Genomic DNA, 144,179 nt, shown 5'->3' on the forward strand with positions numbered 1-144,179 from the left:
TTAAGGCAATAATTATCCAATCGAATTGAAGTGGTTTAAATTACAGTAGTCAGCACTTTTTGTGCTGACATGAATTATCATTGATATGGTTATATTTATAAATTAACTGTTTAAAAAATTTAGAATTTTTGAAATACTAAGGCTTTTCTACCTCAGGCATAGATTAACTTAGCTGGATTTGGCAAAACTTTTAGGAATTTTGGTCCTCAATGCTCTTAACTTCGTACTTTATTTGGCCTTTTTAACTTTTTTTGGATTCGAGCGTCACTGATGAGTCTTGTGTAGACGAAACGCTTGTCTGGCGTATATACAAAATTTAGTCCTGGTATTTATGATGAGTTTATTTACGGGTCCACGTGATAAAAGATATGCGGGAATATTTCATAATATAAAATATATATGGTACAACAGCAACCGAATAAATAAAAGTCAATCTGTTTGTTTTAATCAATTAAACCAGTTGTAAAATGTTGCACTTTGTTCTGAACTCTCATTTGAAACATCAAGAAACTTTGAGCTCTCGAAAACAGTTTCAGTATTATATTGTTAATGTAATCGAAAATTAATATAAAAAAAGACTTTAAATATGAAAAAATAAAAGAATACCATTTTTGAAGAAAAAGGCAATTGCATTTAATATAAATGATGGTAAGAACAATCGCAGCATCGTTGAAATAAAATAAATTTAAACTTCAGAGCCATTTTTTCATAGGTCTACCAAAGTTTATAATGCAGTAATGTATACTGAGGGCAAACTAACACACACAATATTTAGATTAAAATTCAGGTACGAAAATATAAAGATTCTATACCTTTGCATATTTCAATGCACAGCATCATTTGCAATCAGATTTTCCAGCCTGTACTTTCGGAAATGATCACTCACAGCACATGCAAAAACAAATATATATATCAATATATATAATTACATATATAGACACAACTTGTTCTGTAAATTTCACATCTATATGGTACTTTGTTTTCTTTCATGCTGTTATTTATTTGACAACGGAAGCATATCAAACAAATATTTGGAATTTATGCATCAAATGTATTTTCAGCTCAATAAACTACGCTCTGTTTCCGTCATGGTAATATAATTGATTACTATTATATATCACTGACCTCCGTAGATACATAATTTATCCTGTCATACGAATTGTTTTAAATGTTTTACATGGAAATATAACAACCCAATAGATTGTCATCAGGGAGGTAAGTTTATTTTTTTTATTCCATTGAATGTATAATTCGTCTGTTTATATGAATAATATATGTGGGATAAATGTCAACGAGACAACAACCAACATAACAACATAAAAACACAAATCACCACGAGGTTCAAAAACATTGGCTAACAGCAGAAACATATAAAAACATAAGGTTAAGCTTTTACATGTCTAAGTTGTTAATTGTTTAGAAGGAGTTACGTTTACATCTACCATAGAATAAAAAAATGTCACTAACTAACAAAAATACTTAAGAACAAAACAAGGAAAAAAAATCGTGAAAATACTGATCATTAATCAATGTGTTTTGTTTCTTGAAATCGGCATTTCAAAATTGTTTAAAAAAACATATTAAAAAATCCGATCAGAAAAGACAGGTAATGTTGATTGCGAAAATTCCTTATCAAGTTTTTTTCATTTAAATTTACGAGAAAACTTTCGTTTAAATTCACCACAGAATCAAAATAAGCTGTCAGTAACTAACAAAAAGTACGTAAGAAAACAAAATAGCATAACATAGTGACGACACTACCTTTCCAACATAATTTATTTTCATTTATATGTTTGTGAACATAGAATACCATACTTAAAATATGGATTATATTCCAAAAAAAGATTTTATAACGGTGAGGTTGAAATTATATGCATTCAGATATTGTTTTTATCTTGAATAGAAATTTGTTGTTTGATTTCTTTTTGTTTCATTACTTTAATGTTTTATTTTGATAGAGTTTTCTTGTTTGCTAGAAATTAAGATTTTTTTTATAATTCAATTTTATGAAGGTATATTTTTTTTAATTAATTATTTATTTGCTTAATAAAATAGAAATATGTTAAATAAAATATGCTGACAAAACAGTTCTGTCATGTCATGTCTTTAAATTGGTGGATTATATTTATCTAAATGTTAATTCTAAATGAGCAAAACTTGTAAATATTTAGGTTTTAACGTCTACAAAAAGTTAATTAGTATTTAATCCCCCCCCCACACACACACACACAAAAAGATGTGAGAAGTGTGTACACTTTTACGGAGAGGAACTATTATGTAAAGGGTTATGTCATTGTACACATAAATGATAGTTATCTTGAAAATAAATCTTTTGATGGACAGTTTTGATATTTACTTCTTATCGATATCCTGTTATCATATACTGAATAAATCTGTCTATATATTATCATATATATTTTGGAAAAATAAAAACATTGAGAGACCAAGAAACGGCGAACATAAGCTTCGCATAGGTGCTAACACAATATGTATTTTGTTGACAATTCAAGAACAGCAACATAATTATTTTTTCTAAAATTTCATAGTTTGTTATTGAATTTAACCACCACTCTCAATAAATGAAACAAATCTTAAACATAATTAAAAAAGTCATGGTTTTGGGATTAAAAAATACATTTAAATTTAATAAATTTCGACTTTATTAAATCCCCAAAAAAATCATTGATATTTAACAACCGTTTTAAAACTTTGACAATTTTTTTACTTAACTCCATTATCATTTACTTTATATTTTTTGGTTGAAAATTCAGGAGAGAAACAAAAGTTTGTAATGTGATTTTCCACATCACTTGCTGTCTGGTACATGTAGATAGATGTCCCATTGGCAATCATGTTACATCGCTAGCTATAGGTTATGATAATTGTTCATGCTTTGAATTTTTGTATACCTCATTGGTTTAATGATTGATTAGATTAAGTATATGTCTTTTCTAGTGAAATCAATACATCATTATTGTGTAAAGCAGTTCATAGAGTGTGATTTCTACACATAAACTGTATCATGTTGGGTATTTCTATAGAGACAACATACTTTTTCCAGAAGGATATGCTTAATGGAAACATGAATTACGTAGACATCTATATTTAAATGAATTAAAAGCTGTAAAACTTCCATATTCAAGTAATCGTACTGCTCACAGTTTGTCTTTTTTGTCCTAATTGTGATATATATCTTTTTTAATGCTCTGTACTTTTTTGGGTCAAATCTCGAAGTTGGTTATGACATTACAAATACTACAACAGAATCATACGTCTTGTGTTATTGTTACGCATTCATTTTATAAGGCATAATATTAAAATGCTTTACACAGTAGTGAATATGTCAACATGTATCGTTTCAGGTGAGGACCCCTATAATGAATTTGCAATGCCTTGGATTGTTGACCATTGTCTTTGTAAACGCCTCAATAGTAAAGAGCACTAATCCTGTGCATATAACGTTAACGATGGACGATCCCAAAATAGATTTGGATACCAAGGTATACAGAGAGCGTATTGTCGGAAATCAAATGTTTAAACAAGTACCGGTATCAGATGCGTTTTTCAATTCAGATTACAGTTACAATGGTGACTTTAGGCATCAAAATCAGTATCAACTAATGAGGAATAACAACAGAGCAACCTTATTCTTCAGTAAAACAGACAGAGGAAATATGGTACATCCATCAAAGTATTACAGAGTCTACAACAAGCATCTTCAAAGTGTAACACCGTATGCATCTTTTTTTCCAATAAATGCTAATGGCGAGGAGAATCATGTACATTTCCGTAAACCCAACCTGTATCGTGCCTATAAATAGCAAAATAGGATAATATCAGTGTTCGACTTTAAGAACAAAAAATTTGTATAATAAACGATGAAACGTATTACCATTTGATTTTTTTCTTGAAATTTGTTTTTATATTCTTTTTAGATGAATGTTGAAATTGAATACACAGTACTCTGGATAAGTTAAAGTACATTCCTGGAGTAGGGAGTAAATTTGGTAAAATGATTTCAATTATACGTTATCAGTGATTATACTACTAATAACTGAATAGTGGTGTATTTATCCTATTAGTGTGTATTTTACTGTAACGCCAAAATTGACTAGAAAGGCAATTGAAGTAGAGTATTTGTGCACACCTAATTAGTGCTCAACTTTGTAGCCAGCACAAAGTAAAAGACTCCGGACAATACATTGTTGGGTGTGAGCTTGTGTTTGTACGTTCATTTTCTAGAAGTTATTAGTTGTTGGTTGTTGAAACTGAATGTTGTACGTCCACTTACGCTAGTGGTAAGTGTCGTGTGATGATTAAAACCCTAAAAAAAATCTAACAGTTTATTTTTATTTTGTTCTGTTACATCGCTGTCCTCACAAACACATGTTACCCCGTTACAGATAAAATGTTTCTGGCAGAAGTTAAGTTTAAATAGGGTGGAATACACTTTTGTATTTTTCGCATTTTTGTTCATCCTGGTGCCGTTTTTTTCTATTACTACACGGTATGAGTCATTCAAACTGTTTAATGTTGTACATTGTACCCTATAGTTGTTTACTTTCTCATTCTTTGACAGTAGATAGTCTGTTAACGTATGTTTGAAAAACTTTAGGAATCCATCATATCAGAACTAAATTATACTCCATTCCATTGTCAAAACTTTTTTTACTATTTCAAGAGGTCCAAAATATTTCCGTTACAGTAATTGATTCTCGTTCTGTTTTGTATAGATTAGTTGCAATAATCAGGGACATTGCTAACCATAGACTACTCAAACCAGTATCGACTACATACACAAAAAAAAAAGAAAAACGTAATATTTCTAAGGTAGAATTTGCCAATAAAGGTTTAAATGCTGTAAATATGAACAATATTTTCCATCAGAAATCTGTATACAAACTATACCTGATTACTTCAAACATAAAGCTACACCTGTTATTTCTTATACTTACACCCAGTCTATTACATCCAAGATTTTCAACCACAAGAGGATGTTAGAGGCCTTTAACCTCAAAGATTTGAAATCCAAGCCTCCGGATTGCTCATGTGCATCGTCACAATACAATTGTTGTCCAGCTGGTCATGTTATTACTGGTGACCTTGGCATCGTTACCAATGAACAACTAAGAGAGTTGTTAGTCAAGGAACCAAAATATAGAATTCCCTATCCCATTTACTGGAAAAAGAATTTCAAGTTACTGATGGCTATGGTTGAGGATTATGTACGAAAATGGGTAAAGTGCGAACCAGACGAATCAGAACTGGACACTTTGTCTGAAGGGATCAAAGATATTCGATCGTGCATTCAGAAGCGTATTCAAAAGTTACGATGTACTATGAGCACAAGAGTTACTAACCCTTTTAAGAATCCGGATGTTGGGGGTGTTTTATCATCGTTGCATGACAAATATGTCGTTGTTCCAGCTGATAAAGCCTCTAATAATATTGTCTTCATATGTAAAAACCATATCTCCTTATAAAGATTAATACATAGCTGGATCGTCAAAATGTTCGACTAAACATCTTTCTAAAATACTGACTACTATTCTTTCCTACAGTTAAAGATGGGCTTCAAAAATATTGTGAGGAGATATTTTCTACTTGTGGTGTTAACCAGAAGTGGATTCTCAAAAATTCGAAAGATCTACTGCTTAATCTTTGATCACAATCTTTGCAATTTTGCAGCAACATAAAGGCTTTTGATTTTTCTACATTTTACAATACTATTCCCCATGCTCAGTTGAAAGATCGACTCCACCATCTCACAAAACAGAGCTATTTTTATAAAAATTGGAATCGTAGATACAAATTTCTTGTTTTGGGTTACAATAATTCATATTTTGTGAAGAACCTCACTGAATCTACCAGAAAATATACTGAAGATAATATTATCAAAATGCTGGACATTCAGATCGACAATATATTTGTTGAGTTTGGATGATTCATATTTCAACAGATAATCGGTATTCAAATGGGTACAAATTGTGCACCCCTACTAGCCAATTTGTTTTTGTACTCGTATGAAGCAGAATTCATTCAAACCTTTCTAAAAGACAAACAGAAAAAGCACCTTGCAAAATTCTTATATTTTACTTTCCGATATATTGATGATGTCCTATCATTGAATAACCCATATTTCAACCAATACTTGCATCTCACATATCCCAGTGAACTTTAAATTAAGGAAACTACTGATACTAGAAGGACTGTTTCATACCTTGATTTTCCGCAATATTAACACAGATGGACGACTTCATACGAAAATCTATGATAAACGGGACGATTTCAACTTCCCAATTATCCATTTTCCATTTCCCATCAGTAACATACCCACTGCCCCTTCGTATGCATGGTGTTTATACATATCTCAATTGATACGTTATTCTCGTGCATGTTCACACTATACGGACTTCATATACAGGAGTGTGGTCCTAACGCAGAAACTGCTTCAACAAAGTTATGAGGAGGACAGATGAAACATGACACTCCGTAAATTTTACGGACACCATCACGAATTGGTTGATCCATACGATGTATCTTTGTCCAAACTTACTATGAACATTTTTACCACGTGTTAGATTGTGGTTTTTCATAACATCGTCTGATCTTTTTATTACCGAAGGTGACTTATTCCCGAATGTGACTGTTTTGCTGAGTGTGAATTCGTATTGTTTTAAGACGTGGCCCGGTACTTTTCCATCCCAAATTCATGGTTGGGTTTTGATGTTGTGTTTGTTGTTGTCATCGGATTTTGTCAAATGTCTTAACGTTTGTAATTGTAAATCATATTTTGTTCTGTTGTATTCGTGAGTTGAGTTTGGGATAACTAATCATCCAGTTCATTTGTTAGATTCTATTTTGGATCAACGAAATTTACACGTTATATTTGGATTGTAGTTTGATCAGAAGAAACACTGACAAAGCTAGATAATACAATTAATTATCTAATTACTACTTCAATTATATATTAATTAGTATTATCATTTTTACTGTTATTAATATAAGTTAGATTAGTCATACAAATCTAATCTTGAATTTCATCCAAATTCTTTCTTAATTTTCGGAACACGCTTTAGAAATTCAAATGAGACGTCACTTTCGGCGTTGCAATGGCTTTGGCTACCACGGCTGTGATTTTGAAACTATTTATTATTCTTGATAATAATGATGTTTTTGTCTCAGGATAACCTTGGCCGTATTGGTCACAACTTTTTGGAACTTTTGGTCCTCGGCGATCTTCAACTTTGTACTTGTTATGGCTTTCAAACTCTTTTCATCTGAGCATAGTTTTGTGCGGACGCACGTCTGGCGTATATTTTTTTTAACCTGGTACCTTTTGATGGCTATTATTCGTTTGTTTCTCTGTCCTATATTTTCTGCCATTTATTTATTGTAGCCCTGTCGTGTAATGCTGTCATTTTAATGTTATAATAAACATTGCCATTAAAGCGGGATGTTTGGCATGCCACAAAAGCAGGTACAACCATCCATTTTTTTCATAAAATGCCCTGTACCAAGTCAGGAAAATGGCAATTGTTACATTATAGTCCGTTTCTGTGTGTGTTACTTTTTGGGGTTGTGTTTCTGTTGTGTCGTAGTTCTCTTATATTTAATACGTTTCCCTCAGTTCTAGTTTGTAACCCGGATTTGTTTTTTCTCTATCGATTTATGAATTTCGAACAGCGGTATACTACTGTTGGCTTTAGTTGGTCTGTGGTGAAAGTTGTTGCAATGTCAATCATGTTTATCTTTTTATTTTTATATTGGTACTTTCTAGTTCATTTTACGTATTAAAAAAAGGGCATTGAAACATGCTAAATTACTAAACATGTTAAAAACAAACTATTTAATGATAAGCTAATGTCACCAATAATATAATTTTTGTTAACAAAAGTTTAATCGCCGTCTTTGGTAAAAGTCATGATGTATTTCAACATACAAAAATAGGAATTAAGGAGGCTCGAGGGTATAAAAATTTCAGAAAAAAATTAAACATTTTATTTCATTATAAATTTTATTTATTACTTTATTAGTTGTTACTTTATTACATTGGACAAAAATCATTCAAATAAATCTATTCGTTTCGTATGTATATATCCTTGAAAAAGTTCCAAATTATCTCTCTTTGGTACAAAAATGCCATATTTTGGCATTAAAATTGAAATGTCTTTTTTAACTCATCGGTGCCCTACAGTTCTTATATTATTAGTTCAACATAATAAAAAGTACTTTTACAAAAATGTATGGTTCTTTTGGAGGCAGATTGTAAGCGTAAATGAACGGTGACCCCATTTTTTAAATTTATTTTTCTTTTAAGTATAAGATAAAGTTCATTTATAGAAAAATATCGCGAAATTCTATATTACCAAAAAAAAATGATTTAAACCCGCGAGCCCCTTTAAAGGAACCAGTGTATCGGTTTTATATGAAAAGACGCACACTTAATGCGTTTAATGCACAGATTTAAGGTAACACAACCATGTGTTGTGTCAAACTAAGTTTGTTTAATTTATAGACAGATATTATTTATTGATTTTCCAAAAATACGCCTCATAGGAAAATTATTGTAAACAAGATAACCTAAGCGATATTTTTGCGCATCTTTTATCTATAGATACTATAATTTTGCATCGGAACTAAACACATTTATTCATAAACCAGTTGTTGGCATGACACGGGTTATGTTCATCTCATATATGTTATGATGGTATGATACTGAACCCCTAACGGGCAGGATTGTGCCTGATGTTCATATGATGAAATCATAATCTTTCAGTCAGTTTAATTGAAGTCTGGAGCTGGCATGTCAGTTAACTGCTAGTAGTCTGTTGTTATTTATGTATTATTGTCATTTTGTTTATTTTCATTGGTTACATCTTGACATCAGACTCGGACTTCTCTTGAACTGAATTTTAATGTGCGTATTGTTATGCTTTTACTTTTCTACATTGGCAAGAGGTATAGGGGGAGGGTTGAGATCTCATAAACATGTTTAACCCCGCCGCATTTTTGCGCCTGTCCCAAGTCAGGAGACTCTGGATTTGTTAGTCTTGTATTATTTTAATTTAAGTTTCTTGTGTACAATTTGGAAATTAGTATGGCGTTCATTATCACTGAACTAGTATATATTTGTAAAGGGGCCAGCTGAAGGACGCCTCCGGGTGCGGAAATTTTTCGCTACATTGAAGACCTGTTGGTGACCTTCTGCTGTTGTTTTTTTCTATGGTCGGGTTGTTGTCTCTTTGGCACATTCCCCATTTCCATTCTCAATTTTATAATAGTTACAATAATCTGTCAATAGATAAAAGAAGATGTGGTTTGAGTTTCAATGAGACAACTCTCAATCCAAGTCGCAGTTTCAATACGGAGCCGTGGCTCAAATCGAACACCTAGTTATAAAGGGCCCAAAAAATGACTAATGTAAAAGTCTTCAAACAGGAAAACCAACGGTCTCATATACAAACGAGAAACACTTATGAATCACTTCAACAAACGACAACCACTAAACATCAGGTTCCTTAAGCTTACTTTGGACATTTGAAAAGAAAAGCAGCTTTAAACTTTTTAATAGGCGCCAATCTTCTTTCTAACTTAAATCTATAGTTTAATATCACAACATAGAAATAAACACTATAGAATAAAAATTGAAAATGCTTAACTCAATCAACATATTAACAAAGACAAGTTAACACATACTGAACGAATATTGATTTGACCAATGACATAATGTAAATCTAAACATTAGGTTGTTCTCATTGTTAGATTTACTGATAACAGTTGGTTAGTTAGGTGATGTATGCACTGTTGGGATTCAATTGAATTGTTTATTCGTTGATAAAAACATTGCGGAAGCCGTTTACCGTGTCAACGCATCCAGTTTCCATCGAACACGTTTAAATAATGAGAAATATTTATTTGATGAGTATCATAAACCGAATTACATGGATTCATCGTGGCGATTACTTCGATATTAAACTTATTAGCTATTGGACTATTTTATCAATTTCTTAATGTATTTTTATTTTCGTGTTTGCTTACTTTCGAGTATTGAGGCAAACTGAGTTCTTGTTAATATTTTATTTCATGGTTTTGCAAAATCTTTATTGCTTACAAGTCTTTAGAAAGCGTATACTTCTTTGCACATTCAAATTCCTGGTACCTTCAATAACTATCAACATGTCGAATCGTATTGTGTATTTGTGTGTTTCTCTGACTTGCATGTTCTTGCATTTATTTGTACTGTAGTCCTGTCATAAAAACGCGAGGTTTGGCTAACCACAAAACTAAAAAATAATATCCTGTACCAAAATGGCAGTTTTTATCCCCCACATGCCCCACCTACGATAGTAGATGGGCATTATGTTTTCTGGTCTGTGGCTCCGTTCGTTCGTTCGTTCGTCCATCTGTGCGTCCGTTCGTCCGTCCGTCTGTGCGTCCGTTCAGGTTAAAGTTTTTGGTCAAGGTAGTTTTTGATGAAGCTGAAGTCCAATCAACTTGAAACATAGTACACTTGTTGCTTATGATATGACCTTTCTAATTTTAAAGCCAAATTAGACTTTTGACTCCAATTTCACGGTCCACTGAACATAGAAAATGAAAGTTGGAGTTTCAGGTTAAAGTTTTTGGTCAAGGTAGTTTTTGATGAAGCTGAAGTCCAATCAACTTGAAACATAGTACACTTGTTGCTTATGATATGACCTTTCTAATTTTAAAGCCAAATTAGACTTTTGACTCCAATTTCACGGTCCACTGAACATAGAAAATGAAAGTTGGAGTTTCAGGTTAAAGTTTTTGGTCAAGGTAGTTTTTGATGAAGCTGAAGTCCAATCAACTTGAAACTTAATACACTTGTTGCTTATGATATGATCATTCTAATTTTAAAGCCAAATTAGACTTTTGATCCTAATTTCACGGTCCACTGAACATAGAAAATGAAAGTTGGAGTTTCAGGTTAAAGTTTTTGGTCAAGGTAGTTTTTGATGAAGCTGAAGTCCAATCAACTTGAAACTTAATACACTTGTTGCTTATGATATGATCTTTATTATTTTAAAGCCAAATTAGACTTTTGACCCCAATTTTACGGTCCACTGAACATAGAAAATGAAATGGGAATTTCATGTTAAAGTTTTTGGTCAAGGTAGTTTTTGATGAAATTGAAGTCCAATCAACTTGAAACTTAGTACATATGTTCCCTATAGTATAATCTTTCTTATTTTAATGCCAAATTAGATTTTTACCCAATTTCATGGTCCATGGAACATGGAAAAGGATAGTGCGAGTGGGGCATCCGTGTACTTTGGACACATTCTTGTTATCTTATAGTTCGTTTCTTTGTGTGTTGAATTGTCTTTTATTTTTTGTTGCACTCCAGTGTTTCTGTTGTTTCGTTGTTTTTCTCCTATAGATGATGTGTTTCCCTCGGTTTTAATTTGCTACCCGCATTTGTTTTTTCCGAATCGATTTATGACTTTAGAACAGCGGTATACTACTGTTGCCTTAATTTATTCAAACCAACAAAGTCCCCAATAATTTGTTTTTGACGAATAAAATGAACCTACATAATCAGCATATTGTACTTTGCAGTCTCCATCTTTATACGCAACAGCATGGTTTTGATACTATACAAATATAGCCTTTTTATGAGGTCGATACAAGGATATATTGACCTGCAAGAAGTATATAGACTGAGGACGAAGTCCGAGGTCGATTTACTTCTTTGGGTCGATATATCCTGTATTGACCTCATTGCTGTGCAATATGCCTTTTGCTATCCACCGTTTTCTTTCTACCTTCGAAAATATAGTTTAACATGCGACTATCCCTAAACGAATCAAATTTGTTAAAATATACGAATTAATAATATTAGTATATACATGTTTTCAATATTGAATTTGTGTTATCTCAATGTTATTTTCTTCATAGGTAATGCAAGTCAGCAAAATATCAAGGAATGTCAAGTTTTTTGCCATCTCCTGTATTTGATTCACAAACGTGTTGAGTCTTCTTCTGGATACACGTATATATCAATATAACATTTCAATATCATTACATAGATTTTGATTGAAACTCATCATATACATATAAACAAGTTGAATATATAAAAAGGAGAACAAGAGAACAAGAGAATGAGAAGTATAATAAAAGTGAAATGAGAGGTGTATTTGTCTTTAAGTTAGAAGTTGTGGTTTCTACGTGAACTGCACAAGGAATATTTGCATTGCTTCATATATTTACATTTTAGGCAATAAACAACACAAAGGTTCAGTTCGTTAATTAGTAAAGCCTTCATTCACAGCAAATAATTTAAGTCTATCAAAATCGCTTCAGGTAACAGGTAGTTATCAAAGGTATCAGGATTATAATTTAGTATGCCAGACGCGCGTTTCGTCTACAAAAAACTCATCAGTGACGACATATCAAAATATTTATAAAGCCAAACAGGTACAAAATTGAAGAGCATTGAGTATCCGAAATTCCAAAAAGTTGTGCCAAATAAAGCTAAGGTAATCTATTTCTGGACTAGGTTGCAACAAACGTTTATTAAAGTTAATAGTCTATTAAAATCACACTTAAATTTAATAGATATAGGAAGATGTGGTGTGAGTGCCAATGAGACAACTCTCCATACAAATAACAATTTAAAAAGTAAACCATTATAGGTTAAAGTACGGCCTTCAACACGGAGCCTTAGCTCACACCGAACAACAAGCTATAAAGGGCCCCAAAATTACTAGTGTAAAACCATTCAAACGGGAAAACCAACGGTCTAATCTATATAAACAAAACGAGAAACGAGAAACACGTATATATTACATAAACAAACGACAACTACTGTACATCAGATTCCTGACTTAGGACAGGTGCAAACATTTGCAGCGGGATTAAACGTTTTAATGGATCCAAACCTTCTCCCTTTTTCTGAAACAATAGCATAACATCACAACAAAGAATAACATCACAACAAAGAAAAATATATAGTCTATTAATTGCGTTGCACAAACGTCAATTAACGTTAATAGTCTATTAAGTCACTATTAAATTTAATAGAACGAAGGAGCGCTATTAAATTCTTAATAGTACAATTGAAATGAATGACCTACTAGTGCTTGGATTCCATGTACCGCAAAATCAGCCGAAAAAATACCGAGAAAGGATGCTCACCATCAATGATTTGACGGACCGTGAGCTTCGGGCAAGGTATCGTTTTGGGAGAGCTGTCTTAGAGTTCATAACGGACATTGTAAGAGCTGATATAGAGCACCCAACAAAAAGAAGCAAGGCACTAAGCCCTGAAATGCAGGTACAAACATTAGTTTTGAATGCATGCTTTCATTTTTTTTAATATAGGAATTAAATAATCGACTTTCAGTTCATTCCCAGTAAAAGTAATAACAATAACGTAAGAAAAAATGACTTACCATGCATTTGCCATTTTACTGGTCACAGCATCACAGAAATATGTGATAATCCATATTTAGGGAATAGATTGAATGTATATTGCTTTGTTATTCTAAGTCCACTGATCACAAAGACACATTTCCGAATTGACAAATGATGCACACACATTGATCATCGAAATCAGTGTAACAAATATTTAACACTCGGCTTACACTGGTTTTTTTTAGATGATGTCAGTATTTTTACAGTTTAGATCAGAAACAAATACCATACTAGACTGTCCGAAGAATGTCACCCTCTACTGTAGGCTGTAGCTCAGTTTGACATTCCACATTTGTGTAACGCACTGTGTAGTCTCCATGTACTCTGTGTTTTGTATGATTTTCACAAAATCGAAATACAAACGTGTTTCCTACTGTATACCATAGGCTAGCTAGTACTACCAACTACGCCGACACTTTTCTAAACAAACCATTTTCATTCAATATTACAGTTTTGTCCTTCTGTGAACAACCGTTTTACACCAAAAAATCATAAGTGTGTGACGTCATAATAATTTTAGGAATTTCCCTGTTAATATCATTCATGTGTATAAATTGTTACAATAGAGAACAATGTTGTTAACATTTTTCATCGCGCTTCCATAGTATGAGGGGGTATGACGGGTCCTGATACCGAAATCCCGGGCATAAAAACAGGAAATCCCGAGGTCCCGAATTAAAAGAAAATCCCGACGTCCCAAAATTTGAAAAAGATATGCCCGGATCCCGAAATCCCGATTTTAAAAATAGCCGATCCCGGAGTTCCAATTAGGGACTTATCATTATTTACCTGGGAGGGGGGGCTGGTCATTTTGAAATCAAAAGTATCAAATTTTCTTGATCCCCTCATAAAAATTTTCTGTTTTTATTTGATCACCCCTGTAAAAAAATATAAACAAATGTGACACCCCCCCTATCAAACATGCCAAAATTTTAACATGCAAAACACTTATCATGTTATTTCACAGTGAATTGAGTCCAAAACCATATTTGAAGGAAAATTGCCTGGACATAGGACTCTTTCATGAATATTAATGGGTAGAGCAAGCCAGTGCTTTGGGGAGCTATTTTTTTTTCTAATCTCCTTTATTGGGCTATTGAATAAACTTGTTGAGACAGTAACTGCACATTATTTACTAAGAAGGATCTATTAAAAAAGAGGGACGAAAGATACCACAGGGACAATCAAACTCATAAATCGAAAATAAACTGACAACGCCATGGCTAAAAATGAAATAGACAAACAGACAGACAGACAGACAATAGTACACATGACACAACATAGAAAACTAAAGAATAAGCAACACCATCCCCACCAAAAACTAAGGGTGTTATCAGGTGCTATTAAATTGTCCCTCTCTTATATGCTGCCTAAACTTAAGTTTTACGTTAATTTTGATACCTGTATGGATAGTTTATGCTTTCAGCTTTTAGAACAATTCAATTACTCATTTGTTGTCATATTTCATTTATAAATGTGTGATAGTAACCCCAAAATGTTGATTCATTAGCCTTAAAAGTACAAACTTTGCAATGAAAGGTATAAATGGACCCAAAGGGATCTGTACTGATAATGAAAGCAAAAAGTTGCATTAGTGGTGTTGTCATCTCGGAATCGTCTTTTGTATCAATATTCAACTGGTTTTATGCAGAATACTTGGCCATTTATTGGAGAACTTATTGCTCTACACTATATTCTTTCATGATGCAGCGTGATTTTATTTGTTTGACAAAGTTTTGCAGTCGCTGTAGATTTCATTTTAATTTATACTAAATTTCTTTCAAACTTTTAGCTTATTATAACATAAGTTGGCACTAATGCTTGTTAATGTAGTGATCAAAGGTGGTGTAATATAACGACTGGATTAATCGGGTTATGAACATGATGAAGCACCTATGCATTCTAAATGGGACAACATGACACAAAATGATAGCTTACTACATCACCACAAAGTCTTGTGATGTCTTACTTTATTGTATGAATGGTGGTAAAAATATATTTCCATTCAACTGTTGTAATGTTCTTTTTGGCATTTTCACGCCTGGTAAACCATCTAATCTCAACCAAATGGTTGAGACGGAAAAAAGTATTCTGGCACTTCCTGTTGAGCTTTTCTGGTTCAAATTATCCAAAATAAACATAGGGTAGGTCGACTTTTCGTCAATTTACTGAAAATCAATGCGTTTTTTGTAAAATATGAGAATGTCATGTCATAGATAATTGAATTAGGGGTTCTCTCGTGTATAACATGGACCAATATGATTTAAAATGACATCGGAATGACTTTTCTCCAGCAGGTAAATGTGGCCAGTGCAGTCAGCTATTGACAAAATGACAGCGATATTATTGATAAACTAACGTATATATCAGTGAATTAGTATTTTTCTAAAACCTTATAAACATAAAATTACAGTTTGTTCTTTTTCTTTGCTTATATAATTGAATTTAGCAAAATATGCTATAATGTATGTCATGTTGAGATTTTCTGGTATCGGTTGAGATATTCTGGAACAATGTTGAGATCTTCTGGTGAATGAAACTTTCAACTATAGCTTAGTACTAATTATATATATAACCGTTAAAACATTCCTGCAGTCATTTAAATCTTGTCTGTAGTTGTGACAGCAGCTTCTAAAGAGAACTTTGGTTGTAATAGAGTCTAAATAGTAAACAACTGTGTGTTTTTAAAGTATTAAAGTTCTAGCGCTGGAGATAAATAGTCTAGCTTTTGAGATGCAGTTTTGCACAGAAGCTATAAAGTCAATATTGGTGTAATTGAAATCTCCAAAAGCTAGAATGTATTCCTACATCGCTTATCTTAACATTTCAATAGCTAGCTTTTTGATATCTACATCGCTATACTTTACATTTGCAGTGCTGGTGTTAACATCAACACTTCACTTTATCTACAGAACTTGGTTTTAAAAATCGTTAGCACGGGACAATTTGCATTCCATGCGCTATATTTACATAATCAGTGCTGAACTGTGAATCTTCAACACTAGACCTTTATTCTGACAGCCTCATGTCGTGGTATGGGGTTCCTTCTTTATAAAGAATACATAAACGTGCCACATGAATGGGTCTCTTTTTCATTGTCAAATTATATTTCAACGGGTAGCAATTTCACCAAAGTAAATGTCAGTGGGTCAGTTATTTTCTATAAGTTAGGTAGTCTATGCCCGGGATAAAAATATCCTTAGTTTTTCGAAAAATTCAAAGTTTTGTAAGCAGGAAATTTATAAAAATTACCACATTATTGATATTGATGTCAACACCGAAGTGTTGACTACTGGGATGGTGATACCCTCGAGAACGAAACGTCCACCAGCAGTTGTGTAAACAGTTATCGAAGGTACCAGGATAATAATTTAGTACGCCAGACGAGAGTTGAGATAATTAAACAATTATATTTTGATATAAGAAATGGAATATAGTTACCAGGTCAAATCATTAGCGGCATTTTGCGTATGCAATTGTATTGACTTGATATACATCATAACTTTGTATAACTTTAACAGCCTATGGTGCTTACAAATCATAGTTGATCAGATTTGAACTACTAGTAGTCCTTGTTTTTTGGCTATTCTCACTAATGTGTGTTTTCACAGAACTAGTATAGATATTTGTTTAGAGGCCAGTTGAAGGACGCCGCCGGCCGGTGCGGGAGTTTCTCCTGCATTGAAGATCTATTGGTGATCTTCTGCTGTTATTGTTCTATGGTCGGGTTGTTGTCTGTTTGACACATTCCCAATTTCCATTCTCAATTTTATATTTGTTAGTATAGTCGAGTTAATTTCCATTTTCTATGGATAAAGTATTGTGTTAGTCGTCACAGCATTTATTTAGATAAAGACACAATTGGTTAACGGGTGTTTAAAAGTCATAAATCAATTGACAGAAAACAAATCTGAAATTATTTTAGGGAAAAAAACCTTTCAATATTGTCACAATCATATAATAATTGTTTGGAATAGTTTTGTGAAAATAATTGTATGGATTTCAAGATTAAATATGCGACACATTATTACATCACCGTATGTGATGTCAAACGGTGCTGACGATGATTGATGATGTTAGTGTTATTCTGCGGTTTACATTTTGTAACGACTATTAAAATATTTATGTGTACGTCTCTTAGTGCTGTGTGTTCTTGCGTTTGTTTGTGCTCTGTACTTCTGTCAGAAAGTATTCTTGTAATTTATTAACATTGCCATAAATATGGGAGGTTAGACTAAGCATAAAACCAAGTTCAAATCACAATAATGTTCTTAATATCTTCTGTACAAATCGGAGTATATAGCAGTTGTTACCAAATACTTCGTGTCTATGTATGTTGGCGTTTATTTTTGTTTTATTTTAATCGATTTATGTCAAGGGTATACTACTGAACTAATATACATTTGTTTAGGGGCCAGCTGAAGGACGCCTCCGGGTTTGAGAATTTCTCGTTGCATTGAAGACCTGTTGGTGACCTTCTGCTGTTGTCTGCTCTATGGTCGGGTTGTTGTCTCTTTGACACATCCCCATTTCCATTTTTCAATTTGACTGTTGCCTTTAAGTAAGCACAGCAAATTTTAAGTAAATTCATGTGTAACAGATTGTTTTTATTCCTGTTTTGTAGACCTCTTTGATGGAGAAAATATTGGTCGGAAATCGTTATTTTAAGCTAAGTCATCATTAAAGTCGACTTTCCTGTTATATTTCAGCAAAGAACCTGCGTTTTAAAATGGGACAAATATATTTCAGATCACCTTTATAATGTAGACATAATACAAAGAGGAAAATATTTTAAGAAATAAGAAAAGAAATTACACATTATAGTTTCAGCAACAATGGACCACATGTATTTCTGTTTCCTTTTGCTGTAAAAATAATATAAAAAAAACATCAAGAACATTTTCTTCTTTCTGGTCGCGTAACTGTACGATTTACATTCATAGTTTAGTCCCCTCGCTGTTTCTCATGACAACCCTCGTGATATACAATCTTGTTCCATCTTCTGTCGATATGACGTACCAATAACATAAAAATTGATATGCGTTACAGTGTTTTTCTTTAACATAAATTACAAGTCTTTGCACAATTTTTTGCCATAAATTCTGCATACAACGAATTTGTACAATAACCAAACTGTTGCCAGTATTTACATGATGTTGTATCTCTGCTATCTACACATGCTGAAAAAGAAGAACATTCAATAAGAAAATAGCGGTACAATTTAAAACGAAAACCAGTAGAAAAACCATTTAATCAGAAAACTCTAGTTCTCCCTAGGTCTAGATGATTTTTTGGATGAATTAAACAGTGATTACAAAATATCAAAAAAGAAGAATATGTGGGATGATTGCAAATGAGACATCTCTCAACAAGAAACAAAATGAGTCGAAACAGACATTAACAGCTATTAAAAACATTTCGTTCATGATTGGCAAGCACCTGACTTGAGTAATCCCCAGTTTCATGTAGCCGGTTAAACTATTCTCATTTTCGTTTATCTTCCGGCCATGTGCATTTGAAAAGACAAAAAGTAACGTAGACAACGATTTTATTTAAATACCAAAGGGTTACAAAAGTAAAAAGTAAAGTAAAACTAAACTAACACTTTTGCGGTGTAAAAAGAAGAAAAACATTGTGTCACAATTTGTAATTGTGAAGGTACGATAGTAAATATATTGTAAAACCCCACAGCCCCTGTACAAATGATCAAATTGCAATAAAGGGAATAACGGAATATAATGAAATTATCCTACCAAGTATGGGAGCTTTCTGCCAATTAGGGACGTTTCATTCACATGGTAGACTTTTATAATACTCCAAAGTTTGGTAAAAGTATGATGGCCTCCATACAAATGATAAGACAAAAATTGCGGTATCGCGTTGTCAACTACACATGATGGCAAATGATAGGATCAGGTAAGAAATGTCCTTTCAATAATATTAGATGAGTAACATTCACAAAGTAGTATTGTCACAATACTCTAACAAAAAGTCAGCGTCCCATTTAGACTGTCAAAAATGGTCGATTCACAATTGCGGTACAATATGGACATTTACGCATGATGACTTTCTTTAAAAAAAGGACTCTGAGGATTTGAGTTCACAATGTGTCATTGGTAGAATATTTGAAAAATTGATAAAGCACAACATATCCCATTTAAAATAGTTACTACTAAGTGTGAAAGCTGTATGCCAAACGGTCTCATAGACAAATAGACTGACGGAAACTTCCCAACCCTTGCATCTTGATGCACCGGGGATAATTAACACCTTATTAACGTTGAATTATGCCAATGTAGAAAATGTAAAAACTAATAACTTCAATAACAATGAATAAGAAACCCTCAATAATTGCATATTAGATATATTAAAATACGTTTAATATAAAAGGGCAAAGACCTTATCATCTATGTTCTGTAATATTTGACATCTTGTATACATAATTAAAGAGTATAGTAGGTGGACTGAGTGAGTCAGGCATAGTGTTAGATACTAATTATTTATACAAAACCGCAGTGAGAGAACATAACAGGAAATCAATATAATAAGATGGAATTATAGTTGCAAAAAAATCATATGTAGTAATGCACTTCCTATACCTGTTTCATGAACACCAAGAAAAGGTTCAATATATTATTTGAATGTATTGGCTTCCGAAGCTACACAAAACCCCTTACAAATATAGATTTATTTCGTCTTCAAGCCATTGTTCAACTACTAAATTGTCTATTCTTCTTACCAGCACACTTGGTACAATTAAAAACCTGATAATAAATTGTTCAAATAAGGCCTTCGAAAATAGTGGAATAAATTACTTTTGGAGTGTCAAGAACTCGTTGGAAGTACTTGATAAATTGCATGCTTATATTGGTGATTTTGAATCTGTTCAAAGTTTTGATTTTTCTACCCTGTATACCACATTGCCTCACATTCTCATTTAGAAAAAATTCACACACCTAATTAAATGGGCATTCAAAAAATCAGAATGTAAATATATATGTTCAAACTCTTTTAGGTCATTTTTTAGTAGCAATAAACAAAAAAACTATGTTAATTGGACATGCTTTGATACTATATATGCCCTTGAATTTTTACGAGATAACATTTTTGTTCGCTTTGGGGATTCCGTATATCGTCAGATTATCGGAATTCCAATGGGGACTAACTGTGCACCACTTATTGCGGACCTGTTTTTGTATTGTTATGAGTTACAATTGATGACAGAAATAAGCAAAGACCCATCGAAACAACATCTGATAAACAAATTTAATAATACTTTTAGATATTTGGATGATATTTTGGCTCTCAATAATGACGACTTCAGTATGTATATTAATGAAACTTATCCTGTTGAACTTACTTTAAATAAAGCTAATACTAACAATGACCACTGCCCTTTTCTCGATCTTGATATCTATATCACTAATGGAAAGCTGAATACTAAAATTTATGATAAAAGGGATGATTTTTCATTTCCTATCGTTAATTATCCGTTTTTAGATGGTGACGTTCCCTTGTCACCATCTTACGGTGTTTATATATCTCAACTTGTACGATTCGCTCGTGTATGTAACACTGTTTTAGATTTTAACGAGAGAAATTTATGTATTACTGAAAAATTATTACACCAGGGTTTTCGATATCACAAACTAGTCAAAACATTTACTAAATTTTATCATCGGTATAAAGACATCATTCGTAAATATAGCTCAACATGCAGACTTCTAATACGTTCAGGTATTTCACATCCAATTTTTTATGGTAATATTCTTTATAAAGCAAAAAGGTGTCAGTATTCACCTCAGAAACTTACAAAACCTTTGAATAGACTTATTAAGAAGGGATATAATTACGATACTGTTGTCAAGTCATTAAAGATTGCATATTTTAGCGTTAATATTGAGTCACTGATAAGCTCTTTATATCGGAACTAAACACATTTATTCTAAAAACAGTTGTTGGCATGACACGGGTTATGTTCTTTTCATATATGTTATGATGGTATGATACTAAACCCCTAACGGGAAGGATTGTGCCTGATGTTCATATGATGAAATCATAATCTTTCAGTCAGTTTAATTGAAGTCTGGAGCTGGCATGTCAGTTAACTGCTAGTAGTCTGTTGTTATTTATGTATTATTGTCATTTTGTTTATTTTCTTTGGTTACATCTTCTGACATCAGACTCGGATTTCTCTTGAACTGAATTTTAAAAGAGGGACGAAAGATACCAAAGGGACAGTCAAACTCATAAATCTAAAACAAACTGACAACACCATGGCTAAAAATAAAAAAGACAAACAGAAAAACAATAGTACACACGACACAACATAGAAAACTAAAGAATAAACAACACGAACCCCACCAAAAACTGGGGGTGATCTCAGGTGCTCCGGAAGGGTAAGCAGATCCTGCTCCACATGTGGCACTCGTCGTGTTGCTTAAGTGATTACAAATCCGGTAAATAGTCTAATTCGGTAGGTCATATTCATGAAAGGGAAGGGGATTGTAGTTACGACGTAAGGAACATATCCGATATCATTTGTGAAACGGTTATTCCATAACGGTCAACCAACTCGTGATGGCGTCCGTAAAATTTACGAAGGGATGATTTTAACTTCACCATTTGGAACTCTTGGTTTAATAGCTTCCTTGTGAAGCTTATTGTGCGTTTTGTTATGCGTTTACTTTACTACATTGGTTAGAGGTATAGGGGGAGGGTTGAGATCTCACAAACATGTTTAACCCCGCCGCATTTATGCGCCTGTCCCAAGTCAGGAGCCTCTGGCCTTTGTTAGTCTTGTATTATTTTAATTTTAGTTTCTTGTGTACAATTTGGAAATTAGTATGGCGTTCATTATCACTGGACTAGTATATATTTGTTTATGGGCCAGCTGAGGGACGCCTCCGGGTGCGGGAATTTCTCGCTACATTGAAGACCTGTTGGTGACCCTCTGCTGTTGTTTTTTATTTGGTCGGGTTGTTGTCTCTTTGACACATTCCCCATTTCCATTCTCAATTTTATATTCAGGAAATAAGATATTCTATTTACAAACCTATTTGACATATTTCATAAATTATCATAATAAAAAATGACAGTCGTATTACCAGTTATGTCATAATCGATCACTCAAATGGTGACATTTGACCGTTAATTAGTATATATCTTCTTCCACATTTAGTTCAAGATGTCATTATACAGTGATCTGTCAGTGATCAGCATTATTATAAAGGCGATTAATATTATAAGAGTGTACGCACTTTTAAATATCATTATTCGGCTATATAAATGTTCAACATGTTCAATATAAAGCGAAAAATTAAATGTCTTTTTAATAATAAACCAGCCCTTATCAACAGTTAATTTAAATTATTACTGTACTATATATATGCCATTTTCGCAATGCAATGTTGGTTAATAATTTCTTGATTTGTATTTGACAGTACTGATAAAACATATCCTAGGTAGCATACAATGTAGCATAGAGTTAGTCTCCTGCAGCTTTGGAAAAATGTTGGTTTTTTTTAAGTTTTAAGGAAGTATTCATAACTTATTAACATAATTGAACTCATCATATATACCAGAATCAAAATTATGTACGCAATACAAGTGTATCACAAAAGCCTCATCAATGCATAAAAAGTTTACAAAAACCAAATAAAAAAAAGTGTGAGTTTCATATAAAAAAAACTTTTTAAAATATATGCAGTGTTATATCAAACTTTTTTTTCGTCTAAAAAGAATCTAGTATCTAATTTTCACTATTTTTTTTAACAGAAATACATAAGTTACAATTTTTTCTGTAGATTTTCAGTTAAATTAATATCTAAGAATGCAGTGCTGTTGTCCACTATCATAGCAAGATTATGTTTGAAAATAAATTACAAAAAAATCTCCTTTTAAGACAGCGCGTAACTTATCTTGACATGACATAAAATATTTATAAATTTGTTTATTTTTTTTATATAAATTCATAAGGAAAATATCGTATAAATATTTCAAACAAGATATGGAAATATCGTAAATTTCAGCACTATTACCAAAAAAAACCATATAAAGGTCCCAAATATATAAATTCTGAAAATGTTTTTGAATACTTTTGAGTTCTGTTAATGTATATTTTACGTAATCATTTTACTTACTAGAATTGTGGCAGAATCCACACGTTTTACGGCAAAGGGTGAACAGATCAAAGGCGTTTTTACGTTATCATTTTACTTACTAGAATTGTGGCAGAATCCACACGTTTTACGGCAAAGGGTGAACAGATCAAAGGCGTTTTTACGTAATCATTTTACTTACTAGAGTTGTGGCAGAATCCACACGTTTTACGACAAAGGGTGAAAAGATCAAAGGCGTAACGTCTATCAATACACATTCCTCTCCAAAGGTCACACTGTGGTGATATGTCAAAACAGATATTTTCTTGAGAACCGTGTATATTTTTGTCTACATATGGAGCATATGTATTCCTTGACCTCCATTGAAATAATTGGTTTATATTTGTTGTTGCTGGAAGTAAAATAAATATGAATTAATACAGAAACAATAATATGAATAAAACTAAAAAAAAACTTTTGAAAATGCTTAAACAAAAATATTTCTGTATTGTTTCATATAGCCTGAATGTCATAAATTTTGATTATCTTATCACATCATAACTACATTTCAAACTCCCTGCATTAACAAATAAAACACAATGCAAAATTAAAAATAGAAAAAATCACAATTTTTTTTATAGAATTCCTTCATTAACTTGCTTTTCATAATCTGATATCATAAACCAAATATTAGGGAGAAATGACATTACGTGATTTTAGAGGTTTCAAACGTTACCATTTTGTAACTGTAACATTTAGCACTGAAATATGTAAATTTGGTTGTTACTTTATAAAGCGTCAACTTAGAAAAGTCTGAAATATATTTTTTAATTCCTTAGACATCTATGCACTGAACAATCAACCTAAATAGGAAATCAAACCACCCTTCTGCACATTTTTTTTTACAATTGTGCATGTTTTTATGTGAAACATTATTTTCAGTATCAACATGTCAAATTTTCATAAACTTGCAATCCTATCAAACCACAGAAATATTTTTGAACGGATTATATGATTATAAAATATTTTTATTCTATTGATAACATAGTTTATATTGCTTCAATATCTTATTTTGGCAAGTTCAGGTGCCAGCTTATATTCGATATAACATTATAGCTTAATACTATTCATAACAAATATACATATCTTAAATTAAAACTTACTTACGAATAATATTCCTTGTCCCTGTAGACTGATGTCCTGTAATGAAATAATTAAGAGTTTATTTGCAATCAACAGAGTCTACTATTTTATTTTTTATATTGAACAAAATATATTTAGACTCCCTTATTTGCAGCAATGTTCTATCGAGGAAATTGTTACAGGAAACGTAAGCTCTGGAAAAACTTTATATGATAAGTTACTGTTATACAATAGTTGAAGAAAGTGTCATTTTAGGTGTAACATTCAAGAATTTACTACCCCACAATATTAATAACTCATATATGATGTCAAAATACATATATGATTCATGAAAATAAATCATGCGGTATAATACCATACACACTATATCAAAGAGATAGAATTGAACTCGTTTTAATTTGATTACCAAACAAATCTTGATATATATGAGCTTAATTTTTATGATATAATAATTGATGATATATAAATTATCTACTTATAACTGACCTTCACAGAGACCATTATCACAACGCTGACCTTCTCTACATTTTTTACACGAATTGCCAACAATATATGGATCTTTTCCAAACACATTGCCACTGAAAAAAAGGTTTTATTTATGGACTGTACAATATAGAGTTTAAAATATTATTGACACCTGTCTATAATTGAAGATTAAGGGTTGCCCTTTTGATGTAGGGTGCTTTATTTGTATCGTAAGTGTTGCTGTCAGATTGAATTTGATACTTATTATCCTTTTGTTTGAATTAGGATGTTACCAATATGCATTAGAGGTAAATGTTCAAAAATAGTTAACTGTTGTGGTGGAATTTTGTCTTAGCAAATTAGTTTTAAATGCATAAACACCTTAATTCGTCAACTATGCACAGTACACTGTACAAATAATGCGACTCTTGTGACATAATATATCCGATGACATCCTTGTGACATAATATATCCGATGACATCATTCCCTTTATTTAGTTTTATCATTAGCAGGTACATAACAAATACAAAATTGGCACACAATAAATCAGTTAAAAAGAAGATTTTTATATGTTTTTTTATTGATGGAATTTTATCGTTGATGTTCTACGGTTAGCAGGTTGTGTCGACTATTACATTATTTGTTTGTGCATTTCTCTGTTATAAATGTTCTTGCGTGTATTTGTGCTGTATTTCTGTCATGTAGTGTTTAAGAAATATTTTTTTGACATTGTCATATAGCGGGAGGCTTGGCATGCCATTAAATCAGGTTCAACTCACCTATTGTTTGTTTTTAAGTGTGATAGCGTTTATTTTATTGCACTTCGGTGTTCCTGTTTTTCTTTCTTTTCCTTTTATATTTAAAGTGTTTCTTTTGGCTTTAATATCTAACCTGGATTTGTTGGGTTTTTTTTCTCTATCGGTTTATGACTTATGCATACAAGTATATTACTGTAATCTTTATTTTGAATGTATTCATGTTGTTCATTTTATTAGCCTATTACAATATTTCAATGTGAATTGCTATTTGTATATACATTCACACTAATACTTACGGTGGGTTATAAAAGCAAACCAAGAACCAAGCATCTTTAACTGTCACCCCATTTTTCATAAACAACACAGGACACCTTTTCATGCTACAACCAACTTTGGATGTATCAGCCCATATCAACTGAAACAATTCAACAACTTCATTTTCCTTTCATGTATTGATATATAGCTGCATTATTTATCTTCGATTGAAATAGCTTTTGATTTTGTCATTTGGTGGACTTTCAGAATTAAATTTCCCTTAGAGTTCGTTATTTTTATTATTTTTCTTTTTCCTGATTTGTTACTTTAATTTTGAAATCATATGCGTAATTGTTTAACCATTCACCAATACTTGTATCTCAATATTCAATAATTATAATAACCTTATCATAAATACCAGGGCAAAAAATGGAAGTTATATGCGCGTATCGTCTACAAAAGGCTCAGCAGTGACGCTCGAAGTAAGAAAAATAAACAGGACAAAGAAAGTACAAGTACAAAATACCTGAGTATAATGTCCTGTCTTAGAAGACAGTTTATCTCCGTATTTGTATTCATCTTTGCCACTGCTCCACATATTAAAACCCTCTTCTAGGAGATCTTCTAATTGCTTATCAGCTGTATGCATTGCCAAATTTTCTCCATTGCCTATCCTCTGAATCTGAAAATGACAGTTCTCTGCCCATCTCGAGGCTTCTTCTTCCAATATCGGGCTCCAGTCCTACAATTGTTATCGTATAATACTCAAACGACAATCTGTGCGCATTTTTTTTTTTTTTCAATTGAAAAAAAAGATAACTGCCGTAAAACACTTGAATTGAATATGAATCATGTATTGTAGTTTAGAAGAAACATGCCAGTACAAAATCCTAACTAAACGATGTAAAAAAAAATGGTTTCTTTTGCTTCGTTCTCTTCTTGCATTTATGCAAGACGAAGTAGGTTTTAACATGTTTAAGTTTTTCTTTTGAAGAGTTTCACCATGCTATCTGTAAATTATTGCATGTAAGTAAAACCAGAATACGACAGCTCGTATAGATTTTATTTTATAAAGAAATGAATGTTCCCTTTTTGTAATTTTATACTTGTGTAAAAGCTTTGTGACCTACCAAATAAGATGTATTACCGGGTTTGTACTGACATGAGTAACACGACAGGTGGCATGATATGCTTACCCTTTCGGTGCATCTGAGATCAATACTGTTTTAGGGTGGGGTTCGTGTTGCACAATCTTTAGTTTCCTATGTCTTACTAAAAATGAGCACATGATCAACGCTTTAACATCTCTATGCTATTAACAAAAGAAGCATTTGTTTCTAACAATTACATGCATATGCTACAACTAAGAAATTAGTTTGTTTTCCTATGTATTGTAGTGACGCTTTAATATTAAAAGAATTGTGTTGTGTGATAATTCTATCGAAAATACAATATGTTCTATGTTTTACACTAACTGAAATATATCTATTTTTGTTAGAAACCCGTTGATAACCTCTGTAACATCATGGTTCTTGGTAGTTTTGAATGATCACAATAACCGCAAAGGCTCACATATATTATTAACTGGCAATTTGACAAACAAAAAATATTCCAAAGAAACGCTCAATAGAAGTCTAGTTTGGCTTACATTTCCTAGTCCTGAAACTTTCGAAAAAAACCAACACCATAAAACAAGCAAGCTGTAGACACAACACACACATAAATGTATATATTCATAGGTCTAGACAGAACTTACCAGTTTCTGCATGTTTGAAGCTTTAACATCCCTCCTGATATCATTATGCAAGTCAATCAGTAGTGCTTTGTAAGGTGATATATCAATCACAGATTCTACTGACAAAATCCACAATACAAAAGTAAGGAATCGGTAAATTATTTCCATTACTACAAAAATCAATGACGAAGTTGGCAATTAATTCTGAACGTACAGACTTTGTAACGTTGTAGTCTGTATATTCTTTTTGTAAACTATCTGTCCCAAAATTCCCAAAGGGACGTGAACACAGATGTAAGACACTTTGTCTTTAACACTGATGTTTAAGATATAAAATAAAATCTAGTTCCCAAATATGAAAAAAAAATCCTCAACAAATCACTTTAGACTCCAGACATTTTTCATTAAGTAAATATTTATACGTTTTTTCTCGCAACCAACAAATAAGTTTTGACTTTTTTGAGTCATTCGTATGTTAATTTGTTCAAAATCATGTCATAATAATAAACGTATCAATTTAATTTAATACACAATTAAAGTAGCAAATGGAATTAGCTTGTAAAAGTAAATACAATGAAATAATTAATCAAAAGTTATGACAAATGAATTTCCTCCTTTAAAATAAATGTATTGCTGTATCATACAATATAAGTTCCGTTTGACTCAGCCAAATGAATCAAACTATTGCACAGTTTGTTAAGGATTGGTTAACAAGTTATGTATGATATGTCATACGTATGATTTAAAAGATAACATATGCAACATCTCTTTTAATATTCAATTTGATACAAATTTCAATTTGTCGGTTAATTGAAAACTGTGACAGTTATGCAAATTTCATACTTTAGTTTTAACCTAAATGACAGCTGTCAATTAAAAGTTGACCAGGAATATAAAAAAAAATTGTTTGGTTGCTTCATTCGGTACATATAAAAGCCAATGGTAACTTGACGATGTTAAAATTTTATAAATCCAAAAAGAAAATGAAAATCGAGGTACAAAACCCTGTGAAAACACACCAACTCTGATAGGAACAAGAACCAATGTGTCAACAGGAATAACATCTTCTGTTATGTTTGAAGCATAGTCAATCCGAATACACCCAGTCAAACGTCCAAACCAGTACCTGGAGGACACTGTCATATAAATACTTGCATATAATGAACGCATTTGTCCTTCAATTTATTGAATAGGCGTTACTTCCTGTTTGGTGGAATTTGTTTTTATATTTTTTAATTAGTGTTTACTATTTCGTGTATTGTTTATGCATTTCATGACTAAATATCCGTGGTTGTTTTTACATTTTAATACACTGTCATTTACTTCTATTAAGTTTACATCATCATAAAATTATAAGTTGTTTCCTATTATTCTATCGTTTTATCAATTTGTTTACATCATTCTCCTTGTTAAATGTGACACTTATGTAGTAAAGAGACTTTAAAAGTTATACAACGTTATAATTTATGCAAATTGATGCAAATTTACATTACTTTTAATATTGTTCGGAGACAATATCATCGAAGTTACGCGTGCCATGGTCTAGTAGTTGTTTCTTGTTTTTAGATTATTATTTTATTTTGTTGAATCATGATTTGTTATGATACTTAAAATTAATTGGAAAGGATTATTTTTTTTGTGATTTTTAATGATGTTGTAAAAATTTACTTCAACTCTTTACGCAGGTTCAATTCCATTTACGTCATTTACGATTGGCGTACTTAATTATAATCCTGGTACTTTTACACCACTGGGTCGATGCCACTGCTGGTGGACGTTTCGTCCCCGATGGTATTACCAGACCAGTAGTCAGCTCTTCGGTGTTGACATGAATATCAATTATGTGGTCATTTTTATAAATTTCCTGTTTACAAAACTTTGAATTTTTCGAAAAACTAAGGATTTTCTTGTCCAGGGAATAAATTACAATAGACGTATTTGGCACAACTTTTTGGAATTTTGGATCCTCAATGCTCTTCAACTTTGTACTTGTTTAGCTTTATAACTATTTTGGTATGAACGTCACTGATGAGTCTTATGTAGAAGAAACGCGCGTCTGGCGTACTAAATTATAATCCTGGTACTTTTAATAACTATTTACAACATAGTTGTCTATAAGTTTTTTGTTTGTTCATTCCCTTGAATTCATGATATTTTCCACTATAGCGTCCATTATCATGATGTTGTATAGTAAATTGAAACAAAAACGAACAACTGAGGTTGGTTCGGTTATAGAAATATTATAACATAGACTTCTACAATTCGACAGGAAAAACAAACATACTAAAGGGTGCATGTATGTGTATACTGATGTATGCCTTTTTTATCATGGTTCTCAGTATATTAACTACATATGAGTCTGAATGTTCTTCTTGTAACTTTCACCTCTCTGATGACTCGAGGATTGGTAGTAAGTACTTTTCCCCGAATAGAAACTTCATTTTGTTTCTTGTTTTCGGTTAAGAAATTACTCTAAATCCCCTAAAAAAGTCAGAAGCTCTTCAAGTATTAATACAAACAGGTGTTATTGGTGAAAATACATTAAGAACGCATCAAATTCTTTTATTTTGAAACACACGGTGGATACTTCGACTTGTGGACAGTTTGTTTCAAAGGGTATTTTCAGAAAAGAGTTGAAAGCTTCACTACGGTCACGAGTTATGTGTATGACATGCTTTTCTTTAAATATGCGTTGATTTATATGGAATGTCTTACGTATCTGGAGTGTCGATCCCTTAATGTAACATTAGGGCTATCAGCGTTATGGCTTTGAAAGTTCCAGATAAAGATAAATCTAGATATGCACGTCAAGGGAAGTCAAATTTATAGGATTATTTTCTTTTCTTTGATTAATTTAATACAAATTAACAACCAATCAAAATGATTATATATAAATGGTGTGAAGAGTTTGACAATAGACAGTTTAATTGAATTTATAAATATTTACATTCAAATTAGTCAACTGATGAAACATAATGAAGGCCAAACATATTTATTTCGTGTGCTGCTCGTCACACATTCCATGTAATATGTTAAATTGATACATTTTATGATTAGAAACGTCAATCGCTACATAAGACTCATCCATGAGTCATTAATAAAAACAACTGACTTTCCAAATCTACTACGAAGTTAACGAGCATTGCAAAATATCATTCGTAAAAACTACACCACATATGCGGCTGATTTCATATTTGCCTGATGATAGAAAAAAGTATAGTGTTTCAAGTATAATCTGTACATTTCCTAAACAGTAAATGCACAGAAAATGGCACCAACAAGGATATTTCGGCATCCAAATTGGATGTAAAAAAATAACATATGCTCGTTTCGTCTTCATTAAATTTACCAGATGCACTAAAATTAAACCAGCTTGAAGGCCAGATCTATAATTCATTATGTAATATAATATCATTGCAAAGTTTGAACAATTGGGCTTATTCTAGTATTAAAATATTTGACTTTTCTATACTCTACACATGTATTCCCTATTCTGAAACTAAAAGACAAATTGAAAGAGTTGGTATTGCTTTGTTTCATAAAAAAGAATGGCGAACATAAATACAGGTATCTCGTCTTGGGGAGGGATGAATCCTACTTTCAAAAGAATCATTCGGATTCAAACAAAAAATTCACTGAAAATGACATTATCAGGATTTTTTGATTGACAACATATTTGTTACGTTTGGAGAACATGGTTTTCAACAGACTGTCGGCATTTCATTGGGAACGAATTGTGCCCCTCTTCTTGCCGACTTGTTTCTTTATTATTATGATGTGACTTTATACAAGAACTTCTTAGGAAAAAAGATACCAAGTAAGCAGTATTCGTTATCTTTACTTTCCGCTATATAGATGATGTTCTCTCACTAAATAATTCAAAATTTGGTGACTGTTGAACGCATCTATCCCATTGAACTAGAGATAAAGGATACAACAGATACAGTTAAGTCTGCCTGATATCATGACTGACATCTAGAAATTGACAATGATCGAGGGTCGTTTGAAAACAAAACTATACAACAAAAGAGATGATTACAACTTCCCAATTGTGAACTTTCCATTTCCATTTCTATGTAGCAGCATTTAAGCAGTGCCTGCATAAGGAGTATTTATCTCCCAATTGATTTCATTTTCCCGGACATGATTTTCTTGATAGAGGATTGCTTCTTACAAGGAAGCTATTACACCAAGAGTTCCAAATGGTGAAGTTGAAATCGTCCCTTCCTAAATTTACGGACATCATCACGAGTTGGTTGACCGTTAAAGAATAACCGTTTCACAGATGATATCGGATATGTTCCTTATGTCGTAACTACAATCCACTTTCCTTTTCATCACGAATGTGACCTACCGAGTTTGACTATTTACTGGGTTTGTAATAACATGAGCAACACGACGGGTGCCACATGTGGAGCAGGATCTGCTTACCCTTCCGGGGCAATTTAGATCACCCTCAGTTTTAGGTTAGTTTTAGTTTTCTATGGCATGTATGTTGTGTCTTTTGAACAATTATTTGTCTGGTCTGTTTGTCTTTTTATTTTGTGGCCATGGCGTTGTCAGTTTAGTTTGACTGTCCCTCTGGTATCTTTCGCCCCTCCTCGTTATATAATATCAGAACTTCTAATTCAAATGCATATTCTCAAACATATTGCAGTGTCTTTTCTTGTTTATTTTAAGACAGAAAAATAATGTTACACAAGAATATAACATAAAATTATTTCTTTTTCCCGGATAATTCTAAATCATTTCCACCCAAAAATAACATCTATAAAGTTTTGTATTGTCCACCAAAGACATTTCCCTAACAAATTCATGGAAAAATGTTAAAATCTACACCCACATGCTCCAATATAAGTATGACTTTTACTCAAGAACTTATAGAAACATCTACATATCTACCATGTTATTAATTTCGGGCATACTTAAATAATGGTTTAATATTTAAAAAAAAATAAAGATGTTAAGCCTACAATAATTCACCATTCGAATCGGATTCTTTAGTACTCATTAATCATAATTTAATCATTATTGATAAATTTGTTACATGAAAGGTTTTTATTTCTATAACAGGCAACCCACTGGTATTCATACCTTTGGATCTAAATAGCCTTGACTAGAAAGGAGGAACTATTTACCATTCGAGCACTCGTTAATTCATTCCCGATTATGGGGTTCGTTTTGCTCAATCTTTATGCGTCACTGTTTTGTATACTGTCATTTTTGCCTTTTCTTTTCCACTGATTTGTGCTGTTAATATAATATTATGAACTCCCCTTTGTATGGTCGTATTTTTGCAGCTGTTAAGATACTTATGTAAAATATCGAGAATGGCAGAAAGCTATGACGTGATTCTTTCCTAATACTCAAGTAGAGTTGAATAAGGCCTATTATAAATGTATCGATGGCTTATAAGAATTTTGTTCAAATTGACCGGTTTACTGTCGGTTTTAAACATAATTCTTACAGTTTTTAGCTCACCTGGCCCAAAGGGCCAAGTGAGCTTTTCCCATCACTTTGCATCGTCTGTGTCGTTAACTTTTACAAAAATCTTCTCCTCTGAAACTACTGGGCCAAATTAAACTAAACTTGGTCACAATCATTATTGGGGTATTTAGTTTAAAAAATGTGTCCGGTGACCTGGCCAACCAACCAAGATTGCCACCATGGCTAAAAATAAAACATTGGGGTAAAATGCAGTTTTTAGCTTATAACTCAAAACCAAAGCATTTAGAGCAAATCTGACAGGTGTTAAATTGTTAACAGGTCAAGATATATCTGCCCTGAAAATTTCAGATGAATCGGACAACTCGTTGTTGGGTTTCTGTCCCTAAATTTGTAATTTTAAGGATATTTTACTGTTTTTTGGTTATTATCTTGAATAATATTATAGATAGAGATAAACTGTAGACAGCAATAATGTTCAGCAAAGTAAGATGTACAAATAAAAGTCAACATGACCGAAATGGTTGGTTGACCCTTTTAACAGTTATTGCCCTTTATAGTCAATTTTTAACCATTTTTCGTAAATCTTAGTAATCTTTTACAAAAATCTTCTCCTCTGAAACCACTGGGCCAAATTCATCCAAACTTGGCCACAATTATCTTTGGGGTATCTAGTTTCAAAAAGTGTCCGGTGACCCAGCCATCTAACCAAGATGGCCGCCACGGCTAAAAATAGATTATAGGGGTAAAATGCAGTTTTGGCTTATAACTCAAAAACCAAAGCATTTAGAGCAAATCTGACAAAGGATAAAATTGTTTATCAGGTAAATCTATCTGCTCTGAAATTTGCAGATGAATCGGACAACCCTTTGTTGGGTTGCTGTCCCTGAATTGGTAATTTTAAGGAAATTTTGCTGTTTTTGGTTATTATCTTGAATATTATTATATATAGATAAAGATAAACTGTAAACAGCAATAATGTTCAGCATAGTAGGATTTACAAATAAGTCAACATGAACGAAATGGTCAATCGACCCTCTTAGGAGTTATTGTCCTGAATAGTCAATTTTTAACAACTTTCATAAAATTTGAAAATATTTACTAACATTTTCTACTGAAACTACTAGGCCAAGTTCATTATAGATAGAGATAATTGTAAGCAGCAAAAATGTTCAGTAAAGTAAGATGTACAAACACATCACCATCACCAAAACACATTTTTGTCATGAATCCATCTGCTTCCTTTGTTTAATATTCACATAGACCAAGGTGAGCGACACAGGCTCTTTAGAGCCTCTAGTTTGTATTATATGCCTTAACCAATGAAGATAAAATATACATGTTAAAATCTAAAAAAAAGAGGGTTTTAACACATAATGAATGAAAATAACATTTCATAATTGTCGTTCGTCCCATGCGGTTTTTTTTAGAGGGGGACATTCACGTGCAAATGATCGCATTGAATCTAACTTAATTTTTTGAAAGACAGAAATGCCTAAATGAATATTATCAGTAGGAGCTAAGTGACCAAACTAAACTAAAAATATAGCCGAATTCCTCTAAGGTCTATTTTACCTGAGGAATTTTGAACCTTATTTTAAAAGAATAATCTCATATAATTTATCAAGTGAGCAATTGTAGAATAGCTTATTATCTTTTGTAAAGATGCCAAAATGATTAAAGATTATGTAAAATTTTCAGTTACACAATTGTTGTGTTAATCTGTCTTAATTTTTGATTTTCATTTTTTATAATGGTGTCTCTTGGTCGTTATGTTTTTTTGTGACATGATGTTGTCAGTTTGTTTCGATTTATGAGTTGGATGGCCATTTGATATATTTTCGCCTTTCTTTAAATGTTACTTGCAATGTTTTTCCTTAATTTGCATCTACACAATATTGGAGCAAAACAGATGGAATAAGATGTTTGCCCAGATAATAAACGCATGACAACTGATATCTAAAAAAATGCTTCAAAGGATTATATAAGCAATGTCTTGGATGACTTCAAATCAGCGATGATCTATTACCTTTATAAGAATTATGTCTTATTGAAATGCAATTCATTTAAATCACTCTTACACCTACATGTCTTATCGAATTGCGTAGCAGTTCAAATCAAAGATTTATATAAAAATATTTTTTTTAATCATAAAGTAAAATTATAAAATCTATAAATTTATATTTTAAGATAATGCCCTTGGACAGAAAAGTATGTGCAATGCTGGTAACATTTAAACTCTGTTTAGTTATAAAATTATGTAATGATGAACTTTATATTTGGTAACAGCTCTGTAAAATTTATATGAGGTTTTGGATTTTTTTAAATCTTTGGCATCGATACCCATTGAACTACATTAGTTGTCGAAATGCATATCTAATTTGTTCAGGAAAACTGATACCATTAATGTTATTATTAACAATTCACTGTCTATCTGTCCCGAACAGCATCATCAGCCCTTTTGCAAGCTCTTATTCAGTATTCGCACACAAAAAAGAATGTTGTTTAATCACAACAGATTCCTGGCTTATAATGCATAATTAAGAACGATTAAAGACTCATCAGTGGTATTTTTCCTTTAATATTAAACAGTTTGCAAGCTAAAATCAAAATACAATTGAAAAGCGTTAGATACCGAAATTTTGGAATAGTTGTGCAAATTAAGACTATGCAATCTATGCTTATGGTAGAGAAACCTTAGTGTTTCAAATTATCTAAAAGTACAATGTATATATAAAATAAATTTATAGACACAGACGATATAAATGATAGTTAGTGTCAACACAAAAGTGCGATCTAATTGGCTGGTGATACCATCGTAAACGCAACATCCATCAGCAATGCCATGGACCAAGTAGTGGTAAAAATATATAACAGATACCTGACTAACTAAATCATCTTCCTGCAATGTTCTGATAATTTGTCCATGTTCAGCTATACCATTGTGACCTTTCGTTTTTTTTTTAAAGTTCTTCGTAAGTTGTATTAGGGTTAAGATTGTTCAGAAATGTGGCTTCTAGCATCAAGGCAAAGACTCGATATGTTTAAAACGTGTACAGTTAAAGTTAAATGTTCTATATTTATGACACAAGTACCATGTTTATGACACAAATTCACTTCCATTGGTTTTGATTAATTATTTGAGTTACACAATCCTTCGCACTATAAGATCAACATATCAATTTAGTCATAAAAATCGATTGGCTGTAAATTTCTCAAAGCTTTTGCGAGTGATTGATATTGATCTAATCAATCTATGTTAGTATAACATTATATTTCAGTGGTTTTATTACTACAAAGTGTCGCTTTTCTGCTTTTTGTACAATGGTTACCAATTAATATATCAACCACTATTGATACATTAAAAGTATATGTGCATCATTCAATTTGTTCAAATAAATATCTGCAAGATGAAAAGGAATTGTTGTTTCAAAATTAAATGTAATCAAAGAGATAATGTGTTAATTCCATCAGTTTCTGGTTTGTAGCTTGATTGTTTCTTTCTAATCTACGATCTTCGACTAAATTTAATATTTACTGCAAACCAAAATGTTCAAATTTAGAGAAAAATATTCTGAATAATAAAGAAAATTATGTCTCCGATTGTTTCTTTTTTTCAAGACAATCATACTTCATTTTTCGCCACTTGGACATGTAGAAAGTCAATGGGAACTGAATTGCTAACAAATGTTTGAAGGACTGCAACATTTTATTTAAAAATTGGATATAACTTTAAGGAAATATGTAAGCTCGAGTGACTTAACAAAGTAATTTAAAATCATTTGCAGTGGCCTACTCCTAACTGCAGTCCAGAATCTTCAACGTTTGATGTATTAAAGAAACTAAAAAAATGAAACATATTTTGGGTAATATACAAAAACTTGACAATTTCGATTAGTCAATCTCTTATTGACAACTGACGTGATTATAAAAAAGTACGGGAGAATAAAAATGGAATAGTCTCAACTCTTATTCGAAAAGGGAAAGATAGATTCGTATTATTTAAGGTTTGTCAAGCAGTTTAATTCTCAATCAAATTCATCGTAAATCACTAGATGTGAGGCAAGATAGGAGGCAGGCATAACTGTAGATTCATTTATTTTCGTGGGTATCAATTTTCGTGGATTGAGAATAATCTGCATGCTCGTGGATATTTGATTCGTGGTTTTGTACATCTTTCCATACAAAGCCTATAGAAAATTTGTAATTCGATGAACATTTGAATTCGTAGTTCACATGTTCCAACGAGTTTACCAAAATGTATTAAACGAATAAAAATGAATCCACAGCATACCATTTTTTGTAATTCGATAAGATATTTCACATCATTATAATATTTAAACTAGAATTAAACTGATAACATCTTCTAGCAGAACAAGAAGTTGAAGAATCTAGTTATATAATAAAAATAAAAGACTAATATATTTTTTTTACAATTTGGGAATGCAGTAAAATAACAACAGCACAAAATTCGAGAAACATTCAAAACGGAAAGTCCCTAATTGAATGGAAAAATCAGAAGCTTAAAAAAATCAAAGTGTATGTGTCGATTGTACCTTGGATCGCCACGAAAGAAGATACTGTTGGATCCCTAACATTGTCTACGGAAAAAAAATGTTCCAAATAAAATGAAAATATACGCGCTCGTTAGAAAACAGACGCCAAATCATATTCTATGCATTAGGAGAGTGTGTTGTGTCATGAATATGAATGAAATATTTGCAATTAGATAATTGCAAACAATAATATATCATCAAACGCTTTATAGATTTTATTAAATTTGACCAATGACATTTCCTGACTGATTATTTTTGTTTTGTTTTAATGAGCTTTCCGATGTTTGTGGAAACGAACTATTCTGATTATATATTTTACCTTTCATACTTATTCATGTATTATCTATGTTTTGTCAACACCTTCACCTGTGTTAATATATCGACTATTGCATAACCAACGGGTGCCTCACAGGGACAAGGATCTGACTACTCCGTAATACAATAGCTCACTCAGGGTTATGGTAGGGTTTAAACACTTTAGTTTGGTATAAAGTGTTTTGCGCACTTTGTGTTGTCTTTTCGGTGTTTTATGTTTTATTATTTCTATGTTTTTCTTTATTTCACTTTGACTTTGGTGCCTTTTGCAGTGCAGCAGTTTTATTTACTACGATAGCAGTAGAATAAATAAATAGGTTAAATATCAAGTTTGTTTGCATTAAAAACCTTTACACACTCAGAAATGTGTGTCATCTTTATTTGTATACTACAATTTAGCATAGTGTTCGACCTGATTAATGTCTTTTTAAATAAATATAAAGAATCTAATTTTAACCAGAATTCGTTTGAACTAAATTTTATTTTGTAATTTTTTGTGACAAATCTTTGATGTTACCGACAATCAGTTGTAATTATGTGATGAGCATTTTATTTTGTCAATACAAGCATAAAACGTTGTACGTTTGTTCATTCGTCTGTTTAAAATAAGTCTATTGGTCATTAACTGACATGTAATTGTTGTAAAATCTGTTTATTTTCATGATTTATGAAAAGTAAAAAAAGATAGTTGTATAATTGTTTTTCACATCGTGTATCCCTACTTTTCGTAGCATCCGATGTTTCTATAAACAAATTCAATTTCAGTTGATTATATTCTCAAAAGAGATAAACTGCTTGATGAACTAAATTTCAAAATACTATAATAAAAACAAAACCTTTGTATACAGCTGTATTTACTTTACATAAAAACAAATATAATGATGAAGTTATGAATTAATTTAAAATTAAATGTTATGAAATCTAGGGACAATAACTGGTTAAATGTTAAAAAATAAAACAAAAGAATCCCTAATGGTGTACATTCGGGATCAGAGTTTAAAAAGACAGATATATCGTTTGATAGCAGACCTTTGAAAAGATGGACAAACAGACCATTGAGGATAATGACTCCATCTGTAGCCATGTGCTTTTCAAAATTTTCCAAGTGCAGTAATATAAAAACAGCAAAAATGATAAATAATAGGAAATTGCCATGTTTTGCCATTTTATTCTTATGCCAAACCTTTATTCCAAGCAATATTATTTATTGAAAAAAACCAGAGATTTTGTAGTTAAAAAAGCGCATCTTAGACGGTTCATTGTGTTTGTTTAACCAATACTAGTATCGAAATTTATAAACTTGTTTGAAGGAAATCAGTGCTATCACGTGTAGCAAAGCATGTGATATTCCTCTATCTATCAAGCCCCAAATTGTCAAATATGAGTATAAAAGGGGGAAAGACTGTTGATTTTCTATAAGATTTCCATATGTTTAGCATTGACGCAATAAAAGGGTACATTAATAAAACAAAATCCAGCTTTGCCTTATGACTAATGCTTTTAAATTTAGTTCTTGGTACGTAGATTTATCTTATGTTTGAAAGGTTTGTTAACACACATAATAATATATAAATTTTAAATCGTTGGTATCAGATGAAGGTATTTATAGAAACAAGAGTTAATGCACAGAATTTATTCAGAACAAGACTTGTACTATCCTTTTTTTTTTTTTTTTTTTTAAATTGATGACTTTTTACAACGAATACCAAACATTCAACGTTGCGATGAACTAGATGTCGATAAGTTCATGCAGTCATGATTGTCTATGTTACTTGTAAAGTTGACGTCTTTTAATCAAGATCTGCAGATATTTTTTATTTGTAAAACTTTTTTTCAATAATTAAAAGCTATTATATTTATCGAATATATTTCTCACTTCGACCATACTTCTTGTCTTTAGTGCACATATAACTGGAGTCCCAATGAGACCTTATGAGAAGATGCAATGTATGTGTCAATTTTTATAGCAAGTCATTTCACCAGTATACAAAGATCAAATAAAGTAAATCTTTGGTTCTCATTTTGTTTGGCCCTGTACCAAGTCAAATAAATGGCCATTGTTACATTATAGTTCGTTTCTGTCTGTGTTCCTGGTACCTTTGATAACTATTTACATTTCAGTGTTGTGTTTATGTTGTGTCGTAGTTTTTATATTTGATACGTTTCCCTTAGTTTTAGTGTGTAGCCCGGATTTGTTTTTTCTCTATCGATTTATGAATTTTGAACAGCGGTATAATACTGTTGCCTTTATTTTATGTTGTTTCCTATGCTGATATGCATACAACTATTCAAGTTAAGAATTATTCCAAATAGACGGTTTTTCTACATTTTTATGTATAGCAACCCTGATCTTAAAGATGTTTTATTTAATGTATAGCGGCTAAAAAAAAACCATGTTGTAGTGCGCACAGTGACCTATAATTGTGAATGTCTGTGTCATTTAGTCTCTTGCAGAAAGTTTGGCAATCATACCACATCTTCTTTTTATTTTGTATTATATTGTACGTTTAATTTTGGTAGATACCTACGTAAGCATTTTTTCCAGTGTCCTAAATCTAATAGATGGTTCCTACCAGGTTTGAAACAAATGATGAAACGTTGTACAGAACCAGGTAAATATATATGGAATGCATATATTTACCTATATCATATGAATATATCATGTCAGTAACTGCTAGTAGTCATATGATAATTCATTTATCATTGTCACATTGTTTAGTTTCTTCTTTCTTCCGTCACTCATTCTTACATTAGACTCGTATTTCCCCTGAAAATGAGTTTAACTTCGTGTATTACCGTGTGTTTGTGTATTCTACATTGGCTAGAGGTACATAACGAGAGGAGGCTCTCTCTGGGTTTTTTTTCTCGCTGTCTTAAAGAACCATTGGTGGCCTTCGATTGTTTCTCTACTTTTTGGTAAGGTTGTTCTGTCTTTGACACATTCCCCATTTCCATTCTTAATTTGATATTAAAAATCATTTAAACATCAAATCCATTTATAATTCGTAAATATAGCTCAACATGCAGACTTTTAATACGTTCAGGTATTTCACATCCAATTTTTTATGGTAATATTCTTTATAAAGCACAAAGGTGTCAGTATTCACCTCAGAAACTTACAAAACCTTTGAATAGACTTATTAAGAAGGGATATAATTACGATACTGTTGTCAAGTCATTAAAGATTGCATATTTTGGCGTTAATATTGAGTCATTGATAAGGTCGTTGCATCTAAAAACAGTTGTTGGCATGACACGGGTTATGTTCTTCTCATATATGTTATGATGGTATAATACTAAACCCCTAACGGGAAGGATTGTGCCTGATGTTCATATGATGAAATCATAATCTTTCAGTCAGTTTAGTTGAAGTCTGGAGCTGGCATGTCAGTTAACTGCTAGTAGTCTGTTGTTATTTATGTATTATTGTCATTTTGTTTATTTTCTTTGGTTACATCTTCTGACATCAGACTCGGATTTCTCTTGAACTGAATTTTAATGTGCGTATTGTTATGCGTTTACTTTACTACATTGGTTAGAGGTATAGGGGGAGGGTTGAGATCTCACAAACATGTTTAACCCCGCCGCATTTTTGCGCCTGTCCCAAGTCAGGAGCCTCTGGCCTTTGTTAGTCTTGTATTATTTTAATTTTAGTTTCTTGTGTACAATTTGGAAATTAGTATGGCGTTCATTATCACTGGACTAGTATATATTTGTTTAGGGGCCAGCTGAAGGACGCCTCCGGGTGCGGGAATTTCTCGCTACATTGAAGACCTGTTGCTGACCCTCTGCTGTTGTTTTTTATTTGGGCGGGTTGTTGTCTCTTTGACACATTCCCCATTTCCATTCTCAATTTTATTTCATTTCTACGAATATTTTAATTGTAATTAAATTAAATTTTTCTTGCAGTTCTGATAAACAAGGATATTGAGAAACGTACATACTGTGGCAGTGTTATCGTTCATGACTGTTCGGTAAAATACTATTTTCTGCACTCACTATACCTTTCTGAGAACACGCTGCCATTGTAGACGAGAATTAAATGTTCTACGCGATGATAAATGTACTGCTATAAAAATGTATGTGATACTTAGTGCAGGAATTTTGCCCCCTTCCAATACTTGCACAAACAATTCAATTTCATGACAGTTTTCTTCCTTCTACTGACTATCTTTCGAACGAGATTCCAAAACATATTAGAAACTCTTCCTCAAATATTTTTTAGTAGTCTTTAAATATAACTAAAATTGTCACTAATATACCAGGATCAGAACTCAGAGCAGAGGTCTGAATGAACATTTATAGATAGATTGAAACTTCTGAACACTTTTTAAAATAAATTGTTGTATATTCATATTTATACTGCACTCGTTCTATTTAAGCAGTCAAAATGCGTGACTGTATATTTCTATGTCATATACAGTCACTGATCCGATATCAATTTTCCTCATGAATATTTAAATAGAAGTCACCGAATCTATATTTAATTATTCATACGACCTCTTCAACCTATTCTTGTTTTCAATGTATAGAACGAAGCCAACTTTATTTCTTTTACAATTTTGGGAAAAACATATTTCACTTCTTAAATGTTTTTGTTTGAAACCTCTAAATCTTTATGTTGTATTGTTAATGTTGATGTTTTAGTCCATTACTCAAACAATTTTTTTTAACATCGGTTGCGGGTTTCAACAGGTAATGTACGTTTTATCGTGTTGTATATTTCTCCGCCTGATATGAGGCCTTTTTCAAATAAATTCCCCAATATTTAAATCAAATAAAAACATCAACACATTACACAGCTGTTGGAAATGTTATTTTTTCTAGATTTCAGTATAAACACACAATAATAGTGCATTGACTTGACATATCAACGATATAAGGATGAGGCTTAGAAACGGAAAAATGCAAGGCTGCTGAGCTTTTTCCCCGTTTCGGCCCGAATCCTTATATCGTACCAATGCACTATTATTGTCTATTTATATTACGTGTTTGTAAGGGAGCACGTTAGTGCAGTAGTAAGAACGTATTATAATTCAGTAAAAAAAAAACTTGCTTTTCGGCGTCATTCACCTGTTATTATATCACATAGGAGAGGAATTTATAAAAGCGACAATCACTTGCTTTCAACCTAATAAAACTGTCATAGGGTAATGTTAATGTTAATATTTTTACAATAAAATATTGTTAACATTAACAGATGGAAGGTAACACACAGATATAATCACGAAACTACAAATTATACAAACAGATATCGCAGATCAAATTTATTCGTTCATTGTGTAATCATACGTTTTTTGATTGAGTTAAGTCTGCCAATTGATATTTTATCGTATGTTTTTCTATGTTGTGATGTTATGCTATTGTTTCGGAAAAAGGGAGAAGGTTTGGATCCATTAAAACGTTTAATCCCGCTGCAAATGTTTGCACCTGTCCTAAGTCAGGAATCTGATGTACAGTAGTTGTCGTTTGTTTATGTAATATATACGTGTTTCTCGTTTCTCGTTTTGTTTATATAGATTAGACCGTTGGTTTTCCCGTTTGAATGGTTTTATACTAGTAATTTTGGGGCCCTTTATAGCTTGTTGTTCGGTGTGAGCCAAGGCTCCGTGTTGAAGGCCGTACTTTAACATATAATGGTTTACTTTTTTAAATTGTTATTTGGATGGAGAGTTGTCTCATTGGCACTCACACCACATCTGCCTTTATCTATATTTGTCAATTTTGTCTGGATGATAAAAGTATGAAAAATTACTGCATTTTGTATAGACAGGTACACATGAGGAACGGGATGAAACAGTATGAATCATTTAAGTTCATGTTTAACGCGGGTGGAACAAAGGGAGGTGAAATATCCTAAGGGACTTTCATTTTTTTTTTTAACATAAATGGTTTATTTCGTGATTGTAATATATATTCAACGCGTTAACTTTGTGCAAAATTGTATAATAATGGCATATCATAGAAGTTGTAGTTCACTCTTCAAAACAAAAAAGTCGAACTCTTGATGTATAAATGCTATCAATTGGACTGACATCATTTGACTGAATACACATAATAATTACGTCACATGGTTGAAGTGTAAATTATTCTATTTGAAAAGATTTTGTACAATCACTTACCAACAAGCTACAATGCAGCCACTACTGTCCCACATTCAGTGAGGTTTGGCAACTTCCAATATGTGTAATTACCCAAGCAAGTTGTTATAGTTGAAGTCAAGAGTTTGAAGTTCAGTTGTTATCGTTGGTTTCATGTATGTCATGTTGTTTTTTCCCTAAATTGTTTTGTTATAAAAAATCCGTAAGTTTTTTCATTTGAGTGGTTTAATATTCATGTCGGGGCTTTTCAAAGCCAACAATACGGTTTGGGTGTTTTTCATTATTGACGGTCATACTATAGCTAAATTTTGCTCACATCCATTTTATTTTGGCTTTGTTTGATAGTAATCTCATTGGCAATCATACCACAATCACAATTATTTGGATATTGAGGTCAATTTCTACTGGTCCCTTTGTTTGTATTAGATGAACAAAGCATTCAAACATATCAAAGTACACGCTACAGAATAAATCAAAATAGATTTTTTTAGAAGTTTGTTGGGTATGGAGCACTTTAATGGTTTTACGTTTCCAAAGAATGCTGATTTCAAAGAGTGTACAGTAACGAACCAAATGTGAATATGGATCAAATAAAAAAGAGATAAAATTACAATTTAATCCTGTCGTAAAAGTCAAGTACCGCATCGATTTTAATGTCTAAACATGCTAGTTCTTTACATTAAATTGATATTCAACTTAGTTATCCTTAGGCTTATAGTACTCACAAATTGCAGACTTGATTATAATAAAATGGTTCAACAAGGACAGATGTTTAAAGTTGATAAAGGGAAATTCATCATCATATCTTGGTCTAAAATAAATGATGGAGGGTTTGTATTTTTAAGTAGTCACTTTTGGTTCTTTGAAAATAGCATATATATCTGCTAAAGATAGAGAAAAGAATGATAACCCAAGTTTTACAAGACTATGTATAGATAATTAACATTACATAGCTTTTATCAGTTCCTTGTGTTCTTTAATATAATTATATTAATAGTTATCAAAGGTACCAGGATTATAATTCAATACGCAAGAAGCGCGCAGTGACGATCAGATCAAATAAAGGCAAGAGTAGTATACCGCTGTTCAAAGAAGGTATAAAGCCAAACAAGTACAAAGTTAAAGAGCATTGAAGACCCAAATTTCAAAAAAGTTGTGCCAAATACGGCTGGGTAATCACGTATAAACTGAATGATCTTAGCATAAGCAGGGTAGTGAAATATGAAATAGGAGCAAATTATGTAACCCCAGTAAAAAACTAGAATTTGGCCATATTTTACTATTTTACCGATGGTTCTATCGTAGCCTTCTTTCTCTGCATTTTTACAATTACTAAAAAGAACAAAAAACAAAATCCACTTCTTTTGTTACAATGTTAATTCTGTTTAAAAAAAAGCTTAACTCCAAAATACAAGTCTAAAGAACGTCACCCATTATGATGCATGCTCTGACAAAAAACATATTTAGGAATAACATATTTTTCCAGTATGAAGAATACAAAAACTCACAATTAAATTACAATTTACACGTCAACGCGTCTGCTGAATTTAAAAAATGTATTACACATGAACACTTTCATATACATACAAATATATTCTGCACACAACATAATACCAAAATTAATCTTCTCTTTTAAATCATATGAATAATAAGAACACTTAGAAATTAAGGGCAACTGACTTGCTAGTCCTTGCTATTATGACAAATCAAATTCAGATGAGGAACATCCAACAAAGTTAAATGTTGACTTACTTACTATGAAGATCTAAATTGGTGTCTTTGTCCAATGCCGTATTTCCTCGTCTCTCGATGGGCTTCTAGTGTAACGTGAACGCTGCCATTTTGTTTATTTACGTCTGTGACGTCATTTTCATGGGAGGTACCTCAAGTACAAATAAACAAACTCAAAAGGTTATTCACCGGTGAATAATAGGGTTATTCACAACTGGTTGAAATTTTTAGGGTTATTCGTCCTTCCTTGCAAATGAATGAAAAACAACTGAATTATTCCATGTCACGTGATTACGTTTCACCCAATAGAATTGTTTAAAATATATGTACGGTATAATAATAGGTAAAACACGACGTCGTTACTCCCGCGTTATTTTCAAAATCTTCCAATAGCGTAGCTGCATTTAAAATTCCGCGAAATATAATGACGATTGCGGTCCAATAGTTCAAAGCTTGTAATTTGCAAAATAGTGAAAATATCGTGTACTTATTTAATATAGAAAATGATAAATGAAGTATAATAATAGCTACTGCTTCTTTTTGTAAATGCAAATAGATTGAAACATGTGAACACTTTTTATTGCTTTTTCTTCATTGACAATTTCTTAGTTAATTCATATTGAGACACATCAGCCAAATATACTTAACTTATTGTAAGGTATTCCTTTGATATCCGGCATTGAAAATACCACAATCAATTTTTGTTCGATATCGAGATTACTTTCTACTATCAAGCAGACTGTCCAAACATTTTCGTTTCATTGGATTACACGCTGCAGAATAAATTAAAATGAAAAATTTAGAACTTTGTTTGAGTGGAAGCACTTTTATGGTTAAATATGTCAAAGATATGATGAGTTCAAAGTGTGTAACCTAATGTGTTTAATGATTAAATGAATAAATAAACTCAGCATAGTTACCAGGACTAAATTTTTTACATACGCCAGACGCGCGTTTCGTCTACAAAAGACTCATCAGTGACGCTCGAATCCAAAACAGTTTAAAAGGCCAAATAAGAGATAAAGTTACAATTTAATCATGTCGACAAAGAAAGTCAAGTAACGCATCGATTGTTATTACATTCTATTGAACTTCCACTTACTCTCTTAAGGTATACAGTATACTCCTGTAAAGATTGCAGACTTGATTATAATGACATGGTTCCACGAGGAAAGATTTTTAGAGTTGATAAAGGGAATTTTATCACCACATCTTGGTCTCCTGATAGCGGGTTTGTATTAAAGTTGTACCTAAATAAGATATACATTAGCAAATTTACCTGACCATATCGGGAAAAAGGTATTTAGTCGGATCTAAACATGTACTTGTGATTTGTTTTTAAACCGGTTTTGAATAAACCAAGAAATGTCGAAATGTTCAGGACTTAATTAAATCCGTATTTCGGTAAGATGATGCAAGCATACGATTTTTATTGCGTCTTACACTTTGAGAAGCGAATAATCTTTAACTACTTTATTCAAAAATTGTGTAAAAACGTTAATTTTGAGCTATGAAAGTCAAGTGGCTCGAGCATTTTTCTGAGGAATTTTTAAAAAATTGCAAAAGAAATATTTTTACAGTTGGTTAGCTTTCGTTAGTCTTCACTATCTATAGATTAACATTTATAATTTAGAATTATCATTGAAGATGGAGAACGATTGCACAGTTAATTAATTATATTGATGTGCCATTTGTATGCAAGAGTGACATTCCGTTGTATGATGTGCCAATTCGAAAAAATTATGCGAGTATTGTCTCCCCTTAACAGGTTCAATTTTTTATAATTAAGTTTAGGTTTCTGATATAATTTTGAATAATTACAAAATGTATCAATTCAATATATTTCAGTTTTTGTTATTGGTGTATCAAAAACATTGATGTACGAATATAATTTCATAAATTTGAAACGTTTAACATGATTACATACCAATATAAAGAACTGTTCGTCATTTTTGAAGAAGACTATGAATGAAAACGAATTATTTATTTTCCCTTGATGACAGATTGATTGGGAAATTAACCAGAGTTATCTAATGGTTATCACAGAGAGGGACTAGCGAGCAATTTATAATTGTAGCTTATTCAACGTTAAAACAATTTTCCACTATAATCGAATGTTACTATATACAAATATAAGGACTTTGTTAGCTAAATCTACAAATTTTATTAGATATTATGATTTTTTATTGCAATAGATTAATATGCTATACAATACATATGTTTCAGTTAGGAAAAGAAGGATAACTCTAGTTTTTCATGACAATACGTACAATAATAAATAAGTCAAGGCTTTCTTCAGTTCCTTATGTTCTCTAATATATGTTACATGTATGAACTGTATGACCTAAGCGTAATAAGAGGTTTGAAATATTATCAAATAATGTAACCCTTGTCAAAACTTGGAATAGAAATTGGTTAAGTTTTACTTTGTTACCGATGTAAAAAGTTAAAAACAGGATATAACCAATGAAAATACGTCAGAAAGCTTGAAATAAAAAAAAACATTAAATGAGAAAAGTTTGGAAGGTCTTTTTAAAGCACTGAAAGTGTAAACTCAGTATGGATCAAATTCACTAAATGGTCTCAAATTTACGCACAAATGTATTTCAGGGGCAGATAACCGTCGCTTTAGCAGTACTTTTCACATTGTAAAACAATTTTCTCTATAAGATCATGTTTTCTTTTTTCAGGGTAAATGGTTCATCTATCAGTGTGCATACAATACTAGTCCTCCAAACACATATAAGGACTATTTCACACATGCTAGTAACTGGTAAATTGTGTGTCAATCTCAAAACTGATGACTAGTTTATAAAAGTTTCATATAAAAATGAATCCTGTCTTTGTTATAACTTAAATACAATAGAGCAATGTTAAGGAAAACGCTCTGAATATTTAGTTACGACCTTTCCTTATTATTCATTGATAGTACTGAATAAAAGTAATGTTGGCAGACCTATTTGGGATAAAAAGAATGCAAATGTTTACTACGCAGTTGAATTTGTAAAATTCAATATGATCAGATTTGTTTAAAAGAATATCTGTAAAAAAAATAGATTTTATATTCATTGAATTCTAACATGATGCATAATGAAAATGTATAGTATTGTAGTTGTTTGAACTAACAAAATATATACATTTTGCGTCTGACAGCAATATAAACATGATAAAAGCAGCAGCAAGACAATTATATTGTTGAAAAAAAACCTTGAACATTGCAAAAAGATGCATTCAAAAGTTAAACAAACCTTTAAACAGACTTTTCCAGAAGAGATACATTTTTCTGGTCTTCAATATAATACCAGAAAAATGTATCCATTCAAGAAAAGTCTGTAAAATTGTGGAGGATTACGTTTTTTTTTAAATGATACATTACATTTCTCCTGAATAATTTCAAAAGTCTATTCAGGAGAAATGTATTGTTTCATCAAAAAACTAACGCCTCCTCAATTTTATTGTCGAAAGCGATGATTCCACGAGGGAGACCTACAGTTCAAATTAGAAAACAAATTAGAAATATTTTAAGTATTAATTTAGCTGCTAACATAATTAAAGACAAATGTTTTATGATAAATATTATCTATCTTGTTGATTATCAATTTTAAGATGTTGATAGTAACTTTATGCATAATTGTACAAAATATGACTGCGCTGAAAAAACAAATTCTTTACTTTTGCAAAGGGTTTCGTCAGCAATAGGGAGGCTCCCACAGGGTACCCCCTTAGGTCGCAGGTCGTTTTTGACCCTGTGGGAGCCTCAATAGGCCTTTGAGAGATCTATGATACAGACGTTATGAAATAGAACACATGAACACAATGTATGCACTTCTAATTGTAAGGTTTGTTTATTCCAACTACACACCAAGTGAAAAATTGTATGAAATTTACATGATAATGAAAGAAGCACATGGTATGGGCTTCAGAGTCGTTGATGGATTTTCATGTTCATCCATTAAGACTTGAAATTCTACTCGGTCATTTGCATCGCATATTTTGAGATTGGATAGTTCTTCGGATAATAAACTATGATTAGATTACAACATACTCTTACTATATGGTTATTAAAAGAGAACTATATTAAAGCTAAAAAATACTTGTACCTGCACATGCATATTACCAAATCATATATTTAATTTGCAAAAGCCGTTAAAAATTTTGAGAGAAAAAACATGCCATTATGAGGATCTAATATAATACAACAAGATGACCATATTTAAAATAATGGTACATAATTTGCTTTTAATTAATTGTTTATGGCTTATAATTAGCTGATCTTATCTGTCAGTAGCTACCAGCACTCTCAGATCTGTACTTTTTTCTGTATATATAGTTACCCTGCCACGTCTAGACTGATGTTTGTGAAATGTTTTTCTGGTTTGTATCGATGAGCTGAGTTAATTCCTAACATCCGATATTGGTTATTTTTGTTAAATGTTGTACTTTTACAGCACTGTTTCAATCAGTTAAAAACAAGTAGAAGGGAGCACGTTCATACATGTTTAACCCCGCAATATTCTATTAGTGACTGTCTCATGTAAGGAGCCTGTAGTTCAGTATTTTTCGTTGGTTTATGTTTGTAATACTTTTGTATGCCTTAACTAGTGGCATTATGTTTTTAGGTGTGCGTCCGTTCGTATTTCACGCTTCAGATTCAATGTTTTGGTCAAGGTAGATTTTGATGAAGTTGAAGTCCAATCAATTTGCAAATTAGTTCATATGTTCCCTGTAATATTATCATTCTTATATCAATGCCAAATAAGAGTTGTGACCCATATTGCACGGTCCACTGAACATAGAAAATGATTGTGCGATTGAGGCATCCGTTTTACTGTGGACACATTCTTGTTTGAAAATTCTTTTGTTTCAAATTAGGCTGTTATATATAAAAAATAATTAATGATGAGATGTGATATGATGGACAATGACCACTCTCCACAAAAGACCAAATAACACAGAAATTAACAACTATAGGTCACTGTGCGGCCTTCAACAATGAGTTTCTTCACGGAACTATATCACATTTGTAATATCAGAGCCTTTATTAGCCGACACTATGTGGTATTGGTTGTTTTCATTGTTGAGGCCGAACGGTTGCCTATGATTGGTTACATCTACTTCACTCAAACTTTGGTGGATAGTTGTCTAATTGACAAACATACCACTTCACCTAAGTTTACTTCGAAGTTGAAAATCAACACAAAGGCTACATCGGGCTTAAATGATATAAGATTTCAGAGATAATTTCTAAGCCCATAAAGGAAAAAGTTACTTCAACCGATTATATCACATTTATCTATCTAGCTCGACAGTAAATTTCGGAACAAACGAAACAATTGTAACAAAACACTGAACTCCTAGAGACATTCAAAATGAGAATTCCACTAAAATTGACAAAACCAAACGCTATTAATCAACCGAAAAAGAGAAACACATCGAAAGGTAAATTGCGTTGTCTATGATAACCAATATTCAATTATTTCATTATATTATGTTTAGATAAATGTGAATGTCACTCAGTTCTACTAAAGCTTTTTAATTGTCTTGGTATCCGTTCCCGCTTTCGCTTTGTTAAGAGATAAAAAAATAAAAAAAAGTTCCCTCGGTATTCGATATTTATATTATAAACACATTCAAGAGATTGGATTAGCTGTATACTACTGTTGATTCTATTTGCAATTATAAAATACGAAACATGGAAATGAACAGAAAAAGCGACAAGTCAGCTAGTACAAAAAACAGAAACTGGGCAGTTAAAGAGACGTCAAAATTGTTCCGATTCCAGGATAAACAATATTAATGTGTAAAGAAAAATAATTTTTACTTGGTCTTTTTCGTGTTGTTTTTGTTTTTTTGTTTTGTTTTTGCTTTCCTGTAACTTCATGGTGTGATATCAACTGTACATTATAACTTTCCCTGAAATGCTCACAATAGAGAAATTTAAAGTATAATAATCAAATTACCGAACTTCAAAGGAAATTCAAAACGAAAAGTCCTTTCCATATAGCAAAATCAAAAGCTCAAACACATCAAACGAATGGAAAACAACTGTCAAAATCCTAACTTGCAATAGACATTTCCTTATACTAGCTAGCTACAGGTAAGCATTAATTTTCACTTGTATGAACACATTAATAAGTCTTTTATATATTAAAGCAAATCAGTGTCCATTCCATAAACGCTCACTCGACTCACGGGTCTGGTCAATAATTGACGTTTCCATATTTCTGTCGATTAAGAATTTGATATTATTAAAGTTAATTATTTGGTTGTCTGTTTTGAATACTGTTAATTCAGTCATGACTGCTTTTTTATTATTGCGAAAAGTACGACAGAGTTATAGTCGCAATAATTCATACTCACAATTTGATTTTTTTTTATATTCATCTGATCATGAATTCTCAATATCGCAAGAATTAAAATTGCATTTTAGTTTAAAATGACAAAATCGCAATTATAAATGCACGCAATAATTTCTGAGTTTTACAGTATATTCACAACCCACCATTACTCGGCACGATTGAAAAGCTTATCACACACAATTGCCATTTGACGTGACTATGTACTTATGTATCCCGTCATACTTTGACGACAAACTTATTTTGTATCTTCCTGTGTGACGTCGAAAGCGCGATTCTACTCCAGACTGAGTACTTTTAAAAAAACAATCAATCCTTTATGGATGGATTTTACATACTAAATATAATCGTATAATAAAAAAGCGAAATAATGATGTTAAATTTGATGTATGCCTTCTTGTGCTTCTCTGTTACATTTGCTTGTTTGATAGTGATTACGATAATATACATGTAACACAATGCTGACTGCTGTACCCCTATTTTTGACATATTTAGCTCACCTCGCCCATAGGGCCAAGTAAGCTTTTCTCATCACTTGGCGTCCGTCGTCCATTAACTTTTAGAAGAAAAAAAATCTCCTCTGAAACTACTGGGGCAAATGAAACCAAACTTGGCCTAAATCATCCTCAGGGTATATAGTTTACAAATGTATATGATGAGTCCGCAAATTAACCAAGATTGCTGCTATGGCTAGAAATAGAACATAGGTGTAAAATGCAGTTTTTGGCTTATAGCTCTGAAACTAAAGCATTAAGAGCAAATCTGATATCGGGTAACAATCTTCATCAGTTAAAGATATATCTGCCCTGAAATTTTCAGACGCATCAGACAACCCGTTGTTGGGTTGCTGCTCCTAAATTGTTAATTTTAAGGAAATTTTACACTTTTTGGTTATTATCCTGAATATTTAAATAGATAAAATGTAAACAACAAGATTGTTCAGCAAGGTAAGATCTACAAATAAGTCAACATGACCAAAATGGTTTATTGATCCCATTAAGAGTTATTACCTTTTAAAGTCAAGCTTATTTGAGGTGGCGGTGGATTTGCAAATGAGTGTTTTGCAAATTAAAAGTGTCCAATGTTCCATCGTTGCCAATTTTGCCCCTTATAGCCCCTTCTCCTTTGATGCAATTGTCATAGAATTGAGAGGTTTAGCTAGCTATAAAACCAGATTCAATCCACGATTTTCTACATAAGAAAGTGTCTTTTCCAAGTCGGGAATAAGACAGTTGTTATCCATTCGTTTGATTAGTTTGTGCTTTTGGTTTTGCCATTTGATCAGGGACTTTTCTTTATGAATTTCCTCGGAGTTTAGTATTTTTGTGATTTTACTTTTTTGGTAGTTAGGTTGTCGTAGGGCAACTTTTAATTTGTCTTTTTGTGTTAACTCCATTTTTTCTTGGTATACTATAAGTTCTTAGTAACTTGTAAATTAAGTAAAGTAATTAGTTTAATTAAAAAAAAATGCAAAGTATTTAATTTCAATTCAAATTCAATCCTATGAAAAGTGAGCGCACATTGTGTCCGAATGACCACTATCTAGAGTATATTTTATCCACGAGACCCTCTGTGTCTGTTCCTGAACCGGTTCCTCATACAGACTCGGTCGACTTGACACTGACAACGTCCTCGGACTTTTCTTTCACAGATTCCTGCACATCCTGCACACGTTGGTCTTAAAACTCTTCTCAGAGTCTTCCAAACATTACCTTCAGCTAAGGGCGGGTGAGACGACAAAAGTTGCTGCAACAGAAGAGAATATTAGTTAAGGTGTAATACCACCAAATAATAGTACGTCACATCTGGTTGTATATAAAAATATGTCGAAAAAAATATTCCCTTGAATTTGACAGTTGTAGGTAATTTATCCTACATTTTTAGCTCACCTGGCCGTAAGGCCAAGTGAGCTTTTCTAATCACTTGGCGTCCGGCGTCTGTCGTCGTCGTCGTCGTCCGTCGTCGTCGTCCTGCGTTAACTTTTACAAAAATCTTCTCCTCTGAAACTACTGGGCCAAATTTAACCAAACTTGGCCACAATCATCATTGGGGTATCTAGTTTAAAAAATGTGTCCGGTGACCCAGCCAACCAACCAAGATGGCCGCCATGGCTAAAAATAGAACATAGGGGTAAAATGCAGTTTTTGGCTTATAACTCAAAAACCAAAGCATTTAGAGCAAATCTGACTGGGTAATATTGTTCATCAGGTCAAGATCCATCTGCCCTGCAATTTTCAGATGAATCGGACATTTCGTTGTTGGGTTGCTGCCCCTGAAATGGTAATTTTAAGGAAATTTTGCTGTTTTTGGTTATTATCTTGAATATTATTATAGATAGAGATAAACTGTAAACAGCAATAATGTTCAGCAAAGTAAGATCTACAAATAAGTTAACATGACCATAATGGTCAGTTGACCACTTTAGGAGTTATTGCCCTTTATAGTCAATTTTTAACCATTTTTCGTAAATCTTAGTAATCTTTTACAAAAATCTTCTCCTCTGAAACTACTTGGCCAAATTTAACCAAACTTGGCCATAATCATCATTGGGGTATCTAGTTTTAAAAATGTGTCCAGTGACCCGGCCAACCAACCATGGCCGCCATGGCTAAAAATAGAACATGGGGGTAAAATGCAGTTTTTGGCTTATAACTCAAAAACCAAAGCATTAAGAGCAAATCTGACAGGAAGTAAAATTGTAGATCAGGTCACGATCTATCTGCCCTGGAATATTCAGATGAATCGGATAATCGGTTGTTAGGTTGCTGCCCCTGAATTGGTAATTTTGAGGAATTTTTGCTGTTTTTTTGTTATTATCTTGAATATTATTATAGATAGAGATAAACTGTAAACAGAAATAATGTACAGCAAAGTAAGAACTAAAAATAAGTCACTATGACCAAAATAGTCAATTGACCCCCTAAGGAGTTATTGCCCTTCATAGTCAATTTTTAACAATTTTCTTAAAATTTGAAGATTTTCAATAACATTTTCCACAGAAAGTACTGTTATAGATAGAGATAATTGTAAGCAGCAAGAATGTTTAGTAAAGTAAGATCTACAAACAAATCACCATCACCAAAACACAATTTTGTCATGAATCCATCTGTGTCCATTGTTTAATATTCACATGGACCAAGGTGAGCGACACAGGCTCTTTAGAGCCTCTAGTTTTAATTGGGGTTTCTATAGAATATTTTGTATACATGAGGTTACATGGTTACTAAAGCTTGAACACAGGTTAAATAAGGGGAGAAATTTGATTGGTAAACTTCAAGTGATGGTTTTCGTATATGCAATAAAATGTTATGTGAATTTTTGCTATAGTACTGGACAGGATGAAACTTTACTCATGCTAAGTATTTCTTAATTATTTAACAAAGATAAATTCTGCACAATTTTTTGAAAAGTGCAAATTTAACAAAGACTAATGGGGGAAATCAATGGTGGTATTACACCTTAATAAAAGTTTTAACATATAATTATAATACGTGTTCTTTATCTACCGACCCCCGCCCCCTAAATATCAGATAGAGATCCTTAAGCAGGGAAACGAAGAGGATGGTATTAACTCCTTTAAGTGGTCTTTTATAGCTTCAGCAATATTTATTGTTGTATTTGTTATCTCTGTACCGATGTAATGCATTGGCTTTATGAGAATAAAGATATATAAAGCAATCGCCTTCCACTTATTAGTGAGAATTTCACTTTAAGATTGATAATTGCTTTTTACACTATATATAATATACTATCAAATTAAAGTTCCATTTTTTTTTATTTTCCTCCTAAATTTTGCTACAGAACACAAATACTGATACGAAACCCGTTTCAGCAGCACTTTACAACTTTAGGCAATACAATAATACTTATATACTTCCAAAACTGAACTGCTAATTATTCCGTTAATATAAGATTTCAACTGCATTCTGGGAAAAGTATATGCAACTTGAAATGTGAGTTAACACATATGCTTTACGCATTGTATCTTCAAGAGCTGTTTTAAGCGAATTTAATTATAAATCAATTCCAAAATTAGAATTTGATTCTATATGTTATTTAAATTAGGATCTACTAACGATTTCAATCGCTTGTGTAACACAGCTCTTAACTAGGATCGTGATTAAATATTGGACATAGCACAGGTTTCTGACACAGAATGAATGTTGTCTAAGAATTACAAAATTTGAAATTGGACATTCACCAATTATGGTCCAATATTCAATGTCTAAATACATGGTTAGATTCAGCATATCAAAGAACAAAAACGAAAACAAACAGTTAAACTGTGGGCACATTGGATCTCAATGTGGACCAATTTTAAAACGGACCAAATGCACGCTAAAATTTACCATATCAAAGGACACTGTACTTTAAATTTTTGATTGAAATCAAACATGATAGTTTAATTTTGAACCCGAATTGAACTACATGTAGCGTAGAAATTGGGCCAAAAATAAACAAAATATGAACACAGGTTTAGATTTAGCATGTAAACAACCTTGAAATCAATTTCTGTTTCTATACATGTCTTGTCGTGCAACTTAAACAACCAGTATATAAAACAGACTACCATCAAATACAGATATTACCACCTGAAAAGGGAGTACTTCAAAGGGAAAAAAATATTAAAAAGGATAGTACCTTTAATTTGTGATCTTAAGTCTTTATTTTAAATTTTGGGAAAATTAACAGTATGAAGAGAAAAGAGACAAAAAATTGTTTTATTCTTATTTTTTAAGTAGTCTTAATCTTTATTGTTATTATTTAAACTTTTAATCAAGCGGTATCTGGAATTAATGCGTCCAAGAATTATAGATTATCGTTGATTATCTCAACGAGATTGATTTTCTCGCTTGAGCTGGGACAGCGAAAGTGAGAAAAGCAATCGAGTTGAGATGACCAATGATAATCTGTTTATCGCTATTTTACCTATGACGACGTTGTCAATTTCAATGTCAATTTCGTTAGCAACGCCACGTGGCCTCCTTAGTTTCTAGTGATATTTTTTCTATACCAAGCGAGAAGCATGATATGAAAATTATCACAAAAAAATATCAAAGGAAAAATACACAAAATAGCGATAACAACAGATATTTGAATGAAGTGCAAATAATAAGGTTAACTTAAGATTGTATACTTACTATTGATATGAAGGTCAATACGAAGAAAGCTAACTTGAGATGTAAAAAATTCATGGTGTATTTCTGAAATGTTAAGAAAAAAAGTTTCAAGATATCTGTATTGCAATGATGCTTCACACTTTATATTGATTTTCAGGAAATGAAAGAATACTTAATGAAATTTATCTGGCCGAGGAAATAAATTTCACAACGTTTGAAAAGAAGTATGTCGATCTTGTCGTAAAATTCCTTTATTATTTGTGTATTGATCGATTTCGTTGGATGATATATATTGTACGAAAAGCATGTTTGAAGTTTACGCAAATAACAGAAACCCAACTACACAAAACCAATGAAAATTAATAATAAAACGATATTGTCAATCGTATCACATATCATATCCTTATTTTCATATATAAAATGTTAACCGGTTCAATCTCTGTGGTACCGATTGTGGTATCGTGAAAATCGTACATTATTTAAATTGAAGTATATTACATGTACGTTATTGATTATGCAATTATACACAGTTTTCATTAAAAGACACGTATCAGTTTTCCAAATATTGTATATTAAACAAGAAAATAGAAAAGTATCGAACATCCCAAGTTGTTATAATGTACAATACATTCTTACCTCAGAAATGTTTCTATCCAAATGAAATAATAAAAACTGTAATTTCAACAGCTCTATAGTTACATTTATAAGATATGAACCGAAGTGGCCACTTAAACACCAATTTTCCAAAGATGCTATTTTTAGCCGAATATACTTTCAAGAAATACTGTTTTCTGTACATTATGTAACAGTACTTGTTGCCACCGATTTAGGTTTTCTTATATCTGACCAATCAGGAGTTGATTCTTTCTTCCGTCTCTTAACTAAACAAATTCTGATAACTTGCCAAAGTGTAGTTTATATCATGCTTTTAAAAAACTAATAATAAAAAGAATAGGTCACGGGGCTTATTTGCAAGCTACAGGTTGTGCAAAATTGACAGATTTTGTATAGATTATGCATGGAAAACCCAATTTTCTGTCATAAAACGCAAACTACACCATAGAATTTTGAGATAATATTTGAGAAAATAGCTCTAATAAATGTAGTATGCTTTCAGATAAGAAAAAGAAAAAAATGGGGTCACGGGACTCATTTTCTGTCTACATAATAAAATATGTAAATTCCTTACAATTCAATTGTTAAATTTATTATCTGAATTATTTGCCCTTACATATGAGTTGCCTACCCTTCTTTGGCAAAGTTGGGAAAAAAATGAATTGAATAAAAGTATTCTGTTGTATGTAAAATACAACCATAAGTATGGTAAACCATGTCATTTTTTTTATTGAAACGAAAATTCAAACACATGAATAACCTTCTACTCTCAAAAATTTGCACATGTTATTAAAGATCTAGACCAATCGTTTACGGGTATTTTAAAATCCAATATGGAGGAAGACACCCTATCTACCTTAACTCATCAGATGGATACAAATAGAAATACATCTAACAAAAACAGAGTGGACGTGGCCGGGTACTTATATATCCCAACAACAAAAAGACTAATGTATAATTTAAAAAGTATTGACCCTTTATTTAATTATCTATTCCGGAGTCATCGGTTGTTTTTCTGGGAACAGACAAGTCTATTTTTTTTTTTATCATTTATTTTTCAAAATATAATCAGAATATTTTTTCAATAACATACAGACACTACATTTTGAATTATTTTTATTTCATGTGTTTCTAACTTTTAAAAAGAATCCTATTTTGTTTTCCCACTCCGTTCTAAAAAGAGTCATTGGTTTAAGACAACTTATATAAAAAAAAAACAAACAAAAAAACCGCCCCCCCCCCTCTTTATTAGAAATAAATATTCTTGGGTATTTACATGCTTGCAGATTCATTTGGTGGCTATGTTTTGCATAAGTCACGTTCAAACAAAACATTATGTTTCTTTTTAAGCCCTACAAACTAAATCAAAGAATCATAACTTTTTTTCTTTTTTTTTTTTGAATCGTATCTCGTCAGTAATTATATTTATTCTAACGTAATATACTCAATTCAAATTGAAAGCAACCAGTTGGTACGATACTTCAATTTATAATAAGGAAGTACTAATATTGAACACTTCACAAAGTAAGAACTTATGTTGTCGTTAATGAAGCATTTAAAAAAAATGTCAATTAACCCTTGAGATAAGCTTCATCCCTATATTATCACCAATGCAAGCACTTGATTTTATATTGCTTACTTCTTCTTTTTACTTGATATGTATGGGAGCAAAAAGGGTGGGAGGAATGGAATATTCAATTTTCATCTGTTTCTATGTATGCTTATTTTTTTTCTCGGCTTCGTAAAAAATAAAAAGTTCGTACCCTAATATAATCTATCAGTATTAGTTATGTCTTACATCTTTTCACTGAGCGTCACTGATGAGTCTTATGTAGACGAAACGCGCGTCTGGCGTATTAAATTATAATACTGGTACCTTTGATAATGATTTTCACGGAAATCATGAATCGTCCAGTATCTCACTTTTTATAGAGAAACTAGGAGAATATTCGCAAGAATCTTTTACAGATTTGTATCAACTGTTGAAAACATATGAAGGAAAACTATTTTAAAAATATTACTATGTTCTAAGTTATATAATTTATACTGTTGACAATTGCACGTTATAATGTTAGTGGATGACTTACTTTTCCCAGTGTTAAAGATTATGTACCTTATCATAATACAAGGAAGTCATACTAATGCGTTTGTATCCAATCATTCGAGGATGACTTATTTGGGTCGTTGACCGATTATATATACATATACAAATTCAGGCTGTTGTCTGACAAATGTTGTCTGAGGGGCATATGGGCCTTTATTCTAAAATGTACTAGTGTAAACTTTTAGTGCCATACACAATCTTAACGTTAATATATATTGTAATTGAACATGTCGGAAAACTGTTTTTGAAGTTTCTTTAAATATTGTAATTCTATAAAAGCATGATATTTTAAACCAAGAAGGGAATGGAAACGGGGAATGTGTTAAAAAGACACTAACTCACAATTCAAAGAGCTGAAAATAGCTCAAAGACCATTGTTTGATTGGTATCGACAGCAATCCATCTATCCTTCATCTACATCAAATCAACTTTTAATTAAATGAAAATTACAATTTCATAATGAGAAATAAGTTAGGTATAAGTGCCAATAAGACAAGATGCAACTCTCCATCCAAGTCACACTTTGTAAAAAGGAAACAATGGTAGATCAAAGGACGCCCTACAACATGGAGTCTTTGCTCACACATAAGTTTGTTGAGTCTGAGTCGTTTTTCATCGTGGATTTGCTTTACCAAATTTTGTGCAACCTTTAAATTTAAAAACAAACAACTGCACGTTTACCCATTTGCTATATTATTAGGCAGTCATGTACTCGCTGCGTTTCCTCGGCAAGATCGATTTTCTCTGCTTCTTAGGCTTGTCAATTTTATTTGACATTTTCCTACACTGCTGACGCATGTTGTTAATATTATTACGCACTACTCTGTACACTTAATTTGACACTTGTATCTATTATGTCTGTTTGTTTTGTTCACCCAATTGTGTCACTGTAATGGAATTGTATGCGACTGTCATGTAACAACTGAGAGTTTTAACTAGCTATATTTACAAATACTGAATAGTTGAAATAAAAACAAAATCTAATTCAACTATCTTCTTTCATTTCCACCCATACATACTGCGAAAAATAGTTAAAGGGCAATTAATAATATTTTAAACTGACGAGACAAGGTCACGAGTACTGCTTACGGATAGATCTGATAGTAAACATGGTTCACTTGTTAAATATAATTTGATAATTAACGTACAAATTTTATCGTTTATCATTTGGTAATGACACAAAATATTGTTAAGGGTCTGAATGGGGTGTAAATTAAGAAAAGATATATAAACAGAAAAGAAAAAAAATTAGGTCAAACAAAGATGATGAAGTCGTTGAAATTAGTTTTTGGTGTAACATTTCCATTGAATGTAGGGTAAATGAGGATGTCGTCAATAGCTACTTACTTCTCTGTGACACTAGCTAACTTAAAATTGAGAATAGAAATGGGGAATGTGTCAAAGATACAGTAACCCGACCAAAAAGCAGACAACAGGCCACCGATAGGTCTTCAGTGCAGAGGGAAACTCCCGTACCCGGAGGCGTGCTTCAGCTGGCCCTTAAACAAAAATGTATCATATTAGATGACGTCACGAGAAGCTTTGATTAATTGATTCGGTAATGATGGGTCGTAGTAAAGATGTTAGAAAAATGAGGATTATTATACAAACATTTAATCGTTCAGTGTTTGTTTACTTTTTCGTTAATATGTCTTTTTGATTGTGTTCAGCCATTTCAATTGAAAGTGCATCTTTCTAATGTTACACAACTGTTCAGGTTAGGATGAAGGTTGGCGCCTTTTATAACATTTTAACCCGCTGCACTTGTTTGCGAGTCCAAGACAAGAGCCTGTTTTTTAATGGACTTGTGCTTGTTGGTATGGTTCATAAGTGTTTCTTGTTTATGTTTGTTCTATTCAGGTTTTCCTGTTTGAATTGTATTACACTAGTCCCTTTGGGGCCTTGTTTATCTTGCTGTTTTGTGTCAGCCATCGCTCCGTGTTGAAGGCCGTACTTTGATTTGTTTTTCTTTTTGTAGCCATGGTGTTGTCGGTTTATTTTCCATCTATAAGTTTGACTGTCCCTCTGTTATCTTTGGCCCCTCTTTATTGACCTATAATTGTTTACTTTTTACATATTGTGACTTGGATGGCGAGTTGCTTTATTGACACGCATACCACATCTTCTTAATTCAATTAATTTGTTTTTGTTTTATTTGAATGGAAGAATATTCCCCATATTATGATTTTGAATAAATATATACTCTTCCTAAATTTAAAACAGGTTTAAGAACTGATTTGCTATTGCATTTCTTTTAGAGACAAACGCTCGTTTTATAGTGATTAATTAAATAACACAATGTTGAATGATGTAACCCTATTTGTGACATGTTTTACCTATTTAGTCTGATTGTTTTGTTCACACATCATTGTCAATATAGTGGAATTTGATGATTAAGGGCCGATGTAACACCCTAACCAGTAAGTCAGTTATACAGAAGCCATGTCTGATGATTAAGGGCCGATGTAACACCCTAACCGGTAAGTCAGTTATAAAGAAGTCATGTCTGATGATTAAGGGCCGATGTAACACCCTAACCGGTAAGTCAGTTATACAGAAGTCATGTCTGATGATTAAGAGCCGATGTAACACCCTAACCGGTAAGTCAGTTATAAAGCAGTCATGTCTGATGATTAAGGGCCGATGTAACACCCTAACTGGTAAGTCAGTTATAAAGAAGTCATGTCTGATGATTAAGAGCCGATGTAACATCCTAACCGGTAAGTCAGTTATACAGAAGTCGTGTCTGATGATTAAGAGCCGATGTAACACCCTAACCGGTAAGTCAGTTATACAGAAGTCATGTCTGATGATTAAGGGCCGATGTAACACCCTAACCGGTAAGTCAGTTATAAAGAAGTCATGTCTGATGATTAAGGGCCGATGTAACACCCTAACCGGTAAGTCAGTAATACAGAAGCCATGTCTGATGATTAAGGGCCGATGTAACACCCTAACCAATAGGTCAGTTATACAGAAGTCATGGGTGATGATTAAGGGCCGATTTAACAGTACTAAATTTTATAGTTTTTCTTTAAATACTAGTCGAGCTTCACACTTTTTTTTATTATTCACTCAACTATAGGGCTTCAATTATATGTATTTTTTCACAACATACATGTATCAAAACTTTCTAAGGCAACTTTCAAATTGATATACAGTCTAAGATGTTTCTTTTTTAATTTGTTACAAATGACATAAAACAAACAAATGTATTAAATGTAAAAAAAGCAAATTGATGATATCCGTGGATGTTCGTGGAATTCCGTTGATATCGTACATGCGCAACGCGTGTTTCTTATATAACCGTAAGATTAATGAAAAACAATGAGGAAGTGCAAATGACAGCTTACCCATCAAACTTTATTTTTGGACAGTTAGACAATTAAATGAACTAGAAATATACACACATTTTGCATTATATAAAGTGTCTTACTATTTTTGTATCCTGCATGTGAGTGTACACGTGCTTTTTATTATATCATGTAGGATTCCGCGAAAGAAGAATTTTAATCGACAAATATTTGTGTCACTGATGAATGTGACTCCACAAAACAATGAAGGATATCCCCTATCGAAAAAGAACTCTTATTGATTTAGTGCTTAGCGCCTAACAGGAAACTTCTTTTTAATACTTAGAATGTCAATGCTAAAGTTGAAGGTTTGTGTTTATATCATGTTTTGACGTTTTCTTTTGAATAATAATCACACGATAACCTTTCGAACGCACAATTAATAAATACTACTATATAAGCAGAGCTGATCAGATATTTTTTCCAAACGGCGGAGAGTTACTTGATTTACTTTATATAGTAAGTATATCGTATTATTTCTTATCTGTCTAACTTACTTAGTATATTATTATTCTTATCTGTCTAACTTACTTAGTATATTAGTATATAGACTATTTACTTATCGGTTTCGATATCGTATATATATAAATATTAACAGTACTGCAGAAAGAGTTTCAGTCGAAAACATGGTGATTTGAATGCAATAATAATGCAATATGGGGTTTTTTTCATTCATTGACTCAAATTTATCGTTTAATCCACAGATGACATGTCGTAATAAAGAAATTTACGCCCTGTAAAACTGCATTTTGCTACCGTCAAATCACCAGTTGACGGTGAGAACGCTTCAACTGCAGCTCTTTCATTTCTAAATTCGATTGCAATCTTCATGTAACAACTTTTTTTTTATTGGCTAAATTTTACCTTAAAATATGCAATTAACATGTCTTTAAATTGCAGAAATTCACAAGTAGTAGAGAAATGCAATATAATCGAAAATAAAACATAATAACCTTGGTAGGTTGTCTTTTCGTACTTTTTTATAATACCAAAAATGACTATTTCATACCCCAAATTTTTAAATTACCCTTCAATGTTCAAAACAATTTCTTACCATATGAACTTTTGCATATACCATTTCGTGCCCTATTGATAAAAATTATTTGTATACTAAACATATTTTTACTATCATATGTCTAATGTATTGATTTTGAAAAAAACATAAATATATGATTTTGAAAAGAAAAGATCCTTTTATACTCCTCCATCGAACGTTTTATATCAAATTCAATACAAAAATATAGCGCATTTTCCTTTTTAAAAGATATCAGTTACTATCATCTTCCCTAGCCAAGGGTTACGATCCACTCCCGCTCTTTCTCCACAGAAAGCGGGAGTGGATCGTAACCCTTGGCTAGCGAAGATGGTTACTATAGGCTTTTTTAAAACCTTAAAAATTATACATGAGAAATCTTCATTTTGATTTCAATAAGCAATGCGTTGGTTCTGATATGATTAAAACTCTACATTTTGAACATAAATTTTCAGTTTATAACTTGTTTAACCATAATAATAAAACTAACGATGGTAATGGGGAAAGTGTCAAAGAGATAACAACCCGACCAAAGAGCAGAAATCAGCACACGGCCACCAACGAGTCTTCAACACATAAAAAAAAATCCTTTGTTTGGTGGAGTCCGTGTTGCTAAGTGTTTAGTTTTCTATGTTGAATTTTGGATACTGTACATGCAGTTTGTTTTTTAAGAATCTTTTGCCTCTCTTTTGCATTTATCTAGGCCTCAAGCTGGAAAAGTTGGTCTTAGACTATTTCTGTTGCTCTATTTGAGTCACGTTGTATTGTTTTATATCTTTTTTACATTGTCTTTTCAACTTAAGTATCAAAAATATCTGATGATGATTGTGCCTATAAACGCATCACGCACACACAAATTAGTATCACTTAATGTTTTATCAAATTCTTTATGACGTTTGTAAACGTAAGGGTCATCGACAATTGCTTACAAAAACATGAACAATATAACCGATTATCAGGTTTTCTAAACAAAGATGTTGTCAAAATATAAACTCCAGGAACATTATCTTGTTGGTTTTCTTTTTTTGGTGACTGAGGTATATAATGTACATCAAAAGCTTCATTTTGGTGCCGATCAGCTAATATTTTTAGATTTCCATACAGAGGGAGCATGTAATTATCAAATTGTATATGTGTGATTTTTTTCGATCGGTATTTTTCTTTTGTTTTACATGCTTATTACAAGGAGAAGACTTTGATAAGTGCAGTTCAAATTTATCAGCATTGGGTAAATATGATTAACATCGTACATTGTAATTGTATAATAATACACATTTGATACGGTCTATCTAAGCCAAGTCAATCACTGTAATATGTCAATTTACGAATACGACTAAAAAAGGCACATGAATGACCGACCAGTGAACTCTAAACAGTTGGTATATTTCGAAAATTGAAAAAAAATTAATGTAAATCAATTATTGTTGTATTGCAGATGTCTTTTTTTAATGGAAAACTCCCACGATTTGTGCTTGTAGTTTTAATATGCTTTGTTGTCATGGATACAACTTACGGAGCTTGTTGTGGAAAATTTGAAGAAAAGTACTGCAAGGACTGCAGTGTAGGCACTCCTTGTTGTGGACATGATAAATGCAACATCTTCTGCTGTGGATGTAGGTGTCGCAGAGAACCGATAGGTAAAGATTGTGTAGTAAATCAAGGTGCATGTGAGTGTTACAAGGAAAAGGGAAAACGTAGCGCACCATTTCCTACTACCCACATGTCGGCATATGTGACGTTTATGGATCTAGATATCAACAAGTTAGTATAAATTTATTTATTAACAATTTTACATTTAATTTATCCTTCCAACTCCTTGATTCGTAAGTAGGAAGACGAAACGCGCGTCTAGTTTACTTAATTAGAAATATGCTATCTTTGATTGGTTTTAAATGCCAGAAAATTAAAGCACAATACAAGTTATATATTTTTATGACAAAAATGTACTTCATATAATATAGCGAACTCCGAAACAGAGGTTACGTCCTCTTTACTCCGCTACGTTTGATAGTTGAGCGAAGCAACGTCACCACTGTTTCGGAGTTTGATGATATGGTTTTGTTGCTGTTACATTGATGATTACGCCATAATTTCTTTTTATACATATATATGCATACTGTTTTAAGAAAACTATTGTTTCAAAACAACTCTCGATAAGGCACTGTGTGATTTAGTATTAAAGACACCTTTCAAAACCAAACGTTTTGTATTCGCAACCAATTTGATGAGAATACGGATTTTAGAAATGTGCAGGTGCGTGTTTGTCATTTAGTTAGTCTAAATACATCAAGTAGTCAAGTTATATGTGTGGTTTAATCGTTTGTTGAATCAAATCAATATTTGTTTTACTGGGATACATTGTGCTATAACTACACAAATCAAGATTAAAAAAGTGATAAATTGGCATTAATAATCTTGAGATAATGAAAATGGTTTTAATGAACTAATGTTATTCCGCACATTTTGTTATTTGCATGCCACTTTGATTTTAATTATCTCAAAGAAATAGCGGTGTTTGATTGGTAAATTTGAAGTATGAAGTTTTGTTCTTTTTATTCGTTTTGGTCCTGTTAATATTATTTGGAAACGCCGTAGTATTTTGTTGACAGCAGCTGTTATGCCTGACTGAATTTCCAAGGTACCTAGATAGGTTTACAAGAATATGTGAATATTTAATCTCGTTCTTATACCTTTTTAAAAAGTATTAACAAAATACGAAACTCCAAAAAGGAGAGCCCATAAAATATGACATAACCAAAAGTTAGGAATTATCAACTAACGGAACGAATGGAAACCAACTGTCATAATCAGGATTTGGTTCGGGCATTTCTCACAGTTAAACTCGGTTTTACAGAGAGCTAAATCTGATTGTATAGTTAGTTAAACCAGTACTTATAACAAGCTAAAACTGATTTGAAGATACTTAAATTTACCCTTTTTTCTGTAGGAATGGAATGATGGAACAGTTTGAGTTCACAACAGCATTGGAACAGAGGCAAATAACAGACAACGCGACTGTGTTTCATCACTGGTCAATCATGGACGAAGACAAAGATGGAATTATTAGTCTTGAAGAATTTGACAGAGAAAAGTTATAACTAGCATGGAACATATTTCTGTATATGTACTTATATGTTTCTCTATAATGTATAAGTAGATATGAAAAATAAAGTATTCACTTTTGAAATAAAATGAAACAAAAAATTGCAATTCTTTGTTAATGTTATTAGTAAATCATTAGCTTTTACTCTTATTGAATACTAAAAAAATTGCTGAATATATCCTGATATTTGAGATTAAGTACTACTTGGTGCATATATTATACATGTTTATCTATTTTTTTTTTTTATTAAGATTTAATGTAATATCATTTCGTAACTCAACTTTCATCGTTGGTTAATAACACAATGCTATCCGAAAAGGGTGAAAGAGTCACATAAAATCAATTATACCGAGGCCAAAACGAACGATAACTACGAAAAAAACATAATTCACAAAAACTAAATGGGTATCAGTTCCTGCTCTACTCTGACACACGTCGTGTTACTCTCGTTAAGGTTCATCATAACCTTTTGGCTAAAATGGCCGTATTTACACCCCAAATTTTACTATGAGTACAGACTAACCTATACACCTGCAACAGTTTTAAAGGATGGCAGGAACTAGATATATAAATTTTAAGTGCATTTTATGTTTCAGAAAATTATAAACTTTTCTAGATTTTGCTATCCATTTTTTTCGTCCCTGCAGAAGGTGCAAAAATTAACTAAGTAGTGAAAACGATTGAGAAGCACCCCTCATATAATCAATGTTGTGAGTAGTATTGATTTAAATGGACAATAGATGGACAATAGACACATGTAAACAATAGGTGATTTAACAGGTTTAAACTGTGTAACTGAGTGGACCGTATCAAATGAAACTCGGGTGTTTGTTTATTTTGCTATCTTCTGCAGACTGGAAAAAAATGAACATCAAAATCCAGGTAAGTTTTTAATTCTCTGAAACGTAGACTTCATATAACTTTTATATATCTAGTTCCTGCCATGCCTTAAAACTTTCCTGGATGTACCAGTTTGTCTGTACTCATAGTAATTTTGGAGGTGTAAACACGGCCATATTTTTCAATTTCTTATGATGAACCTTAAACTCGTGTAATTAGTCGTTTCACATGATAAGCCATTATAAAATGACAATAGACCACTTTCGAGTTCATCCATCACCGGAAAAAACTTGTCAATTATACGCGCCTTTATGACGTCATTTACCAGATAGATGGTTGTTCAGTAGGTACTTAATGACAATTCCCTAATGACAGCAATGCTGATTGTCAATTTTGAGAATTCAATTTGCCGAATAATTCGTACAATATAGAATTATAGTTTTCCAACCACTCGCTCAACATTGGAACGGAAGTGACGACGCCCCTAAACGCACAAATGACGTTCACTAAAACCAGAGTTTTTGACGGAAATGCATCGAACTCGAAAGTTGTCTATTGCCTTTTGTGATACCAGACGTAATTGCCATATCCATCGTACAAACGAATTCTCTAACCGTAACACTTTGATATAGGTGTTTCACAGGTGATATCGGATATGTTCCTCATGTCGAAACCACAATCTACCTCCCCCTTCCTTTTTCACGAATGTGACCTACCGAATTGGACTATTTACCGGGTTTGTAATAGAATGAACAACACCACGGGGGCAACATGTGGAGCAGAATCTGCTTACCCTTCCGGAGAACACCAGATATCACGTTCTAGTTTTGGTGGTGGTTGTCTTTAGTTTTTTTTATGTTGTTCATGTCTTGTGTACTTTTATTTGTCTGTTTGTTTGCGATCTGTGAGTTTGACTGTCCCTCTGGTATCTTCCCCCCTCATCTTTTGAGTTAATCGAATGTGAAACTTTAAAATATAAACAAGGTTTACCCGTCTACGGGACAAATTTGCAATTATGCCAAGTGCAAAAGTTGTCACCTTAATTTTTGAAGTTAAGTTGGTATTGGTTCCCTGATATTTGTCCTACAAATTTTTGGCTCAAGTACTACTGTTGAAAAAGTTATGCATCTTATATAATCATTAGAAGAAAAATTCCAAAGGATAAACAAGACGGTGAAAAATAGCACTGTCATTGAGAAAATGAATGAAAAGCAAGAAATACGGAAAAAAATCAAGCGATAACGAATAAATTAAATAGAAACTATTAAATGTTTGCCATGTCAGAACATAAAAAAGGATCGCTTCACAAATTATTTTCAAAAACAATGTCTTGCTAATAATTTGAATATGCAAATTAAATGTAAAAACTGTCTGTTATCTTGTAAATATTTTAGTTGTGCAATATTACCGACACGATGAGACTGCAAGGACTACTATCTTTTACTATCTGGTTTAACTGATGCATAAAATTGAGAATGGAAATGGGGAATGTGTCAAAGAGACAACAACCCGACCATAGAAAAAACAACAGCAGAAGGTCACTAACAGGTCTTCAATGTAGCGAAACATTCCCGCACCCGGAGGCGTCCTTCAGCTGGCCCCTAAACAAATATATACTAGTTCAGTGATAATGAATACAATGTATGCAAGGTGTTAAGTTTTGCAGTACTCCATGTTAATATTATAAATAAATCAAGGAATAGGCTACTTGCCAATTTCCGTAGTTGACCCTAAAAAAGTTGTCTCCCTTATGACTGACATTAATTTATATTTACAATGGAGAGCTAGCAGAAAGAGCAAATCTACCTGTGCGTAATTTATGAATCAATAGACCACTTTCGAGTTCATCCGTCACATGAAAAAAAAAACTCGTCAACTATGCGCGTCTTTATGACGTCATTTACCATATAGAGGGGATCACCTGTATCCCTGCACTATTTACGTTTATCACGCGATTGTGCAGGATAAACTAGAAATAATGTTTGTTTTGTAGGTACTTAATCACAATTCCCTAATGACAGCAGTGTGGAAAGACAATTATGAGAATTCAATTTGCCGAATTATTCCTGCAATATAGCTTTATATAGTTTTCCAACCACTCACTCACCGTTGGAACTTAAGTGACGACGCCCCTAAACTCACGAATGATGTTCACTAAAACCAAAGTTTTCGACGGAAATGCATCTAACTCGAAAGTTGTCTATTAAAAAAAATGAAATTCGGCGCGTCAACTTTATGAACATCTTCCATCAACTATCGTATTACATGACATTTTGCTTCATTTTAAAATAGTTTCTGCCAAGTAGAACATTGGAAAGCAACTTTCAAATATAGAATATATAGTTCTTGAGCAGCAGATGTAAGATTCATTAAAAAGGCATTTCACCTATAAATAGTTGATGTTTTATGACCATGTTTACATTTATAAAGATTAAGTCACGAAATACTTTTTTATCATAGGAAAAAACATTTTTTTTTAACTCAATTAGGACCCTAATGAAAGAGCCAAAAAATAAAAAAAATAGAAGTTTTAAATGGTTAATTACATCGTATTATAGTGTAATCCCGGAAATTCCAATTTTCAAGACAATTAAAACAAAACTATTGAACATTTTAAAAAACCTTTATAGCCCTATTTTTAAGATAACCAGTGGGTATACGAGAAGATGAAAAGATACCAGAGGGACATTCCAACTAATAGATCGAAAAAAAAACAGACAAAGCCATGGCTGTAAAAAAAAATACAAAACATACATAAAATAGTACACAAGCCACAACAGAGATAACTATAGATTCAACAAAACGAACCCAACCGAACTTGAATTTGATTTGGCAAACTATATATACATTTCCCTGCTGTATTGCATAACTTTAAACCTAACCATTTAAACTGGTAAACCGAATTTGAATTAAAACAGTAATTTTGATCTAAAAAAAAATAGATTAAGATTTAAGAATTAAATCAATTTAGTAAATTTAAAGTATATTCCGCTGAATAAGCATTAACTTTTCTGTATTTTTTATTATACGAGCGCCTTACTTTTAATCTCATATTTTCCTTAATGGTTCTCATGCTTTTATTTGATATTAACTTGCATGCTTTTCGTGATTTGCTCATTGTGTAATTTACATGTGGAGCAGGATCTGCTTACCCTTCCGGAGCACCTGAGATCACCCCTAGTTTTTGGTGGGGTTCGTGTTGTTTATTCTTTAGTTTTCTATGTTGTGTCGTGTGTACTATTGTTTTTCTGTTTGTCTTTTTTATTTTTAGCCATGGCGTTGTCATTTTGTTTTAGATTTATGAGTTTGACTGTCCCTTTGGTATCTTTCGTCCCTCTTTTAAACGAATGAACAAAAAAAAACATCATATCCAAACCCTGAGAATATTTGTGTCCGCTGTTTATTGTGTATTTTCCTATATTGACAAAAGATTTGACAGAATGTAAACGGAATATATTGTTTGGCTGACTTTATCACAATTAGCGTCTGGTAGCCCAGTAACCATTTGTCTTTGATGTTTTCACCTTGGACATTATTGAAACATTATCGATGAATGCAAATTCTATTTCTGGTTGATATATTATAGTTGAACTATCCTAATGAATCCATGACAAAAAATGACAAAATGTAAACCTACCTATTTGTTGCTTTTTTTTTATTATGACAATTTGATAGATTGTTTTTAAATTTGTTTATAGCGAACGCAATCTGGAATCATTCAAAATATGAGTAATTTCAATTAATTGAGGTTTCTATTATACATGAACATTGGACAAAAGTGAGTTTCCATTTCAAAAATGACATATCATTTTAACTAAAATCAATATTTTTTAAAATGTTTTAAGCCCAAGTCACACTGTCACTTTTCAACAGCTACGTTTTACTACGTTTTAAAAGCGTAGCTAAACGGGAATAAACGTAACAAAACGTATCGAAACGTAGTGATCCTTTGTTCAAAACGGGACATGCCCCGTATGTTTTGAAAATTCAACAACGAACGGAGCGAAAATGGAAATAAAGTAGAAACCTAGCAAATACGTATCAAAGTCTAGCGGAACATAACAAAACGTATTTACTACGTATCGAAACGTATCAATGCGTGGTAGAAATTGGGTCTACACGTACTATTACGTAGCAAAACTTGATGAGAACGTAGCACAAACCTATAGCTACTCTAACTTTCAAAATAACGGGACATTTTTATTCAAAACGTAGTTGAAACGTAGAATTTTAAAACGGAATAAAACGTGACAGTGTGACTCGGGCTTTATGAAAATCACTTATAAAGTAACTTAGTATTATTTTAATTTTTTTTAAATTTCGATTTTAGTAGAAATAATCAGACATACTGAGTGGGAATTAACTTTTGTCCATTGTACACAAATATCAAATCGCTGAATTCACATCTGTTGGTTTTATTTAAATATTTTATAATAAATATTCGGTATTAGCTAATACTAACAATGAACACTTCCCTTTCCTAGATCTTGCTATCTTTATCAATAACGGGACGCTTCGTACCAAAATTTATGATAAAAGAGAAGAGTTGTCAACACCTTTTATAATTTTTTAGATGGTGACATTCCCTCGTCATCAACTTATGGTGTTTATATATCCCAACTTGTTCTATTTTCTATTCGCTCGTGTATGTTTCGATGTATTTTATTCAAATGGAAGAAATCTGTGTTTTACTATAAAAAAAATATTACACCAATGTTTTCGATATCACAAACTAGTTAAACATTTAATAAATTTTATCATCAGTGCAAAGACAACATTTGTAAATATAAACCAACATGCAGACATCTAATAATATGTTCATGTAATTCACATCCAATTTTTAAGGCAATATTCTTTACAAAGCACAAAATTGCGGCATTCATTCAAAACCTAACCAAACCTTTAAACAGACTTTTTCAGAAGGGATATAGTAACGATACTGTTGTCATAGCATTACGGATTGCAAATTTTGGTATTAATATTGATTCATTCAAGGATATTTGCATCGGAAATATATACATCAATTTTAAAACCAGTTTTTGGCATGATACGGGTTATGTTTTTCTCATATATTTTATGATGGTAGGATACTTAAGCCACGACTGAAGGGATTATGCTTGATTGTCATATGATGAAGACATAATCTTCAATCAGTTTAATTGAGGCCTGGAGCTGGCATTTCAGAAACTGTTAGTAGTCCTTTGTTTAACTTATTAATCATTGTCATTTTGCTCAGTTTCTCCTATCCTGACATCGGACTTAGACTCTTTTAAACTGAGTGTTACTGTGCGTATTGGTGTTTGTATGATTATACTTCATTGGCTAGATGTATCGGTGGAGGATGGACATCTAACAAAACAAGTTTAACACCGCCGCATTGTTGCGACTATCCAAAGTCATGAACCTCTCGCCTTTCTGAGTCTTGTAGGTTTTTCTAATAATACTAGTAGTTCATTTATATGGTTTTGGTATGACAACGACGTCCACATTTTTATTGTGGGTCCAGCTGAGGCTGCGTTGAAGACCAATTGATGGCCTTTGGCTGTTATATACTCTTTGATCGTATTGTTGTCTATTTGACATATTCCGCATTGCAGTCAATAACGATTTATTCGGTCTCTGTTTATACTGTTTAGAAATTGTTATTTCCGCATACAAAACAACATGTTGAATTGTCAAGAACAATACATTAAATTGAAAAGAAATGATAAGAAAAAATAACTTCAACTCAGAACAAGACTTCACGATTATTTTCAGTCTTTTCAGTTGTTGTTAGCACTATATTGCATTGATTGGTACACATGATGTTGGTAAGATAAAACAAAGAAGACTAATTGACACAAAAAAGACAAATTGTACGCAAACATATGAAAAATGAAATAACTCTTTCGTACACAAATCTTCAATTAATTTTATTTTATATTGTTGTACCACAGGACACCAAATTTGACGCACATTTACAGTATCCAATATCACTGATAATGTTCTGTGATCCAGAAGGAATGGCAGCATCGAATGAGCTGTTGCCTTTGGTTAACCTGTAAAGAACATATATGTGCCAGTCACTTAACATGCGAAACCAAGCAACTTGAACATACAAATATGCCCCTCAACAGAAAATACTATCAATAATAAAGCACGATGATCTATAATGAATAAGCGTATTATTTATTTTTTAATTAGTAGACATATACATTCATTTTTAAAAAAGTATCTAGCGTGTCTGTTCTCAATTAGCTCGAATCCATCTTATAAAAGTACTGTTCATTGCTCTTCCTTTCGTCTATCAGGGGTTCAAGTCATAAAACTTTGCTCAGTGCTCGGAGCACAAAAATCTTGCACGAAACATGAAATCCAGCATTTTGATTGGTTGATTTTAAAGTACGAGTACAAAAAACTAACTCGAAAGTTTTATGACTTCAAGACCTGGACTTTTACTTTCTGTTCTAAAATTAATATGTTAACCAATGAAAGCTCTGCCCCAAATACTTCTGACGTTCACAACAACAAATACCGAAGCTACCGAAACCATTTTCAGAACAGAAAGTAAAACTGAGCATTGGCAGATGTCTGTTAGCTAGGCGTGTATATATGATCTATACTAAGTCAAATTGAATGTTAAATGCGCGTACACTATGTTTTTGGTTGATATATTCTATTTGTATTAAACTGCTGAGGTAACCCTAGTTTTACTGATGTTTATAGTTTGGTCTTATGTTGATAGGTTGTTACACCGTTCCGGATAAGGGAAGGGTATGTGCCTTCAAACTAGTTTAACCCCGCTACAGTCAGGAGCCTGTAATTCAGGTGGTTGTCGTTTATTATTTTGTACATTAATTAAGCAGGTTTTTTATGAATAGATTTACTCAGTATGTTTATTTAGTGTTTATGTCAAAATAAAATGTCGAAGAATCTTAATTGATTTTGGCTTCTATAGATCAGTTTCAAATTCATTAAATAATACGCTATATTTTCCCTTTTTTAAGGTCAAGTTATTCATTGTTATCGGTTACTGCTAAATTTGGTACAACTATATTGTTTGCTCTTTCGTCGAATTTTGTAAGGCTTGCTGGTTCAATTTGATTTTTTTGTGTTTTAACGCCATTTTTAAACACTGTTTTGCGGCTATTGCTTAGCGGACAGTTTTTATTGGTGAGGGACGCCGGAGTGCCCGGCGAAAACTGCCGACCTTCGATAGGAAAACTGACAATCCTAGTCAATTAAGATTGGAGTCAAGTGCACTAGCATGAGCGGGTCTCGAACTCACGACCTTAGTGTTGACTGGCTAGTGATTTCATTATTTTTTTATTTTAAATATTTCAATTTGAAAGTTTGTGCATTTTATGTAATTCTAAACTGTATTCATAGACATCATATAGTTGAACAAACCACCTACGTCCATGTTTGCAAAAACGCCGACTTTTTTTGTCCTTTGCTGGACACATAACCAATACCAGGAATGTCTGACCAAGTTTCATTCCCACAAATTCCACCAGGAGGATTAAGATCTCTATTGATTATTGACAAAGTTACATTCATGTCCACATATGATCTGTTGATGTCCACTGTTATATTTGAACCAGTTAAAACTGTTATCTGTAGTTAATTGAAATGCAAAGTCATATGATACTTCATAAACATGAATATATCTCATATTAATTAATGGCAAACTTTTATTTTCAAACAAGTGTACATGTTCTTTCGTTTAGAAGAAAATCCCTTATCATATCGACATCTGTAGAAATGTAATACTATTGAAAAGTTTCGCGTAATGCAATTCTTATGCAATGATCTTAGCTACGAAACCTCTCATTAGAACATTGGCCACCGCACAGGGCAAGTGTGAGGGGGAAACTGTCATGTAACATGTGCAAGATAGTAAACATACGTGAACTGAAAGGTAATTAATAGACTTTGATTCTTAAAAAACAAATTTAAAGCACCAAATATTTAAACAACTAGTTTGGAAAAGTTCAATTAACAAATGGGAACGCATGGTTATATAAACACAAATAAATAAGCATCAATTGTTCTATAAATTAACCTTTTTCTCCTGCCCCATGATTATGATTGATTAATTGATTGTTGGTTGCCTAACTTCCAGTGGCAAATATATTATGCATGTTCAGTCAGGATGAGAGCATATTAACAATAAATACAATATGGTAGGGCCATCATCAGATCCCGCCCAGCCAAAAAGCCTCCCCTTTTGCAAGGCTTTACTGCTGGTCGGATTAAGACTTGTGATAACTATACAACTATTCCCTAGTCCATGGTTATGTGTTGATTGTCTATCATTTTCACCAGCTAATAAACTTCGGTCACAAACTTAATTATCTTGCGATTAACAAACACTGAATAAAAAGTAGAATAAACTTTTATTGTCTTGATCGTTTCAACTCTATTTAAAAGTATGTAAGCATTCAATTCATTGTGCATTTTTATCTTAACTAGAACACACCCGTGATATCACGGGTCCGTGACTGAATTAAAGTATATAACTATGCGCAAGCCTTATTTTAGTATTAGTATTGTCATCTGATAAAGTCATGCCGATTATAAGATACACAGTTTTTCTCTGCTTTCAAGTCTTTCTGTTTGAACCCGTCGAACTGAAACAATAATATTAATTATTTGGAAAACAAAAGGTCCTGGAATGGAGTATTTTTTAATCAACAGCATTGTCCTATATAAGTTATAAATAAAGTTGAATTCTTTGTTTCGCTGTTTTACGTCATGCCCACTAACAAATTGAAAACTGTACCTATACGCCTTATTTTTAGTCCAGATTTTTAGTATTCGTATTGCTATCTTAGAAAATCTTACTGATTAAAATACTACAATAGGTAACAATTTGACAATTTGGTAGTGTCAACCCTGTGGTTATGACCCGTGTATATAGCATATTAATCCTGAATACAACGTTTGGTTGTGCGCCTGTCAGATGCGGAACGAACAGATAAGGTAATAGATAACATGTGAATATACTATTGGTATCGGTAGCGGACTCGACCCGGAACTTCTTAATTATTGGCAATATTAATTACGTGGAAAACAAAAGGGCCTGGAGTGGTGTAATTTTTAATCTACACCTTTGTACTATATTAGTTATATATAAAGTTGAATTCTGTGATTCGTCGTTTTTACGTGATGACGGCTGACAAATTGGACCTCGTAATTTTAGTATTATAGATACTAGTATTAATAAGTCGGATGGACTTGTCCTGCAAAACACATGGACCAGTGTATGTTTATGTTGTGTATAATTGTTAAGTACAAAAGTTTCATTTACAGTGGTAATACAAAGTGTCTTAATACATTATCATCAAACACATTTTGTTGCAAGATTTGATTTGTGTGAGCAAATTTGAAGCAACAAGAAGAGCAAAAATTGCCATACCTTTTCATGTATGTAGCTCAAATTATCGATAGGGTTTCTTCATCTGTATGTGTCTGTTTTTATTCTAATTATTTATGATACTTTCCGTTCGTTCTATATTTAGTTAAAGTTTTAAGTAAATGAAGGTAGTATAGCATGAAATTGAAGGCATATGGATTTTAAACAGTGAACTATATATGTTCTTTATGAAATTAAAGTTTAACATTAATGACAAATAAATGTTTGAAAGTGAAAACCAATTGTAGAGTATAAATTTATGACCATACTAAAAATTTTTACCTAAAAATCTTGCTAAATATATTACAATGTTGTTACCGCTTTTACATGTTTTTTCTTATTGTATTATGATACAAATCAACTTACTACGAAACGTAAACCGTTGTCTGATTGCTGTACAACTATTGTTCGTTCAGCTGACTTGGATAGATATTTTACTTTCGGAACAAATTGTGACGTCGTTTTCTCACAAACATCTATTTGTACAGCATCATTTCCTTCTTTAACAAATACACCACATGTTACCATTTCCATGCCGTTCATCTGACGTTTAACTTCAACCTATTAGTTAGATTTGATTTATTACGAAAATAAATAGATTCGCAGAGATAATACAAATACTGCTTTAAACAGAATAAGTTAACAAAAACAGCATTAGTATGACCGTTATTGAAGGAATATAAAATAAACTTGTCATAGATACCAGGATTACATTTTGTATTTACGCCAGACGTGCGTTTGGTCTACAAAAAACTCTTCAGTGACGCCCGAATCCAAAAAAGTTAAAAAGAGCCAAATAAAGTACGAAGTTTGAGAGCAATGAGGACCAAAATTCCTAAAAGTTTTGCCAAATAAAGTACGAAGTTTAAGAGCAATGAGGACCAAAATTCCTAAAAGTTTTGCCAAATATAGCTAAGGTAATATATTCCTGAGGTAGAAAAGCCTGAGTATTTCAAAACTTTAAAGTTTTTTTTAATTTTTAGATATGACCATATCAATGATAATTCATGTCAACACATAAGTGAAAAGAGTAAACGTGATTTCGAGCTGTATTTCACAATGTACCCATATGAACCAAAAAAAAATCAAATCAACTGACATAAAAACAAGTCTAATTATAGAGTTGTGTATGATGGGAGGATGGACTTACAGTCATATGTTACATTTTAGTTTTGGCTAATAGTTATCAGGGGTTGTGACGACTTTCAAAAAAGAGCGATGATTTACAAAAAAGAGCCGAAATGAACCGAAAAATATCTAAAAGAGCCGGAAAGGACCGAAAATAACCGATAAGAACATACATATATTTAGTATATAACAATATATATATATATATATATATATACACGATTTTTTTATGTTAACAATACCTCGAAATTAATGAATGCATAATTCAAATTTAGATTGTATATTTATGTGACCTACCGTATTAGACTATTTAGATAGATTTTCATGTTGTATGTGCCTTGAATGTGGGTGGCCATCCATCTAATTAGTGTTCAAATTAAAGTTGGGGTTAATGTTTAAGTTAAACTTTGAGTTTGTTTTCGAATTCAAGTCATGCTTCGAATTAAAGTTCTAGTTAGCATTGAGTTTCGAGTTGGACTTCGAGTTTAATTTACATGTAATGGCAGAGTTCTAGTTACAACTTTGAATTTGAGTCACTTCTTGAGGAAGAGTTTGAGTAAGATTCGAATTTAAGTCTCATTTTGGATTAATTAAGATTTCGAGTTGAAATTGGAGCTATTTTATATGTCTTTTTGATTCTTAATTAAATTTTCTATCGCGTAACAAGGGCTTTTGCTCGGGCTTCCGAAAGGAGGCTCCGGGATATGCGTACTAAATAAAAAAAATGTTGCAGTATACAAAACGCAACATAGAAGTGGAAATAAAGTTAGATGTGGTGTGATTGCCAATGAGACAACTATCCACCAGAGTTTAGAAGCTGTGGATGTAGAAATCATATATAGGCAACCGTACAGCCTTCAACACTCCGTATAGTCAGCTACAAAAGACCACCATGCACTATGTGAAAAATAAAACGAAAAAACTAACGGTCTTTTTTACCAAAAAAAAACAAATATGACACATATGTATACAACGACAACTAACTTCATGCTCCTGATTTGGGGCAGGTACATAAAGAAAGTGCACGTGGCGGAGTTTAACATGTATGTGAGCGAACATCGGACTGTAACAGTAGTGTAACAGGACAACACGAGAAAAAAATGTAAACTAGACAAAGTGATGCCCCGCACTCCACTCATTTAACCGCGTATACCCCCAAAATGACAAAGTTCAACTTTCTTCCAAAAGAGCACATATTAATAAAAATTTAACCCTGACCACAGGCAGCACACCTTCAATATATGTACAAACAGATAGTAAAGAGAAAACTTCCTAGGATTCAAACTGTTGGAGGAGTTATGCGGAATAACTATATACCCATAATGGGACGGAAAGACGGACGGACGGACGGACAGGGGTTAAACACTATGCCCCCAACTTTCAGTTGCGGTAAAGTTGCAGTGACTTAAAAAACAGTTAAATTGGCTTACTCAATAGATCGGTATGACTGGGTTAATTAAATCCATCGGTGTGATCTCGGGTTCCCCAGAAAGGTAAGGAGATTCGGCTCAACGTGTGGCACCCGTCGTGTTATTCGCAAAATTACAAACCGAGTGATTTGGTTTTATTTCGAAGTTCACATTCGAGTGAAAGATAGAATTTTATGGTTACGACACCTGGAACATGTTCGTCGTCACATGTGAAACAGATATTCTAAAAAGTGTATTTTTCAATTAGTGCGAGATAGATTAGAGAATTCAATTGATTAAAAGTAAAAGATTGATATTCGTATATGTTTAAATGATCATTAACGCTAAAAAAAAAATCGGAGACTTCTTATTTTATAGTATTGATGCTTTTTCGCTTAGTCAGAGCCCCCTCCCCCAATTTTCCTGTGATTTAAGTGTGAGTTGATTTGAAGTGTCTCATTAGTAAACAAAATAATATTAGTCTTTTGATTTGTGTCGAGTCTGCGACATCAATGTAGAGGCAGTGAGACACAATAAAGTCGTCGAAAGTGGCGTCATTTCGGAACCCTTTATAGCTTACTATGGAGTATGGGTTTTGCTCATTGTTGAAAATCAGTTTTGTTTTAGTTAAATAAAACCGAATTAAACTGTTTTGACATAATAAATTTATTACCTTCATGAAGTGTTTTAAAACTTGTATAGGAGTTTTTCCTCAATATCAAGAAAAAGCATCTACAGAAAAAAATCTAATTTTTTTGACCGATGAATGTACAGCCGATCAACATTACGCTTTTACACTGAAAGCAGCAATATCAGGCGAGACACAGCGTTCCGTGGACTATTCAAAAAATATATTATAATACTGCTTCTATTTGAGAACTTCCGATCAAATAACAGGACCAAGTGGTTTGGGGATATCCTAATTATGTCCGAAATACTATAAAAGTTTTAGGATTTTATTTTATTTTTATTATTGTCTGCCGTTCCCCTTTTTCCTACCAAATAGCTCTGAACAACCACTGTAACTTTAATTTGAACTTTTACTTTGGCGATACCCATCCAAAGCATATTAAACAAAAGTGTGCGACTCAAACTCGACGCCCAACTCGAAACTCAATGCTAACTAGAACTTTAATTCTAAGCATGACTTGAATTCGAAAACTAACTCAAAGTTTAACTCAAACATTAACCCCAATTTTAATTTGAACACTAATTAGATGGATGGCCACACGCATTCAAGGCACGTACAACATGGAAATCTATCTAAAAATAGAACAGGTTTTTCCGAATTGGTCAGGTGGTTTTACCTCATCAAGTATTGGGATAACCACATCAAAGAATATGACCTCATCAAAGAATGACAAGAACACATCAAATAATGAAACAAACACATCAAGTAGTGTAAATTCGTCAAATTTTGAAACATCATTAAGTAATGTTAAAACCATATAAAGAATAGACAAATCATCATTACGAAATAACAAAACCACATCATGTAATGAAACAACTATATTACGTTAAGTCACATACACATCAAGTAATGTGCAAGCCACATTGACTAATGACACAACCATATTAAATAATGGTGAAACCACATCGAGTAATGACAAAACCATATTGAGTAATGACATAACTATATCAAGTCAATACGAAACCATATCGCGTAATTTCGAAATATCATTAAGTATTGACTATTCCATATTGAGTTACATTACAACATCATTACGTAATGTCAAAACCATATTAAGTAAAGACAAAATATCATTAAGTAATAATAAAACAACATAAAGTAATATCAGAGTTCCACATATATATATATAAGACAGCTGTGGCGTTCCATATGGTACCTTTGATAACTATTAATATACTCAAAACAGTGACTTTTTTTAAATACATACATTCAATTTTCATAAACGGTAAATGTGAAATATATCTTATAGTAAGAAAAAAATAAGCTTATGCTCATTGTGTCCCCCTCATTGTACGTTTTCCTTTGAGATTGTGTTTTGTTTTGTTGTCCTTTCTTGGTTCTTCAATGGAGCTTTTAAACCTGATACAAGAGCCATTTCGACACATATATATGTCAAGTATGTTACCAAAGACTGCGTTACACACATTTAATAGATTGATGAAAAAACTACAGTAACTACATATAAACGCAATGCAATAATACAATTACATGTCAATTGTCCTACATGAAATCACATTAACTTTTACAATGTTTAAAGTTTAATTTATAAATATTTTAAAAGAACCTGACAATGTGTAAATAAACTATTTAGCATCCAATAATAAAATTACATGTCAATTGTCCTACATGAAATCACATTCATTTTTACAATGTTTTAAGTTTAATTTTTAAATATTTTAAAAGAACCTGAAAATGTGTAAATAAACTATTGTATTTGTAAATTAAGAATATAATCTCAACGACATTCCCGAGAAGATACGTGTTGTTTATCAAAGTTACACGTAACAATGTCAATTAATTATTATAACATATTCATAAGCACAATGTCCTGTTGGATAAGACGCAATTATTTTAATTATTAAAGTGTCCAATATCGAAAAATAGTTCTACTTATATCAATTAATAGTCCATGAGAAGTGTGTTTTTTTATATGATTTGGTAACAGGCAAAAGACTCGCACATTTTTCAGAAAGTAAAATGATGTGTATTAATGTAAACAAATATAAACGTACCTCCATAGTAGGCACGTCATTTGTTCGATAAAGAATCAAATATAAGTACTCTCCCAGTGGGATACCTAAAATCCTGTAATTAAGTAGGTGTTTCAACGACATGCTAATTGTACAATTTTGCATTGTAGAAGGATATAGGATATAATTACTTATACAAAAGGCACAAAAATAACTTTTGTTATCATATCAATGGCGATATTTTCATAACGTTTTAGTTAAGTACAGTATTTTCCATGAGAAAAAAAGACATGTATGCTGTGGCAAACTTTAATTTGCAATTCACACATTTAATCTTTAAAATAATAGTCTTTATATTTTTTTGTATTGTCATATAAGAACAATTCAGTTATTCTCAACGTTTCTATATCTGTATGTTTGGATCCGGATAGGCGTAAAGTACCATTTCAACAACTGGTAACACCTGCAGTTAACAACGATACCGACAGAAGAGCGTAAAATGTAAGGGTTGGTCTCAAAAAAGTATTTATCGTATATGAATACTGACTTTGTTTCAATAGACAACTTTCGAGTTCGATGCATTTCCATCAAAAACTTTGGTTTTAGTGAACGTTACTCGTGCGTTTAGGTGCGTCGTGACTTCCGTTTCAATGTTGAGCGAGTGGTTGAAAAACTATAAAGCTATATTGCACGAATAATTCGGCAAGTTAAGTTCTCATGATTGACAATCTGCACCGCTGTCAATAGGGAATTGTGATTAAGTACCTAAAAACAAACTTTATTTCTAGCTAATCCTGCACAACGACGATCACTCGGACGCTTGATGTACGTGTATAGTGCAGGGATACAAGCGAGCCCGTCTATCTTGTAAATAACGCGACAAAAGCGCGTATAATTGACGAGTTTTTCAGGTGACGGATGAACTCGAAAGTGGTCTATTGTATGGTAAATTTTTTTTTATAACATTTTTCTTGTATGGGTGAGCATTTTAAATCATTTTTTTTTAAATTAACTTTGATACCTAAATATAGATAAAAATAGTTCTGAAATTTGGTTTCTAATTTAGAGTATCGTGCTCCGAGAATTTCATATTGAATGTTAATGGTTTAACCATTCCCAAAAAGAATGCGTGAAAAACTACCTCGTAAATGTGTGTATAATCATTGTTAACATGAACAACAACTATAAAGTAATGGTGCATTGTACTATACACTATTTTTCTTTTCATTAACACTATGTAAGATGTATTTAATTCAGAAAAAATGCCCCTTTAATTGGATTGGAATAAGTCATTCGGTGATATCGTGGGAATAAAATACATGATTCCTTTACGTTCCTTCGTACCTTATGTTAAAATGAAAGGAAGCTCTATTATTAGATAAAAATAGTTATTGGAAAGGTCGAATGGAATATCATATTAAAATGCTACTCACGAATTATCAAACACTCGAACACTGTTCCCCTCTAACTTACAGGAACTAAAAGCATCATGTGCAGTGATGTAAGGCTTTAAAAGAATATAAGCTATAATACATTTCTTTTAATGAATTAACGTTGATGTATCCGTGGGGATGAAATGTTCCATTTTAGGTAAATGTATTAAACATGTTAAATTTAAGTTAATTTTATATTGAACGGAAATGGTTAGATCCAGAGATGGTGAACATGAAGCACGTTATTGGACCTCCAAGATATAAAAAGTTTTCGATGATACAATGGTTTTGCTGTTGAAAATGTAAAAGGTCTTTTAGAATTATGCACAAGCATATTAGTCCTTCCTAGTTGTTATACTTGAACAGAACAATTATACATAAGCCACCGTGCAAGTAAACAGTTACACAAAACCACGTTATTAAACAGCTTTTATTAAGAGAGCTGCGTGTTGTATTTCCTAATACAAATCATGTTACATCATATTTGACAATGCGATGTGTCTCAATATACCTATTCTTATATCTGCTTATGTTATCTTTGTTATTTACTGTGTGTTATTGTGTACTGGGGAATGTATAGTATTAATATATGTTCTAGATACTTTTGCTAATTTTCGCAAAAGCGTTCCTTGAAACGTTACCAATTCTATATCTGTTTCGTTTCGACTTTATTACAACGGGAACTGTGAACCTGTTTATCGCACCGAAACGAAAACAGCTGTTGGAGTACTGAACAGTGTTTTTTATTGATATGTCATTGAGAATATAATCCTTGTTCTAATGCAAAACCACTTGTACGGTTCATTTTATTTGGATAACGTCGCCAATTTTCATGTCATGATGCTATGAAAATGTAAGCGCAAGCGCATGCGACGTATGACAGATTTCGAATTCATCATTTGTAGTTGTTTTCTGTCAGTTTCATTAGAATGGAAATACCAATATTGTATGTTAAGCTTCGACAGCATCAAATAGTGAATTGATGGTTGCAAATACCCGTTTACTGTCTCCTCAAATACATCGCCAGTAAACTTAATTTGCGACAATCAAATCACCGATTGTTGCCGTCGGAGCTAATAAATACAAAACAGTTATCTCCTTAAGAACAATAAGTAAATGATGGCAACATATGACGGAGTTGTTAGCATCGAAAATCTAATAGTAATGTGGTGGGGAGTAATACATATTTGAATAAATATTTGAACATGTTGAATAATATTTTGTTTAATAGAGGTCACCGACTACATGTCTAAGGTTTTAATTATTTTGATTGTTGAATGCCGTATGCTTGTTTATATTTAAAATTGAGAATGGAAATGGGGAATGTGCCAAAGAGACAACAACCCGACCATAGAAAAAAACAACAGCAGAAGGTCACCAACAGGTCTCTAATGTAGCGAGAAATTCCCGCACCCGGAAGCGTCCTTCAGCTTCATTTGAACTTTGTCGGATATTTGACTAATAAGCAATCATAAATCATCTCTTTATTTTTATAAAGGTATAAATTTGCCCATATCTGTAAACTATTTCCGTGTATCAATTACTACATGCTATACATATACTTACACCAATGTGGACGATCGGTAGACTGTAATCGTAAAACATTGGGTAATTCAGATTCTTTAGTCGTCTAAATATTAATGTGTCAGAAAGCTTGTAAAAAGAGTGTGGTAGTATATGAACAGGAATTTTAGTTGTGTACTTTCCTGTTGAGGAATCTAATTCAAAACTGTAAGCGCACTTTGTAACATTACGACCTAGAATGATAATAAACGATAATTTGTTTTTATAGTTCCTGTAGTCATTCAATGATCAAATGCGGATCTCTTAATGCCTACATCAAATAAGTCTTACCATATGTGGAGGTCTGTGGGTACACTTTACCAAAGAAACTCATTAAAACATATTAATCGTGAAAACAACATGGCAAATAGCAACTAGTGACAACCATTAGATAATAAGCACCTGGAATGATACACGGCACGCATAACTTAATTAGAGCAGTGCTAAATGCGTTTGTGATTGCACGACCCTACTCCTGAGACTCATAGATTAATTGATTGGTTGTTGGTTTCTTATGTCCAATGGCAAATAGTTCATGCATGTTTACACAAATGGTTTAGGACAAGAACAAATTAAAATAAATACATTATTTGGGTTCTTTAATATGCTAAATTGAACAATGTATTTAAAAATTTAAGATGTTGCAATGACCCCATTTTAAATTGTTTCACGTTGATTTCAAAAATGGTTAAAAAAAAAAATATTCTCTACAAAAATTTAATACTTGAGGTTCTTTCATAAATAAAATGCCAATGTTAAATATTTAGATTTTTAATTTTGGTCTGGTTTGAATTTATCCACATTTTAAGGTCCAAAGGATCGAAATTTTAACAAAAATTGAACTCTATTATATTTATGTTTTTTTTTGATATACAGAAATAATCAAATATCCTTAATATGCATTTGTAAATATGTACTTTAACTTAGATTTATGATTTCAGTCCTAGTTTTCAGGTTGGTTAAAACAGGTCAGGGTCCACAATTTAACCATGTTAACTGTGTTTGATTTTAACAATAAATTTATATATATGCTGAATCCAACCTGTATTTAGTTTTATGCCTCACCTACAATAGTAGAGGGGCATTATATTTTCTGGTCTGTGCGTCCGTTCGTCCTTCCGTCCGTTCGTCCCGCTTCAGGTTAAAGTGTTTGATCAAGGTAGTTTTTGATGAGTTGAAGTTCAATAAACTTGAAACTCAGTACACATGTGCCTTATGATATGATCTTTCTAATTTGAATGACAAATTAGAGTTTTTACCCCAATTTCACGGTCAACTAAACACAGAAAATGATAGTGCGAGTGGGGCATCCGTGTACTATGGACACATTCTTGTAAGGCAATGCTATGAAATTTATTTACATTGAAGTTCAAAGGGTCCAAAATTTAACTTAATTTGAAATCTTAATTTGATTTTATGCTGAATCTATTAAACTATATCTGTATACATGTACCATATTTATTCTGTGTTAGAAGCCATATTCTTTTTCAAATATTTAACCCCATTACAAAATCAGAGCTGTATCATGCTTGAATTTTTTGTTCAAACTTGCATTTTTTCTTCATCTTCCACAAAATTTGTCCTTTAATGAAATAACTGGTGTTATCTTTTTTAAATAAAACTTTAATGAAAAAATTAGCACAATATGTGGATGATTATCTGATGTCAAACATTTTCAAGATGGCCACCAAGGATGGCAAAAAAAAAGTTGTCATCTTTATTTCCTGTCAGTGGTATACATGTAAATGAACATTAGAAATATGAAAAAAATGTGGTATGATTGCCAATGAGAACAAATGACATACAAGTAAAGTTATAGGTCTTCATATGCCATATCTCCTTCAACAATGCACAAGACCAATACTGCATTATTCAGCCATAAAACATGTAAAAGGCCAAAAATTAGAAAACGAAAAAATATGAAAGCTAACATTCTGATCTATATATGTATGTTTTGTGGTTTTCAGATCTAGACTCACAGCTAACTGAACTTTTACAGCAATCAACATCAGATTAGAAGACTGATATTGCTTCTGACAGAAACAATTTCAACCAATCAAACAAGCAACAGAAGCTTTGCATTTTTAAAACACCACTTAAATCTTCCATGGGATGATGTCTCAAAAAATAATAGTTCTTCATTTATGAATATTTTAATGTTATGGATTTTCTTTTACAAGAAAGTTAATGTACACTTGTTTTATTGTTCTTGCTGTTCAAGTATAAAAAACACATTTAACTTTATTGAAATTTGAAGATTCATATGACTTATTTTAATTTTGTTATTTCTCAGGATGTGATGTTACTAAGAGCCTCATACATGTCATGACAGTAATCTTAACAGCTATCCAATTTTATTCAAAATTCTTTATAAATTTTGCTGCACTAGTATATATAGACTAAGTAATTTGTTTTTCGTCTAGTTATGGGATTTTTTTGGCGGTGCCATATAGTTTTACCCTTGTCCAAAATTCTGAAATTCCATAATTCCGTAATTCCATCATTACGTCATTCCGAAACAAACCATGATTGCAATTATACAGAGTTTTTTTAATAAACACCTTCAGATGTTGGGCTGATTTTTAGTATGTGAGTTACTCATGATGAGTTACAGATCAAGTTTAAGGTTCGTCCTGCTACGCTAATATTTGCTATAATTTCTGGCTCTGTAATTTCTGGCTTTAGAAATTTTTAAAAATCACAGTTATATGGACCTTTTTTCTAAATGCTTTTGCATATTGGGCTCGATTTTTGGTATGTGAGCTAACCATGATGAGTTACAGATCAAGTTTAAGTTTCGTTCCGTTGTGTAATTTTTGCCAGAATTAAGGGTTTACAATTTTGAAAATTGTTAAAAATACAGTTATATGGACATTTTTCTATATGCCTCCGGATTTAGAGCTGGTTTTTTTTTACATGTGAGACAATCATCATGTTTGTGTCCACATGTGGTATTGGAATTGCAGATTTTCAAATTTTTGAGACTGGGGCCATTGGTGACGCTTTGACACATCTAGTTTTAGATGCATTTATGATTATCATGTTTGTATTGAACACATTGCAGTAGATGCATTTATGATTTACATGTTTGTATTGACCACATTGCAGTAGATGCATTTATGATTTTCATGTTTGTATTGACCACATTGCAGTAGATGCATTTATGATTTACATGTTTGTATTGACCACATTGCAGTAGATGCATTTATGATTTTCATGTTTGTATTGACCACATTGCAGCAACATAGATATATAGGTACCTGGCAAATATAACCTTGTTAGCATACTAGGCTCAAAGGGCCATAAAAAAAGTTCATCTCTTTGTGTCTTTTGCAACTGTTTACAGTTTTCTCTATTAAACCATTATTTTGATAGGATTAGAAGAAGTATCATACATATATGTATATATATATTGTAAAAACTATCAAAATGACAAGATTCAACTACCCAAAATTTTTCTGAAAAAATGGAAGGTGTAAATTTACAAATATTCATAGTTTTCTGCTAATATCTGTCAGCTATATCAATATAATATAAGAATAAATTGCAAAAATGGTCAGAAAAACTGATTTTGACAGTCTGAACTTATTCTGAATTGTTTAACCTCTTATTTTAAATTTATCGCTTTTTTAATATGTGTTTTTTATCGTTTAATTTGAGGTGCACAATTTGTCAATTCAAGCTATTTGGGTTCCTGGGAGCCTCTAGATTTGTAATGAATAATTTGTATTTATGTATGATTATTTTCTTAATGTATTAAATGAAACATTATTTATTCTTTTCCATTTGTTGTTATACTTATCTTTAAGTCCAGATCCTATCATATGTCAGATGTTAAAAATTAGACAGCAAACTTGAGAAAATTTGAATGTGCAGGCTACCCCATTTTGTTGTGGCATATACTAGACACCAACATTATTTGCCGAGCTTAATATTTTTTTTGATTGGGTATATATAGTTATACTTTGCAAGTAGATATGTTGTTTTACAATAATAAACGGGTCTTGGAGTATTTTGGCTCTGAAAGATGACCAAAATCAGCCATTTTGGACATGAGGCTAAATAAGACATATTGAAACAGTTAGATTATAAATACACTTTATAGACAGCATTGTTATTTCTATGCATTCTTACACTTGAAGTGATGTATTACTAGGAACAACTATCAAAAAATTATAAATGTTGCCATATTTTTTTATTTAATTTTATGCCAAAAAAGGCTTATTTTTGCTGTTTTCGATCAATTTCAGCTGTTAAAAAATGGCGCCCCCAAAAAATCAAGATCGAAACAAAATTTCCCCAAAACATTTTGTGTGGTTAATAACATTACTAAGGTGCACCAATGTGCCAAATATGAACTCATTTGGCAAAAGTGGCATTCGGACGGTTTTGCATGGTTTTCTGGCAGATGGGCTCTTAAGTATCAACATACTTTCAATCGCATAAAAAGGGAAGCTTGTTTACAACTTTTGGATGTAGAACAATGCTGTTTTGTTACCACAACCATAGAACTTGTTTTGTTATGTATAACATAATAGCATTTTAAAAAAAAATCTGTACCAGTAAATACAACTTTCAAAAATCGTAGTATGCTGAACGAGCTATTTATCAACACCATTCGGAAATTATTACGGAAACATTTATATTTTTACCTGTACTTTCTATTTGTATGCCAACAGAAAGTTTATCTAAAGGATCGAGGCTGATCAATGGAAGCGTTGATTCTATGGTTACATTCTGATTTATTGTCTGTCTTATTCTCTGGGGTGATACCTGCATGAGAATATGACAAATGTACTACCGTATGTAATACTAATTGAAAATATAGCGTTTTAAATAGTTTGAAATACCAGTAAATACAATGCAGTCAACCTAGCCTGACAAAACATTGGAATTTTCCATTGGTTAATACTTAAATTCACTCTATTGTCATCGACTTGGAAAAATTCAAATAACAACATATACAGTTGAATTTGCCAAACTTCTTGACTAACATCTAGAAATTGACAATGATGGTCAGTTGAAAACAAATTTTTGACAAAAGAGATGATTTCAACTTCCCACGTGTGAACTTTCCATTTCTATGTAGCAGAATTCCAGCAGCGCCTGTATACGAATTATATATATCCCAATTGAAACACTATTCCTATCATGATCTACTTTATATATAGGGTTGCTGCTAACAAGGAAGCTATTTAACCAAGACTTCCAAATTGTAAAATTGAAATCATTCCTTCGTGAATTTTATGCACGCCGTCACGAGTTGGTTGACCGTTATGGAATATCCGTTTCACAAATGATATCGGATATGTTCCTTATGTCGTAACTACAATCCCTTTCCCTTTTCACGAATGTAACCTATCGAATTATACTACTTACTGGGTATGTTATAACATGAGTAACACGACGGGTGCCATATGTGTAGCAGGATATGCTTACCCTTCCGGAGCACCTTGCATCACCCCAGATTTTGGGTGGGGTTCAAGTGGATTAGTCTCTAGATTTCTATGTTGTGTCTTGTGTACTAAGATTTGTCAGATTGTCTTTCTCTTTTTAGACATGGCGTTGTCAGTTTATTTTCGATCTATGTATTTAAGTGTCCCTCTGGTATATTGCATCTCTCTTTCATAAATTTGATATTTAAAAACACGATTTTTTAAATTTGATTCCAATATATATCCCTTGGAAGGATCTGCTTTTTTAATATCAAGTAAGATGCGTTTGAGCCTTTGTTACATCCAAATGTCGGTAGCTAGTTCCCTTGAAAAATATGAACTTATTACTGATAGTTTATATAAACTGTTTACACGTTGAATTTTCTTTTAATTTTAATTCTTGTCACTAAGAAATCTAAATATGTTAAGGTATACACACTACATAGTTTGTTCGTGTCAAAAGTATGATATTGCAATTGATTTGGTTTATTGTGTTATCGTTTTGGCGAAAAAAATAAATAAGGAAGAAATTATGTTATGTATATACGTACCTTCATTCCTACCCAGTAACCATTGCTGTTGACATGTTCAACTTTTGAATTGTTGCTACAGGTCACTTCAACTTTGCATCGTAGCTAAAATATAATGAATATCACCTGAGCAGGTAATTGTAGTTCTAAACAACGTGTATCGTGCTAAGCATATTCAAATTCGTATTTCAACGTATTGGAAAACAAGAAGTAGATCAGAAAACACCACACACGGTACATCTCAATTATATTGTACTGCTAACTAAATATAGAATCTCTCTGTTTAGTAGTTTTTGAGAAATATATGTAGAAAGTAAAAACACAAAAATACTGAACTGTCATATTCCTGACTTGGTGCAGGCATTCTCGAATGTAGAAAATGGTTGTTTCCTTAATTCGTCATATATAAATTTCAAATTATCTCTAATCAGGGAAAAGATATCCCACAACAAACTCGTTACAACTAATCACTGCCAAACTGCTTAAAAATTACAAAGTCAAAATATGTTCAGTAATGTCTGCGAAAGTGTAATGCAAAAATAGGACGAAAGGCAAAATGACATAGAAGGTGGCTGCAATATTTAGATTGAAGTATTATAACGAAAAAAAGGTATAATTATAATTTGTTTTTAAATTAAGAAATATAAAGATAAAGGGTAATCAGAAGCTAAAAATCGAAGAACAAACAAAGAATCGGTTAAAAAAACAACACTAGAATGGATCAACGTGCCTCTATATTTTGTGTGTAAAACGTCCATAGTAAAAAAATAAATATTTATGGTCTTTTAACGATTAAATAATCACCCAATCAGCATAAAGATTGTTCAATATTGTTTTAGTGTTGTATAAAATTTAGAAAGGAAATGAGGAATGTGTCAAAAAGACAACAATCCGACCATAGGGCAGACAACAGCCGAAGGCCACCGATGGGTCTTCAATGTAGCGAAAAACTTCCGCACTCGTAGGTGTCCTTCAGCTGACCCCTTAAAAAATATGTATACTAGTACAATGATAATGGACGTCATATTAAACTCAGAATTATACCCAACTAAAATTAAAAATCATACAAGACTAACAAAGGCCAGAGGCTCCTGACTTGGGACAGGCGCAAAAATGCGGCGGGGTTACACATGTTTATGAGATCTCAACCTTCCCCCTATACCTCTAGCCAATGTAGAAAAGTAAACGCATAACAATACGCACGTTAAAATTCAGTTCAAGAGAAGTCCGAATCCGATGTCAGAAGATGTAACAAAAGAAAATAAATAAAATGACAATAATACATAAATAACAATAGATTATGGTAATTTTTTAACTCTTGTCTTTCATTTGGGCTTATATACTAATAGTATACAGAAGGTTTATATGCCTTTTGAACTCTCTTTTTTTAAGGTGGTACCCAAAACCTTGACTAATATTAATTTGGTTCGTTTAGTTTTCATAAAATTTTGACATTTTTTTCTTTGACCCTTTGACAAAAATATAAAAAAAAATTAAAAATTTAAACCAACCACTTAATCAGAAAATTTTCGTTGGTTATAATGCATTTTGACAAACTATAATTTTGATCAATGTTTAGCTGATTTTTACAGAGTTATCTCCCTTTAGTGTTAGGTAACACCTTAAATATTTTTTTAAAGTGCTTTAGGTTATAAACACAATGTTAACTGCTATACCGCTGTACCCACATTTTTGACAATTTTGTCTGTTATGGTTGTTTGTTTTGCTTAATTTTTCTAACATAATATTGCGACTGGCATTAGCTAGCTATAACATGTATAAATATAGGTTTAATCTTCAAATTTCTATTCTTTACAATTTGAATTTTCCTTGGAATTCGTTTCTTCTTCTATTTAACTTTTTCTCGTATATTTTTTTTTGCAAGCATCCATATTTAACATAATGGCAATACATATTTTTAGCTATCTGGCAACAGATACGGTTCATGTAAAGACAATCTCTAATGCCTATAATTAGAGCAAAAATCGAACTGAAGTATATTTGGTGAGTATTTTATATAATAAAACAGCAAATAAACCGAATGAACAAGTCAGAGAATAATGAAGGACAAAAACTAAAATAACACCAGGCAAATATGAATTGATATGTCGGGTATTACAATAATCAAAAGAATATTGCGGAAAAAAATACGAGGGAAATTGCTCAACGGTTTATTAAAAATGGTCAGAACCATTGCAAATGAATACTGAATTAAAGATATAATATGTACAAACCATTTTGTTGAGATTTCCTTGAAGATTAATTGTATCGAATATTGCAACACGTTCATATGAACTCAAGACGTTAACTAATGCAATACCATTCTTGCTCTTCAATGGAAAACCATCAATTGTCCAAGTCACACTGTACTGAACATCTGTCCTTAATGTGGAAGTAAGGATCGAACAATTAAATTTTACTTTTCTGTCACTGCCAACATATGGTACCCCAAGACTTGCATTCAATTTTTCATTACAAGCTGAAAAGTAAATTGTTTGTGCGCAATTCAAAAACAAATAGTATGTGATACGAAAATGGAGAGGGGGTTCGCACAAAAATTTAAAGAGTTACACAATTTGTTTTTGTCTGAATTGACGTTAAAAATTAATAAATAAAATTATTTGGTAAAATAACTTTTTCTACTGTATCGGAATAATTTTGTTATCGCACAGTCGGAAAAACGATAACAAAAATATAGATATATAAAATTCCATGAAAACGGATAAAATCGAACGTTATCAACCAATGGAACGCAATAAAACCTTTGAACATATTCCTGAATTGGTACAAAAATTTTCTGAAGGAAATGTTCGGTTAAACCTGTTTTTAAAGCTTTTTTAACCTTTAGCATGTATGACGGTTGTTTAATATGACATCCAGATTTTGACCTAATACATCCGTTCTCTTTTAGTTAAGTGTTGTGTGTACTGTTGTTCGTCTGTTTATCTTTTTTTTTTAACATGGCGCTGTCAGATTTTTTTAAGCATATGAATTTGAATGTTCAATCGTAATTATTCGCATCTCCTACGCACTCGGCATCACGGAGATAGAGAAAAAACTGATCGATTCGAATTAGAAATAATGTGTCCGGGTCATTCGTCTCAACTCGACCGATTCCGTAGCGGATTCTACCGAGGATTGCCGAATGGTGTCCGGGTAAGTTTTTATGTCTCCCTGTAGAATGTTACATTGGGAAATAGTACGGGAAAAGCCGTCTCACAGCGTCAGTCTTGTACATAGCAGGGAGATAATTTTCATATCACATTTACATAACATGTTCACCCCTTGAATATGCACATTTATAGCTGACTATGCGGTATGGGCTTTGCTCATTGTTGAAGGCCGTATGGTGACCTTTAGTTGTTAATGTCTGTTTCATTTTGGTCTTTTGTGGATAGTTGTCTCATTGGCAATCATACCACATCTTCTTTTTTATATACATCAGTTTACGGCTGGACGTATAGCGTCCGTCTACACCATAATCATCACCATCATAATCACCATAGTCTTATATTGACAATATTCAAGTAAGAAACTCTAGCAGACATAATAGGTTCGAAAAACTAAGAATTCTCTTATCCCAGGCATAGATTATATTGTCATATTTGGCACAACCCTTTAGAATTTAGGATCCTCAATGCATTTCAACTTTGTACTTGTTTGGCTTTATAACTATTTTGATATAAGCGTCACTGATGAGTCTTATGTAGACGCAACGCGCGTCTGGCGTACTAAGTTATAATCCTGGTACCTTTGATAACCACTGATGTGGAAAAAAATTGGATCCACAAGCCAAAACTATGTAAACATACATTACTGACAATTATCATAGTTGACTCAAAAATTCAAACAAATAAACAAATTAATGCAACATAGACCCTTACAAAACATGCAAAAAGTTATTGAAGTTATAGTAAATTTGACAAAACAAGTGTATTAGTAAAATATTGATAAAGACGCGAATAAAATATGTGTGGTCGATAACACATACCGTATAAAAAAAACATATCCTTGATAGAATACAAATTATAGTGTAAAATAAGATATTGTGAGATGGACGAAATTGACCTTTAGCGATCGTATTGAATTTTGATGTTCAAAAAATAGGCACATAAAACATATTTATTTACTGGCCACTTTAGTTTGGGATTGATTGTAATTACAAAATTCTAATGCGACTGAAAAATGTTTTAGGTTAAGATAAACAATACTTTTACCTGACGTAGCCGTGCGTAAAATGTATTTCAACGTTTCTCTTCGAAAAATGATTTCTTTAATGGAATACAACATCTTTGGTGATCATTTAAGTTACTTCACACATTTATGCACGTTATGATTTAATCAAACATATCAAAAGCATATTAACCAGTTTGAAAGTAAACTAATTATAACATAATACAATCAGATAGCGTAAGAATTAATAACAAAGAGAGGGCCACCTCATGACAAGTAATTGGGGGTAAACTGGGTAGGGTGAACATTGACATATATTTAAAGTTTATTTTAGCTGAGACTACTATAACACTATAGTGTTATAACACTATAGTGTTATAGTAGTCTCAGATTTTAGCAATAACGAAGAAAAATTATTGACTTTATACAGTGAATTCACCCTTTTAAGACGCTTATTGTTTCACAAATACATGAATACAAAGTAAAAACATTTCTTAAAAGATAACAAAAATATCATTCTAATTGCTATAGTGGCATTGCCATAAAGTGAGTTAAAATGCAGCGAAGCATAGCAAACATCGAATTCCCTCGCAAAATTGGCAATTGTTATCATTTTGTTTTTTTTAAAATAAACATGTCTACCCTTTCCAAAAATCCCATATTTTATTGGTTGTCTTATAGGTGTAATACCACCAATTCATAGTACGTTACATCCAGTTGCATACAAAAAGGGTAGAAAAATAATACACCCTTGAAATCAATGGTGGTATTACCTTATATCCTCCTTTCAATTATTTCAAACAACGTCACATTTCACTTACATCTCATAAAGTCCCTTGCCCAATCCCCATGTTTGCTTTCTTAAATATCCGTCTTTACATATTCAGGGTTAAATGATGATCCATTTTTGCTTTCTTTAATATCCGTCTTTACATATTCAGGCTTAAATGATGATCCATTTTTGAATACCTATGCATTTGTGTTTAAACATCTTTGATGTGTAGTATATGCATATAGAAACTACATATTAATCAGATAAACAGCATATTTTGTTTTATGAACGTTAATTTAAACTATAAATATTAAATAGCTGATCTTGTCAATATACGTCATATACGGTCCTTGAATGTTGTGTAATGTATGAAGGAATATTAGTTACATAGTGTGCTTGTGACCTAAGACGGTATAAATGGGGTCAGTAAATTCCAGAATTTACTGACCCCATATATATCGTATTACTACTTCCATTGATCCTACAAAAACAGATGCCAACACTATCAATTTGATAGGTTTAAATGTGTTTTATGAATTCATATAAATCTTAATCATCAATTTCTTCGTCTGTTGAAACCCTTTTTTTTTTCTTAGTACCGTTTTGTTCTTACAAAGGGACTGAACACCACTACAAACCGTGTATGAAACAAGCCCCGCATCCTTTCTAACCTAATTTGGAATAACAAGGGACGTAACATCACTACTAACCGTGTATGAAATAAGCCCCGCCTCCCTACTAACCTAATATGAAATATACACGGTCTCCAGGCAGGCGCTTTTAATCAATCATATTCTAAGAAATGTATAGCAGGTTATATAATAGTGTATTTTGCATGTGGGAACAGTGTTACGTTTTTTTTTTAATAGAAGTTAAAAGTTAGTTTTTTGTAATATCCTTATTTGTTGGTTTTATTTGTAATCGCACTCTTTTCATGTAAATAAGATGTACTATTTGTATTTGTGAATGGTGCAATGTATAGTAATGTGATTTTATTTTTCACAAATCTAACACTTTACGATACATACGAATCATGTTGTTACACAGATCACTTGTACAACATTGTGTTCCGTCGTCTTCTGCTAAACATTGCTGAAATATTGAAACTGGCTTCAATTTTATCTAGAATAGCCTGATGTCTAGCGATAAAAACGATGTAATTGTTTAGGTACAAATAAAACACTTGAAACTGTAAAATATTTAAAGGCGATATACTACATACAGCAATACGCACTTAAACGCGCTTGTGGAGTACTAAATTATAATCCTGGTACTTTTGATAACTTCTACACCACTGGGTCGATGCCACTGCTGGTGGACGTTTCGTCTCCGAGGGTATCACCAGCCCAGTAGTTTACACTCCGGTGTTGACATGAATATTAATAATGTGGTCATTTTTCGAAATTTCCTGTTTACAAAACTATGAATTTTTCGAAACACTAAGGATTTTCTTATCCAAGGCATAGATTACCATAGCCGTATTTGGCACAACTTTTTGGAATTTTAGATCCTCAATGCTCTTCAACTTTTTACCTGTTTGGCTTTATAAATATTTTGATATGAGCGTCACTGATGAGTCTTATGTAGACGAAACGCGCGTCTGGCGTACTAAATTATAATCCTGGTACCTTTGATAACTTTTAATGTATTGCTGTATGTTTAAATATTCTATAATTGGTAGAGGTATAAGGGACGGTGAAAAATCACATGTTTAACCTAACAGTATCAGTCCCTTGACAAGAACCTCTGGCATTTGTCTTGTATGTAGTTTTATTTAGTTCAGTACATGTTTCGGAGTTTAGTGTAACGTTCATTTTGTCTTCTTTTAGGGATCAGCTGAAGACCGCTTCTGAGTGTGGATTTTTCACGCTGTGTTGAAGTTCCGTTGGTGGCCTGTTGGTGTTTAATGCACTTCGGTCTGAATTTTGTCTCTTTCGCGTTTTCACCGTTTCCATTCTCAATTATAGTGTACCACTGCAGTGTCTTATTATGGTTAAAAACTGCTTATTTAAATAGATGTTCTAAAATTTTAAGACATTATTATTCGAATGACATTCGAAGTCTTGTATATGCTCTTTTGACGGATTGTCTCTTTGCCATATTCCCCGTTTACACACTAAATTCAATTTCAAGTACGTTTCAGAATGTTTTAAGATATATAGCCCTGTGAATTACAGAAAAACAAGACAAATCAGCTTACATCTCTGCTTCCACAGCCTGTCTGGTATAACGTTCTTCTTGATAACTGGTTTACAATTTCCCGAGTTACACATCCCTGAAGGAAATCGAATGTACAAACATTAAAGCATCGTCAAATGAATGCAAGAATTGACTACAGTTCTTGTGATATTAAGAACAATTCATCGCCATATATAGACGTTGTAAACATATTGTGTCTGTCATACATGAATAACGTGTAAACAACGTATGGTTTTCTTTTCGTTCAATTGGTTGATAAAGTATAATGTTGGTTTTTGCTAGTTTTATGAATTTCGCCTTTTAGAGAAGTTGAGTTGAGTTCGTTACTTTTGTTAATACTTTTGTATGCTTTAAAGTTTTAATTGTTTGATACTTTTATGAAAGTTACAGAATTAACTAAAACATACTCCCTTTGTGGAATATATCTCACAATGTAGTTGAATACACAGCATTTATAGAATTTCTGACGCCATATTTTCAATTTGTAAAACAAATACGGAGTTAATTTTTATTCTTAATTTAGCCCTACATTATTAAGAGATAGAAGACCTTTCAGTAGTACTAAACTGCAACAACAAAAGAACACTTCTTGATTTTCAGTGTCAAATTACTTTTTATGTAACCAATAAGGCAAGATGAACATTGTAAACAAATCACACGTTACATTGAATACAAGAACAATTGTTACAACTATTTTGTGCATAACCTTTAATACTTGTTTAGCAATTACCTGACCGGAAGCACATAATCTTATTTGTCGACAACTGTCTGGTTGTTCTTCCTGACTACAAGCAAAACAAATCGTTCCTCCATATTTATTTAGAGCTACAACATATAAATATTTCATTAATTTGCATTAAAAACTTTAAAAAAAAACAAAAAAAAAAACAACATCAATTCAAAGCAAATTATGCTATCGACCTTGCATGATAGAATTTTGTAAAATGCACATAATTCATAAGATTTGATTTTAAATAATACACTTGACATACGTTGACAAATATAGAAACATTAAAGATAAATATTGAGACGGCGGAGACTTTGTTGATTATTCCAACAACCATAGCTTCGACACAATGGAAGTAAGTCAAAATAAAGTACTAGATATTTATGTTAATTCTGTAATTATGAGTCTTTTGTAGACAAAACGCGCGTCTGGTGTAAATTCAAAATTTAGTCCTGGTATCTATGATGAATTTATTTATCTAATACAGATTCTTATTCTATTTTTTAAATATATCTTCAGTATTACTCCGGAATGAAAAGAGATATAAATAATCCAGAGGCTAAAGAAGTATGATATGTAATGTGTTATCAAGGTTGAATTGAATCATGCTTCTTGTCTATATACCAGCTTTGATTATTTGGAATATATTCTAAGTTTCACTTCTTCTTACTACATTTGTATAAACTTCAAGATTTACCTGTATTTTTTTAAAGCCGGTTTTTTTTTCTAAAGTGAATATTTTCGAAGGGTTAAATATTACGCAGTGGTGACTTGCCATGGCTTTGTTTGGACTTGTTTGTTTGTTTTTTTTTTTGGCCTTGAATGTTTGTCGCTTATATTTTATTAACTGTGCATTTGCATTCAGATATCGCAGATCAAATTTATTCGTTTATAGTGTATTAATGTACGTTTTTTTGATTGAGTAAAGCCAACCAATTGATATTTTATTGTGTGTTTTCCTATGTTGTGATGTTATGCTATTGTTTCAGAAAAAGGGAGAAGGTTTGGATCCATTAAAACGTTTAATCCCGCTGCAAATGTTTGCACCTGTCCTAACTCAGGAATCTGATGTACAGTAGTTGTCGTTTGTTTATGTAATTTATACGTGTTTCTCGTTTCTCGTTGTTTTTTTTATATATATAGATTAGACCGTTGGTTTCCCCGTTTGAATGGTTTTACACTAATATTTTGGGGCCCTGTATAGCTTGTTGTTCAGTGTGAGCCGTGTTGAAGGCCGTACACTGACCTATAATGGTTCAGTTTTTTTTTTAAATTGTTATTTGGATGGAGAGTTGTCTCATTGGCACTCACACCACATCTTCCTATATCTGTTGAAATGTCAGCAATTAAAAATACGGAAGACATCAATACACCTGTCGGAACACCTCTAGAGAGACAAAGTAACAAAAACAATCTTATGGTTTCTTCGACTTGATGGTATATGTATTTTTGTTTTCGTCAACGTGGTGAATGGGATGGAAACTCTAAACTCTGAAACTCAGCATGAACACTGCATTAGACATATAAATTATTACAATTGGTAATATTTTAATAATTTTTTTTGGTCATTTTTCAGAAGGCGTTTAACATACAAAATGCAAAGTTTTCGGATCTGTAGTCCTTGATGAAAATGACAAGTAGTATTCTGAAAAGAACATCTTATTGTCTTTAAACGATATGTTTTGTCATCATTCATCAGTCAAATCTAAGAATAAAATAAGAATAATTCGACACAAATAAGCGAAACATGTCCAGAAAGGGCAATACACATTTTTCACCAACAGATGGGTGTCATTGCAGTATGTCAAAAGCCTTCTTGTCCTGAGTCAAAATCAGAAGAAGCCAGCTGAAGGACGACTCCGGGTGCGGGAATTTCTCGCTGCATTGAAGACCTGTTGGGGATCTTCTGTTGTTGTATGTTCTATGGTCGGGTTGTTGTCTCGTTGACACATTCCCCATTTCCATTCTCAAATTTATGGCTGACTGACAAACTATAATAGTTTATCAACACAAAGTTCGCTAAATAACAAAAACACAAAACAGAAAAGACACCAAACACGTTTAATAGAATTTCATTTCTAACAACTTTTTTGTATAATTCTTTTAGCTATGAAATCTGACCAACCACGTTATAACTGATGTCCATGCCTTTGAAGACAATCTATGTTTACGAAGATTGTTAATGGAGAGAAACAACAAACAAGAGCTTTAACAAACAAAACGGAAACAACAACCAGATACTAACGAATTATGTCTCGAATTATATCACAAACGTTACTTCAGTGCGATGTTCCTTACTTACAGGCTACATTTTGCAGGTCTTTGATACCAATTAACAATCATTTAATTTCGGATGTAACGCGTCTTCTGATTGGCTGGCGTTATTTTTGTATCTGCCCATAGACATAATTAAGTCATGTGATCGTGACATCATCAACGTTTTTTCATTGTTTTCTCCGGTTTAAAATAGAATTTAGAATTAAATTATAAGAAATAACTGTAATATTTTTTCTCTCTATTCGAAATAACATAAAAAATGTGGTACACGCGGGTTATTCAGTGTGCACCACATTTTGTATGTTATTTCTTCATAGACAGTATACTCATATATTACAGTCATTCCTTAATTTAAAAAAAAAGTCGATATTTAGATTTGAGTTTTATTAAGCATACAAATGCAAGTGCTGGTCATTAAAAAGTTATTGTTGATTATGAAAGCAGATTGAATCGTCTTTAAGATAATAGCGAAATCTCAATGCAGATTTTGCCATAGGAACCATTTATTATATTTATTATTCACAGGTAAGCAGCGCGTTTAAGGAGAAAAATAATCAGTGGCCTAAAAACTACATCGAATGCTACAACATAATCTTACTAAGAAATAAATTAAATATCCTCAATCGTTGAAATATTTTGTCTTAATCTTTGACTTTTGTGTTATTACATTTGTAGTGATTTCCAATATTTCACTCACTTGGCGCACCACACAGGCCTTCTACGTTGCAGACGTTTTGCCCACTGCAACAAGCATGACACAATGATGTATCTCCAAGATCACGTTTATTGTAAAGTGCTAAATTCCCATGTTCCACGTTCGTTCGTTTATTGATTTCCAGTGTTTTTCGTCTACCAATAGCTACATCACTGCATTGCTGCAAGATTACAATTGCATAATAATAATGATATTTATTCATACTCGATTACTTAGTTAATGCATCTGAATTACAAAAAAAATGTTTTGAATTCATCTGTACGCCTTTTATGAAATGCATTGTTATTAAATGAAGTATATGAAGCGCAATATCTAAAGAGAAATAAAGGTCAACGTACACTCAGACACACAACAGTCGATAGAACAAAACACAAACAAAACTAAAGACTAAAGCAACACGCACATATTCAAAGCATGAGGATGATATCTGAGGTTTTTTTTTTTTCGGAAGAAAAATGACAACCTGCTCTTTTTGAGGTAAAACATGTTTACATTATTACCGTTAGTAATTTGTTTACTCACAGTAACGTCTTTGCATCCTAATTTGTAGTAAATTCGTCCCTCGATCGTCTGGAACTTTTCAAGGTAACAATTCTTTAAATAAAAATAGGGTAGAGTTGGAATTTTTCAGTCGATCTGAATAATATCCTTGCAAGTCTGAATTCAAATAATAGTACCTAAATTTGTTTCGTAAGTTGTTTTTTTTTTTTTTTAGAAACATGTGGCAAAATTTGGGGTAATTTGCTAATTTGCATAGCGGCCATTTTGCCTTATCATGACAGCAGCCATTACAATAGGATTATATAAGCCCCTTAAATAAAAATGCCAATATGTCAATACCTATCTCGATGAAAAATTTGTTCGCATATAGGTGAATTGTACATGTTTTTAGGCTTCTGTCCGTGTACAAATGGACATTGTTTACTATATATACTCTGAAATCTTTCGGCCTTTTTAGTTTAAAAATAAAATGACGGAAAATCGTAAAATAGCAAGATTCAAAACAGAAATACAAATGCAAGAAGATATACACCTTATCGCTAATCCCGGCGAATAGCGATAAGGTGTATTGTTCATGTTTTTTTCGCATATAGGGAAACACCTTGTAGGTTGAATTTAAAAGTTAAATAACTTTTAACTTACCTGCTTTCTTAAGTTTTCGGCCAAATTCTTTTAAATACATGATGAGTTCAACCTTCCCATTTCGTAAAAAGTCTAATTTTAAGCATTTTCTCTTATAATTACACAGCATTTTTATATTTATCCGCCAAAGGAAGTTTTTAAGGGAGCTACCATTTGATTTTTATGGGGGGGCTAGGATGAAAAATTTTGTCCTGCATTTTTTTTTAGCTGTAATCTCTGTCCTGCCTTTTTATTTTTCACTCTGTTTGGTCCTGCTTTTTTTTTTTAGTTTATCTTGACTTTTTTTTACCTAAATTGTCGTCCTGACTTTTTTTTTTGGCAATTGTGTCATCCTGCCTTTTTTTTTTACTCAAAACTCCTATCCTGCCTATTTTTTTCAAATTTCATCCTAGCCCCCCCATAAAAATCAAATGGTAGCTCCCTAAAGATACATTAGTTGTAGATACATGACGGAAAAGGACGTGATTATCCGCAAATCTAAAATAAATTATATTTTCAATCTTAAGCTAAGGGAGGTAATTTGATCAAAAGGGACAAAGTCACGTGGTGCAAATCCTTCGATTTTGACATATGAATAACAACTTACAATTGTCCTTAATATAAGAAGTAAAACAGTTTCTGGAAAAATAATTGTTTTTGAATCCAAATATATTATATTACATTTTTTGTGATGTGCTATTAGACAGAAAATAAAATCCTTTATAAATAATTTCAAATTGTTTAGCAATAAGTAATTTCAATTTCGTACAAACATTATGTCATCTTACGTCAAAGTTCGTGATATGACCGATAACACATTTTTTAAACTTAAAACTACATTTTAAACTTATTAAAGTAAATAACCTGTTGGTTAGGACATCTGACAACATGAGTACAATCTTGCGGGAGAGCCACGTGGTCACAGTATAGACACAGGTTATTTACAGCACTAGATTTGTGTACCATGAAGATGGACGCCAAAAGAATAAACCTTTTAAAATAGAAGTCATAATCCATGTAGGCATCAAAAATTGAGTATGGTAATGGGGAATTTTCAAAGAGACAACAACCCGACCAAAGAGCTGAAATGCATTGTATATCTATTACTACATACATTGAATATATACATCTTAATACTAAAATTGAGAATGGAAATGGGGAATATGCCAAAGAGACAACAACCCGACCATAGAAAAAAACAACAGCAGAAGGTCACCAACAGGTCTTCAATGTAGCGAGAAATTCCCGCACCCGGAGGCGTCCTTCAGCTGGCCCCTAAACAAATATATGCTAGTTCAGTGATAATGAACGCCATACTAATTTCCAAATTGTACACAAGAAACTAAAATTAAAAATAATACAAGACTAACAAAGGCCAGAGGCTCCTGACTTGGGACAGGCGCAAAAATGCGGCGGGGTTAAACATGTTTGTGAGATCTCAACCCTCCCCTATACCTCTAGCCAATGTAGAAAAGTAAACGCATAACAATACGCACATTAAAATTCAGTTCAAGAGAAGTCCGAGTCTGATGTCAGAAGATGTAACCAAAGAAAATAAACAAAATGACAATAATACATAAATAACAACAGACTACTAGCAGTTAACTGACATGCCAGCTCCAGACTTCAATTAAACTGACTGAAAGATTATGATTTCATCATATGAACACCAGGCACAATCCTTCCCGTTAGGGGTTTAGTATCATACCATCATAACATATATGAGAAGATCATAACCCGTGTCATGCCAACAACTGGTTTTTGAATAAATGTGTTTAGTTCCGATGCAAAGACCCTATAAGTGAATCAATATTAACGCCAACATATGCAATCTTTAATGACCTGACAACAGTATCGTAACTATATCCCTTCTTAATAAGTCTATTCAAAGGTTTTGTTAGTTTTTGAGGTGAATACTGACACCTTTGTGCTTTATAAAGAATATTTCCATAAAAATTGGATGTGAAATACCTGAACGTATAAGAAGTCTGCATGTTGAGCTATATTTACGAATGATGTCCTTACACCGATGATAGAATTTAGTAAATGTTTTGACTAGTTTGTGATATCGAAAACCCTGGTGTAATAATTTTTCAGTAATACATAAATTTCTCTCGTTAAAATCTAAAACATTGTTACATACACGAGCGAATCGTACAAGTTGAGATATATAAACACCGTAAGATGGTGACAAGGGAACGTCACCATCTAAAAATGGATAAGTAACGATAGGAAATGAAAAATCATCTCTTTTATCATAAATTTTAGTATTCAGCTTTCCGTTAGTGATATAGATATCAAGATCGAGGAAAGGGCAGTGGTCATTGTTAGTATTAGCTTTATTTAAAGTAAGTTCAACAGGATAAATTTCTTTTATATACATACTGAAGTCGTCATTATTGAGAGCCAAAATATCATCCAAATATCTAAAAGTATTATTAAATGTGTTTATCAGATGTTGTTTCGATGGGTCTTTGCTTATTTTTGTCAGAAATTGTAACTCATAGCAATACAAAAACAGGTCAAATGGGTGGTATGCTATGTTTTGTTTTCAGGAAAGACCAAAACGTCAACACTAAGTTGAGTAATAATACATAGGGGTTATAAAAACCAAAAATGCAACATTACTTAATTATCAAAAAACATGTTTAAATGTTCTTTTTAATTTGACGGTATAATTGGTCCGTCATAATCTTTATTTATATCTCTCGTTAATGACCTAACGTATTCTATAACTGAACCTGCTAAATCGTCAGTTCTCCTTTGGTAACATCAAATACCACATAAAATAAAAAGTTTTTGGTTGGCAAACTCTTTAGTTTTGTATTTCCGTACATTTTGATTGCATCGCATTTATGATTATTTTATAGACAATACGTGTCTAGCATAAGAACATATCAGAATAAGTTTCTTATCACCGTTGCTTGTCTGTTTTTGCCATTTAAATATACATTTTATATAAAATTTGATTATTAATTAAATGGTATAAATATCATTCTAATATGACGTGCTTCTTTCGCTTTGTAAACAACACCGTGATAAAATTCTCGATATATCTATACTTAGCGCAGACTCCACAAATGGCTGTTTAAATATGCCTCCCACGTAAATCCACATGTATCGTAACCTATGTGTAAACGGTTGTGTATTTCGCTGTGTTAACAATTACAATTGAATAAAACCCTACAGAACATTTATTCTGATTCTGACGCATAACAAAAAGAATTTACACATTAGAGAACAGAAAAATGGACAAAAACAAAATAAATTAAAATTCCGCGAAATTCCAGTAATGATTTTGGCGCATGAACGTCATTTCAAAACATGACGTCATACGAATGAAAACGTCAAAGCTGAACGTTTTTCTATTGCGTTTACCTTCTAAACTCGGATACAATTGCATTAATAAATTATTGAGGTAGGTGTTGCTTGTTTTCTGTTCTATTGCATTATTCGCACATTTACTGATTTCAGCAAGTCAACATGGCGGCTCCTGGCCTACAACATGTCAACAGTGAATTTGACGGTAGCTTACGATAAAAAATGTAAATTTAAAATTGCAAATGTTGGATTTACTGAGAAGTAACAAAAGTAATCACATTTTTTTTCTAGCGGTTAGTTAAGAAATCATTCATGCAGGTTTATTAGATTTGTTTTACATTTATCGAACAGTGGGTAAAATAGAACAGCCACACACACGGTATACGGGTCGTTTTCAAAAAATGTCGAATTTTCAGTACACCCATGCTAACTTTTTTATTTCTAATGGAAATTTCAGTTGTAATGGTTTAAATGAAAGCTTGTCGGATTTGTGATTCAGAACATTAATAATAAACACACCTTACATCTATTTTGATAAGATTAAACTGCATTTAAGACCCATTTTGGGAGTATTTGTCTGCGTACAGTGTCAGAAAAACACATTTCAAATGATTTTTTTGCGATTTTCTGATCGCTTTGATATCTGCAAACGGGACTTTTTAAGAACGTTTAATATTACTCTAACGAAACATCGTAGCTTCTATATCATTGTATGTAACATATTATCTACAAACTAAATTGAATCTGCGTACAGGAGGTTCATGTCTTTCCTGTTACCGCTACTTAAATCAGCCGTGAAATTATTCTCCCTATGAATATTGAATCAGTCAGTGTTGATCTCAAAAGTGCAAAGTAATCTTTACATTTAAAACGCCTCGTTTCTTGAACGACAGTGTAGAGAAAAGAAATTTCAAGAAATTTAGTGAAAAAAATATAGCGTACTTTTTTTCATGTCTATGCTGTTACCACCAATTTTGATTAAATACACCAACAGTATACTTGTAAAAAGTGCAATAACGTGTTGGAAACCAAATTCACAATAGAAAAACGTAATCACTTCACCAAAGGGAGTAGTTATATCACAACAGCAATCAAAAACGAAGGAATTTGTCTATCCTGTTATGTCTATCCTGTTACTATGGTTGCTATGGTTACAGTAACAGGATAGACAATTGTAGACAAAAACGTCGTTAATTTTTTTATCTTAACATATAGGTGCAAAACGAATGAAATATTTCGTTGTTTGAAGGCATCTTAAGGTTATAACGTATTATTCTTCCCAATTAAGCATTCGCAGGTGCAATACTGATATCGGTAACAGGATAGACAAAAAGGTAACAGGATAGACTTTTATATAGTAATATATCAGAAACGTACGTTCCTGTTACCAATGAAATATAGAGAAAAGTAAACTAACTTATGAGGGATTTACTTGATGTTGGGCTTATTTGAAAGGGTGAAAAAATGCCGAACAATATAAATTGCTATCTTAGACTTGCATTACTGGTGGTAATTTTTACAACCTTTGAAAACCAATTTTTAGAGGCATTTTTCAGTACAACCTTTTAAATTGGCAAATAATCTATTATATTACAGAATGAATATATATAGAAGTTTATTCTCTTGAAAACCATCTAATTGTCTACGTAAAACAAGCTTAACATTTTATCTAAACCTTTTCTTAATAACCCAAAATTTCTTTTGAAAATGGTAACAGGATAGACAAAATAATGTACCACCGATCAAAAAATGTTTCAACATATTTTTGTATGACATCATTAAGATTGCATCTTTTAATATGTTGTTCTTAAAGTACTGTTTGTTTTGATTTGCTTATGTAGAGGGTTGTTTGAAAAAGTAACTTTTAATATTTTTTTCAATTTCAAAATTCGACATTTTTTGAAAATGACCCATACCCATCATCGCTTCAGTTTTTTAATGATCGTATTTGTCCTATTAGAATCGAAATAATTCATGGAAGCCATAGATTTGTTGTAAATTTACGTACCTAAATTTACACATGGCCTGGGCCGTGATATTCGTTAATTTTGTCCCTCGCTAACGCTCAGGATAAAATTCGAATATCACGGCCCAGGCCATGTGTAAATTTCCAACAAATCTATGGCTTCCATGAATTATTTTTTAATTTAAAATCTGAACTACAAAAAGAGGAGTGAAAAATAAATGATACACAAATTACAAAACAGCTTTTAAGTGACCTTTCTGTATGACAAATATTACAACAATGCAGTGAAAACAAACCGTTAGTTTTTCTCAGCTGAATTGTTTCCCATTTGTCATGTCTGTGTCTTTTATAGCCGTCCATACCGTATGGGTATTCTCATTGTTGAAGGACGTACAGTTGTCTTCAATTGCTCACATTCACTTCATTTTTTCAACTGTGTTGGATAGTTTACTCATTGGCAATCATACCACAATACTAAAATTTGTAACGATCCAACAAAATGACTAAATTTTTCGAATCAAAATGGAGAAGAGCAAAGAACCAATCAAAATCAAATATGATGTAGCGGCCCTGTGATACGCACATTCTTCCAATGATTAGTATTACAATTTGAATATGCGTAATATCTATAAACAGTTACATTTTCTTCTTTGTCAGCTATTCCACACATTATAGTAAACATATGCTACTATGTTGAAAAAGACTACCCCCTTCTGTAGCTTTTAGCCAAATGACAAGCAATGTTTATAAGTTGGCATTGAATATGTTGTTTATAGGCCGTATAAATAATAATGTTATGAACGATTAGCTTAGTTTTAAATCATACATACAATGGCATATCACCAGCTGCCTTCATTTTGTTTATAGTTTATCATGAACTATGCACAAAGTCATGTATCTTATCTCATACAAATCTGGTCTGCAAGTAAAACAAGATAAGGAAATTCGTTCTTTTATTCATTCTTGCTCTTCGATATTTTGAGAGTAAAAATGGATGATACAAAAGAAAATTTTATATAGGAATTTTCAGAACGGTAAAAGGGTATAACACATTTTAAAGTGTATAAATGACAAAAGAGTCCATACACATCGCACGAATATAAAATGTTCTGTTTCAAACTCTTTCAATGTCAAACAAATATATTATATATAAAAAAAGAGTTAAAAACAATCATTCTAGGGCAGTTACTTTAAAAAAAACACTAGACTGAAATAGTTGTCGATGGTTGTCTTACTTTTTGTCTTGTTTTTCGTTTTTACTGTTAGCAGTTTCTCTTTTCAGTCAAGAGAAATATTCTTCATTAAGTGGTCATCAAAAGAAAATATGGTGCAGTTTTTCAGAAATCATGATAAAAAAAGTGGAAACCCATCATCAAATGAGATTTCCGAACACACGTTTGCGACTTTACAAAAGGGGGGGGGGGTAGTTTTCAGTTTTAAATGATGTAGTTTTTTCAAGTAATAAGAACAACGTCCGTCAAAACTTTACAAAATTTATAGAAAATAATGAACAAATATGTATTTATTAATATTATTAATTCGTATATTTTAACAAATTTGATTCGTTTAGGGATATTCACATGTTAAACTATATTTTCGAAGGTAGAAAGAAAACAGCGGATAGAAAAAAGCATATTGCACAGCAAAAAGCATATTGCACGGTTATTTTTAGAATATTTAAAAACAGATATTAGTAACGTCATGTGATGAATTTCAGGATATTGTTAAACGATCTTAAACGTTTTGAAATAAATGATATATGTGATCGATTATTTGACGAAAAAAAATCTTCAAATACATATATGACAAACAAAAAAAAAAAAAAAAAGCAATTGAAATAACAACTAATGTTTTGTTATTGTCAAGGAGACAATATAATTTCTATAATAAATTCCAACAAAATCAAATTACGATTTTGATACAAATATTGTCGGAAATTAATAATATAACAAATATAGCCTTTGTATGAGTTCAATACAGGATATATCGACCCAAAGAAGTATATCGACCTCGGACTTCGTCCTCAGTCCATATACTTCTTTCAGGTCAATATATCCTTGTATTGACCGCATACTAAGGCTATATTTGTTATATTTCAAAACATACTTGAGTTTTTATAATGTCATGATGATTTGTATTAAATTATTTCGTATATAAATATATGTTTCATGATAGAACAGCCTTTATTCGTTTGAAAATGGAGAACGTTTCGGTTATTCAATCTCAACCCAAGTGACGCAAGATAATATTTTTTTTGTATGCGGTATAATTTAACATACATGTAGCACTAAATATACGTAACTTTAATCAGTAATTCAGACCTCAAATGACCTTTGTAATGTGGGAACGTAATAACGATGTGTTGACCCATGGCTTGAATACTATATGTTCGTAAGTGGAAGGTTTAGCAAATCTCGAATGTCAATATTGGTCCATAGTGTTTAAAGAACACGACAAAATTCTTAAGCCACGAATTCTATAATAATATTACAAATATGAATGTTAAACTTCAGACACGAATGTTATACTTCAGACATGAATGTTAAACTTCAGACACGAATGTTAAACTTCAGACATGAATGTTAAACTTCAGACATGAATGTTAAACTTCAGACACGAATGTTAAACTTCAGACATGGATGTTAAACTTCAGACATGACTGTTAAACTTCAGACATGGATGTTAAAATTCATACATGACTGTTAAACTTCAGACATGGATGTTAAACTTCAGACATGACTGTTAAACTTCAGACATGAACGTTAAACTTCATACATGACTGTTAAACTTCAGACATGAATGTTAAATTTCAGACATGACTGTTAAACTTCAGACATGAATGTTAAACTTCAGACATGACTGTTAAACTTCAGACATGAATGTTAAACTTTAGACATGAACGTTAAACTTCAGACATTTAACGTGTTGTGCATTGCAAAAGAGTGATGTCAAATGTTTGTATACTAGATATAGCGAGCTTTTATCCAGCATCACTTGACATCAATTTCAAAACATTTCGTTATAGCAAAATACACTTTGGCCATATCAATCTATAAATTGGGAACATAAACGTCTGAAACATCAGAGCACCTCTAGAACTAATATTAAAAGAACCCTGTATTAAAAAAAACGTCTTGTCCTGCTGCTTGCAACTCAAAATATCTCTAAACAAAATTCAAGAAAAAAACCATCCCTGATCGACAGTATACACTAGCCATGATCACATGACTGAAGTCTGCGGCATATTTCCGATTGTCAGGGTCGTCGTGCCCTACAGTCTGGTCTGTATAATGGATTTGATATCTGAACTTGGGTTATCATTTTTATCGCACTGCTTATGGTACTGTCTTCTGTGAAATTCAATGTTCTTGTGATTCAGAATACAGTTTGACTGCCAGTAAAGGTTTGTGGTGGGTGTAAGACAGATTAGCTTTATACAGTCTATACTTAAATGTTCTGTTTAAAAAAAATGAAATTCCTTGTCTTGGCTGTAGTTTTTTTACAATAGATGCAAGCATTTGAAAAAGTTGAAATATACCACATATACCAAAAGTCAAAAGTCTAAAATAAACTGAATTAAAAAAGTTTTTGAATAAATGATGCCCCAAAACGGACAATATTTGGAAAAAAATTGAATCATAATTGTTTCGTTTGTTTTCAAAATATACCACTGAGGAATACTTTTTCATTGACTATTCCTAAATTGCTTCGTCACATTTCAGTTTCATAATGAATACGAACAATATTCTGTAAAATTGAATAATGAAATCGATCAAAAAAAGATACTATCAGTGACCTCTTGCCCTCTCTTCTTTTAATCAGAATGAATCAGAGCTTGGCCTGAAACATTTGTACACAACTCTTAAAAAATTCTAAATCATAATTAGCATACTGTTCTACGTCGGAAACTTGTTATTCAGTGGTAGTCGTTTATTGGTGTGGTTCATATATGTTTATCGTTTTGTTACAGCAATTTTGGGCCTTTTATAGTTTGCTGTTAGGTGTGAGCCAACGCTCCGTAATGAAGACCGTACTATAACCAATTATTGTTAACTTTTTATAAATTATGATTTGGATGGAGAGGCTGTCTCATTGGCACTCATATTGCATCTTTTGATTTATATACATGTACTCAGTCTTATCTCTATTTGATCACAACTTCATGGTGAATTTCTTAGATTGAACACACCGTCACATTTCAATAACGAACAGTACATTTTGGGTCAAAACCGTACCTAATCATGAACAAACATAGTCATCTTTAATGATAAAAAACATTTGTGTACGTGTATTCAGTTTTCAGTGGATTTGACTTACTCTACACTTTTACAATGATATGTTTATAGAAACCATATTATTCGTTTAAGTTGATGATACTAAAACTTCATCATAAACTATAACCAAATCATTTACCATAAACAGAGACGGACTGATGAACGGACGTAAAGACTTTTAAACATAATGGCCATCTCTATCGTCGACGGAGCATAACAAAATCAAAGTCGTGAATTGAGGAACATGTCAGTCTAGTGTCAATCAAAACAAAATCTTGAGATTTTCAGAAATAAAGTATAATGCATAAGTGCAAATAGTAGTTGTATCATATTTGTTACACGAAAGTCTACATAGGTTCGATAGTGTCCTTGCTCTATTGCCAAGTCTGTTTCAAACCGTTCCAATAAACTCTATGGAGGCTTCCGACGCATCTGTTGGTAAACCAAGTTTCAGACGAAATAAACGTAATTTATTCAGTATTCATGTCAGGAGTCGATACAAATTAATGCACTGATGATTTTTTGCTAGAGTATTTCCATGTAATCTAGCCCATTTCAAAAGAAAACCGTATGCATTTCTCCATTCTGTCACTTTAAAAAGGAGACATCGAAGCTCCGTACCATGTGTAAGGTCAAAGAATTTAACGCACACTATATTATGTTGTGAGCACAATTTATTTAAGTTGTGCTCACAATATATTTAAATTGTGCGCATAATATATTATTTTGTGCGCACACTATATTATTTGTAAATAAATTGTGCGCACAATATATTTTTTTCTTTGCATGTCCCTAGCGGGGCTCCGTAATTTTTCTTTACTCATCCCTTATTTCCGTTAATATTTCTAGAAGTTTTAAAACGACGTTTAATTGGCCGACGTATGTGTATCTAGCCACTTGACGACTTGCATATAATATATTTGAATGATTGCATATTTATTTTCAAGTTCGACTGAATTTTATTTAATTGGCTTTGTAATAATGCCAGATTTGATAGAAATACATGTGAAGTATATGTAACAAATCGTTTTGTTCAAAACAAAATGTTAAAAGACATATAAAAAGAAAGAGATGATCAATTTAAGTTTGTAAGCTTTAAAATTAGTTGAAAAATAAGCTATAAAATATTACAAAAATGTATATGGACAATAAATATGTCAAATTTGAGACTCTTTGTGAAGGAGATGCATAATCATCCGGCCCCAAAAAAAGGAAATCAAAATTAAGAATTTTTATTAAATATTTTTATAATAAAATTGTGTGTATGTGTGTTAATGACAGTGCTAGTAGGATGAGTATTACCAGCACAATAGTCAGAACTTCTGTGTTTATGCCATACTGGAGATCTCGAGGCATAAGGTGTTATCCTAGTCCGTTCTTCCCGAATATCCCCAAAAAACATAGTCCTGTTTTCCTAACTTACGTTTGCCTCAACCAATATTGAGAAATTCTATATACACAATATAAAAAAGAAAATGTGGCATGAGTGTCAATGAGAACTCTCCACAAGAGACCAAATGACTCAGAAATTAAAAACTATAGGTCACCATACGGCCTTCAACAATGAGCAAACTCCATACACAATAGTCAGCTATAAAAGGCTACGAAATGACAATGCAACACAATCCAAACGAGAGAACTAACGGCCTAATTTATGTACAAAAGCAATTATGTAACACATAAACAAACGACAATCACTGGATTACAGGCTCCTGACTCGGGACGGGCACTAACATACAGGATCCCCACCCTTTACCTAATATGGCTTGAGTGCCAACGAGAACTCTCCACAAGAGATCAGATGGCACAGGAATTAACAACTATAGGTCACAATACGGTGTTCAAAAATGAGCAAAGGTCATACCTCATAGTCACCTATAAAAGGCACCGAAATGACAATGTAAAACAATTCAAACGAGACTAGAAACGGACAAATTTATGAACAAAAAATGAACGAAAATCAAATATGTAACACATAAACAAACGACAAACACTGAATTACAGGTTCCTGACATGCGACAGTCACATACATACCGAATAAGGCGGGATCCCCACCATCCCCCTAACCCGGGACAATGCTTATTACCACACAACACCAAATAAAACTTGTAATTTGGTAGCGTCACTTTTACCGTTTATGAGAATTCGTGTCCGTATAAAAACATAGAAAATGCTTAATTTTTCGTTTCCGTTCTCTTAAATAAGTTTTACTCAATCAAACGTTATAAACCTTATACGCAATGCTCATTACCCCATAACACAGATCTATGAAGTTTGATATTGGGTGGCGTCACTTTTACTGATCATGAGTCATTATATGTAAGAAGATGTGGTACGAGTACCAATGATACAAATGTCAACACGGAGCCTTAAGACAGGAAAATGTTAAATCTGTTGTCACCGTTCTTCAACTTCAGTTTGCCTTAACCAAATATTTTTATACATAATGCTTATGGTCACAAAACGGTCAATAAAAACGTGAATCCTGCATCTATATGTGGAAGTTTACTGATGTTTTTTCGCAAACAGGGGCATCTGTGGCCCATTGACACATTTTACATTTATTTAAGTAAACAACTTATTTACTTCCATTGAATTCTACTTCTAGAATTAACTTGTATATTTTTTCAGGATCTCGGTGCAGTTTGGTAACAGTCAACGATATTTCAAGTTACATGTGACCAGCATAACAAAGTGTTTCACTAGATTGAGCTCTCTGTCTAAGTGTACTTTAAACGCTCTTTGCATTGAGTTCAGTTTATTGATATGCGTATACCTTCTGTGTGAATTTTTAAGATGTAAAACAGACTGTCCATATCTACATGTCCATGAAATGAAATCTAAGATAAAATGGTTGAAACATGTTGCATTATCTATCACAACTGGAAGCACATGGTGCTACTGAAGCAGTAAATGTTCTCTCTATTTTTTCACGGAAATTAAAGGATTTAGTTTTCATTTGAACAAAACATTCTTAAAAATTGAGAATGGAATTGTGGAATGTGTAAAAGAGACAGTAACATGACAAAGGAGCAGAAAGCAGTCGAAAGCCACCAATGGGTCTTCAACAAAGCGAGAAAATCCCTCGCCCGGAGGCGGGTTTCAGATTGCCCCAACACAAAATGTTAACTACTAGTTCAAACTCCAAAACATAAAACTGAACTTACAATTAAATAGTTATCAAAGGTACCAGGGTTATAATTTAGTACGCCAGACGCGCGTTTCGTCTACATAAGACTCATCAGTGACGCTCAAATCAAAAATATTTATAAACCCAAATAAGTACAAAGTTGAAGAGCATTGAGGATCCAAAATTCCAAAAAGTTGTGCCAAATACGGCTAAGGTAATCTATGCCTGGGATAAGAAAATCCTTAGTTTTTCAAAAAGTTCAAAGTTTTGATTACAGGAAATTTATAAGAATGACCACATTATTGATATTCATGTCAGCACCGAAGTGTTGACTACTGGGCTGGTGATACCCTCGGGGACGAAACGGCCACCAGCAGTGGCATCGACCCAGTGGTGTAAATAGTTATCAAAGGTACCAGGGTTATAATTTAGTACGCCAGACGCGCGTTTCGTCTACATAAGACTCATCAGTGACGCTCAAATCAAAAATATTTATAAACCCAAATAAGTACAAAGTTGAAGAGCATTGAGGATCCAAAATTCCAAAAAGTTGTGCCAAATACGGTTAAGGTAATCTATGCTTGGGATAAGAAAATCCTCAGTTTTTCAAAAAGTTCAAAGTTTTGTATACAGGAAATTTATAAGAATGACCACATTATTGATATTCATGTCAGCACCGAAGTGTTGACTACTGGGCTGGTGATACCCTCGGGGACGAAACGTCCACCAGCAGTGGCATTGACACAGTGGTGTAAATAGTTATCAAAGGTACCAGGGTTATAATTTAGTACGCCAGACGCGCGTTTCGTCTACATAAGACTCATCAGTGACGCTCAAATCAAAAATATTTATAAACCCAAATAAGTACAAAGTTGAAGAGCATTGAGGATCCAAAATTCCAAAAAGTTGTGCCAAATACGGCTAAGGTAATCTATGCCTGGGATAAGAAAATCCTTAGTTTTTCAAAAAGTTCAAAGTTTTGTATACAGGAAATTTATAAGAATGACCACATTATTGATATTCATGTCAGCACGGAAGTGTTGACTATTGGGCTGGTGATACCCTCGGGGACGAAACGTCCACCAGCAGTGGCATCGACCCAGTGGTGTAAATAGTTATCAAAGGTACCAGGGTTATAATTTAGTACGCCAGACGCGCGTTTCGTCTAAGACTCATCAGTGACGCTCAAATCAAAAATATTTATAAACCCAAATAAGTACAAAGTTGAAGAGCATTGAGGATCCAAAATTCCAAAAAGTTGTACCAAATACGGCTAAGGTAATCTATGCCTGGGATAAAGAAAATCCTTAGTTTTTCAAAAAGTTCAAAGTTTTGTATACAGGAAATTTATAAGAATGACCACATTATTGATATTCATGTCAGCACCGAAGTGTTGACTACTGGGCTGGTGATACCCTCGGGGACGAAACGTCCACCAGCAGTACGTGGCATCGATCCAGTGGTGTAAATAGTTATCAAAGGTACCAGGGTTATAATTTAGTACGCCAGACGCGCGTTTCGTCTACATAAGACTCATCAGTGACGCTCAAATCAAAAATATTTATAAACCCAAATAAGTACAAAGTTGAAGAGCATTGAGGATCCAAAATTCCAAAAAGTTGTGCCAAATACGGCTAAGGTAATCTATGCCTGGGATAAGAAAATCCTTAGTTTTTCAAAAAGTTAAAAGTTTTGTATACAGGAAATTTATAAGAATGACCACATTATTGATATTCATGTCAGCACCGAAGTGTTGACTACTGGGCTGGTGATACCCTCGGGGACAAAACGTCCACCAGCAGTGGCATCGACCTACAATACTAACAAAAACCAGAGACTCCTGACTTTACGTCAAGGTAATCATACCAAGAGACACACCCAATATGCATAGGTCAAGAGTCAACAAGTCATAGTCTGGTCAAGAGTTCCTTGTCACATAAAGCAGATTTTGAGGAAAGGGTCATCGTGGTACACAAAACTAACAAACAAATCTTTAAATTTAAAATAGATATATTAAAAAGATATGGTATGATTGCCAATCAGACAATTCTCCATTTAATTCAAACAAAATATACAAGTTGTACATTGAGGGCAAAGGTCAAGCTCACATAAAGTTTATCGTGTCACTAGACTCGCCATCTCATGACAATACATCTACATGCCACATATTCAGAACCAAGATCAATTGAAAATTATATTTTGAGATCAAGGTATTATACACACTGTATCCTGATGACAAACCCAACGTGCATAGGTCAAGAGTCAAAAAGTCAAAGTCTGGTCACGAGGTTCATGTCAAAAATGCACACAGCAGTCCTGCACGAAAGTTCATCATGGTACACGTAACAATGTCATGTCATGATGCACTACACATGCAAAATACAGAAAACCTAGGTCAGAGACAAAAACACAAGACATATAACTAAACTCAATGGAGCGATACTTGTATTGCAGGTCACTACAATTGCCTTCAAAATAGAACATAAACTCTCGCAACACTGCAGAGTTAAAACCGTCTTTCACAAAAGTTTGAGAAGGATTCTTTGCAACGATTAATATCTTAACACTGTTAACTAATTCAGAATCGAGTCGTGCAGTTATGTCAATAAATTAAAACTGTAAGATTAGATATTAAAACACTAAAAACTAGGGTTTACCATTAATTTCTAACCTAACCATGTTATAGACCGGTATGTTATAGTACTAGTTAAACTGATGGAAACACATGATACAGTCATGAAATTGCTATTTGCAATAGTACGACCAGAACATTACAAGACAGAGTTGTAAACAAATGAAATTAATGATACATACGAATTTTTAATCACAATGCACAAATAAGGAAGTGTAGTTTTCATTCAATTTATTTATCTAAAATGTACACTTGCGTTAAACAATTGAAATTAACACTGTATATTTATATAAACGATCAATCTTGTAAAATAATGAAGTAAATCGTAAAAATTAATCTAGTTTACTGATTTAAAGTTACTGTTTAAAAAAACATATATCATACTAATTATATTTACTTAAGATCTTGTCCGAGCTGATAGACAAGTTGTCTAAGTTCTTATCAATTTTATGTTTTTTTTAGTATTACAATATTCAATACACTGGATAAATGATCTGTCAAATTAATTACCACGACGAAAATTTTAAAATAGAACAAAATTATTTAATGATTGCAATACAAAAAAAAAGTCATATTTATTTCAAATCTTTGAAAATTGAAAAAAGTCCGGTTAACCGGATAGCGTTTTTGGTATTCGATATTCTGTCCTTCCAACGGTTAACCGTTGACAACACTAATCTAAACATATATAAACTAATATATGAACATTTATTTTAGACAAAATGTAAAATTTAGTTGTACACGCTACGAAACAGGAGGAGAGAAGAGTCGGCGAGCTTCTAAATCTCTTAATAATCAATTTATAATATTTAGAATTTTTTCATAATTTGTCAGACTATAACATTACATTTTCGCATATTTTGGAGATTAAAAAAATTAAACATTTGCGCACATTTACAGAAAATCATTTTACAGGTACGAAAAGGTAATAAAAGTAATTATAATGATATTTTATGATGTATTTGTCGATAGTTTCTTATGATATATTTCTCCGAATAGATTTTGTTCTGTTGTCAAATACACAAGCAGTATTAAAGTCAAAGTGAGAAAGAGAAAGCAGAGTATATGATAGAACAATTCCGAAAATACCCGAATGGAAAAGTTAACAAAATTCCTTTTAGTAAGGCGGTGGGCTTCAAACATTCAACACGTACCGACATGACCAATCGTTGGAGAACAGTGGACTAAGACTAACAAAAGGGATAGTTTTAATTAATTAATAAAACGACTTTTAAAAAAAGGTAAAACTAACATGCGTTTATCTGCAAGCTTAATGAACTTGAACTGCAAAAGACCCCAGGACGCGCGCAAACGTAATTGGAAATGCGTGTATATGTAATGGAAATGAGATCAACAGTAAAGGTATTTGAACCGTAATGATAATGCAACTGTAATGGTAATGCAACTGTAATAGTAATGAGGGTAAATGCAATGGTAATGATACTATAATGCAAGTAAATGCAATATATTAATGAGGGTAGTTGTAATGGTAATAAAAGCAACTGTAATGGACATGCATGTATATGTAATGGTAATGCAAGCAAATGCAATGACAATGCAAGCAACTGTAATGGTAAGGTATAATGGTTATGCAAGCAAATTAAACGGGGATGAGGGCAACTCTAATGGTAATGCAACTGTAATGGGAAGCAATGCAAGCAAATGTAATGGTAATGAAGGCAACTGTAATGGACATGCATGTATATGTAATGGTAATGAAAGCAAATGCAATGACAATTCAAGCAACTTCAATGGTTACGCATAATGGTAATGCAAGAAATGTGATGGAAATGCGCGTACATGTAATGGGTAATGATGGCTACTGTTATGGTAATGAGGGCAACTATAATGGACATGCATGTATATGTAATGGTAACCAGGGCAACTGTTAAGATAATGCAAGGGACTTTATTGGTAATGCAACTGTACTGGTAATAAAAGCAAATACAATGACAATGCAAGCAACTGCAATGGTAATGCATAATGGTAATGCAAGAAATGTGATGGAAATGCGCGTTCATGTAATGGGTAATGATGGCTACTGTTATGGTAATGTAAGCAAATGTAATGGCAATACAATCAAATGTAATGGCAATGCAAGAAAATGTAATGGCAATGCATGCAAATGTAATGGCAATGCAAGCAAATGTAATGGTAATGAGGGCAACTGTAATTGACATGCATGTACATGTAATGTTAACCAGGGCAACTGTTATGATAATGCAAGGGAATTTATTGGTAATGCAACTGTACTGGTAATAAAAGCAAATACAATGACAATGCAAGCAACTGCAATGGTAATGCATAATGGTAATGCAAGAAATGTGATTGAAATGCGCGTACATGTCATGGATAATGATGGCTACTGTTATGGTAATGCAAGCAAATTTAATGGCAATGCAAGCAAATGTAATGGTAATGAGGGCAACTGTAATGGACATGCATGTATATGTAATGATAACCAGGGCACCTGCTATGATAATGCAAGGGAATTTATTGGTAATGCAGCTGTACTGGCAATGAAAGCAAATACAATGACAATGCAAGTAACTGTAATGGTAATGCATAATGGTAATGGAAGAAATTTGATGGGAATGCGCGTACATGTAATGGTAATGATGGCTGCTGTCATTGTAATGCAAGCAAATGTCATGGCAATGCATACTGGTAATGCAAGTAATGTGATGGAAATGCGCGTACTTGTAATGGTAATGATGGCTACTGTTATGGTAATGCAAGCAAATGTAATTGTAATGCAAGCAAATGTAATGGCAATGCAAGCAAATATAATGGCAATGAAAGCAAATGTAATGGTAATGAGGACAACTGTAATTGACATGCAAGGAAATAAAATGGTAATGCAACTGTAATGGTGATGAAAACAAATGCAATGACAATGCAAGTAACAGTAATGGTAATGCAAGAAATGTAAGGTAATGATGGCTTCTGTTATGGTAATGCAAGCAGCTGTAATGGTAATGAGGGCATATGTAATGGGAATGCAAGCAACTGTAATTGTAATGCAAGCATGTGTAAATTAAATTGTAAAGCATCTATACTATTAAACGAGAAGACCTCATTTTTGGTGTCGCTTCTCTTCTTTCCACAATAAATTAATCAACACGCCTCTGTGTCCTATGGGTACAGTGCATAGTCGCATTTGTCATCCATTCATATGATTATTCAGATTGAGTTATTTTAGGAGAAAAACAGGAAAAAAGGCATCCGGATATTGTCCCGTCATTGTACGAAATTTTAAGTCAGATTAGACTTCCGGTTTGCGTTTTTCTGTATACTTTGAACATACATATACTACGAATAAAGTGTATTTTCAGAATTTTATCTCCTATCATTTTCAAGTTTACTATCCACGGCGGTCACAGAGTTTATAAAATAGAGAGTGTCTGTATACTATATCAATGATCACCATAGATCGATTAGTAAACTTAGAATTGAAAGTAAATACGCTTTATTTATATAGTAATGAATGTTCATAATATACAGACAAGCGCTAAAATTATTCATGTGAACTTTTGATACAGTCATTAAATCTTTTACAAAATTCATTGATTACAAAAAAAGAAGATGTGGTATGATTGCCATGTTGAGACAACTCTCCACAAGAGACCAAAATGACACAGAAATTAACAACTATAGGTCACCGTACGGCCTTCAACAAAGAGCAAAAGCCCATACCGCATACTCAGCTTCAAAAGGCCCCGAAATGACAATGTAAAACAATGCAAACGAGAAAACTAGCGGCCTTATTTATGTACAAAAAATGAACGAAAAACAAATGTGTAACACATAAACAAACGACAACCACTGAATTACAGGCTCCTTAAATGTTCATAACATACTAAATGTATGTTCATATTGAAATTGATAGATAACCAAAAATTGGGAACTTTGGAAATAAAGGTGGAGGGTAAAAAAAAAACAAATATTGGGAACTTTGAATATAAAGGTGGAGGGTAAAAAAAAAAAAAAATTCCTGTCCCCAATAACCTATGACTTATGATACTTTTGCTGAAATTCTCCAGTCATTCCCAAAAACACTTTACATACTACTACGCTCTGAATGCCCGCGATTTCGCGGGTGTGTGCTAGTGTAATTATAATGGAAATGCGTATATATATAATGGTAATGAGGGCAAATGCACCGATATATAGATGATATATACAAGGTACTGGCTTTGAGCGTTCCTAATGAAGGTAAATCCAGAAAAGCGCTTCGGACGCAATAAATTATAAAACGTGTTGTTTTCCATTTTTTTACATCACTGGGTCGATACCTCTGCTGGTGGACTATCAGTCCCCGAGGGTATCATCAGCTCAGTAGTCAGTGCTTCGGTACTGACATGATTTAACAAACTTTACTAAAATTGTCTGTTTATAAATTTTGAAATTATTATGAAACTAAGGTTTCAACTCCCTCAGGCAAAGTTGGCTTTAGATGAATTTGGCTATTTATTTTAGGTATTTTTGACATAAAGCTCTTCAACGATTTTCGGTACTTATACATCTTCGGATTTCAAATGTTTGGCTTTGAGCGTTCCTGATGAAGGTAAATCCAGAAAAGCGCTTCGGACGCAATAAATTATAAAACGTGTTGTTTTCCATTTTTTTTACTACGCAACCAATATACATTTACGGTCTTCTTGGCAGATGGCATATATCAGTGTATACATGCTGTCAGTGTTTGTATGCTTCTCTGATAAACTGTTTAAAATATATCATAACATAAATTATTTCATATTAGAGATCTGTCACTGTTTAATACCATGTTCAAGTTATTTTCGAATGTTTTGAACGAATCTATCATTGCTTAGAGGTCGAACCGTACTATTATTTCAGAGCAGTACCAATAGTGATTAACGCTCGGATATATTATTTCAGAGCGGTAAGATTATGCAATTTTTAGGTTCTACCGAATAGATTTATATAACTAAATAATGTTTATATTGTTCAATAGTAATATAATTCAAGTTCATTTGAGAAAATTTTATTAACTTATTAAATTTCAAAATTTAAAGGGATAATTATACATGTAAAAGGTTTATAAAAAGAAAAATGGGGGTCAATGGGCAAAAATTTGTAAGGCATTCAAATGGATAAAACCAGAGGATTTCGAAAATCTGACAAAAATTGCAAAACATGACAAGCGAACATGCTTAATTTGTTCTTTGTTTTGTCTCTCGATTCTATCGTCACTGATGAGTCTTTGGTAGATCGAACGCGTTTGAGGTTAGTCAATCACGAAAAGTCTACTTCATGTTGGGTATCATTAATACGATTAATTTTTGGGAGATTGAGTTTCATATGTCAGACACGTACATATCTAACAATACTCATTTGTATGCTTCGGGGTTTAGAGTGGCGACCAATTAACTCTGAGAAAACATGGTTGCTAAGGTTCCAGCTGAAGCCTACCTCCGGGTATAGGACTTTCTTGCTGAGTTGAGTACCCATTGGTTGCCTTAGGCTGTTTTCTGCTCTTTGGTCGGGTTGTTGTCTATTTGGAAGAATATTCCCCGTTCTCAATTATTTATTCTAAAGCTATATTCAAAGAAAGAACTGGCTGCTCTCATTTTTAAATCGTTGCATGTGATGTACAGCGGACGTATAGGTCTAAAATTAAAATAAATATACCCGGCTATTATTATGATTTTGCAAACTGAAAATAGCAATTAAAACGAACGCTAAAAAAATAACTAAGATCAAAATGCACAGGCAATCAAAACATATGTTTGGTGCATTTCAAACGTGTACAGGTACATGGAATATAAGCTTCATTTTTCACTGATCTGATTAAAATGTTATATACAGGTACATGCATATAGTTGAATAAATAAGTTGTGGTATTTTTACATTTTTTTAAACTCCTGCTTATCTGCACGTTTTGTTTACAATTACGAGATATTAACGATATAAATAGTTTTTATGTTTGAAACTAATTTATGAATTAAGATAATATATAAGTTTCATTGAGCGCATTATGCTGAAGTGTCTGAAAGTGTATCAAGGGGTAATCGATAAGGACTTTTCCAATTTTGTTTGATATCACCTTAATGTATATTGATAAAATGGTCGTTGAGACAGAAAGTCTATATATTCTTTGCATATATTTTTGAGATTAGAGTTTAACAATTAATTCATGAAATTTATGTATTTATTTAAAATTTTATATACATTTTTTTAGTATTGGTTGCTATTGGCTGTGAACTTATTATGCTAATTGTCAGTAACTACAAGTACTACTCTCAGATCTGAACATAGTGTATTTTCTTGTTTTGATGGAGGTATAGATACCCTACAAACAGCATGTTTATTAGAATAGTAGAATAGATTGATATACAATTGGATGTCAATTATATATACATGTAACTGTTATGTACAAATATTATTGTAATCTATAACAACAAACCACAGTATACTGAAGCGTATCACTAACATGTAATAGTTATTACACTGAAAATCTAAATTAGTCACGATGACTATTCAGTTAGTCAAATATCAGCCGAAAGGTAGTCAAAAGCATATGTGACTACCCATCAAGTCATTATGACTACCTGCATGGTCAATTGACTATGTTAGTGGTCACAGCACCACGTGGTGTAGAGTATCGGTTTTCACGCGCACTCTTTCGCGTTCCCTTTGTTCCATAGATTGTGTAGATGTAAACAAACCAGAAGGCACGGAAACTGTTATTTTGTCAAATAAACCAATTGTTTAAAGTAAGTATGATGTATATTTGTTTTAAATCTAACTTACAAAAATTGAATTTAAGAAAAAGAAGTGTATAAATGAAAGTTATATCGGCACATGTTGACGTAACGACAATAAAAAAGGGGGGATATGTATACGGGATATCAATTTTGATACACATACAACGTATTGTCGATCGAAAAGAGTATTTAGCGATATCTTTTTTCACCTGAGCAAAAACTGTTAAAAATAAACACTGTAATCGATATTCACGACAATGAATTAAAAACTCAGGGTGGCTGTCAAGATCCTGGTGCTTACATTACAATGCTGTGATATAGGATGGGTGGCTGTCAAGATCCTGGTGCTTACATTACAATGGTGTGTTATAAGATGGGTGGCTGTCAAGATCCTGGTGCTTATATTACAATGTTGTGTTATAAGATGGGTGGCTGTCAAGATCCCGGTGCTTATATCACAATGTTGTGCTATAAGATGGGTGGCTGGCAAGATCCCGGTGCTTACATTACAATGTTGTGGTATAAGATGGGTGGCTGTCATGATTCTGGTGCTTACATTAAAATGTTGTGGTATAAGATAGGTGGCTGTCAAGATCCTGGTGGCACTGTGCTTACATTACAATGTTACAATGTTGTGATATAGGATGGGTGGCTGTCAAGATCCCGGTGCTTACATTACAAATAAATGGTAAAAGATGAGTGATTAAATCACTTGATCAAAGATTTTAAAATTAGTTTTTTCTTTAAACTTTTAACATGACTGATATACTTGTTTGTTATATTTTAGCTTCTAAAATGATATAATCATATTTTTCAGCAAATGAAGACATTGTTATTTGTATGAACACAGCTGAGAGATTTTTTACCATAGAGAATACCACACTGACACATGCAGAGTTGATACCGACAAAATATCTGAAATAAACACTTCAAATTAACAATTAGTTTATGATATATTTATTTTCTTTATTTGATTTTTAGACTTTAATATATGTCACTGAGTAATGGTTACACATGGAAACTTAAGATATAGGAAGGTTTTGAACATTGAGCACTTTCTGGTCCTATACCATTGTCATTGTTAGTATTGCTTCTGTGGTATTTTTAATGATATAATATTCCAGATGTATTTGTCAATCCTATGGAAGAGAAACAACAAAAAGTAGAATAACAGAAGAAATGAACCATAACAAAACGAAACGGAATGAAACGCACACAAATAAAATGGTAGAACAAAAAACACAACACAAATAAAAATAACAGTCTAACAGTCGTGACTATTCACAGTAATCATGTTGACTAACAAACATGGTCACTTCCGACTATTTCAATCAGTCCTATGGACTGCATTCAATTGTCAAACTGACAAATGTGCATAGTCAATTGAACAATCCAATTCGTCACAACGAGTATGACATATAGTCATTTTGACTTTCTAACATAGTCATAATGACCACCCTACTCAGTCACATGTGACTAACCATCTAGTCAAACGACTAAGAGCATAGTCAAAATGATTAAAGTGGATTGTCATCTAGAGGACAGTCAAAATGACTAATTAAGTTAGTCAAATTGACTAATTTAGATTTTCAGTGTACGGTTAAGTTGAATTCACTGTCGTTTATTCATCATCCACATACGAACTTGTCTCGGAAAAAAATATGTCTCTGTACATTAACATCACTTTCAGGTATAGAGATTTGATTTTTTTCTGAGACAAGTGCGTGTAACCAATCACTTGAGAACTTGCGGACATCCGATATTCAGTACTTTGATTATTGTTAGTTCTTGTGTTGTACTGTAGCACCAATGTCCCATGTTATTAGAGGAGAGTTGGCGTCTTCAAACAAATTCAACCCGCCACATTCTATACGTGCCTGGTCCGTCTGGTGCCTGTAGTGTCACATCTTTTTAAAAAATGTTTTGTTATAAATTAGACCTCAAGGTTCTTTTATTTTTTAAATTGTTCTGTATTTTTCTTGTTGGTGGGTTTTAAAAGCCGACGTTACGGTATGGATTTTTATCATTGTCGGTATGGTCAAAATTCCAATCCTAAATATCTGTGTTTGAGTTCAAACATTCCCAGTTTATAAACTCTCTAGAGAGTTGTGCACCTATTATATCCAAAACACTGCACAGTTTTATCAACATAGATTCGTAACACCTCATCGAGATGAATATTTTGAAATAATAGTGTACAAAGAAGGAAGGATCTTGATACTCGCTCCTTTGTGCAACTTGAAGTTCCATAAACGATTAATTAGCTTTCAGATGGAATAATGAATAATTTATGTTTTAGTCTTACTTGTATAATATGTATATTAGAATACAAATGTGTGTAGATTTTTTATATTGGAAGGGGGGATATCTTGGTAACCACTCCTGTTGTTGCATAAATTAATAATTAATTAACTCATTTGGATAGAATTTTGAAATCTGTTTACTTTTATCCTGCATTTCCGGTTGTTTTGTCGTGTCACAGAACAGCCGTCTTTGGACTGTTTTTGTTCGCTAATTGGATACTATTTCTAACTTTAAAAAAAATAAGATTTTTACTTCTTGTTTAAAACCATTTTTGTTTTGTCTATGGAAAAGTTGAATCCATCACTATTAAGTGTTTTGGAACTAACGGGGTGTATTAATTATGCAACTATGGAAAATGTCTTGGTAAGCATAAAATCATGTTTTTTTATTCGCATAAACTTCCATTCATAAACAAGGAAAATTCTTTTTATTACATTTACTTTTATAAATTGTGACTTGTAAATACAATTATGTTAATCACATCAGTAATAAAAGTATCACCTCGTTGAATCGGTGTGTTCCCATTTCGCCTTAGTTGTGAATTCAAGGTAAAAAAGGTAAAAAAAATACTAAGGCGATATGGGAATTGAACTAAGGCGAAATGTGAATTTGGATAAAAATGTTAAATAAACAAATTAAACCTTAGTGTTTTTATAACAATGTAAATAACATGTAATTAGGGAAGTGTTGAATTTTTATTTTTATATTCCTTTAATAAAAGTGACAATTTTTATGATTTCAACAATTGTGAAATCAGAAAAAAAAATTGTCAGTAGCAAAGTTGCTTCTCTTGAAATATTGTTTGTTTCATTTAATAAAAGTTGCAATTTTAGAAATTTTATGCAATCAGAAAAATTATAAAGCATTTCAATTATCCCTGATATATATGCAACACAAAAATTCAATAGAGCAAAACATATGTTTTCCAACAGTCTAGTTTTCATATATAACAGAAAATTTGATGTATAAAAATAAAAAACATTTAAAATTGTACTAATTATATACAATAAGGAAAATCCATGATACTAGTATACAATGTCTTGACTTCTTCAAGATTGGCCCAAATTACCGTCCAATCATAGTTTACCATGGCCTAGTCCCTTGAGACTGCACAAAAAAATGCCTTCATTCGAAAGCAGGAGATAAACACTCTACAGACAAAAACTGTCCCACAAATACCAAATACTAGACCAAAATTCACGCCCTGGAAAACGCACCATAGACAGATGCCTGCACCAAATTAATGTGTAATTCTGACATGGATAGAAGGCATATACCCACAACCAACCTGCATGAACCATTACAAGACAGAAGGACCGAGGAGAAACAATCACTTAGAGGGCTGACATAACAAGCTAAAAAATGGGGAAATTTATTTATCATGGGGCACATTTCACGAAGCTGTCTTAGGACTAAGAGATGTCTAAGAATGGTCTTACGACATATCTTAGGGTAAGTGGGTTTCACAAAGTGGTCCTTACTTAGGATGTCTTACAGTTGGTCATAAAGTTGGGACTACACAAGAGGTGGTCTTAGGATAGTCACAGATTAGTCAGATCAAAAGATCAATTAATTAGCATTAATCCAGATACATTTTATTTTAATTCATTCTTAATTAGCACAAAATGATTAGATCTACTTTTCTATTATTGTGTATGTGTTTTTACAAGCATTGAAACATGACAAACTTTTAATCTACTTTTACATTAATGAACCGAAAGCAAAAGATTTCTGATTGATTTTATCACTTGATTTAAGATACATGCAAAGCTTGTCACTTTTGAAATCATTTACGAAATTATTTATACAGGCCACTGTGAAATCGCGAATTCAAAACAGCGCGAATTTGGAATGTGTTAGTCAATCGCGAAATAAAGACTGCGCGAAAATTTCCCGGTTTACAGTATAGAAAACTAATTATTATAACGATAACTGTATGTTTAATATTCAAAGCAACAAAATCTTCTAATCTAAACATTTATTGCAGTAGAGGCTGTCGTGATTAATTAATCTTCTCATAAATATTTATCAACGTAATAATAAACATGTAGTTAATTTTCTCAGCATATTCTCAGTGAGACAACCATATCAAACATGTTGTTTTATCAGAAAATAAACAACAGTCCTGGCATGGCTCTCCAATTAAGGTTCATACAAACACAAACTCGGGAAATACAATCCAAGTCGCCATTGAATTTTAAATAACAGTTGAACAGTTGAAATCCAAGTAAATCAAAAAGGTGTAAGTGAACATACTTTTCTTTTTGATTAAGTTAGATAGATTATACTTGGGTTCTAGAAATAGTTGTAAAAACTATAGAGTTTCATTATAATGCGTCCTTCCCGTATGCAAAAGACTAAATGACATTGAAATTAATCATCATATTAACAACCATGTGTCACCGTACGGCCCTTAACAGTGAGCAAAGCAAAAACCTCATAGTCAGCAATAAAAGGTCCGAAATGACAGTTCAAAGAAGACAAATAACGACCTAATGTGTGTTCTGCTTCTAGAGTGTTGTCAAATATATCAAAATTGTAGATTACGTGTTTTCTGTTTCCATTCATACTGGCAAGTTGATTATTTCGATATCTTTCTGATAACAGTCAGACACACAAGGGTCGTCAAACAGCTACTAGGTAGCGATGGCTTATTAGACATCATTTAAGACATTTGACAATACATTTGAACGAAAAAAGGAAGGAGTTCACAAATGTTTGTTGCATCCAATCTTCGCTTTGGGGTCTTCTGTAAACTAAGGAATTTACACCTTATTACATTAGATATCGGATGAAATTATCTCTGGTTTGTTATGTTTCGAAAAAGTATTGAAATATGAATTTCAGGTTTTTACTTGAGGATTGTTTCAATAAAACTAAAATATATCGAAATGTAAGTCATGAAAGCATATTTCAAAAATGCACATTCTTTATAATTTCAAGTAAAAAAAAAATCGTTATCGTTTAACTTCTAAAAAAATCCAAAAGGGTCCGATTTTTGCGTTCGTCAACAAATCTGGCCGTAAGCGCTTAACATAGAACATATATATCATATACATTTGTACCATTAATCATAAAAAATAAATCTGAACATTACCTACATACAATGTTCTCAATGCAATCGCCTGGCATAACATCAAAAATCAGCAAGATAAGATCTACAAGCAGAAATCAACCGTATTGGTAGATAGTGTCGTTCCCTTGTATTGCTTCTTGTGTTTTTCTCAGAAACTATAAAAGATAACACGAGACTTAAAAATGAAAATAAAAGGTAAAATAATTGGATAAATGTAAATAACTGATAGTCAGAATATTTAAAATCGTCAGTCGACTCGTCATTGAATTACTTCCCTTCGATGGAGATTTTTATACATTTTTTTAGTTTCGCAATGATTTTGACAACTTAAAAAGAAACTGTTTACACATAAAATTACCAGGGAGAGAATATTTACAAATAAGTCAAATATTAATATAATAGATAACCTGAAACTTTGAACGGCAAAAATAAACAACAACAAGAACAGATTTATTCCTAATCAGTTATCATTCAACTGAAATATTGCATTGTATCAATTGTGTACACAATGACTCGATAGGTGAACGATACAGAACCCCATGAGCCTCTATTTGAAACTAGTTAGGTTCCTAGCAAGTTCCAAAATGGCTTTCAGTCGTCAGAGTTATCTTTGTTTGCTACAAATGACACTGATCTATTTTTTTTTTAAATAATAATAAAAGTTAATTAAATCTTAATATATCTGTATATTTGCAGGAAAATCTTTCAAAATGGCAGATAAAATGCCATCTAAGACAAAAGAGGTGGATGATAAGGGCAAAGTTCAGATTCTCCAGCTGGCGGTGCTTTCAGCCATTGTACTTCTGCTGGCAGTGTGTATCATAATTTTATCAGTGCTTTTGTCACGTGACAAGATGGAAATTTGTGATACTGGATATACCGTACTGCCAAGAGACTACGAACATCCTTCTGTATTCGATGGACTAACACCAGGAGAATACGAAGCAGTGAAAACGTACATGTTCACCAAGACCAATTTAAGTCTTGTTCTCGCAAGTGAAGGAACACCAAAGAACGCTTACATTTTTATGATTGAATTACTCTTACCTCCAAAAGACAAGGTCATTGAGCATCTGGATAATGGCATGAAACAACCTGAGAGAAAAGCGCTTGTAGTTGTGTTTAGAGGAGATTTATCTGCCGGGTTAGTAGAGGAATATGAAGTAGGTCCGCTTAGTTATCCTAATTATCACAGGAAAGTTAATCCTCATCCTATCCCTTTCAATTTCAGGCCCATGGACGATCCAGAATACGGGCGTCTGTTTGAAATTATTACAAAAGCCTGCGAAACACTTTATCCCCTTCTAATAGAAAGCTATGGGCTAGCATACCACAACTGCACGTCAAGCGAAAACTGTATGCAGTTTTATGATGTAGCTCCACGTGGCATAAATGATGAAGAAAGAAGGTCATGGTTTTGGGGCTTTAGGGATGTTGAAGGACTATATCTTCATCCACTTGGACTTGAAATCCAAATCGATCATGTGCATCGAACATTTTCAGATTGGAAAATTCTTCAAATAGTTTATAATGGTCAAAAAAGAGCATCTCCTGAACTTTTAATCGAAGATTATAAAAAGGGAAATATAAAGAAATTAAAAATACCCACACCTACACCCGAACAAAATTTATATTCAACGTACAAAAGGAGAGGGGAAAGTGAAATGAAAGTACCATTACAAGGACCAAAGCTAATAGAACCAGATGGCCATAGATACAAAATACATGGATTACATGTTAAGTATATGCATTGGGAGTTCAACATCAACACGAAGGCTTCAACCGGTGTACAATTATTTGATATTAAATTCCAGAAAGAACGTATTGCGTATGAACTATCTTTTCAGGAAGCATGTGTATTCTACTCAGGATATGGACCCGCTCAAGGCATAACGAATTACTATGACGTGTCCTGGTTTCTAGGAGCGTACATCAATGAACTGGTTGTCGGAGTAGATTGTCCAGATACTGCAACATTTTTGGATGTTGATTTCTTTTTAAAATCCGAAAACCCTTTCCGAATAAAAAAAGGAATTTGCGTTTTTGAGGAACATGCAAGTGTTCCGTTGAGACGACATTATGCTTCCGATTTTCATGGAAGCTATTTTTTTTATGGTGGTTTAGGAGATTATCGTTTGGTTGTCAGATCTATTGCAAACGTCTGGAACTATGACTACATATTTGATTACATATTTCATTTGAATGGGGCCATAGAAGTGCAAGTTTATTCAACAGGATATGTGCAATCAGCTTTCCCGCTAGACGATGAATTACGATATGGAAGTAAAATGGCGTCATTTATGATGGCCAATATTCACCAGCATTTATTTCATTATAAAGTAGATTTAGATATAAATGGTCGTTCAAATATGTATTCTACTCTAGATATATCTACTGAAACTTTTAAATCGCCTTGGTATTCAAATTTTAATAAAACACAATTTAAATTCGAATTGAACAAAAAATCAACTGAAGAAGAAGCAAACTACAAAACCGCAAATGAAGCAAGGTATGACATTTTCTATAATGACCAGGTTGAGAATGAATTCAAAAACAAAAGAGCCTATCGAATACTTAACCACGGGAGAACCCCGTATCTGTTATCGAAATCGTCAGAAACCAATGCCGCACATTGGGCAAAATTTCCGTTAGCAGTCAGTAAATATAAAGATAACGAGATATCCAGTACTTCTATTTATGCAAATAACGGACCACGAAATCCAGTCGTTGATTTCGAGAAGTTTATTTCAGATAACGAGACTTTAGAAAATGAGGATCTGGTTGCCTGGGTAACTTTAGGCGTTTTACACATTCCTCATACAGAAGATATTCCATCTACAACCACAGCAGGATCCCAGGTGCGATTTTTTATTTTACCGTTCAATTATTTTCCTGAGTGTCCAAGTATGTCGTCTCCAAATGCAGTTCATATCACTCCTAAAGGAGCGAATGGTATAAATCTTGATACATTTGGAACCAGTCATAAGTCTAATTGTGTACAGAAACATAACGGACCAGCTTCATATGATGGCAGAGTTTATGATGCTAACTAAAACAATGTTAGGTATTGTGCCCAACAGGTTGAGAATTACGGAAGTATATATGAGTTTTTCGTGTTTCTTATTAGTTTAAACATATTTAATTATAGTGGATTGGGAAACAAGTTTTGCAACTTATATTAATCCCTTTCCACTTTGCGGGTACGAGTGCTGCCTTGTAGCGGCATTAGTCTGCTCTTTTTCGAAATCTACAAGGGTGTTTATTATTTCTTTTCTTCCCCACATTTGGATATCAAGGGCTATACTTTTTGTGATAGTGAAGTATAACATGCAAATTAATCATCAAAATTATTGATGTCATCATGATTTTAATTATTAATACAAATACAATGTATAATATTTCCCCGTTATATTTGATATTTTTTTGTTTTGTTAATTTTATATGAATATAACATACTTTGGCATATTTGTATTTTAGAGGAAATCGATTATATAGATATAAGAAGATGTGATATGAGTGCCAATGAAACAACTCTCAATTCAAGTCACAATTTGTAAAAGAAAACCATTATAGGTCAAAGTATATATGGTCTTCAACGCGGAGCCTTGGCTTATACACCGAACAGCAAGCTATAAAGGGCACCCAATATGACTGCCTTTGACTGGTGTAAAACCATTCAAACGGAAATTCCAAAGTCCAATTAAAAAAGAGTTAGCTAATGCATTACAAGTTTTAATTTCAGGACAAATTTACAAATCGCAACTAAATAAAAACCCAAGCGGCTACAAATTTGAAATTTGGAGTTAATATGAAATAAAACCGTAATTTTCTCAAATATTGTGATAACCATCTACAAGTACATGTATCCACACTATAACCAGTTCTTACAAGAAGTAGATCCAACAACTGCGTTGAGTAGAAGGACAATGGTGTAACAGTACAACATAAGCACAAACTATCAGAATCAATTAATGACGGCATAAATCATTAGATCGATTCAAAGCATAAAAAGCACCTAAAAGACACAAAAGACAAAAATACAGATCTGAATGTACTCGCAATTATTGAAAGCTACATGCATTTCAAAGCCAATAACAATCAATAAGAAAATTGAATACAATATCAATCGAGGCAAAATATTGATGTTTGTTTGCTGAAGTTTTCGACCACACCTTATACATGTACATGTAATATTAATAGAGCTGCGACTATAGAAATAAAATGAAAATTCAGTAAGAGATATTTTAATAAAAAAATACGAATGCACTGTTAACATGATAAAAATGTATAAATAATTAAATGTCAAGTTTGTGGTAGAGTAACTAACGTCCCCTGAACCGCCTCATACAGATTGGATCGACTCTACACCGACATCGTCCAGGCACTTTTCTTTCACAAATTCCAGCACAACCTGCACACGTGGGTCTCATGACTCTTCTAAATACCTTCCACCATCTAACGGCTTCAGCTAAAGGTGGATTATTTGAACACAGTTGCTACAATAGAAGCATAAATATATATTTAGTAATTTAACTTGAGGGGGGGTCTGTTTTTATATATTTTAAACATTTATTAGGTAGTATATTATATATTCATATTATAATCGTTGCTCCCGTTGGCATGAAATGTCACTGCAAACTGAATGGGGAGTGATCTTCAATCTTGGGAACAGGTCAGCATACAATAGCTGCAACAGCCTCCCCTCTGTCTTACAGTTATGCGCTTGTTAAACAATAAAAGATACAAAACTGAGATCTTAAAATATCTGTTCACATATAAAACGCCTTTTGCTCTACTTTTGTTATTGGGTAGCTGTCTCAATGGCGATACTAAAACATCTCTTTTTATTGAGACACCATAACGAGTTGGTTGGCAAAAATACTGTTTCACAGATACCTTAACGAATACGTTCCTAATGTCGTTACTACAATCCCGTCCTCTTTCCCGAATGTGACCTACCGAATTACACTTATTACCAGGTTTGTACTTACATAAGAAACACAACGGGTGTCACATGTGGAGCAGGATCTGCTTATTCTTTAGGATCACCTGAGATCACCCACTTCCCCATTTGTTGGTGGGGGTCATGTTTCTATGTTGTGTATTGTACACTATTCTTTGTTGGTATTTTTTTTTCTTTTTTATCCATGGCGTTGTCAGTTTTTGTTTTTCCACTTACGAATTTGAATGTCCCTTTGGTATCTTTTGCCTCACTTTTATTCCTTATACTACAGTATTTAGGGTATATAAATGGTTTGTATAATTTCGAAATTCGTGTAACTATATATTTCTTTGGAAAAAAAATTAGCGTATATATGAAATACACACACATGTAAAATTGTACATTTCCCCCATATTGAATTTCAAGACGGGTTTCCAGGTAAGAATTTGAAATATAATTCTGTTGACTATCTCAGAAACCAAATATAAATAACTAATATTTTGAGTTTGGAAACGCAACTATATATATAAACACCGTAGAAAATGTTTAATTTTTTATCCGTAACTTATGATTCCAATGAAATACAAAATAAATTGAAAACAAATTACTTACACTTGCAGAAAAAATGTGTATGAAAATCTTAGAAGCGGTAAAGAAATGTTGCGATAATTAAGGGAACAAATTTTGATAGAACGAGCGAGTCGATCGATCCAAAAAACAACAGATGCTGGTGTTGTGTAAATAACGAAGACGGGGGCGGATCCAGCCATTTATAAAAGGTGGCAGAGGGTCCAAACATATGTCCCGATACAAATGCATGATCGTCCAAAAAAATGGGGTTCAACCCCCGGAACACCCCCCCCCCCCCCCCTTTCTCCCCCAGAATCCGCCACTGGAGGATGAATAATATCTATACTTACTATCGATACGAAGGTCAATACGAAAAAAGCCAACTTGAGATGTAAAGAATTCATCGTCTATAATTTCTGAAATATAAAGAATATATGGTCTGAACATTCAATTGTTGGGTCAGTACAGTTGATGCTTATGCGGGTTTAGATGCGAGTAATGGTATATGAAAAGGTTAAATACTTATTGATAGTTTACTGGGTTGCATTCAATATCGTAGCGGCTACATGTGTAGATTTATGACTATTGAACGTGTAGCTAGCATAGCTGCTACATAGATATTGATAGCAGCATAGTTGGGTATTACATCTATGATAGCGCTACTAGGCTAGCTACACGATCAATAGTCATAAATCTACGTAGCCCTATACATGTAGCCGCTATGATATTAGGCGAAATATACTTTTATAAAACATTAAACATATTTAGAACTCGTCACACAGTGAATTGCTGAATAGAGAAGAATATGAAATGTGTTGCATATTATACTTGTCCATATTGAAATACAGTTCAATAGTTTTAGAAGTTCTAAATGTGGATATAAAATATCATAAACATACATCATATTTACGTATGGCAAGCAGATCGCATAAACTAAAGTATGTCTTACATTTAATCCACCATTTTCTACATTTGAAAATGCCTGTACCAAGTCAGGAATATGACAGTTCTTGTCCATTCGTTTTTGATGCGTTTTGTTTTTTGATTTTGCCATGTGATTATGGACTTTTCAAATTGATTTTCCTCTGAGTTCAGTATTTTTGTGATTTTACTTTTTTTTTGATTATAGTTATAAAACTTGTCAGTAACCATGGTAACAAGGTTTACTGAATGGTTATCATGGTTACAGCGAAATTCATCTTAAGACCTAAATAAATGACTCACTGCTTGACTGTCGTATACTGAACGGTCCTAAAAAGATATCTAAGTCGCTATTTCGAATTCCCAACAAATTAAAACAAATATATTTTTAAAATATCTCTATCCAACCATATATCTAACGCAGACACTCATCTATGAAATGATTTTTTACCAGAGGGATGCTGAGAAATTAACAATTATACACGACATCCATTATACTCGGCTATCGTTTCATTATAGTTAAAAAAAAACGGTATTGCTTTTTTCGCTAAAAATATATTAATGATCCCTGGCATTGAAGAAATCCTAAATTTTCTGATCGAAAGATTTTTCCCCCATTAAGACATAATGATTTTAATTGTATTCTGCAACGCAAAAACCAATTTGAAGTTAGGTGTAAATTTTATTTCCATTCCGTAAGTAAAAAAACCTAATCCCCCTCAATATTTAATGTCATTTTGATTTTTTAGTACTAATTTTATACTGCAAAATTGCTATCTTGGTGCCAACATTACTTAATTAAATTTATATTAAGCAATATCTATAATGACGATCAAATAAAATTTATTGATAAAAAAAGTATCTGTATCCACTGACCGCGTGTCCGGTGCTTGTGGTTATTGTCCAAAACAACCAACAACCCCCTTTTACTTATCATACACTTACCTTAGTAATGGTTAGCCCAGAAATAAACTGCTATTCTACTGAATCCGCTCTTCGACTTCGCTATTTATTCAGAAATAACTGGAGTGGACAAACAAAAACAAACTTTCAAATGATACTATTAATAGCGACGATGGCTACTAACTAAAACCTTTCTAGAAATGTTGTTTACTGTTTATATCGTGTTACTTTTCGATAATTAACCCCTGGCGTTCTACGAAAAGTCACGGAGGTGCTTATATGAAAAACAACAATGGTCAGTTTGATGATTTCCTAAAACATTTGGGTCAAACAACGGTGGCGTCATCCCTGTTCTACGAATTGTTAGCTTTATTGAAATATTATATTGTATGCTGATCAGCCTTTAGTATTTATCAACAAATGTTATTGTAAACAGGTGGAAATGCTATAAATAACCTCGTGACCTTAAACCTCTTGACCACTGAGAAGGTAAATTTTTCTGTTGAATAATAATGCATTGGTACGTTCACACTTGTACTTAAAATCGACGATTTTAAAGACGTTAAATTATTCATTGTTTTCTCGTTGCAATCAAATAAATAAAACGCTGAGGACTCGACAGTAAAACCCATACCAGAGAGGGATACGTGCGTCTGTGCGAGATGTATAGGCGAGTGATATGAGAGCCAGATTTACATTTTTAATGCACCTACCTAACACACGGCTAAATTATATATCACTAGAAAGCTAAGAATGTGTACTTTCTAAATATCCCGGTCGTCAAAAGAAATTATGGTGCATTTTTTTTTAAATCGAGGTCAAAGGTCATGGGTGCAATTTCAATTCTCGGATACTTCCAGAGAAAAAATCGAGACAAAACAAATGCTAAAACGAAACAATTTTATAGAAATGCTGTATTACTGTTGGGAAAATATATTTCTATCATAGTATTAATTAATTTTGGTTGATTTTAACGGTAACGCATGTTACGTAACGTTTTCTCTCGGAATCTTGAAAATCAACCATTAAGTCACACAAGTGTATCTATAGTCGCCCTTGCATTATCTAAATCTTATGATACCTCCATATCATTTGATTACACGTATTTACAAACATATAACTTTAAATTTGATATAAATATTCCGAAATTAAATATTTGAAGCAAGGGTAAAATATAACATATGACGTATTTTTAATTGTTTAGAAAAGTCCCATGTTGAGCTGTACAATAAAATTGAGGAAGCGTATGGTCTCCTGTTAGTTTGAAAGCCTGCCAACTGCTTCAAGATGAGACAATCATAGGGCAAATTTTTTTTATTATTGTAGTGAAATATGTTGAATCTGGATCATACCACAATTTCATTTACATCACTAAATCAGATATGATAAGAGTACTAACTAACATTACTAAAATGAGTAAAGTGCTACTAGTATTTTTATATCAACAAATTGACAATTTTAATATAAAACATCACAAGGAAAATATGATCACTCATTGTACGTCAAACTGTGTTTGATTTTACTTAAGTCGGCCGCCGTGTATCTTGAGATATCTAATTAATCAAACAACACTTGACAAAGTAGTTTGTACTTTTTTTAAATTACGCTAGTGATGACGTTCGGCTACTTTGGCACAAAGTATTACTTTTTTATATTTTGTTTCACCGCTTCAAAAGGGAGGACAAAGTATCCTAATATGGAACCTTTTATTTGACTTTCTTATGTTAAAATCCCGTTAGCGTATAACCTAGATGATCGAAACGTCGGACCAATGGGATGTTCGACCATTTAGGTGTCGGAATATTGCGATATCGGAATATTATAGCTTCATTTTAACTTGTTAGCTCATCATTCTTATCGGTCAACATATCCATACAAAGACAACTTCCTTGGCATGGGTATATATCAGTACAGCAGAGGTTTTGCTCAAAGCGGACACAAGATCTACTATATACAGATTGAATTAAAAATTGGGAATGGACATTGAGGGATTTGTCGAAGAGACACCAACCCGTTCAAAAAGCAGGCAACGACCGAAGACCACCAAATGGGTCATCAATGCAGCAATAAACTCCAAAACCCGGAGGCGTTCTTCAGCTGGCCCCTAAACAAAAATGTACTAGTTTGAAATGATAATGGACGTCATACTAAGCTTCGAAATATACTCAAGAAGTTAAAATAAAAAATCATGCAAAACAAAGAAAGGCCAGAGGCTCCTGACTTGGGACAGGCGCAAAATTGCGGCGGGGTTAAACATGTTTTTGGGAATCTCAACCCTCCCCTATACCTATACCAATGCGTGAACAGATCAAATATTGTAGAACGTTGGATGACATCATACCGGACCGATGTTGCCTTTTAGCCAACCAAAGCCATACGGAGAACTTATTGCTTTTGTTGTTAGGTCGACATTGTCTAGGATAAAATTTGACCCCCAGAAGAAAAATAATGCCATGTAGAATGTATGCCCCATTTTCAATTTTTCTAATCTCCTGATCAGTCAAACTTGTTAATAGTTATCAAAGGTGTGTCCATAAATACGGTGCATTTGTAATGATAAGCATAAATGAAAAAGAGTAAAAAAAATATTTATACATAATATACATTCTACTAAAGCCATGCATCTAAGAACTTTGTCAATAGGAATATTGTACGCTTTATTAACTGCCGCAGATGCGCCATCATCCAAAAGACAATACAGAAATATTTTTAAAGCATGTGGCATAATTTCAATTGAATAGTCCAGTGAAATGTTTTTAGATAATAGATATTCATCTGACTGAATTACAACTTTACCCTATATCTGCTTCTGTAAAATACTAGTAGCTGCATAAAGTGCTTGCAACCAGTTTCGCAGTCACTGCTCAGATCTTTAAAATTGACAGACTATATATCACAGTCATTTTAAACGGGTAATTTTCCGTCATTACGGCATAAGACCGCATTATAGAGATACTGTATACAATATTGGATTAACCTTGGTCTTGTTGAGGCTGTATACATATAACTATAAACTAACCATATATTTTTAGTTTTTGTTGAAGCTGATAATATATTGTGTAGTTTTCTCGGCGGCGATCCTCGAGCAGAAATTAAGCCCGGTTAACTGATCAAGTAATCAGTAAAGTTGTTAACCAGAATACTTCCTTGTGTACAAGCACGTCATCTTCAATCGTCGAAATGTTAGTAAAAGCTGTTTTATGTTCAGAATTAAATAGCTCTTTACTTTCTGATTTCAAATTTTGTAGCAAATATTTAGCGATGCAAGCTCGATGGTATAACGATTTAATAGTAAAATTATCATGAGTTATTTTGTAAATCAGATCATTGTAGAAGATATATGTAGTAACACTCAATACAGCTTGAGTTTGCTCCTCAGAGGATATCTTATGAAGTTGTGTAACTTGCTTATAGGCTTTATATACATTTGCAAAATATACAAGCAGAAAAATCAGAATGAGTTGTTACATCTACCGCCCTCGTTGATATATGAGAAGAGACTGGTCGGTAGAATTGGTACATGTAGTACAAAGTCTTTGTACAGACAAAACTTACTTTTGAAATATTTATAGCAACTATAATATTTTGTATTTTCAAATGGAATGTTTTCATTTTTTTCATATTCATCGACCAGTCTTCATCTTTTCGTTTTCCCACTGCGGCAATACAACCGTATCTTCATTTAAGTGTTTAACTACATAGTTTCTATGTAGTAAATACATGACAGACTATGCATCTGTGTCAATCAACGGATAGTTTTAGCTTTTTAGCATAGGAAGGGTTTGATTGTGAACTGGGCTGTGAAAATTTGACACGATCGACTCGGAAGATTTTCTACAATTTTCCGATACGATTCCTTATTTAGAAAGGGATGAATTCTACAGAACTCAAAAACTATGTTTTACTTTGATTTGATCTTAATTTCGGACGATTTTATTTCTATTTAAGCTAAACTGAAGTTAAAGATAGAACAAGAACCGTTTAAATATGATTTATCGTACTCTAATGGCACTATTAAGTACACGGAAATCGACTAATATATTCAATAAAAAAACGAAATCGAAATAGATAAGAGATTCCGGAAACTATTATGATTTTACCCAACATCATAAAATTACAGAAATTCGTGATTTTAAGAAATGTTGAGATAAAGTCTTGATCTTGAATGAAAAAACGATAACTGATGAGTAATTTGGTGTGTTCTAAAACGGATAGAGTGCAAAAGCATTTAATAAAAAATTATTTGTAGATCCGAAAAGGTCAGGATTATGAAAATTTTCGTACAAAATGTCAAATATTTAGAAGGAATGCAAAAGCATGCGGACTTACAGTTGTAAATATTGTTTTTCATTATTTTAAGAATCTAATACACTTAATTATTCTGTCTAAAAGAAGAGATACTACTAATTTATTTTGCTTGAAAAATATGTCGTAATTTTATAATTTTCAACTAATTTCTGAAATAAACGTCAATTTTACAAAAACTGCACCGTACAATTTTGTGACGACCGGGCAAAAATCAAAGTTAAAAAAAGAAATTAGCCGTGTGTTAGGTGGGTGCATTAAAGTCCTTAACTAGACGTCTTTTTCAAATATTACACTCGCCTAGTATACATATATATATATAATTGATCTCATAATGAAAATTGCATAGACAAATTGCATGAAATATCTGTCAAGGAAGGTTTAATAACCATGACTAATCAGTCAATATATTAATTACCAAATAATGTGATTGAAATACAGCCTGTTTGATAAATTTAGCATTGACCCCTAGCTGACTTCTCTACAGTAGTACTGAAGCGAAGAGGTTTGGCTAGGATGCCAGGGCATCTTTGAGTTCGAACATCGAGGTTCGGTGGTTCTATCCGTGCCCTCCCGATTCTTCCACTAATAAAATCAATGGCCTCAATGTTCGTCTTCTTTCTATTATTCCCTCTAAATTACTACCCAGAGTACCACTACTGTTGTAATATAGTAGGCAGGGTCTATGAGTCCCGAGTTTATTAAAATCAGTTTTGACTCATTTTCAAAACTGGTGAGTTCAAGGTTGTACAATGGTTCTTAACTGAAAACATAATTATATCATCATTTTGTAGCAAAACTACTTTGAAATTTTTTATAAATATTTAATTTGATGTCATTTATTCCTCTGTTTTTTTCATGGAGACTAAAATAATACATCATATAGCAATCGATTTCTTACCACTGTTGACTCGCAAACGCCATGGCGAAAAATTACGAGTCCCAAGTATCCTAAGAACAATGTAGCATAGAAACTAAGCTCAAAGTCAACTAA

General features: G+C 32.5%; 3 protein-coding genes and 4 long non-coding RNA genes across 8 annotated transcripts; 3 read left to right on the top strand and 4 right to left on the bottom strand.

The window, feature by feature from the left end:
* Positions 1–1,073: 1,073 nt before the first annotated feature.
* Positions 1,074–3,889, top strand: LOC139510530 (uncharacterized). Its single transcript, XR_011661904.1, has 2 exons — positions 1,074–1,215; positions 3,363–3,889. It is a non-coding gene; the product is annotated as an uncharacterized lncRNA (long non-coding RNA).
* A 14,218-nt stretch (positions 3,890–18,107) lies between these two features.
* On the bottom strand, positions 18,108–29,053 carry LOC139510531 (cysteine-rich secretory protein-like). The gene is made up of 7 exons (XM_071297098.1): positions 27,922–29,053; positions 26,692–26,907; positions 26,207–26,325; positions 25,173–25,264; positions 24,711–24,743; positions 23,746–23,955; positions 18,108–18,623 (listed from the first exon to the last, which is right to left on the bottom strand). Exons 1-7 carry the CDS (start codon positions 28,066–28,068, stop codon positions 18,502–18,504), a joined length of 939 nt encoding a protein of 312 aa, XP_071153199.1. The 5' UTR covers positions 28,069–29,053; the 3' UTR covers positions 18,108–18,501.
* A 24,786-nt stretch (positions 29,054–53,839) lies between these two features.
* LOC139511863 (uncharacterized) lies at positions 53,840–58,291 on the bottom strand. Its single transcript, XR_011662104.1, has 3 exons — positions 58,161–58,291; positions 57,546–57,608; positions 53,840–54,150 (listed from the first exon to the last, which is right to left on the bottom strand). It is a non-coding gene; the product is annotated as an uncharacterized lncRNA (long non-coding RNA).
* A 5,639-nt stretch (positions 58,292–63,930) lies between these two features.
* On the top strand, positions 63,931–67,839 carry LOC139511864 (uncharacterized). The gene is made up of 3 exons (XR_011662105.1): positions 63,931–64,055; positions 66,065–66,390; positions 67,577–67,839. It is a non-coding gene; the product is annotated as an uncharacterized lncRNA (long non-coding RNA).
* A 6,619-nt stretch (positions 67,840–74,458) lies between these two features.
* On the bottom strand, positions 74,459–110,317 carry LOC139511865 (uncharacterized). 2 transcript variants are annotated; one of them, XM_071298993.1, is made up of 16 exons: positions 110,231–110,317; positions 104,978–105,104; positions 103,514–103,585; positions 102,974–103,151; positions 100,003–100,097; positions 99,274–99,348; positions 98,102–98,165; positions 94,363–94,607; positions 92,150–92,233; positions 90,816–90,936; positions 86,167–86,357; positions 84,601–84,674; positions 83,210–83,282; positions 78,336–78,530; positions 75,969–76,168; positions 74,459–74,610 (listed from the first exon to the last, which is right to left on the bottom strand). In XM_071298993.1, the coding sequence occupies exons 1-16, from the start codon at positions 110,254–110,256 to the stop codon at positions 74,490–74,492; spliced, it is 1,941 nt and encodes a 646-aa protein (XP_071155094.1). In that variant the 5' UTR covers positions 110,257–110,317; the 3' UTR covers positions 74,459–74,489. The 2 variants fall into 2 exon arrangements, with proteins under 2 accessions (XP_071155094.1, XP_071155095.1); XM_071298994.1 differs by lacking the exon at positions 103,514–103,585.
* A 13,813-nt stretch (positions 110,318–124,130) lies between these two features.
* On the top strand, positions 124,131–134,951 carry LOC139511867 (diamine oxidase [copper-containing]-like). Its single transcript, XM_071298995.1, has 2 exons — positions 124,131–124,339; positions 132,241–134,951. Exon 2 carries the CDS (start codon positions 132,255–132,257, stop codon positions 134,595–134,597), a length of 2,343 nt encoding a protein of 780 aa, XP_071155096.1. The 5' UTR covers positions 124,131–124,339; positions 132,241–132,254; the 3' UTR covers positions 134,598–134,951.
* Positions 134,952–135,772: 821 nt separating this feature from the next.
* On the bottom strand, positions 135,773–139,052 carry LOC139510532 (uncharacterized). The gene is made up of 3 exons (XR_011661905.1): positions 138,923–139,052; positions 137,407–137,472; positions 135,773–136,040 (listed from the first exon to the last, which is right to left on the bottom strand). It is a non-coding gene; the product is annotated as an uncharacterized lncRNA (long non-coding RNA).
* Between the last annotated feature and the right edge of the window lie 5,127 nt (positions 139,053–144,179).

The sequence above is a fragment of the Mytilus edulis genome, chromosome 2 (genome assembly GCF_963676685.1).
Source record: "Mytilus edulis chromosome 2, xbMytEdul2.2, whole genome shotgun sequence".
Taxonomy (NCBI): domain Eukaryota; kingdom Metazoa; phylum Mollusca; class Bivalvia; order Mytilida; family Mytilidae; genus Mytilus; species Mytilus edulis.

Coding starts and splice junctions, on each gene's coding strand:
- LOC139511867 (XM_071298995.1), top strand. CDS start 132,255: ATGGCAGATAAAATGCCATCTAAGACAAAAGAGGTGGATGATAAGGGC.
- LOC139511865 (XM_071298993.1), bottom strand. CDS start 110,256: ATGAAGGCAGCTGGTGATATGCCATT. Junction 78,531..83,209: donor ATGACGTGCCTACTATGGAG/GTACGTTTATAT, acceptor TCTAACTAATAG/GTTGAAGTTAAACGTCAGAT. Junction 74,611..75,968: donor GCGTTTTTGCAAACATGGAC/GTAGGTGGTTTG, acceptor TGTTCTTTACAG/GTTAACCAAAGGCAACAGCT.
- LOC139510531 (XM_071297098.1), bottom strand. CDS start 28,068: ATGGAAATAATTTACCGATTCCTTACTTTTGTATTGTGGATTTTGTCA. Junction 26,908..27,921: donor CTTCAAACATGCAGAAACTG/GTAAGTTCTGTC, acceptor TAACAATTGTAG/GACTGGAGCCCGATATTGGA. Junction 25,265..26,206: donor GTTTGCTTTTATAACCCACC/GTAAGTATTAGT, acceptor CCTTTTTTTCAG/TGGCAATGTGTTTGGAAAAG.